This window comes from Eupeodes corollae, chromosome 3 (assembly GCF_945859685.1).
Source record: "Eupeodes corollae chromosome 3, idEupCoro1.1, whole genome shotgun sequence".
Classification (NCBI taxonomy): Eukaryota; Metazoa; Arthropoda; class Insecta; order Diptera; family Syrphidae; genus Eupeodes; species Eupeodes corollae.
Window position 1 is genome coordinate 16,728,563 of NC_079149.1, and position 115,955 is coordinate 16,844,517.

Consider the following 115,955-nt stretch of genomic DNA (forward strand, 5'->3'; position numbering starts at 1 on the left):
TTTAAAATATATAATAGTTGTTTTTTTAGATATTCCTTTACGTGAGTTGGCCTTTTTGACAGCTGCCACATGATTTGTACTCAATTTGGTTTGCATTTCCATAATGAATAGACTTACTTACTCCTGAGCAACAAATTTATAACTAAAAAAATGGTTCTGTTTGTGCGACACATCACAATCAATTTACTGGAGTAAACTTTTGAAAGGCGGAGTAACCGGGGAATTGGAGGTCTGTGGCGTGACCTCCAAAATTTTGCGATCTAACACCGGTTATATAATTTTTTGTAGGATCATAGGAGATCTTTTTTCTACGCAAATAGACTCTAGACGATTGACAATCTGGCAGAGAATATTCCGGGTAATTGATGGCATGCGGTGTCAAATGCTGCAAAATTTGGTCGAAAATTGGTCTTCTCGACTGGAATGCAATAGAGCCACCCGCAGCGGCCACTTGCCCGAAATCATTTTTAAAAAATAATTGCAAACCCTAATCTACATACACATGCATATGTGCCTTAGCTCCAAAGTAAAAACCCCGAACACAAAATTTAATGTTGTTGCTAAAATTATTTTTAAAAAAATCACAACAATCAAAAGGCCTACACACAAATGATGAAAACCAACGGCCTTTAAACATTTAAGATTTGGGGATTACGTTTGTGAATTATGTGTGAGGAATTTTGTTTTTGGAGATTTTGTACATTGGAGATAACGAAATTGTTAATTTTTTTATACTGCGGGGATTTTGTTTTTGAGACCGGAAAACAATCTGTCATTCTGGTTTGCCTATAAGCTGAAACGTCAACTTACACGCACCCTTAAATCTAACATCAATTCACCACTACCAACATCAATTCACCACCCTCTAAAGACAATTCACCACGAAAATAAACTATAGTGATGAGAAATTCTTTAGGGGAGGCACCTAGTGGCTACGGCGACATTAGCTTTTGCATTTTTTTGGGAAGAGTACAATAACTTAGGCGACAAAGTTTGATGACGGATTTTTACTATGGGAGGGGGTTTATTTTTCCCCATTCCCCCACATGAATTTCAATTCATCGGTGGTCAATTTTTAACCACGAAGCTCCAAGGCACCAATGAATTGCTTTCTCATTTGGCCTTCAAAATAGATAAACACTGTTGGCAGACGCTTCTCTAGGAAATTTGGGATGCAGGTGGTGGCTATCGACCGCAAGAACTTAGTTTGGAGAATTTTATAGCCAACTGTTGATATGGTATGGTGTATGAGCGAACAAAGCGGCACACCATTTGTGTACAAATGCAACACAACCCAGATACCGTCTCCAGCTTTGGTCACTTCGTTGACGTAATCTTGTCCGAAAATTTCCCACACTGAACCGAAATGAGCCTTGTCTGCGAATGCTCGCATCTATGCCATTCGTCTGTGACGATATTCCTCGCGAACACTTTCGTCTTCGGAGTCTTCAGATTCGTCCAATTCGTCCATGTTCATGTCTTCGATATTTTTCTGCTTCTTACCACCAGTTCGCTACTCATTGGCATTCTCGAGCATGGGTAGAAGGATACCTTTTGCACGGAAGACATCATTCCATTCGGTATCTTCATTTGGATCCTGCATTTTTAAACAAATTAACAAAAACAAATGCGTCATTTGACAGCTAAAATCAAAACTAAAATTCTCAACACAGCAGTTTAATAAAAAAAAAAACCTCTGTCAAAACAAGTTAATGCACCGCATCGAATTGGTGTTGGATTTCACATTTCAAAATGGACGTAATGTCAAAATTACAAATACAACAATGTAAACAAATGGGTGTTGGAGGGTAAAACGTACGAACGATTCCGGTCTTTATATGGTGTGTCTATGGTTTTGAACTTGTGTATTATGTCTACATCACCCTTATTTTATTTTTTTGAAAACAAAACTTCTAAAAAACACCCTTTATTACACCAAACACGAGTATACGATCTCTTATTCTAGGTTTTGAAGAAACAAACCATTCATTTTTTGTATGGCTATGAGCTTACTAAAAGTTTGTGCATGAATCATTGTTTATATAGAACTTAAGTCTATCAACCTTATGCCTCTGGTTGGGGGTTTTGAACCTCACGAACCCCCTAACTGGCTCTAGCATTGCTTTCACGATAGTATAGTGTCAGGGGACACACACATTAATTGAAAAATTACTACAAAAACTTTTACTACGATCATCTACAAAATATACACATGTAAATAATAATATCAACAAAACGAAAAGCTTAACTTTTGGACGGTGAATTTGCTTTTGCAGTTTCAATAAAACTCAATGACTTTATCAAATTTATTTCAGAATTGTTTTGATAACAGTAAGTGAGAGATCGCATATTATATTTATTTCATTTGTTCTATAGCTTGTCTCGATTTTACACAACGCGAATAAATGCCAATATTTTTAAACAAAGGTGATTTAACAAGAATATTACTTTGTAATTGTAAACAAAATTTGAACTTTGAATGTGTTTTAAATATTTTGAATACATTTTCATTAAAACGTGAGCTTATGCGGTGTATAATAATTGAATCGTGTAAGGTGCTTAATTGTTTGTTTTGATTTATATTTTATGACAATTGTTTAAATATATCTTGGTGGTTTATAAAACTCTATTCTTGTCGGTATCTTATCTTTTCTGTTTGCTTTTATTTAATAAAAAGATAGGCCGTAAAAATTGAGGTATAAGAAAAAAAAACAATTAATTTGAAAAGCATCAGTGGCTGGAAGTTAAATTTAGTTTTAATTTTAATTTAATTCAATAGAATACCTTCGAGCCCAAGTTTGGTAGGACTGTCAAGTACAGAGATTTGTTCTTAAGCCGTGCTACGTGAATGTGGAATGCTTTGCCACACTTGTAATGATCAGGAATTCAAAACCACAGACATATCCTTTCAAACCATCTTTCCCTTTTCTAATATTCACACTGTATCTTGAAATAGTAAGGGTAGCAAAAATTAACCTAAAGCGTGTGCTTATTGTAAAAAGTAAAAGTTAGGATAACATCAGTTCATCTTTGAACAACCTTTATTTTTATAAGTTTTTTTAAGTGATCGAATGTTGTCTGTAAAGAAAAGAAGTAAATTATATTTTTTTTATCAAAACAAACAATATTTTTATGATATCTATTAAGATCAAAAATAATTATTTAGATAAAGATAAAACAATAAAAAAATAAAAATAATCCTAGCAACATAATTTTTAAGAAATTTTTTGTTATTACCAGGAAACTCAGATACATGTTATCTGAGTCTGACGGTAGCTTTGTTTGTCAAAGAAAAGAAGATATTTATATGTGTTCATACATTAATAGATTAAAAAAGAAAGTATTTAAAAAAAGTTGAATTCAATTAATTGTTTAGAAGATTTATTTCTCAAAAATAATCCAGTCAAAAAGTTTACTTACCAGTGCATGCTCAAAACTTATTTATTAGAACAGAGAAATTCCTTATGACAGCTCGAAAACGTATATTGTAACTTTCAAACTAAATTGAATTTGATATTTGCGGTTTCAATGAATATATTACACCACTTCAAAGTGTCAAACTTCTATTGTATATAAAATCTTAAGTCCTCTAAAGGAGAGGAACGACAAAAGCGACACCTGGGCAAACTGTTTGAAAACATATTTTATACTCATAACCGCCATGATACTTAAGTTGTATGATGCATAACCGCCAAAATTACAAAAAAAAGTAATTCTGTTCATAATGGATGCGTTCACTCTCGAGTTGGATAGGATATCTTGGATAGGTGGATTTTTAGATACCTTGTTGAACGAGCTGGATAGCTGTATTGCGATAGCTGTCAAAAAATAAAAACAACTTTCAGCTTTTCACAAAAAGCAAAGAAACATTTAAGCTTCAAAGTCAAATTTGTTGTATAATAAAACATTTCATGGATAATTCAACTGATTCGTTTTCTTTTTTTCATATATTTTTTTAAATTTTATTTCTAATTCCTTCTCATTAAAAATTGACCCGCGTTCTTCAAGGACTTTTGAAATTTCTTGAAAAATTGTTCTTTGCCGGGTTTTTGAGTCTCGAAGCTGTTCCTTTCTCTTTTTGCACTCCTCCAAGAAGAGCAGAATAGATTTATGTTCCAACCTTAAAAATAGGGAATAGATTGGTCTTTTTTTTGGGATTTTGAATTATCTAAAAGAATAACTTACCTTTTATTTCAGCGACCTTATTTGCTTGCAGCTCCACATGCTGTCCACCTCTGTCTGCTTTTATTCATAAAAACAAAACGTTAGATTTATTTATTTAGACAAGATTAATATGTATTTACCTGTATTTTGTTCTACCTCTGAAACAGGATGAGGTTCCTTAACTTCAGAATGGTGAACACTAGACTGGAGGTAAGAAGAAATAGCAAATTGGTCATCTGCAAAACGGGAACAAAATAAGTTAATTTTGAAGTTTAAAAAAGTAGTTCCATAATTACCTTCTAAAATTCGTAGTCAAATAGCTTCCTTATCGTTAATTATGTACAGAACATCCTCAAATACAACTTCAACTAACATTTTGTATCTTTTTGTTTAGCAACGAATACAAAAAGCTGAAATCAATTTTCAAGTTTCTTGAAATTCAACCATGTGTTGAATCAGCTGTCAGATACCTACATCCCCAGAAATTCTTGGATACCTTTGAATTCCTTTTTTGACATTTCAGTTTTTGATCAGCTGTTTTACACGTAAAACACTAACAGAGAGATATTCGGATACCCTATATGTCTGAAATTGAACGCAGCCAATGTTTATATTACATTACTTCAAACTGTCAAAAATCTAATGTATGTAAGTTCTTAAGTCCTCTCGTGAAGAGGAACGACAGAAGTGACACCTGGAAAAACTGTCAAATTGCTTGTTCTGACATATGTATATATTTGAAAACAAATTTTATACCCATAACCGCCATGATACTTTAGTTGTGTTATGCATAACCGCATGATAAAAACCAACCTTAATAAAAAAAATAGTAATTCTGTTCACAATAAAGACTTGGTCAAAAAGAACGCGGTAAGCTTTCAGCGACCCAATAATAAAAGTCAAAGCAACCGTTTGTTTTCTTTGCACAAAAACTGTGACACAAAATAATTCACCAAACAAATCCGAAAAATTTCAGTGTTCTATTTCACATAAAAATTAAGAATTTATGTGAAGACTAAAGTTCTTCGGCAACAGTGAGAAGCAGAAGCAAAAATGAAGTCCCATTTCTCATTTCCTTGTTTTTTGTGTGGCTTTCTGTTTTAAAGTTTGACGTTTTTACAACTTCAATTTGACTTCACGTTCCATATGTGACCGCGGGGCTTGCACGCGTTCTGCTTGAACAACAACGTATAATTCAATTGTTTCCGATTCGCGCCACTAGGACTGACAGCTAAAGCGCCTAGTACCATATAAAATCCATAGTTCCCTAATAGAGAGAAACAACCGAAGCGACACCTGGGTAGCCGTTACTTACTTGTTCTGACATAAACCTTTTTAAAATTTTTGTTTGTGCGTAAATTGTGTCCACAACAAGTTTTCAGTATATCCAGCGCCACTAGCACGCCCGTTATATACTAAAATTTGTTGTTAAATGAAGTTCTATAGATTTTTAAGTAAGACCTTAAACACACTCTTTAAGCAATATTCACATCAGATACGTTTGAAGATATATTTCCACACAAATTCTTAACAAAACGATAGAATTATAGTTTCTATTTGATTTATGATGCAAACTTTTATTCGTCGCGAAAAAAATGTAGTTGATACGAACTGTCAGATTTTATTCGCGTTCCACATTTCCACACTTGCAACGAATAAAATAATCGCGCGTACCTAACCTTACAAATTATTCTTGTCAAAGTCAAACTTCATTCGCGACGAATCAAAAACTCTCATGTGAAGGAAATGTCAAAATCTACGAATATTCGTTCATTCGTTGGTCGTTCGTCGTCCTCATGTGAATAGTGCTTTACATGCAAAAGAAACAAGTTACTTAATACAATTTGGTACTTCTTAGTCCTTTCAAGTTTAAAATATATGAAGTCATAATTTTGACTTTGCAGCAACATTTCTATAAGAAACTTTAGGTTTTTGCAATAATTGAGAAAAACCTGTTATGGATTTACAATTCTTCTTCAAATCCGAATTCGAGATGTAGATCTAAAAAACTGATACTTTTGGGTTGGTAAGATGTCAAAACATGGGTAGGATCTTTTGTGGCTGTATTCATATCCGCATGTAAAAGCTGCAGTCTTCAGTCACTCAGTCTAAGATACTAAGTTTCAATAATTGTTTACACTTGAACATTTTTGCAAAGGGCTAAAATAATTTGAAAAACAAAGTCTTTTATTTTGCCCTAGAATAATTTATTCCATGAACTGCGATATCATATTAATATTATTATTATTTACAAAACAATAAGACCCATATGGCTTATAAAAATCAGTTTATTTTTATATTTTTGTAATTAAAATTAAAAAAAAAACTTATTTATGCTGATTAAAATTTCAAACCGGCAATCTAGGCGGTTTAAACTGGTTTTCAGATGGACTTTTATAATTATTTGAACCATTGTATATTTTATACAGACATAAGTCTGACCTTATTTGCTGATTAAAAAAACAGCCACACTCTTTAAAGTATTGATTTAAAAAACACAAATCCATATTCACACTTTTCAAAGTGAGAGGGTTATTTTTACAATTCACAGTCACAAGACAATCTTAAATCGGTTTTTACTAGTTTGATACAAAAAAATTGTTTTGTCTGGAACTAGGTTAACCGCAAAGTAACTAAGGGTCAAGTAAAATAAGAAAAACTGATTTTTGTATACAAACACAGATAATTAAAAGTGATTTGGTTGTTTTTTGAAAAAGATATACTGTTAAAGTATAGATACTAAGAGATGTCCTTTAAATTTTTTGAAAAACAAATTCTGGCTTTTTTATATTCATAGTACATTTCGGCGTTAAAACAGAACAAAGCACTTTGATGTACGATTACACTTAATTTAATCGGAATAAATGTACGCATTATCTTTTACGCCCAACAAAGCAAGATATCTTAAAATGTTTGGGATAACAAGATATGACCAACATACAATACAAACAATTGACAAATTTTTAATTTAATTTTAATTGCGAAAGTGACAATCAAAGTCACCGTGTAGAAAAAACGTAAATGAAATCAATTACAAATATCAACTCATAAAACCTCTTAAGCAGAGTAGCAAGCAATGTACTACGTAAAAAAAGCTGATCGATAATAATAATTGTAATCAACAATTTCGTCTTCTAATTTCTATATTTGATTTATTGCTTCGTATCATTTAACTTTATTTGGCATTACAAATAAGTTCTATTTTTAGTGCTCTCATGAAACATGGAATTTTAGTACATTGATGGGTTTACTGGTGGAGCTGGTGACTTTCCTCCATTTGCAACTCTACCAAAATAATTTCATTCCCGGCTAGGCAGGTGTCGCTTTGGTTGTTTCTCTCTATAAGAAAACAATGGCGAAACCAGTCACTAAGTTTTTTGAATATGATTTCATTGAGTAATTTTTTGTTTGCCTGCGCTGTCAGTTTATTAAAGTCGCTGGAAATTACTTCAAGTTTATGGCAACAAAAATCCAGTAGACTACATTGAGCAACTTTTTGTTAAGAATACTTTGTGTTGCTTCGAACGCTTTACAAAATTGATTACTAAATAAACAAACATGGAAAAAATATGAAATGAAAACAAATTAATTATTTATAACTGTCTTTCTTTTAAAGTTGTAATCAATTTCAACCGCTTAGAAATGGTATTATAAATTGTGATGCAGTTTGTTTATTTATCGTTCTTCAGTGCGATAATCTGATTTAGACGAAGAAAAAGAAAAATGTCTAACAAAATACGTCTGATGAAATTCAAGTTATGCTGTAACTCGCTAAAATGATTCCTTTAAAGCAATTTGCAAGAAACCCAACCCTATCCCAGGCTGCTTACTATTGAGAACAGAGAAATTCTATATGAATCAAAAGTGATATATGTCAAAGTTAGTGGTGTCAAAGTGAGAGATATCAAAGTGATTGGCTGCGTTCAATCTCGTGTTGGATAGGGTATCGTGGATAGGTGGATTTTAAGATACTTTGTTGAACGAGTTGGATAGCTGTATTGAGATAGCTGTCAAAAAATAAGAACAACTTTCAGCTGTTCACAAAAAGCAGAGAAATATTTAAGCTTTGAAGTCAAAATTGTTGTAAGATAAAACATTTAATGGATAATTCAACTGATTCGTCGGACGATAATGAATTGATAGATGCGTAACAATTTACTAAATAAGAGATAAACTTAAGTTGTTTTCACATGAGCGCGAACGACGAATGAATTACAAAATGTGAGTTTATATACGAAGACATATTTCCACACAAATTCTTAACAAAACGATAGCAATATAGCAATATAGTATATATTTATGATCCATACTTTACTTTTCAATATCATATATCGATAAATTTAGTAACACAAATTTATTCGTCGCGAAAAAATTTTAGTTGATACAAACTGTCAAACTTTATTCGCGTTCCACATTATCCACACTCGCAACGAATAAAATAATCGCGCGTACTTAACCTAAAAAAATCATTCTTGTTTTGGTTTCGGAGGGTGAATGGTGTTTGCCTGTGGCTCCTTGTCAAACATATTCGCGACGAATTAAGAACTCTCGTGTGAAAAAAATGTCAAAATCGACGAATGTTCGTTCATTCGTTGGTCGTTGGTCGTGCTCATGTGAATAACGCTTTAAACAGTAATCTATGTTAAATTCCCTGCTAGCTCAATTGGAATTCTATACGATTAATAGTTTACTTGCGAAACCTCCGGTTTAAACGATTTACAGAAAACTATCCTAACAGAAACGAGGACTATTATGAAATGACAATACCCAGATATAGTTTGGAAGAATTTCATTTCATAGATCATAATTACCTTCTAAAATTCGGAGGCAAATAGCTTCTTCATCGTCTATTATGTACAGAACATCCTAAAATACAACTTGAACTAACATTTTGTATGTTTTTGTTCATCAACAAATACAAAAAGCTGAACTCCATTTTCAAGATTCTTGAAATTCCACCATGTGTTGAATCAGCTGTTCTGTCAGATACCTACATACCCCATAAATTCTTGGATACCTTTGGATTGCTTTTTTGACATCTTAGCCTTTTTTTGATCAGCTGTTATTTTACACGTACAACACTAACAAAAAGGTATCCGGATACCCTATTTGTCTGAGATTAAACGCAACCATTGACAAATGTCGAAGTTAAAATGACAGATGTAAATATAACTAATGTCAACTGGAATGAAAGGTTACAAGTTACAAAAATAATAGCATTCGGCCATTCTTGTGACTGAAGTATAAGTATATACATAAGTTGTGTTTTATAAGCTACAAGTGTAGAGATAGTGTACTTTGTTTAAATGAATACCCTTAACTTTAATTTTCTTGTTACACACAGTCGTAAGACCTTTCCATTGACCTCCTACAACAACACACTCATAACTTATTAACCTTTTGCGGTGACTCTTAGACCAAATATGTCAATTTGTATGTGAAATTTCAATTTCAAGAAGTCGTTTACCATATACTCCATTAAATTTAAGAAGCAAAAAGTTGGTGGGATGTCAGAAATGCAAAGCACTGAAACTTATTATGATCGGCTGTTACTGTAATTCATTTTAAGGAATCAGTAGTTAAAAAAATTAATACCAGATCGGGCTAACAGCAACCATTTTAGTGAGCTACAGCATAACTTGATGTTGATTCCCATCAGAAGTATTGTAATAAATATGATTTAAAATCAGGAAAATAAATATAAACCAGCATAAAAGTGTTCATATATGCATTTCGCCCCTATCTAATGGTTGGGCTCATCAAAAGATGACCATTACACCTTGTTTTGACGCATATTTTCCCGAATAAATCGAGATTCCATATAATACGAGTTACGTAGAGCAACTGCGAATTATATAGTTGCTACAAGTCTTCAAAGAAGATAAATTGTAGTTATTTTCATTGCCTTGCTATGAGGACTTTTGAAGAAGAAATATTTGACTGTTAACAGTCGAATTCATATTCACACCACATATGTTGCTTTCCTAATAAGTGATTCATGTATAAGAAACCATAAGGTCTTTTTTTTAACCATATTTAATGACAGTTTACAGCAAAAATGTTCTTCGATTTTAGTCTTAAATTGCCATCTGAGATAATCTGATTAATAAATATTTTTTTTAAATAAAATATCTCAACTTGATTTAAAAACAAACTAATGGACAAAAGTGTTGGCTTTAAAAAAATTTATAAAACTTAGTTGTAAGTAATACCATTATTTTTTTCCATTTAACGTACATATTTTTTTAAAATGTCGCTACCTCTCAAACGGGGGGAAATAAACCCCTCCCATAGTAAAAAATGTTTTTTTTTTGACTGTTCTATACAAATCCGTCATAAAACTTTGTCGCCTGAGTTATCGTTAGGTTAGGTTAGGTTAACGTGGCTGCGGATTTAGAATCCACACACTTAGGCCAAGAGAAAGGCCCATTGTGATACCACATGAATCTAGAGAATTACTTTTAACTAGTAGAACCATTTTGAGCTTTTTATAAAGCGAAGAAGATATTTAATATCCTTTTTAGCTAGTTCACTGGGATTATCAAAAGAGTAGTCCCCCAGATGAAGTTTGCGTTTGAGTGAAAGAGCAGGGCAGGTGCATAAGAGATGAGAGATTGTTTCCTCTTCTTCTTCGTCCATGCAGCTCCTACAGAAGTCATTTGAGGCTACGCCAAGTCGTATTGCGTGTCTGCCTATAAGACAGTGTCCCCTAACGATACCTATTAGGGAGCTAATATGAAGTCTGCTTTGAGATAACAAGTCTTTAGAGCGCTTTAGGTCCAGTAAAGGCCATATGAGCTTTGTGGCTGCGGATGTTGGTAAGCTGTGCCACCTAGAATTTGCTATCGCAAAAGCTGTTTCTTTTAGCATAAGTTTACATGTAGCTATCGGTATACCTATCTTCTCCCTTTCAGGTGAAATAGGTTTGACGGTTCCATTTTTAGCGAGCTCATCGGCTCTACAATTACCTGTGATGTCTCTGTGGCCCGGCACCCAACAGAGGTGAATGTTAAATTGCTCCGCCATCTCCATAAGAGACGATCGACAATCTAGGGCCGTCAAAAATTTGGTCGAGACACCGTCAAGGGATTTGATAGCAGCTTGACTGTCAGAGAAGATGCGGATATCAGAAGTTGATATCACGTTTTCTCTTAGCCAGGAGAGAACCTCTTTGATCGCCAAAATTTCCGCTTGGAAAACGCTACAATGATTAGGGAGGCGGAATGAGATGCTTAGATTAAGCTTTTCTGAGTACACACCACTACCAACTCCCTCATTTGTCTTAGATCCATCTGTATAAAAATGAATACTTTTGTTATCCAGGAGTTTTTTGTCTTCCCATTCATCTCTGGATGGAATGGATACCTGGAAGTTTTTTCCAAATAGGGGTTTAGGTATAGTGTAGTCTATGTACTTTGGTATAGAACCAAAGAGGTTCAAAATGATGGAGTGTCCCACATTGTTGTTGGTCCATTGAGATGAGGCGTCGAGTCTTATCGCTGTACTCGCTGCCACTTGTTTACTGAAGATGTCGAGGGGTGTCAGATGGAGGAGAGTGTCTAACGCTGCTGAGGGTGTGGTTCTCAATGCCCCGCTTATGCAGAGACATGCAGTGCGCTGAACTCTGCTGTGTATGTCGCAGTATGTGACTTTCTCCAGTGCAGTCCACCATACTGCAACCCCGTACATAAGTATTGGTCGGATGACCGATGTGTATAGCCAGTAGGTTATGCAAGGTTGAAAACCCCATTTGCTTCCTATAGCTTTCTTGCAAAGGAAAAGAGCTACTGTAGCTTTTTTAACTCTTTCCTGTATATTGGATTTCCAACTTAATTTTTTGTCCAATATCAGACCAAGGTATTTGGCTTCATTGGTAAAAATTAGTGGTATACCTTTTATTGAAGGAGGTACAATTACTGGGATCTTGTATTTCCGTGTGAAAAGGACGAGGTCTGTTTTTTGAGGATTAATACTAAGTCCGCAGTTATCAGCCCATCTAGTGAGCACATTGAGTGCATTTTGGAGGAGGTCTCTCAGTGTATTAGGATGTTCCCCTGTGACAGCGATAGCAACATCATCGGCATACGCAACCTGTAGCCATCCCTCTCAAGGGATATTAGTAGTTGAGTTGGTTAACCACTATGTTCCACAGGAGAGGGGACAGAACACCACCTTGCGGAGTGCCTCTACTGACAGACCTTTTTGTGCAAAAATCTCCCAAACTGGAGTTGATGATCCTACTTTTTAGCATTAGATTAATCAACTCACAGATTGAGTATTCGACGTTTAAGGTCGTCATAGCAGAAGTGATAGCAGATGTGTCAACGTTGTTGAAAGCGCCCTCAATATCCAAGAAGGCCACCATAGTGTATTCCTTTTTATCTAGGGAGTATTCGATAGTTCTTACCAGAGTGTGCAAGGCTGTTTCTACCGATTTCCCTTTGCAGTAAGCATGCTGAGACATTGATAGTCTCTTCTCAATGTTGTTACGTATATGGATATCGATCAATCGTTCCAGAGTTTTGAGAATGATAGATGATAGGCTAATAGGTCTTAGGTCCTTAGGGTTGACATGCGAGCATTTGCCCGCCTTGGGAATGAAAACTACCTTTACATCTCTCCAGCGCCGAGTTATCGTACTCTTCCCAAAAAATGCAATAGCTAATGTCGCCGTAGCCACTAGGTTCCTTGACGTAGCCTCTAGGTAAATTGACTTTAGAGGGTGGTGAATTGATGTTAGCAGTGGTGAATTGATGTAAGACTTAAGGGTGCGCGCAAGTTGACGTTTCACCTTGACGTGATTTAAAATCACGAAAGGTGTAATGGTCATCTTCTGATGCGCCCAACCATTACATCAATACATTTATATTTATTTTCGTGATTTTAAATCATATTTATTAAAATAAACGGTGTTCAGGAAAAAACAATTCGACTATTAACAGTCAAATATTTCTTCTTTAGAAGTATTGTGTTCCAAATTTTATAAAAATCCATAAATTGAAGACCGATAAATGTATAGAACTGCATCCCAAATTATAAAAAATGTACATATAAGAGTTTGTTTAAAGAAAAAGACGTTTACTAAAAATTAATATCTTTTTCCTTTCTCATTTTTCAATTTTTGTTGATTTTAATTAATAATCCATTTTGTAAAGTGCTCCAAGCAGCACAAAGTCGTCTTCAAAAAATAAAACAAAATAAAAGAATTCCAATAAGTTGCTCGAAGTGGCCTTCTAGACGTTGTGGAAAACCACTTGGGCTATGTTGGCAGCAACTTGTAGACACTCCAAGCAACCATTTCAGCAACGCTCAGGTCTCAGAGGTTCCGATTTAAAAGATCTTTACAAAGTTGTGAAACTTAAACCACATATTTTTGTTTTGTTTGTTTGCGATGTTTTTTTTGGAAGTCTGGCAATCCTTTCTGTATATCTGCCTTTACCTGTTTCTGCATAATTTCTGGACTGTCATCAAAAGATAAGAACGCAAAACATGTACAAAGCGAGAGAGTTTAAAAAACATAACATTTTCTTATAGCTCAACTTTTGTAATAAATGTTAAATGCTTATTTCTATTGCAGAAATAAATAAATAATCAGTGAAACCCATTCAAATTCCGACAAACAAAAGAACCTCTTGATTCAGTGATAAAAACTGAATGGAAATGGAAAGTAGCCTTCAACCAAATATTCCCAATGGTGGCTGGGGATGGATTGTGGTTGCTGCTGTAGCATTCATCAATGTAAGTCTTATTTTTTAAGTTAACATTAAAACAAAAGTTGTGAATATAAATTTTCTCTTAGATGACAAATCAATCAATTCCATCCGTTTTTGGGCTTCTCTTTGGTGGCCAACTATTGGAAATGAAGCAAGACACAAAGACTGCATCTTTGATAACAAACCTCCATAGTCTGACTTTGAATTTATCAGGACTTTTTATTGGCCCGGCCATAAAGAATTATTCACCACGCATCGTTGCAACCATAGGCTGCTTATTCACAACTTCTGGACTGGTTTTCTCTGCGTTTTCCACACAGGTTTGGCAGTTTATATTTGGATATAGCTTCTTTGTAAGTATTTCAAAGATTCATAAAGTTGCATTGATATATAAAGGTTCTACTTTTTACTAAAATTTAAACAGTGTGGAGTTGGTCAAGGTTTAATAGCACCATCGACGTTTATGGCAATTAACTCGTATTTTACCACCAAACGTGGTCGAGCTGTAGGAGTATCGTTAGCTGGATCAGGACTTGGTCAGATGATGATTCCACATCTTGTAAGGATATGCCTTGATAAATTTGGCTTTCGGGTAGCTGTTCTGGCTCTAGCTGGCTTTGCATTTCATGGAGTAAGTAGTCAAACAAATTTTCGCTCGTAAGAAATGAAATCTAACAATACCAATTACTTTCAGCTTATTGGAGCAGCAATGTTCAGACCCCTGGTGAGTCCCCAAAAACTCAAGTTCAACAACCGGCGAGATGTCAAATTGCTCCTAGACAATGACAAATCTATCAGTGAAATAAAAATTCTGAAGAAAAATGATTCCTCCGAGGAAGATCTTAAACAAGATTCGAAAACAAAGAAACTTTGCAATAAAGTATTTAATCGTCTTGTGGAGGCGATGGATTTGGAACTGTTGAGGGATCCCGTATTCTGGAGTATTATAATTGGTATGGCGTTAGTTTACACCTCAACCACAAACTTCACAATGCTGTTCCCCTATTTTCTTCAAAACTCCATTGGACTGACTCGATCAGACACGGCTTTGTGTATGTCAGTAGTTGCTGGAGCAGATATTTGCTGTCGTCTTCTGCTGCCATTCATCACTGACAAACTCCAAATTCCCTACAGAACAATTTTTCTGTTCGGAACAATTGGCCTCCTGATAAGTCGTGCTGGTAAGTCCTCCCAAACTGAACACATTTCAAGATCAATTTTTTGATAGCGTTTATTTTGTAAAGCCTTAGCAGAGTCGACTTCATTGACGACCATCATCATAATGTCAGCCTTTACTGGGATGACAAAATCCTCTACGGTGGTGAATAACAACTTAACAGTATCCAGTTATTGTCGACCAGAAAAATTAGCTGGAGGCTTAGGCCTAAGTATGATCACTAAGGGAGTTCTGGTTATTACGGTGGGCCAACTTTTTGGCTGGGTTCGAGACCACACTGGAAGTTATGTGACTTGTTTGCATTCACAAAATCTTGTTTTGGCAGTTGTGATTGCCTTTTGGACACCAGAAATTTTGTGTAGGTCATTGAAAAAACAGCGAGAGACACTGGAAAGTGGTGTAGAAACTGGTGAACAGGACAAATTGAGGCAGCAAAATGTTTGTTGAAATTATTTTCTTTTTACATAAGAGTGATCGCCAAAAATTGTATTTGTTTTTGCCAATTTACTTGTGATATTTATTTGTAATAGAATTAAGTTTTTTCTAAGTTATTTAGATTATAAGTTCATATTTTTGTTTGTAATATTTACAAACAAAAAGTAGCTTTAAGATGTTTTTTAAGAAAAAAAGAATTTATTTTCTAAGAAATAAAACGACTCAATTAATTTTAATAAACTTTTGAATGAGACTTTCTCTTTGTATAACTTTCTATGACCTGAATACTAAGTTTGTCTTGTGGCTTTTAAACTTCGCAATGGAGGCTTCTATAATTTTAAGTCATAAAGCTTGATTTTCAGTCAGTATTCATTGGTTTTGATTTCTTGAACATTGCAATGAGAGGGAAAGATAGAGCGTGGTAAGACAGTCCACTAAGGAACGAATCTCTGTACTTCACAGCATAGCGGAAGTTGGGATAAAGGGTAAACTGATGGGCATTCCTAGAAACGTAGTTATTATGGTCAAGGGGAGTAATTCAACTGTCTATTTCATTACATAATAGTCTCTTAAATTATCGGTAAAAAGGGGTGAGCAAGAAACACTAAAATGATGGTCAAGTGACGCAAATTAACCAACGATGTTAATTTCACCAGTAATTTTAAAGCTCCTTCTTTAACATTGGCCAAAAGACTTAGTAAGTTTCTGGAGCACCAGATCAGAGATGAGTGTTATACTTAAGCTTTGGATGTCTATAGGTTTTATACAGTGTATCCAGATCAGAAGGAGAGTCAAATTTCTTGCATGTTCTCAGAAAACCTCAACATTTTGCGGCATTTTTGGTAACATCGCGTATGTGATCATCCGAAATGATAGATAGTGGGATTTAATTCCACGTGGTCTCTTATTCTCATTGTACAATATTGTGCCGGTCGGAATTAAATGATCTCATCATATTATGTTGTTGCAGTTCAACATTTCAAGAGAAGGGATGTGATTCAAGGAACAAATATTAAAAGCTAAGAGCACTATCGTCAACGAAACAAAGAATTGGGTACGAAGCTACAGACAGGAGATCATTTTTAAAAATAATTGAGAGTATCGCGGAAGAGCACTGGGGCATTTATATTGTGCTATTCAGATTTGAATCCGCAAAACAATTTGCATTGAACGGTTACAAAAGGAAATTTCTTATACAACGAAGAAGGGATTCGTCGATACCAAAAGCGAGCGTTATCAATAAGATAGAATAATGACAGACTTTTCAAATGCGTTAGAAATATTAGGGTTCAATAATTGTACGTTCCCCAAAACGAGTAATGATAACTAGTGGAACTATTGCCATAAAAGCCGTACTGCCGCGCATTAACAAGCTTTCGTTCCTCAAGATATTATTTTAACTGATAATTTTTCAGAATTTCCACGACCTTTGAAAAAAAAGAGGCAATTGGTTGATCATTTGAGGGCGAAGAAGATTGGCCATTTTAAGGAATTGAGTGCGTTGAAGTTTGAAGAATATGTACACCTCCAGAACAAAATCAGGGGTACCATTCAGATTTATGTACATACATACGTGAAACGTCGAGAAATGTCAAAATTTTCAATTCGACAAATTAGACCTATTACAATAACTTCCTATGGGAACTTTACATGGCGAGCAAAATAATAGCAGTGTAGCAAAAACCTATAATTTTTCATAAATCAATAACACAGCCACTTTTTCGCAACTCTACTGTATTTTGGTACTCAGAGTAATTATGTTTACAGGTGCAAGTGATAATTTAAGGGTAAATTCTCATTGCTTTGTTTAAATGGCGCTTTGTGTAGTGTGATTCATTATTTTAAGCGAGCAAAATAAAAGGAGTGATTGACAAATTTAATTTGATTAATCGTATTTTAATTTAAATTTTGATTTCAAAAGTGATAAAAAATAAGTCCTGTTATTCTATTTTATATTTCCATTAAAATTGTAATAAAATTATTGAATTTATGAATTAAAAGTGGGTCGAGGCAAGCACTGCAGACTGGAGAGGTGGGAAATTATAAAAAAGCTTTATTTTGGAATGCGAAAATGATACGGAACGCCATAACCTTTGAAGGAAAAGCAGAAACCAGGGGACGGAAACAATCTCTTTCACCATCTTATTAAAATCCTGTGGTTCACTTTTCAAGGAATAATTCTACAACAGCAGCTACAGAGTTTGCAGACGAGCTTGAGGTTCCGTGTGGTGCGCATACGGTGAGGAGAATACTAAAGAAACATAACCTAAATGCAGCCCAAGAAAGGTTCTACTTTTAAAGAAGAACCATATAGTTAAAAGGATGAAGTTTGCGCGCGAGCATTCAGGATGGGCTCCTGAAAAGTGGTGAAACATTCTCTGGACCGATGTGAGGAAGGTGGTTCTCTATGGTGGTAAAGGATCTCGGCAGTTTGTGAGAAGACCCCCGAATATGGAATATAACCCCAGATACACCACAAAAACAATTAAGCATGGGGGATCCAGTATAATGGTTTGTTGATGCTTCTCCTTTTATGGAGTTGGCGCAATATACTAGATCAAAAGCATTATGAATCAACACTCTTACATGGATATCCTTCAAAACACCATGCTGCCATATGCCGAATACGAAACGCTGATCATATGGGTCTTTTAGCAACGACCCAAATCATACTAGCAGAGGAGCCAGGCAATGGTTTCAAGATAATAGGATTGAGGTCATGGAGTGGCCTGCACTATCTCCTGACCTCAATCCCATCGATAATCTTTGGGCAAATATTAAAAAAAAATTATTCAAGGCAAAACCAAAAAATAAAAGTGTTAAAATTAAAATTCAAAACACAAAATGTGAAAACAGAACCAAATTACTTCTGAGGTTTATTGGTAAATAAAAAAAAAAACGAAACTTAGATATTTTTGCATACAAATTTGTTTTTACTTAATTAAAAGCGTTGTTAAATTAGTTTATTTCTCTGTTAGCTATAACTGAGTAACTATTAGATTAAATTTTCTATCAGCAAATAATGCTGTTAATTGTTTTCGAAAATGGACTGTAACTGTCGGGACCGTCCTTGTTCGAGTTCAAAATCGGACTGTCCTCTCTCCTTCAGTTGGTCTCTTCCTTGCCGCGTCCACACAAGCCATCGTAGTGTGGGTTACTGGAATTTTCCCCAACATCCTCCCCGGCGGTATTGGAGTCCGGAGTATCTTCAATACCATTCTGATCAAAATTGAAGACACACACTTTAGCTATTGGTCGTCGATAAGTTCCTGATGCAGTTCGAACCTCAACGACTCTCACCACACCATCTTCACCAGGAAATACTTGCGTCACTACACCTTTCGGCCAGGATCCACGAACTGAGTTGCTGTCTACGATGAATACCATGTCTCCAACTTTGACTCCTTCACCCTTTTGTAGCCATTTGGTACGTCTGTTGAGCGTTGGTAAATATTCTTGTCTCCATCTTCTCCAAAAGCTGTCTGCCAAATGTTGCGAAGCCCTCCAATGTTTTCGAAGGAGAAGGTCGTTTTTATCGAATACACCAATAGGTGCAGAAGCAGAAGATCTTCCCAAAAGGAAATGGTTTGGTGTAAGCGCCTCTGGTTCATCTGGGTCTGTGGGCACGTCAACCAATGGTCTGGAATTTATAATCCCTTCTATTTCCGTCATCAGTGTGTATAGAAGTTCATCGGTCGGAAAATATTCCTTCAAAATTATCTTGAGTGTTGTCTTAACCGAACGCACCAGGCGTTCCCAGCAACCACCCATATGTGGCGATGCTGGCGGAATAAAATTCCATTTAATATGGTGAGTTGTCATAAATGTTTTAATTTTGTCCTGGTTTAGTTTACAAAGACTCATCCGAAGCTCCTTGTCCGCTCCACGAAAATTGGTCCCATTGTCGGAAAACACTTCTCGGGGACATCCTCTTCTAGATACGAAGCGTCGTAGTGCCATGATGAATGCATCAGTGGAGAGATTAGTGGCTATCTCCAAATGAATGGCACGGATTGTCAAGCAAGTGAAGAGGACACCATACCTCTTTTCATGACGTCGTCCGACTTTGACCATAATGGGACCAAAATAATCTATTCCGGTGAAGCAAAACGGTGGCATTCCTGCTGTCACTCTGGCTGAAGGAAGTTGCCCCATCAGTGTCGTTCTTGGCTTCGAATTCAGCAGCTTGCATTTGTTGCACTTCTTCTTAACATATTTTAAAGTTGGTCGAACTTTGACAATCCAATACTTCTGGTGTAATTCGTTCAACACACTTTCGTGGCCGATGTGATTGGCTCGTACATGATAATATCGTACAAGGAGTCTTGTATACGTATCATGTCCGTGCAATATAAAGGGAAATTTATAACAGCTCTCTCTTTCGTCTAGGTTGCGAAGTCTTCCATCTAAAACAATTGTCCCATTGTTCGATATTGATGGTGAGAGTAAGTACAACTTACTGGTTCTGTCAAGTTTTTGGTTTGCGAGTAGTCTTCCGTATTCTTTTCCAAATGTTTTGCGTTGAGATTGTCTTATCCAAAGTATTTCAGCGTCAAGAACCTCTTCTACGGTAAGTTCTCCTTGAAGTCTTGGTCGTCTTCGGTTACAATTCCGAACATATCGTAACATCCAGGCTGTTGCTCGTATAAGTCTGGACCAATTAGAAAATCTCGTCACGTCTGGCAGCTCATATTGAGGGATGGAAGATTTTTGGGAAACGATTCCGATGAATTCCAGCTCGTCAGCAGCGGAAGGTGGAAGGAGTTTATTTATTGGCCAGGTTGTTTCGTTACCATATAAAAATTCGGGACCTCGGAACCATCGACTGTCTGGGTGAAATTCTTTAAGGCCGCTTCGTGTCGCATCATCCGCTACGTTGAGCTTTGTCGGCAGCCATCTCCAGTCTTTCACATTGGTCAGCTCTGATATCTCGCTTAGTCGATTTGCAACGAACTGTTTATATCGTCTAGCTTCGGACTGTATCCAATACCACACGGTTGCTGAATCGGTCCACAACACAGTCCGTGTAAATTTTCTTTCATGTTCTTTTTTAATATGACTCACTAGTCTGCTGCCGAGGACTGCAGCTTGTAGCTCAAGTCGAGGTATAGTCATGTTGGGTTTGAGTGGTCTAACTTTGGCTTTGGCTGCAATGAAAGAAATATTAATTAAATTTTTGTTAGAATTTCTTACGTATGCCACTGCGGAATATGCTTCTTCGCTCGCGTCTACAAAACAATGGAGTTCTACATGTTCAGCGTCTAAGAACATGTCGGAATAACATCTAGGAATTTGCACCATGGATATGTTTTGCAAATCATTTAACCAGTCTTTCCAAAGGTTGTGTAGTTCGTCTGGTAGCTCGTCATCCCAATCAGTTGCAGTCTTCCAGATTTTTTGTAGTAACATCTTTCCGACTACAACAAAATGTGCAATAAAGCCCAAAGGGTCAAAAACTGACATGATGATCTGAAGGCATTCACGTTTCGTCGGCATTCTGGTCGCAATCAATAGATTCGGGTCAATTTTACAGAAGTTTGTAGTAAAGGTGAAGACATCTTTCTCAGTGTCCCATGTGATTCCCAACACTCGGCTGCTTTGGACTTTATTGTTGAATTCAATTTGTCTATTTGGTCTTGCAGGCAACAAATGTGACGGAATAAACTTCAGGATCGTTGATGAGGATGAGTACCAATTTCGCAACTCAAATCCACCATGGCTGTGTATCTTGATGATTGTGTTGATTAGCGATGAAGCCTCATGTATGTTTTTGGCTGTACCCAAATAATCGTCCATGTAGTGGTGGTTTTGTATGGCCTTAACTGCGTCAGGGTGTTCGTCAATAAAATGTTCAGCATTTCGATCCTTCACAAATATAGCGGTGCATGGTGAACATGTTGCACCGAATGTCATTGCGGTCATCTCATAGGTCTTCGGATCAGCTTCTCTGTCATCTCCACGCCATAAAATAAGTTGACTACAGCTATCCTCTTCGCGAACTCGTACCCGGTGGAACATCTCTCTGATGTCTGCGACGAAGCCTATGGATCCTTGACGAAATCGAAGCAGTACGCCTGGCAATGATTTTAGTAGATCTGGTCCTTGAAGTAATACGTCATTCAGGGCGGTTCCATTACATTTCGCTGCGGCATCAAAAACAATTCTAACTTTTCCTGGTTTATTTGCATTTAAAACAGGAAAGTGTGGCAAGTAGAAATGTTGACCTCTCCGATGATCCGGAATTGGTAGTTCTCGTAGATAGCCTTTCTCGAGATAGTCGACAATTATGTTTTTATAAGCGGATTTAAGAATTTCGTCCTTGTCCAGTCTTCTCTCCAGTGACAGAAGCCGTTTATAAGCCATAGTCTTACTGCCTTTAGGTAATATCACATCGTCTTGCTTCCAGAGGAGACCCGATTCCCAACGGTTTTCAGACGTTCTCCTCGTCGTGTTTTCTAAAATCAGCAACGCTCGTTGGTCTTCTCGGGAAATCTTGCTGTCGTCATTAGCAATGGGTACGCTGTCCAGAACCCAAAATGATTTTACCAGGTCGTGAAGTTCTTCTTCTTCAGGCTTAGCAGCAAAATTGACATTAAAGATTTGGTTCATTGGGTGTCGAATTGATCCATCGTTTCCACTGATTGTCCATCCTAGCCATGTCTTACTTGCAATTGGAGAGTTCCACTTGTCATGGATCAACTGCCGAGTGGAGGTCAAAAGGGCATTATTTTCTCCAATAAGAACTGTCGGTTGTCCACTATAGCTTTCGAAGTCAATATTTTGTAGGTACGGCCATTTCTTCACCAGCGAATCTCTGTTGATTGATTGATGAACCAGTGGAAGCTTCTTGACTGTCCTGACGTCTCTGAGGTGGTATGATTTAGATCCCTTGTGAGTACCTTGGATCATTGTCGAAAAGCAAATTGAGTCAGCTTCCTCAGCTAAGTCACCATTATACCATTTAATAGAGAGTGGCGAGGAAACTCCTTTTACTTTTAAAAGCTCAGCTATGTCACTTCTTATGAGCGTCAAAGTTGCTCCTGGATCGAGGATAGCCAGTGTTCTGACTGAGACGTCATTGTGTTGTATGTAGATTGGCAAAATACGAAGTTTAGTTGAGATATCTGTTGAATAGCTGTTGGCACATAGCTCGACAGGGTTTCTGATGATTGCGTCATTCGAAGGTGCTCTTCTGTCTGAATGTAACAAAGAATTGTGATATCTTTTGCAATTACTCACCTTGCACTGTGTCTTCTCGCGGCAATCAAATGTCGAATGGTTTTTCTTCAGACATGAAAAGCAAAGTCCTGCTTTGGTCACAGATTTCCATCGGTTATCAATTGTCATCTCCTGGAACTTCTTGCAGCTTGGTACATTTTTGCAATTTGAAGAGCAGATGATGCATTTTGCTTCGTCATCCTTTTTTAATGTCACAGTGTTGACTCGCCCGGTTCGTCGTCTCAGTTTTGATCCTGTTGCCGGTAATTTATCTGCAAAAACCCGAAGCGAAGCTGCCTGAGATTTGCGATCAAGCCAGTTTGAAAAATCTCGGAGATTATATCTTTGTAAATCATAAATTGAGTCAGACCATAAGATGTGAAGCATAGGTGGAAGTTTTCTTTCTAATTCTTCAATAAGTTGAGGATTCGCAAGATATTCAGGTCTGTCCAACAACTCAATCATGACGGTCAGGTTTTCAACGGCTGTAGCAAAATTAACAATCGATGACGGGTTATCCTCTTTGGGGGAGTCAATGTATGTTGTCTTGGCGATTAATGATTTGATGATAACATCTGGCCGCCCATACTTCCGTTCCAAAATAGACATCACTTTTTCTGCACTGTTGGGCAGAATCAACAACGAGCTCACTGTTTCAAGTGCTTTGTCTTTTAAAGCAGTACGGAGCCTGGTGACATTTTCTCCAGAAGTGAATTTTCCAATTTTGGTCGTGCGGAAGTATTCATTCTTGAAGAGCGGCCACTCTTCTGGATTATGGCCATCGAATTTCGGCAAATCCATCTTCGATTGTCTGGCCATAAATGTTGTCATCAAATCCAGGTAAGATGGTCTGCTTTCATCTTCGTGTGATTCGGGAACTTCTTGAATATAATTTCTTGTAGGCAAATTATTTCGCATGGTTGCTTTCTTAAGCTTGTCAGTTAAATTTTTAATTTTATTTTCCAATTCGAATATTCTGGAACCAGAGTCGAAGCTTTGTTTGTCTTCTTGGAACATTGTGGATTTACGCCAGTTGTCAATTCTTTGGAAGTCACTTTCCAAGTCAAGATGTCGTCTCTCTCGCACAGTATCCATATCGTTCATGCTGAAGCAGGTTGTTCTTTTCTTCGTCGTCGTTTCTCTTGGTGTCCTTCTTTTGTTATATACTTCCATGTCGCGGAAGTGGGGCGTATGTATAAGTGACTGTAGTTGTCTGTCCCCTGATTTACTACCATTATGATAGTAAGTACGACCATCATCACTTGAACAAATATCACCATACATACCGTCTTCGTCTGCATATGCCTGTTTGTCGTACAAGCCAATTGCATTGGTATGATTCTGGATCAATCCTTGTGATGTTGATGGCCGTCCCTTGGCAGCTGCATTAACGTCGCCACTGGGATTTTTTGTCGAGTCTTTGGCGTCACTGAAACCAAGGCATGTAATCAACGATGACGATCTTTTTTGCACTTTAGGGGTTGGTTTTTTTGTGATTTCGTGGTCTCTTAGGCGCGATGGCAAGCAGCCTTTATTTTTACGTTGGCTTTTACGTACCGGCGACGACATTTCAGAGATAATTATTATTATTTTTGTTTGGGAAAACAATAACCACATCCAAAGAGTTGGATCTATGTGGCTCGAAGGATCACGCACGAATGTTAAAATTAAAATTCAAAACACAAAATGTGAAGACAGAACCAAATTACTTCTGAGGTTTATTGGTAAATAAAAAAAAAAACGAAACTTAGATATTTTTGCATACAAATTTGTTTTTACTTAATTAAAAGCGTTGTTAAATTAGTTTATTTCTCTGTTAGCTATAACTGAGTAACTATTAGATTAAATTTTCTATCAGCAAATAATGCTGTTAATTGTTTTCGAAAATGGACTGTAACTGTCGGGACCGTCCTTGTTCGAGTTCAAAATCGGACTGTCCTCTCTCCTTCAGTTGGTCTCTTCCTTGCCGCGTCCACACAAGCCATCGTAGTGTGGGTTACTGGAATTTTCCCCAACAAAAAGAGAGTTATGATGCGTTGCTGAGCAGGCTTGGCAATCAATAACACCATCAAGATGTCAGGGACTTGTGGAGTCCCTGTGAAACAGCTGTAAAAATAATGGTCATGCTACCAACTACTAGCTTCTAATAAATTAAATACCACTGAAAAGAACTTTTTGTGGTCTTGTTTTATTTTAATTTAATAGACAAAGAAAATCACTGCTATTATTTTGCTCGCTTTATTTTGTTTTTGGATTACTCCTTAGTTAATTAGCAATAACTTAAATTCCTTTCTTACTAAAAATTAAATTTTAATGAATCTTAAGGAGTTTTTTAAAAACACTTCCAGCACAAAAGCTCTTTTAATGTTTTATTTAAAATAATTGTCCATGCACTGCTATTTTTTTAATCGCGACTTTATGTACATATATTCCTTACTTGAGGTCTTTTAGGACATTCGATCTAATGCTGTCCGTAATAGCGCTGAAACATTTTTCAGAAGGTCATTGTGGCTTCAATGAGAGGATGCAAAGGAACAACTGACTTATTCAAAACGACATAAAATAAGAAACTATTTTCAGAGACAATCAAGATAATTGATATTTGTCAATTTTTTTAAATTCCATTATGACTGTTATTTACCAATGTTTTTAGCCCATTGTGATTATTGTTCAATTATCTTGTTTGAGTTTTTAATTAACTAAGTTATAAAACTATAATTTTGTTTCTTTCGAAAAGAATCAAAAAGTAGTAAGCAACAAAAAAGTTTATATCTTTAAATGGGCGAGGACGTTGAAGTCGGAATTTTGATCCAAAGCTGTGGCTAATAGAAAATAGGCAAATATTGATGTAGAGGTTAATAGCTTAACTTCTCCAAAACGAACTTAATAAAAGTGGAAGCAATATGCATCGACTTACTTGTTGCTTTCCAACTACAAAGCATTCCATGCATTTCTCAAATTTCTTCACAATTCAGCCATTTGCACACAAACAGGAGTAAGTATTTAAATGTTGTTGTTTTTAAGTTTATTTAATTTCTAAATAACTTTCAACATCTGTAAAACGCGCATTCACAATATAATAAAAGTAGGAGGTATTCACAATGTCATGACGCTTTATCAATTTACAGTTGGACTTGGAATTTGGAATACATTCGGTTTTTATTTCAATTGATAAACTCTATCATCCTTCAATGGGCTTATAGTCGACCATCGCATAAAGGGTGAAAACGAAAAACTAAGACAATGTTTTAAAGTTCAAGAAAGACGTTTAATCTACAAAGTATATTACTAAACTTCTTCCACGTGATCAACACAAACAAAAAAACTAATTATCAAATAATCATTTTTATTGTTTTATCTTAAAAAACCGACAACTTCTTTCCTTCCACTGCCACATCTTTGCTCCTCCAATTTAAGTGCCTTCATAAGTTCGTCATTTAAAGATTCAGCAGCAGAAAGACCAAGTTGGATACAATTGAACATAGTATCCTTATGTAAAGAACCATTACCAACTGTGTGAATATTAGAAATGTAACCTAAAAGAATTGACAAAAGAACTAGTTTAAATCCTTCAAAAATAAAGTTTAAAGGGATACTACTTTTTCCATCACGTCTCGAAACTCCAACAACTACACTAGCCGAACTACATTCTTCCTCTTCGGCCGATGGATCCACTATGCAGGAATCACCAATCTTACAAACGGTTACGACTATCGGAACGCAATCGGTGTCAATCCGGGTGCAATCGTAAGGATCGTCGGATATAATCAAATCAGCTTGACCTGCATCCATTAGAGCTGCTGTCACTCGGGGTATTTTTGTATTGTTAAGAGCAGCTTTTGCGGCTAAGGAAACAGCATCGAACAGATTGCCTCCACATTCTAAAATCTAACTCAACCAATTAACAAGGTTCTTTATCAAGGTTTGGTGCAAAACATACCAAAATGTCAACATAAAGTTTCCAGCATTGTTGCCCTGGAAGAATGCAAAGGGATTTCAGATCGAAAGCTAGAGACGATTCGTAGGAATTGGCAAGTGTAAATGCCAACTCAAGTGCCAGATCTTCTCCACCACGTCCTTCGAATTCAGGAGTTGCATTTGCTGAGCTAAAAATCAGCGAGATAAAACAAAAACAACCGAAAACAAATGCTGTAAATGTTGAATTACCAGTCAACAAAAAATTCAATTTTTCCTTTGTCAGGAGTACGAAATGATGGAACATCAATTTCTGTTTTAACGCCAACCAAGACATCTGTATTGGCTAATCTAAGGCGCGCTGAACCACTCGCATTGCTAACCACGTCGGTTTCAAGTTCCATCGGACGATAGTCACATCTCGAACGACCATCACAACGGAAATCCTCCTGGAATTCATAAATATATAAAATTAAAAGCCTTAAAATAAAAATTGTAATTTAATTACTTCAACACCATGAAGAATAAATGTTTTTTCAGCTTCGCTTAAAGCAATATTAGCCATGTTTTGTATTTATTCGGTGGAATCAGTTTAAAAAGTTGAAATCAAAATATGGCACAAACTTTTGTAAATAAATTTTAAGGTTATGTTTGGAGTTTTTGACATTAGCCATACGTCGGAATCTGATTAAAGTGATGCCAATATGCATTTTATAAATGGTCACATTCAATGCATTTTTAGTGCCTGTCTATACGTGTTGTGCCCACAACGTTGTGCCCAAAATTACAATAATTTAGATTTCGAGAATTTTTAAGGCTTGTGTAATGCGTAGATAATTCTCTCTGTTCCCTAAGTCCAATTCAGATCAAATTTTCTTAAATAATTTTAACAGTTATTTTATTTAGCCAAGTGAGTATGTTAAAAGGATTTGTTCGTTACTCAAATTGTTGAACATCTTTTGCCATTTCCGAAAAGTATGACCAAATGGAATACAAAATTACCATTTGCCAAGTGAAAAAATAATGACCAAATTTGGTCACATATGACCAATGTGGCAATAGTGTATACACTATGTTCAAAGCCGAAGAGCAAAACAAATGTACCTTTCGCATCGACGAACAGAAAATAATGAGAAATTCGGAACGAAATGAGAAAGGAACTGTACTGCCCAAGCAGAAAATTCAATTTCTGCGATGAGCATCCCGTCCCTTTACTCAGCTCCTCTCTTGCCCACAAACTCTCGTCACACACAACGTTGTGGGCACAACGCGTATAGACAGGCACTTAAGTAAAGTTTTCTGTAATACCGTTTTTCGTAGTTTATTAGGAAAATACGTTTTTGACTAATTTTTAATAACTTGAACTTAAACAAATATACATTTTTTGTGCAAACCAACTTAAAATTGAAAAATAGAATAATGTAGCCGCCAAAAAATGTGTATTTGCATCTTTCCCTCCAAAGATAGAATAGACGAACATTCTGAATCTTTGAATTTAATTACTTACTTACTTAAGTTGGCGCTACAGTGCATTGTGCTCCTGGGCCTTTCGCCAGCTTACTCAATCTCTAGCTTGCTACCTCCAGTTTCGAATATCAAGTTGACGTGCGTCGGCCTCAACTTGATCACTTCACCGGAGATGAGACCTGCCTCTGCTTCTTGTTCCCCTAGGCTTGGCGTTGAATAAGTTACGGGCTGGAGCTCCAATGTTCATTCGCTCGACATTCCCTAGCCATCTTTAGCGTTGTACACGCAGTTTTTTGACCAGTGGCAAGTCGCTGTACAGCTCGTATAATTCCTGATTAAATCTTCTCCGCCAGATGTTACTTTGCCTGTCAACATATAGGTAGATCGAACGCAGAACCTTTCTATCGAAAATACCAAGAGATCCTTCATCCACCTGGGAGCAAGACGTGGATGATTAAAGTTTTGTAGAGTGTCTCTTTGGTACTTCGTGATAGGGCCTTATTCCTCAACTGCTTGCTTAGGCCAAAGAAACAGCGATTAGCAAGGGTAATTCTACGTTTGATCTCCGAGCTGTTGTCATTTGCAGAATTAACAGCAGTACCCAGATAAACAAATTCGTTTACCACCTCGAAGTTATACCTATCAATTGTCACGTTTTTTCGACTCTATATGACGACAGTAAATACTTCGTTTTGTCCTCGTTAATGCGAAGTCAAATTTGCTTTGCCTCGTACTCGACATCCGAGAAAGCGCCCGTAACTGCTCGTTTGGTTCCTATCATAATGTCGATGTCATCTGCATATCCAAGATATTGTGTGGATTTTTGAAAGATGGTGCCACTTGTATTGGGGCACCACTCTTTCAAGAACATTATTGAAGTAGCTATGTACATGACAGCACATCGCCTTGTCGAAGTACTCTGGTCTCCAATTTTGACGCAGCAACGATAATTTTCCAGCGTCATTCTGATAAGTCGTATCAGTTTGGTAGGGATACCAAAACTCAACATGGCACGGTATAGTTCGTTCCTGTCTACACTGTTATAAGTTGAGACGGTGTGTTTCGATGTTATGTTCATGGGTATTTTCCAGGATTTGGCGTAAAATTAAAATTTGGTCGATGGTAGATTTTCCAGGCCTGAAGCCACACTGGTAAGGGCCAATTAGCTCATCAGTAAATGGCTTCAGGCGTTCACATAATACGCTGGACAAGATCCTGTACGCGATGTTTAAAAGGCTAATGCCTCTGTAGTTGGCGCAGAGAAGGCGGTCACGTTTTTTATGGACCTCGTAGATGGTGCTTTAGTTCCACTCGTCGGGCATGCTTTCTTCCAACCAAATCTTAGGTCCATGTTCCTAACCTAATCTTTAACGCCAACGCTCTTTTGTAGGTTCAGCGAAAATATTGATAAGAGTTTGAACTTAATTTTTCTATTTTGACGGATCTTATAACAATAGAATATAGCGAAAGTAGTTCTCGCTTCGCCTCCAGTTCGTTAATAAGGAAATACGAAGCGAAGCGTGTCGAATTTGAAAGGTCGAATTGAAAACGATCCGCCACGAACCTCATAATCAGGCCCCTGAATTTATCTACGAAAACCTGTGGGTTTAAGTTGGTGAACATGTGTACAGATCTTGCGTTTTTCAAACAAAAACTCTTAAGTCTTAACCAATCTTTTTTTTAAATGTTTGAAACTATTTCCAGCTCGAGAAATAAGTAAATTGTTTTGTCCCCTTTTCTATTAAAAAAATAAAGAAATTTCTTGAGTGTGTTTTTTTTTAACTTTAATTCATCGCTATGTAGTTAAAAAAAATAAAAATTACATACTAATTATTCTCAAAAAAAACTTTTAAGGATTTATTTACATAAGTTTGTGCCTATTCTTCTATAAAAAGGTAAGAGGTAACCACTGACTAAACAGTCTCAATTATAGTTTCTTACAACAAGGACTTTTTTGTTCTTAAATAAAAAGAAAATTCATGTTCTTATTTTAATGGTAAAAAACAAGTATTTTTGTTGAATAAGTTCAAATTCAATTTTGAACATTTTATCATTCTCACAATCCATATGATAAAATAAAAACATATGTATTTTAAAAATACCTACTTAAAAATCGATGGATAAATACAAATATGCCACATTGATCATATCTTCTTTTTTCTCGTTTGCATAATTTAGGAATGCAATTTATAAAATGAAAAAAAAAAACAATAATTTGGTTTTAAAAGTATTTTGTGTTCAAAGATTGTTTTTAATATCCTCCCGTGTAGCCTGGATTGTAAGGTGCTTGTTTTTCGTATGCGGGTTGGTTGGGACCTACTGCGCTGTCATATGATGGGGGGTTCATACTGTAGTTATAGTTGGTGTTTGGTGGATAAGGTGCCGCTGCCGTCGGATACGGTGGATTAATATGTTGATTAATTCTAAAATATAGAAAAATATTCAATTAATAACATTTTTTGATTTTTAAGAATTTACAAATTACCCAATTGGATTGGGATTCATTTGAGCATGTTGCATTGGCATCGGCATTGCTGTTGGTACTCTAGAAACAGAAAACAAGGATTCATTATTATTATGTTTTTTAAATATTTTAAAGTGCAAAATCATAAAAGTACATACCCCATAACTGGATATGGTGCTTGCTGTGGATAAGGCGCCTGTTGATAGCCTGAACTAGAAGTCGGATAAACCGAAACAGTTTGAACACCAGCGGGGTAGCCTCCGGGCGCTGTGTGCGTTGCTGAAGTTACGACAACAGGAGCTAAAAAAAATAATATGAGATAATAATAATAACAACGTACAAAAACTTAGAAATCAAATATTTAATGAAATAAAAGGTTTGGCAGAATTTTAAATAATTGTATTAATTAATATTAGATAAGATAAAGAACTAAAAACTTTTTTTTAATTTTGTTTTGTTTTGCTTCGATATTTATTTATTTGTTTAATCTACGAGCTACGAGGCTCAACAGATGCAAACAAAATAAATACATATGTAAGTATATACAAAAAATAAATTATTTACAATTCGTGATTAAAAAAAGATAATAAAAATCAAATTCGAATTGGTTTCTAGGCCATGCTATGTCAATTTGCTAATTACTTCGTTAAACTCCTTAATTGACCTTGAAACTGGTTCATTCATTCCAAAATGTGTCCTATGCTTATGTTGAAAAAGAAGGTATCTTTCTCTCAATGGTCCAATCGGAGCAAAAATACAAATTAACGATAGAAGGTTAGGACACTTTATATAGTGACATAAAATATCTCGCACAAATATTATATCACGAATAGTTCTTCGAGATTTGAGAGATTTCAGTTCCAGAAGATTACGTCCAGCTTGGGAATCTGGACAAAAATTCCAGCGCATTTTACAAAACACATATTTTGTGAAACGATTCTGAACTTTTTCAATTATATCCGAAAATGCTTGTTGGAAAGGATTCCATATGACATCAGCATACTCAAGTAATGATCGAACTAATTAGTTATACAGGGATGTAAGCGTATAGGGATCCGAAAAGTCAGTTGAGTTTCTTTTAATGAAACCAACCATAGAGTTGGCTTTAGCGACAATAGAATCCATGTGTGGAACAAATGATAACTTGGAATCAAATAAATTTTAGATAACAAGAACTAGCCGAACGAAATGGAAGGCGGACTTATTTAATATATTTAAACATTTTAAAGCTCACAAGTATGTAGGTAAATTAGTGTCCAAAAACATTACCTTCGAAAATAGTTTTCTTTCCCTTCACCCAACTTTTTACGAATACACATGCACATATTATCAAAGTTGTGGTTCCTAAGGTAATTACCATAATAATACCAGTATCCATCATGTTTACACTTAAAAGTCGAACTGAATGAAAACTATTTGGAAGAAACTAAAAGCTTTGGGGAAGAATGAGGCCCCACTTAGGTGTACATAATATGAAGGTGAATACTATCACCACCTTGATAAGAAATTTAAGAGCGATAGGTGCTATTTTTTTTTTAATTTAGACTTGATTTGTGATGATTCAAATACCTATTATGGACATACAAAGATAAGAGACATTTGTTGTTCATTGAAAATTCTATTAGACCATATCACCAACAATTGGGAAATGAACTTGAGATATACTAAGGTATCATAAAACTAATATTTATGCAGGTTAGGTTAGGTTAAGGTTGCCGTTGAAAAAAAGCCAACACATTTAGACTAATGATTAATCAATTGTGATACTACAAAAATCTAAAGAGGTACCTTACTCGATAAAATCAATTGGTGCTAGCTATGAAGCGTTTAAGACAATAAATGATAGAATTTCTTAGACACTATTATCATTGTAATAGACGTCTCCTCAGTGGCCAGCTTTTGCGAAAATTGTCGAAAAGCATGCATTTTGATTAGGCAGTGTCCTGCAAGGATATCTACTCGTATGACAAAGCTAATGTACAATCTACCAAACGGAAATGAGTAGCTTTGAGCGTTTAGCATAAGGTATTGGCTTTGATTTAAAATCAAAAATCAAATAGAGACGTTTCAGTTGATAAGGGGTTTTTAGAAAATCTTTCAATTTACTAAACGCTGATCCTGAATGTTACGCAAAATAACACTCCAAGGCTATGGTGGTTTTGAAAACAACTTTGTCACATAAACTTGTCCCTCTAGCAGATTCTTATAAAAACAAAAGATTAAGTCTGAGGGACCTATAATATGATATATGCCTTAAAGTACTAATGTAACGAAACGGTTCATAAATACGATTATGGCTATTCTCTGTTTAGCTCAACCTCCTTTTGAAATTGTGTTTGGATTGTTCAGCAGTATCCGATCACTTTTTCAATAATGTTATTAGTAACTATGTCCTTTAAGTTCTCTTTCATTCAGTGTCGTTCTGATTTCTGTTTGACCGTTCTACGCCAAGTAATTCTAGGAAAGCCTGTCTGCTATCCTGTGTCAGCGGGTCCCAATGCATCGCTTGCACGTCGAATTTTCGAAGCGTATGGCCAATTCAAACCTGCCACTTTAGTCTTTGTATAATAGTATTCAGGTTCCTGACCTGTTCTCTCTGTTTGGCCAGAAAATTCACAAGATATTTCGAAGACCTTTTATTAACGAACGTTTGCAGTTTTCTTGTGACTGTGTCTTTGGCTTTCGAAATGATATATGTATAAAGCAGCACGGATTAAAAATTGGAGGGGAACAGTCAAAGTTTGGTCTCTGAGCTTAAAGAATTGTTTTTCAATGTTTTGGACATCATTCCTAACGATTGACTTTAATTGATGATTAAGTTACAATACTGATGATTTTAGTTTTTGCCGAGTGGATCTTAAGCCCCACGAGTTCTGCTTTTCTCTCCACTCTTGCTGTAATTTGATGGAGGCATCGGCCGCGTAGTCCAAATATAAGGATTCATCGACAATATACTGCCTAACATGACTTTAATGTGGTGGTCTTTTATTCGCTCCCTTACTATTTTTGCTACCTTCTCGGCTCCTGCAGGAACAATGCATATTTCTATCTAGGTTTCGCACTATTTGACAGTTATGCTTTTTCAACTCTTCAGGGAAACTGTTTATTTTAAAACGTGTGTGCAGCAGTTTCAATGTTGTTGGGGCTGCTCGCGCTAAAGTTAAGATAAATAAGAACTAGAAACACTATCGATGTCAAACAAAAATATATAATTTATTTGAGATCCACTTTTTTTGAGAATTTAAAAGTAATATCTTTTTTCCACTCTTAAGAAGAACTCTCTTTCCAAGTGCTCATTTTTACGTGCAGTAGTTTCGATCGATTTTGTTGGAGTTCTGCAGGAATACCATCAAGTCCAGTTGGGTTTTTTTGCTCCTGAGTATTTGATGTCTGCTTAACTGTGGTAGTACCCGTAGCGTAATGGTTACTGCGTTGGACTTTCATGCAAGGGTTCTTGGGTTCAATCCCTGCCTGTGCCACCTAACTTTTTCACGGGTACTGCCTCTTGCGAGGAATTGACAAATCCTCCAAGAGTAATTCTTGTCATGAAAAGTGCTTTCTCAAACTAGCCGTTCGGATTCGGCATATAAACTGTAGGTCCCTTCAATCTCTGACAACATTACTCGCACACAGAATTGGTTGAGAGTTGGAAGCCAGGGTCTGGTTCTTCATGGACTGTTGTTTACTTACTTGCTTAGGATGGCGCTACAGTCCTGTGTGAACTACGGCCTCACCCAACAAATTTCTCCATCTAGCATGGTCCCTAGATGTCTCCAGTTTCGCGTTTTCAAGTTGGGTGACGTCACTTTCTACTTGTGCCCGCCACCTGATCCGTGTGGATTCGAAGACTTTTCGGGCCGGAGCATTGGTTTCCATGCGTTTTACGTGACCCAGCCATCTTAGGCGTTGGACTTTTACCCTTCTGGCTAAATCTTCATGGACTGTTGCGCCACCTTATTTATTTAATTTTTTTTCTAGGGGTGATATTATTACGTAAGACGGTTCATCGGGCTAAAACGCCATTTAAGACCGTAGAAAACCTTTTCTTCCACCTTTTGAGCTGGTTCTCTTTTGAAACTAGCGGGGATCTGTTTGTTCCTTTTACCAGGTGTGGCTTAGATTTTAGAGATTAGAATAAGAAACCATGTATTGATGTTAAATTAAAATATTTGAAAAAAAATATTACGCCCTGAAATCTAACACAAGTACTTATGAGTAAAATTCTCGATCTAGCAAACAAGAGATTGAACTAATTTGATACTAATACACTATGGCTAAACCACATCCTACTGGGCCCAATCAATCGGATTACCACGAAAAAAAAGAGGCTGGGATGCGACCCACACTGATAACTTCCCATCCCGTCTGTCGATTTGTCTTGCTTAAAAGTTTGTCTATATGTACTCGTATCAATTTTTACCAAATTTGCGTACTATTTTATGTAGATTTTATTTTTTATGAAAAAACGGACTGTTGGAATTTAAAATAAAAATTACTGATAATCGAAAACAATATTTTCTGTGAAATAAAATAAGTTTGAAGCCAATATTTTTAATTTTTGAAAAGCTATCTGAGTCGTAAGTAAATTTTTACCAAGTTTTAGTATTGTTTTTTTAGAGTTTTATTTTTTGTAAAAAAAACTGTCGATTCGAATTTTTTAACAATTTTACCAAATGTTTAAAACAATATTTCTTATAAGATAAAATTAGTTTGAAGCCAATATTTAATTATCTTCAATATTAAATTTTTGAAGAGATATTTGAGTCGAAAATCAATTTTTACCAACTTTTATACATTTTTTTTTTAGGTTTTTATTTTTTCTAAACAAAACTGTCAATTTGATTTTTCTCAAAATTTGTCCTAATGTTGAAAACAATATCTCTTATAAGAAAAAGAAAAAATTAGTAAGAATCTATTATCTCAAAGTTTTTAAAAGATATTTGAGTCGAAAATCATTTTTTACCAACTTTTGTTAATTTTTTTTTGGTTTTTAATTTTTTGTAAAAAAAACTGTCAATTCGATTTTTTTCAAACTTTAACTGAATGTTGTCAAAAAGATTTTTTGAAAGATATCAAAGAAAATCAATTTTTACCAACTTTTATACATTTTTTTTAGGTTTTTATTTTTTGTAAAAAAAACTGTCAATTCGATTTTTCTCAACATTTTTCAAAATGTTGAAAACAATATTTCTTATAAGATAAAATAAGCTTAAAGTTTTAAGTTTTTGAAAAGATATTTGAATCGATATTCAATTTTTACAAACTTTGAGTAACGTTTTATTTAGATTTTTATTTTTTATAAAAAAACTGTGGATTTGATTTTTCTCAAAATTTTATCAGGTGTCAAAAACATTATTCTTCGTTGCACAAAAATGTTTTAGAGATGAAATCATATTTCAGTCGTATAATTTTGGAGGAGACAAATTTGTTTTGTTCAGTTTTTTTTTTATTTATAAAAAAACCGTTATATTGATTTTTTTTCACAGAATATACCTGTTTGGTATCACGTTACAATATATTATATAAAATGTAATTTAAGTCTCTAGCGTTTTTTGTTCGTAAGTTATTAAGGGTTAACCAAAATTTTCATCTTTTTTTCAAAATGCTATGGTAAAAAAAACACCCACGCAATTTTCTTGAGAGCCCTTTCTCCCTTATTATCTGTATAACACAATTTATTTGAAGTCGATATCTCTTCTGGTTCTTGAGCTATGGAGGACGAAAAAAACGTCGCGAACGTACGCCTACGCACGTACAAACGTACGTACACACGCACGCACAGACATCTTTCTTAAAATCTTTTATTTCGACTCTAGGTAGCTTGAAACGTCGAGAAATGTCAAAATTTTCAATTTGACAAATCGGACCCATTATAATAACTTCCTATGGGAAGTTAATAAAGCTCAGTACGGAAGACTTATGTAGAGGTTTTGGTGACAAGCATATACATGAGGATACTGCTCTTTATGTGTACCACTTCTCTGCAATATGTCATTTGTGAATCAGGTACGATCTACCCTGAGAGGATAGAGAATGCCCAAGAATAGACATTGGGCAGGTTCAGACAACATAAGGGACTTCATTTGCAGCCAACTTCATTCTTTGAACGTACGTTTTGACCAAGGCAACTAGTTAGTTGTGTCAAGTGTCATGAATTTCAAATTCAGAACATTACTTTGCAAAACACTACTTTACGTTCATAGTACAAAAACTACCAAAAACATAATATATTATAGTAATAATTTCGGAGTACAACTCGCTGAAACTACACCATCTGGAGTATGAGTGTGACGCCAAAAAGAAAAACCATCAGCCCATTAACCTAGTCTAATTATGGAAACAAGTGAAGACATCATACTTAATTTGTAAGGAAGAAGGTTAATTTGTTCACAATTATTGTGACCCCATCGACATTTGGATACTTCTGTTTTAGTTTTTGAATTTAAAGTTTGTATCCTTGTTATTTCATAATTTCAAAAGTTGCTCAAATTTGGAATCTTTACTTTCCAAAAAGCCGGGTTTTTCTCTATGAAGCTCTCTAGAATTGCTCATTGCAATCTTAGCATCTATACACGTTTTAAACAAAGCTACAGGTTAAAGACATCAAAGCTCTCGAAAACCTAACTTCATCTAGTTTACACTGTATCAAATAAGCTGTGAGTCACTGTATTGTAATCAAATAATCTAATAATAAATTCTATTCGCATCTTTTTATGGACAGACTTCTTTTTTCTTATTTTTGTTTTTACTATCATAAGGTCGAAAAATGTTAATTTAATAAATTCTCTTCAAAATTTAATTTACTGAAGTTGCTATGTCTCGTATGTATGTTCAATAACACGTTAGGTACACCCCAACCAAACAGAAATAAGTTTTCAGTCTTTCTTTCTACATTGTTATTCTTTTACCGCGTCACAGTCACAGTCACAGCGTGTTTTTTCTATTCTCTCTATTTAGCTTGAATTTATCAAAAAACATGACTCAATTATTTCATTCATTACAATTTATAAAACAACATTTTTAAAGTAGAATTCAATATGATCGGAATTATGCTGGACGATTGTTGGATACTCACTTCTATAAACTGCACCCCGTTCATTTCGACAACAATGGGTGCACATGCTGAAGAAAATTATTAAAATTATAAACAAAACGAATCCCCAGGGGAAATTTGTATCTAAAAGATTAAAACAAAACAAAATTCATGATGCGGTTTTCAGAAAAATTAAAAAGAACAACAATTATTTGATGGGAACTCACTAAACTCATCGCCGGACATAGTTTCAACTTGTTGCTGTCGATTATAACTACAAAGGCAAACTGAACTTTCTGAGTTGTGAGTTCTGACAGAATTGTTTTTTTCTTTGCTCTCTTCTTTTTTAGCAAACTAAACAAAACAAAAACATCATCTCGTCATTATCGGGATTGGAATAAAATAAAAACAAAAATAACCAAAACTCTTGCAATGTTTTGAGATATTTTTGGAACAGAAACACAGAACTCGGCAGTCGACACTCGACAGCAGAAAGAAACATCGAAGAGATTACCTTAAGTTGATTCGAATGCGAATCAAAGCAGGACTGAGAGCGAGAGGCTCAAAGTTTTTTAACAAGAAATGTTTACTTTAAAATCTGGGGTTAAGAAATTCGGGCTAAGTGCATAATATTATATTATGATTCATAAAATACTCGATTCCATTGCCTGGAGTGGACTTGCTTCTTGCTCTATTGGTTTAACCCAAAGTAAGTGGAAAGATTAATATTACGAATGGAGAATTGTGAAGAAAGTGAAGAGAAAACAGTTTTATTTTTGATTATATTTATAAAAAAAAGGTATTGTATAGATAAGATTAAAAAATCGTTTTTTGTTTGCATGATTGGTTAATATTCAATAGAAAGGAACAGAGAACTTATACTGATATCAATTCTTCCAACATCTCTTACAATCTTTACATATTGCACAAGTCAACAAGGTGCTACATAAATGAAGGGCATGATTTTTTCTATCATGTCTCTTACTAAAAATCATTCAGAAAAAGGACGAAAATACAGCTAGGGCCTAAATAATAGGTACACAACTTAATTTGCGTGTAATTTTTTTTTTTATAATAACCTTATTATGCAAATGGGGTCGTTAAATAAAAAAATTAGGTGGCGCAACAGTCCGTTGAGAACGAAGGCCTAGTGACTTACAACTCTCAACCATTCCTTAGTGCGAGTACTGTTGTCAGGGATAGAGAGGACCTACAGTTTAATGTCGAATCCGAACGTCTAATTTGAGAAAGCACTTTTCATGACAAGAATTACTCGTGTAGGATTTGTCAATTCCCCGCAAGAGGCAGCACCCGTTAAAAAAAAAACTTTAGATGGTACAGGCAGGGATTGAACCCAAGTCCTCTGGCATGACAGTCCAACGCACCTTTAAATAAAATACAAAACAGTTTATTTCAAAATGATCGCCCTTAACTTAAATGCCAGCCTTTTAACATTGAGACGATTGAGCTTAAGTGGCACGCAATGTTTCTTTTGGTATTTTTGACTCTGTTTCGGCACTATTTTAAGAATTGAAAAATTCCTTTAAGAAGTCTTTCAAGCAAGCTCTTCAAAAACACAAAAGTTAATACAAATCATTTAAATATAAACTTCCCGAGAGCCCATCTGAAATTTTTCTAAAACACACATAATTGGCCCTGAGGTACCTTTGTGTTTTCTTGGATTTGTATTTGTTTTGCCTTATTAGAGGTTTGTAGAATGTCAATTATCATTGAAAAAGGTATTTATTTAACGCTTTACCAAAACCTCATCTTTGTGGTACTACTTGTCAAACGTTTTTACGTTTGTTCCTAATTTCATTCTTTTGGCGAGACTTTCAATTAAAAAACTTCAGACGACATTTTGGTTTGACTGTCATCTTATCTGGAATATATAGCGAACCGGTGCGCAAAGAACCCCAATTTTTCTTGAAACAAAAAAAATTTGCCAGAACTTTTTAATTATACTTGTAAAAAAATTTTTGCGATTCTATTTTCTTAAGCGCCTCACTAAACGTATAACAGAAGCGAAAATGAAATGACATTTATTCACTTTTCTAATTGAATTAAAGGTTTAGAAAAGAAAAGAAATAGTCCGGTCAATTTAGACAATTGAAATAACCAAAATTCCGACATAGCCAAATTTTTGTAGAGACCTTGGGTTTACCCTAAGGAATAAAAATTGAAAAGTCCACATCAATCCCATGCGAGCTTAAAAAGTTATTTGGGGTCAAAGGTCAACATTTTAGGTTTTTTGGATTTTTCTCAAAAATGGTAAGTTTTATGACAAAAATACTTTGGACCGAATTTGTAAATCTCAAAATTCTCTACAAAAATGGTCCTCATAATTTTTTTCTAAGTATCACCGTTACTGAGATATCGCGATTGTAAGAGTTATGTTCAAAATAATATGCACATATTTGCCCCATATATAAATATTCGTGTCGTTCTTATACCTGCTTCTTTTATTGTTAAACGTTCTCTTCTAGTGAATATACGTATTTATTAGAAGCGTTGACTATTAGAGTCTGTGTTAATCAATATTTTAAAAAAATGTCACAATTTTGTTTTATTTCCAAGAAACTTTTGTCTGAAGATGAAACTGTTGTGGTTAGTCGTGGAATGCAAACTTTAATCGATGCAAGTGTTGCGAGAAATGATGAGTTTATTGAGTATTTAAGAAGTGAAAAGTCCGTCACAATACACGTGTATTGCAGAAAAGCATACACCCGGAAAAGTTCAATCTCTGCAGCAAAAGACAACGGGAAAATGAAGAAGCCAGTAGTTCAAAAGTAAGTCCACCTCGTACTAGAGCGTGAGTAAGCGAATCCAGCTTTTGTTTTAAAGAGAACTGTTCATTTTGTGGTGATGAAGCAGATGAAGAGGCAGAGAAAAAGAAACGGCAGAGTCTTCGAAAAAAAATTTACAAAGTTTCTACACTTAACTTTAAAGAATCCCTTTTGAAATTAGCTAAAGATCGTTCTGATGACGTATCAAAAGCTGTCATTGCACGTATTAATTTTGAGTATGATTTAATAGCTTCTGATGCTAAATACCATGACAATTGTTACAAATCTTTCCTGAGACCTAATACTGGCGGTAAAATTGGGCGTCCCCAAAACGAGGATGTGAACTCTGCGATGGAGGAAATTTTTAAATTCATTGAAAGTAGTGACGACTACGATTGACGAATTAAAGAATGTTTGTCAAAATGTAGCTTTAGAAAACAGAATTATAAAAGTACGATTGAAGTCAAAGTATGGTCGTAGAATTATTTTGACTGAGAAGTCTGGAAAATTAACATTTATCTGTTTTGTAGACAATTGCCAAGACAGTTTAAGTCAAGCTTGGTCTAATAAAAACTTGGATGAAAAAGAAAAACGCCTGATAACTTTGAAAGCTGCGGCAAAAATCCTTCGAGAAGATATTCAATCTTGTGTATTTGATAATTCTATGTACCCGTCACCTGGTAGAATGTTCGAGGATGTAAATAACGATATTCCTTTCAATAATATAAAATTAAAACGCACTGATAAAGGACTTCCTTTTTTAGCTGCGATTAGCACTATAAAGAAGAATCACGAAGAAGAATCACCTTACCCGTTATTGCTCTTTGATGCAGCTGGGATGCGAAAAACAGCAAAGTCAGCCATCTACGATTGCTTTCAATCAATCAATACTGAGGTTGATCGTACTAACGCTGCTTACATTGTCGATGGAGGATATCTACTACATCATGTTGTGTGTGATCGAGAAGAAACCTTCAACGTTATTTTTGAAAAATATGTTCAGTATTTATATAGACTTATGGTCATTCATTGACGGTAGTATTTGATGGCTATAGTGACACAACAAAGAATATTAAAGCTGCAGAACAACGTCGTCGAACTACTAAAACATGCTCGAGTTCCGACATGATCTTTGATGAATTTATGAAGGTTCCACCAAACCAACAACAGTTTTTTGCGAACATTAATAATAAATCTCGTTTCATTTTCATGTTAAGTAAAAAATTGACAGCTGGAAATGTTGAAGTGAAACAAGCTCAGAATGACGCAGATGTCCTCATAATTGAAACAGCAATAGAAAAATTTAATACAACAAACCCAACAATTGTAGTGGGCGAAGATGTTGATTTGTTGGTACTACTTACTGCAAGGACACCAATTGATAAAATGATTTACTTCTTAAAACCTGGAAAGGCTCAAAACCGAACAGAAATATGTTCTTCAAAAAGTTTAACCGCTTATCCAAAATGCCAAAATTATATTTTATTTTTACATGCAATAACCGGCTGTGATACTACATCGGCAATATACAGAAGGGGCAAAACTTCAATATTAAGATTATTTGAAAAAAAAAAACGATTTAATTGATTGCGCAAAAGTATTTACGGATATTAATTCTCTACTTCAAACAATAATCACGAAAGGAATTCGCTTTCTTCTTGCTGTTTATGGAGCTCCAAAAAAAAAGTAGATTGCATTGATAAGTACAGATATTTAGCCTTTGTCAAAAATACACGAAATATCAAGCAAGTACAACTATCTTGTCTTCCTCCAACATCGGCATCTGCTATTCAACACTTGTATCGAGTGTACTATCAAGTTCAGACGTGGCAAGGCAATCAACTGAACCCTGAAGACTGGGGTTGGAAATTTATAAATAATATTTTGGAACCGATTCGAACTTTACACCACCCTGCTCCAGAAAAACTTCTTAATACTATTTTTTGCAATTGCAAGAAAGGTGTAGTGCCAAATGCGGCTGTAGAACAGTCGGGTTAGAGTGTTCTCCAGCGTGTACCAATTGCCAAGGTCTGTCTTGCTCAAATGGTCAATTGAATACAACAGAGTGAGATTCATGTGATTTTGATGAAGAAACAACTGATTCATTTGAACAATTTATGAACATTCAGCAAGAGGAAGAAGAAGAAGAAATTGGAGAAGACATGATAGTTGATTATGAGTATGAAGAGTATGAATCAGATTGAAATATCAGAAGAAACCAGAACGACAATTAAATTCAATAACCAAAATCAACATTAATAATCATCATACAGTACATATTATCTCTCAAAATAACATCATAATGATTTGTGGGATAGGCCTACCGGGGAAACCACTTTAAAAAAAACGCACCGAGTGCAGGTGGTATGGAAATGTGTGCATATTATGTTGAACATAACTCTTACAATCGCGATATCTCAGGAACGGTGATACTTAGAAAAAAATCATGAGGACCATTTTTTCAGAGAATTTTGAGATTTATAAATTCGTTCTGAGGTATTTTTGTCATAAAACTTACCGTTTTTGAGAAAAATCCAAAAAACCTAAAATGTTGACCTTTGACCCCAAATAACTTTTTAAGCTCGCATGGGATTAATGGGGACTTTTAAATTTTTATTTTTTAGGGTGAACCCAAGGTCTCCACTAAAATTTGGCTCTGTCGGAATTTTTGTTATTTGACCACTATTTGTATGTCTAAATTGACCGGACTAAAAATAGTTTTATATAAAATGGAGATCTTAAGCAATAATGTTTTGACGTTCAAACTAAGTGCACAGTATGACAGATATTGTTTGTTTAGGTACTGATAAATGTCTTAATTAAATACTTCACTACGTTCATATTATATGTTATCTTTTATAAAATAAACAAAATAGTTAAAAGGTCAAAAGTAAGAAATGTTTCTATTATTTTGGTCATACCTGTATTCATAATTTGTTTTTTTTTTAAATTAAGGCTCATTGAATTTTTTAAAAAAGATTTCATTAATTTGTTTGTCTATCTCTTATAGTTTATAAAATAACTCTAGCCGCAGTGAAGAGAAACAAATGTTTTTTTTTCGGTTTTTGCGGTTTATCTTGAAAACTATTTGGCGTATCAAAAAATAATCTTCTACAAAATTAAAGTTTATCAGATGTCATAAAGAAGTACTTGTTTTAGTTTCTAAAATAACCCTATCGGCATTTAAGAAAAAACATGCGTTTTTTTCTCACGAAAAGAAAGCTTATTAAAATTTCTTTAAAAGATATGGTATGCATTTTTTACTCTCTGTAAATGTCCACAAAAAAAATATACCATTCAATTTGTATGTCCTTTTTTACTTCTGAAACTCCTGCCTGCATGCCTAGAGAAAAAGCATTATAACAAGCTACTTTATTATCTCCAACGATGCCACTCGCTATTGACATGATTTCATTTGTAACTGGAAATGGAGGATGAATTTGGAACCAATTTGACAGCTGTGCAATGTCTGTATTATCTCTAATTTTACGTGCCTTCCCATGGTGCTCAATAGTAGAAAAAAGAACGCCATTGAATTTTTCGAGTGATGAGAAAATTTCATGAGTAGCAGTCAGCCCTATAACCCATTTGCTAAGTACACTATCAGTGATTCCACGCCCTCCTGTCAAGCCACCAATACTCTTCATTCTACGCATTAGAGTTTGTTCAATTTCCTGGTCCGACCACACCCCTGTCCAAAATAAGTAAGTTGTTCTCATAGTAAAGTAACCCTCTTGCATAGTTTTTAAATTCATCTAGGGTCATCACAGAAGGAATTTTTATCATGTCCTGCAAATACAGGTGACATGATTTGGCGTACGAGAAGTGTTCATCCAGTTAATATTGGCATTTCAATCGCCAGACTGCCCAGCGGAAATAAAATCTGTAAGCAATGTACTCATATTAAACAACTGAATCCATAAGGCTGCTGTTGGTCCATTAGATTTGAATTTGTTTGTAGATTCCCACTAAGATGGATCAAATAAGGGTTTTTGTTTTAGTGCACATAACGAAGCAGACTCATCAAGACAATTTTTCGTGAGAATTTGGATTTCCTAAAATTCATGTTGGCTTATGTCGACTGTTCCATTATTATATTAGCTAAAGATTTTAGTTTTTGTACTAAAGAAGCCTGTTGTTATTAAGTGCATGTACCCTTTTCATCCTGGAACATCGTTAATGCCAACCAAAGAGTGTCATATCGTTTAGGCTGTAACATGGATGTGGATGCAGCCATGCATCTTATTCCGCCCAAAGAAATGTATTTAGTCCATCTAACGTTCTGACATTAAAGTCCGCATTATCAAACACAAATTGATTGAATGAACCGCTGGAATCTGGTCTCGTGTACAAATAGCTGATATCTCCAACAACTGAACTTCATAGCATGAAGAACAAAGCCCTAAGCTTGATATAAGGTTTACCAACTTCTAATCTTTCTGTATATAAATAAGTCAAGGCTGCTTAGTATTGGAAACATGAATGATCTGGGACGCACAGCTCATATAATGCTATGCCCTATTGCGATGCACTTCCTCCTTCTATTTTCAATGTCCGTTTTGTTTATTATAAGAGTTTTCAGAAACGTTTTTAGGGTTTTAGGTACACAATTGTCATCAACGTGTTTGAAAAAATCAGCACATGTTTTCCTTTAATGCGGATAAGGTTATTTCACAAACTAAAACAAGTACAAAAAAAATAGCATCATATGTATTTCTTTAGGAAATTTAATAAGCACAGAAGATTATTTTTTGATTCGACAAATAATTTTCAATACATAAACCCCAAAAACCGAAAAAACCGTATGTTTCTCTTCACTGCCGCTAAAGCTATTTTATAAAAATTCATAGAACCTTTTTTACAAAATTAAATGAGCTTTAATTTTGTGGAAACATTTTTTTTTGATAAAACAGAAAGTTTTCAAGATAAACGTAAAAAACTGAAACAAACTTCGTGTTTCTCGTCGGATTCTTGGGGACTCTTTTTGGGTCATCACCAGGCATCCCTTAGTAAGTGTGCCAAGTTTTTGTTGGATTTTTTTTTAGATGAAAACCTTTATTAAATGGACTTCATCCTTTACGACCAGGATTGGAAAACATTAAGTACATTTTTGAAAGATATTTACAAGTATAGATTTTTATTAATAACAGAATTATATTAAATTTAAAAACATACATAAATAAATATTTAATATAATACATTATGTACATTTAAATATTCTTAATTTTTTTTTGTCAACTTGGCTAACGGCATTGCCATAGCATTTAAATTCAAAATATTGTATACAACTCTTGTAAATAAATGAATTACTTAACTTACTTAATAGTTTCATATAATAAAACATCAGTTTTATTTTTTGATAACTTTTAGACTTTAAGTAGAGTTAACACCAAACTACACCTTACCAAAAAAAAGGAAGAAATTGGTTAATCATCTTATAAACTGCTATAAAGAATTTTGATATCTACGATATCTCGTACATATGTATGTTTACCTTCAACGATGATTAACAAATGTAGGAAAAACTCAAAATAATTGCTTTTGCATTTCCGATTTTCACAGGAACCAACAACTTTTTTGTCGTTAAGACAAGACAATAATTATCATAAATCAATTTACACAATTATTGTTTCTTTACATAAAATGTAAATATCATGGAATCCAAAATAAATATTCCTTATGGGAAAAACATTTGTTTGACTATCCATTTAAGTGGTTTAAATTTTTAACGACAGTCTAACGTACGGCACATAAAACAATTATTAAATAATTTCTTCCATTGAGAGAAAAATAATAAAAATAAAAACAAATAAACCAAAATGTACGGGACCAACACAAATGTTTTTTAACAACAACACAAAAATAATCTACATACGTCTTTACTAACTTTTCATAATCAAAATTTTTCTCACTTTCGAACTTCTTTGTTGTATAAGCAACATTCCCATAATAACTATTAAATTGATAGCACAAAATGCTATAATTAAATAAGACGCCGTAGCATCAAATACAAAAAAATGCATATTTCACGTTAACCAAATCACAACTAAATAAAATTCTTAATAGAATTAAGCGTTAGCGGGTTAACAAACAAGCGATTAGTAAAGAAAGACTTTTATTTAGGAAGGAAAGAATAATATCAACCCATATATAATTATTGATAAGATTATTTTCTTTTTGGTGAAAATTTATAGATAATAGAATTATTGTCAAAAAGTTGTGTATAAATTTTGGGATATTTTGGGGGTTATCGTTTTTTTCTTGCTTTGATATAATAAAATGTAAATAGTGGTTTATCATTAAACGTATGTATAGTATATATGATTAGGACCAAATCGTTATGTATTTATCTTTATGTGAGTAATGTTACTTTCAGAGAAACAGGTACCTAAAGTCATTCATTCTGAGTTTAAAGGGTGTTTTTTTATAAAACTCTTAATATAATTTAATGTTATAATCAACAATTTACAGTTGTGTTCATAAAAATAGCAGTGCTCTCACAAATAAAACAAAAAGGCCTTCGATATCAACGTTATAAAATATTTCATTAAACTTTTAATAACAAACTAAAATATTTTATTCATAATAACAGAAAATAAGTATTAAAGATTTTTACCGTTAGTTTCGTCACAGTAAAAACCGTTTTTTAAATATATGGATGTTCATAAAAATAGCAGTGCATGACAAAGTACTATTACTTAAGAAGTAAGAAAAACTGTAATAAGTTATATAAAAGTATACAAATAATGTTAGCTTACAATTAGTACTTTGTTGAATAACCATTGTTTTTTATGCCTGCTTCGCATCTACGTGGCATCGAGTCCACTAAAACCTGACAAGTCTCGATTGGTATTGCGTTCCAGGAATCACACACTGCTTCTCACAATTCTTTCGATTTCTTGGGTTTTAATTTATGAACTGCGTTCTTAACATCCCTCCACAAATTTTCGAAGGGGTTAAAGTCGGGGATTGACCGGGCCACTCCAGAACGGATAACTTCTTCTGCGCAAACCATGATTTTGCATTTTTTGACGTATGCTTTGGGTCATAGTCTTGTTGGTATACACAAAGCAACGTCATTTCGTCTTGAGCATAGGGTAACACAACCTCCTCGATAATTCTCACATACTCGGTTGCATCAATTATACCCCCGATGGGATAAACAGGCCCGACCCCATAGTATGAGAAACAAACCCATATCATAATTTTTCTCCACCATGTTTCTCTGTTTTTATAGTGTACCGTGAATCGTCTGCTGCATTTTTGGGTCTTCTCACATATTTTCGACGACCCTTGGAACCAAAAAGGACGACTTTGCTTTCATCGCTCCAGAGAACATTGCTCTATTTCTCTTTTGCCCATACTCCATGCACTTTGGCTAACTCCATTCTCTTTGCCACATGCCACCTTGCCTGGACTCTTTGCCATGGTACCTTGCGTAGACTTCGGGCTGGTAACTTTGCTTCAAAAGACGTCTTCTGTGACAGCGCTAACAGACTGTTGAAGTCTATTTCTTATTTTCCAAGAGCCTATGGTAGGGATCTGTTTTGCTAGCTGAACAATTTTTCTGTCAGTCCTTTCAGTAGTCATCCTCTTTGGGTCTAGCGTTTTCGGTTTATTTTGCCATTTTAAGGCGTTACTGACCATTTTTGTTGAGCAGCCTAGGATTTCTTGAATATTTTGGTAGGTTTTTCCCCCCAAACGCAGTTTTCGAATTTCTTTGTTGCAAAGTCTTGAACGTTTTTTTTGAGCTAATATTTATTAATTTTGTATATGCTAGTATGTTACAAATACTTAAAACTTTAAATAGTGAAATATTTACTTATCAAAAAATAAAAAAAAGTTGAATTTTTAACACTTTTTACTTATAAAATCAAGAGCACTTCTATTTTCATGAACACTCTTAATCCAAAGACTTTGAAATAATGTGTGTTCACCGGGAGAAGTAGAGTATAACTTCAAGCTTAAAGTCTCTAATATAAAAACGAAAGACCGTTAGATGCAAGTAACATGCTAATTTTTTTTAAGAATTTCCACACACCTGTAAACAAAAGGGTCTTAAAAATAGTTTAGTGTTAGTGGCTGGCTTTAATAAATTTAAGCCGAGAGTCCCAATTTTCGGCAACTTTTTGCCGATATAAACCCATTTGAAAACGTGTGGGAGCTGATGAAGAGGGAAGTAGCTAAAGATGCGGTCTCTTATTGAAAGAGTTATTCAGGAAACAGTCAAAACATGCATTGAATTGAGGTTCTTATTAAAGCAAAAGGAAGTTCAAAAAAATATTGAAAATATTCCAAAAATAACAAAAAAACTGAAAATATTAATTTAAAAAAAATCTATTAATCTGTTGTTTTATTTCTATACAAAAGTAGGTAATAGTTTATATTCTGCATACAACATAACTTAATATGGCCAGGGACTGTATGTATAATAACGCGCTGAAGAATATCTTCGAAGAAGTCAATTTTATCTGGCTTATGTAGCGGTGTTAAATCGATCTTAGAGGCTACGCCACAAGCCCACCACACGAGATAATGTGCTCATTAAAAGTTTCCTTCAATAAATTGATTCGTTGGATCGCACATTTTAGTAATAAATTTGCACGATTTGCAAACTTTTTTCAGAAGTATGTACATTTATTATGAGCTGCTAAAATCAAGTGACAGCTGTCAAAAAGAAAAACTCGATAAAAAGTATTAACAAATTGAAAACCACACGCCTAAAAAAACACCCTTTTTATCTCTCCAATTTTGTGTGTTTTGGTTTGGACGATAATTTGAATGTGATTATATTTACAAAGTAGAGAATTTATTGCATTATTTGAAGAAGAAACAAAGCTGAGGCATGAGTAAAATATGCTTTACACATTTTTTATATCCTCTACATCTGTGTCACTCAAAATATCCATGTTTACTTTTTTAATCTAAAAAATACTTTTGAAAATTTTAGGCGAAAGAACTATAGTTGAAAATTGTAAGTAGCATCTCATGCCTTATCGAAGTAGCCAGTTGTCCAATTTTGCTGTAAGAACTAAACTTCAAAGAACGTACATTAATTTACCCTTGAGCTCAATTTTTGACGTATTAACAAACAATGGTAAAGACATTGAGCAGGTTCAGACAACACAAGGAACTCTATTTGCATTCAACTGCATTCCTTGAACGTACATTTTGACCAAGTCAAGTAGTTAGTTTTTCAAGTGTCATAAACTTCAAACTTAGAACTTTACTTCTCTAACTTCTACCTTCAGTTTAACGTATACAAATTACCAAAAAACATTATTGTCTAAAAAACAGTCCTCAAACAAACTACAAATCCATCCCAATTTGCATTTCGTATTGTAAAGAAATATTACTTATTTCCTTTCCAATTTTTCGAGAAACCCTTTTATACAAAATATTAAATGAAATTGTGCGAAAAAAAAAATCGTAAAGGAATAAAGTTTAACTTTCAGTTAATTAAAAAAAAAAACACGATCAGTTGTCATTCTGACATAAGTTGACTTGATAGTCAGGGAGATTTTTGGCTAACTTTCCAGTCAAGTTTCAGATAAAGTTGTCTTAATTAGAAGGCAATTTTTTGGCAGCTGGCCAATCAGATGCTAGAAACTTGCCTTACTTTCAAGTCCCTTATGTCGCCTTAACCTAACCATGGTATGTTCAGCTGCACATCAAAAATATGGAATGCCTTACCTAACTCTATTTTTACCTATTATTTTTTAATCTCCTCTTAATTCCTTTCGTATTTTCCTAACGCTCATACTGTGTTTTAAACACGTTGACATAAAATTAATAATCCATTTGGTTTGTGTTAATTATAAAACAAAAAAGAGTTAGGAGTTGTTGAAAGTAAAAGCAAAAGAACGCTTCCACTTTATAGTTCAGCACACGTGCATTTCATTTGAAGTGCAATCAATAATGCCCTCCAAACCATTTTAATAACAAATGCAATGCTGGTAACTGGACGTTATTATCAGTTTCAAATATTATCGGACACATACATACGTGCTTACATACAATTGTGGCCATATGCACATACGCAGTCGTGCCATAAATTCAGTCACAAAGACGTTGTTGCTTAAAACATCCATTTTATATAAAACTGTTATCTTATTTTCTTAGCCTTTGATTTACAAAGCAATGAATAAAAATGTCGATTTTGTTTCAGTTTCGCATTTGATAACATGGAGTGAGGGACTAAAGAAAAGAAACCACAATAATTGCCTTTGCAAGGTAAGGAATGAGTTTTGGCGATATTTTCTTGTTTCAAAAACCACTGGGAACCGCAAGAATGTTTGTGCATGGGGATTTTCGCCGGTTCGCTATATTTTGAAGAGTAGATAACAGTCCAATAAGTATTCGTCTACGCATTGTCCACATTTATACCCATATAAAAAAAGAACAGTACGGGAACGAATTCCCCATAAAACCCTTCGGAGAGAAATATTATTTCCAGAGAATTTGATTTATTCATCAGATCAATTTTGATTAAATAGCATTAACACACAAAGGGCTACCGAAGCTTAACCAATCATTTGTTATCATCTTAAACCAAACAAACTTTGTAAAAAGATACAAAGGGCACGAAAGAGATGAGTATGAAATAATATCTTTTTCGAATGAAAGCATTTTTACCGTTAAAGAAGTTTATAAAAAAAGAGAACAATTCTTCTACAGGACTAAACAAAGTCGAGACAATACAAAAATGTCTCAGGATCAATATAGGAGGTTTAAGAGAAGCTTAACTCTGGAAAAAACGGAGAGAGTGCGTGAAAGACTTGTCAATGGAATTCCTTAACACAAAACTAACCGAAGCACAGGGCCGTCTTTACCCTTTTAGGGGCCCTGGGCACTTTAAGAAAATGGGGCCACTTTATGATTATATAAAAAATCACATAGCTTTGAATTGATATTTATTTTTTTTGTTTTTGAAATAAACAAATTTTTTTTAATTCATTAAAAAGATAATTAGTTATTGCAGCATTTAAAACATAAACATAAACAAAGTAAAAAAATAAATATTTCATATAAAAATTCAAAATAAAATAAACAAAATTTAATAAAGGGGTCTTTTTCTTGATTTGAGAATAGCAAAATCATTGATTACATCTTTAAAATCCATTCCTCTGAGGATGTCGCTTTCTTGACATCAGCGACAAACATGTCAATCTTTCTTGAATCATTGTAGCTCTGAGTTCGTTTTTGATTCTTTCTAATTTAGAGAAGGGACGTTCCACACTGCAATTGGTCAACATCATACTGAAGAAAATTCTTAGTGCAATTTCAACATTTGAAAATTCATATTCAATTTCATTAGTTTTTAAAAAATTATAAAGCTCTAGAATGTTGTCAATTTTTTATTTTTGTGTCTACTAATTTTCATTGTAGTTCATCTCCATTCGCATCTCCGGTGTAAAATTTAGCAAAAGATTTGCAGTTCTCTTTAAGTCTTCTGAATTCAGATTTTTTAATCGAAAAAAAAGTCAAAACGCTGGCCAATCTTCGTCCGTTTCAAATGAACGCTTAGTGTGTCGACAATGGGAAGAAGGATTTCAATTTTAAATCTTTATTTCCCAGTCAGAATTACTGAGGGTCCAGAGCCGTCAAAAATTATAGATTCATCTATTGCACTCAGCAAATTTATTGCAACATCCAGGGTAATATTTTGGTTTTGAAGTAAAGTACTTGTTTTATTAATGCTTTGCAATACAGAGTTCCAAAGTTCTTTAAGTATGGTAAATTCAAGCTTGGACATTTTTTTGCAAAAACTAAATGCTTCTTCTCTGGCCTCTCGTGCCTGTCCTAAATCGTTCGCTATAGACATCAAAGCTTCTTCAATTTTTTGATGACCTTTATATAAGGCGCTTAGTGCATCAGCTGGCACCGACCATCTTGTTTGAGAAAGACTTTTTAAAACTTTTTTTGGACATAAATGAGCAGTCAACACACTCCATCGATGAGAAGATACCGAAAAGAAGTTTTACAATTTTTGAATAATGTCAAATAATTTGGTTGCTTCTAAGACACACCCAGCCGCATGCACTCCTACCAAGTTTAATGATTGCCCTGCATATGCTACAAAAGTGGCAAATTTACATTTTACTTTTATTCTTGCCTGCAGATCAGAAAACCTTCCTGACATATTTGCCGCGTTTTCGTAGCTTTGGCCTCTGAAATCTGTTATCAATCTGTTATCAAAATGTCATGATCCTCCAAAAACTTCAGTATGGTTTCCGCTAAATAATCTATGTTCGTTAATTGGAATAAAGTCCAAAAACCAACAGACTCGTTTTACGGAGCGAATAATAAATGTTAGTTGGTCAACATTAACGCTAATTGAAAAATATTTTGCCATTTTGACTTCTTTTCGGTAATTTTCAAAACCTGTTTTTCCATGAGATGAATAAATTCATTACAGATATTTGCTGAAAAACGTATGACCACTGGAAATGGAAGACATCTCGAAGCTAAAAACCTTACAACAGCTACAATCCGAGTTGTTGCAGTTTCATGATTAGGGCCCTGCCCCTGGCTTTTTGATTCACCTCCGGAATTTTTAGAAGATGTGGCAGACGAAATTTCTTCAACTTGGGAAGATGACGACTTATTGTCATGTATAAATATTTCTAAAGAAACTGACTAATGAAATAAAAATGTGTGTTTGAACATTTTTAATTTTTTTTACGAATGAAGATAAGTTTGGACACTAGGCATCAAAGCGCATTGAAATTTCTGTGTAAAACTGGATTTTGAAAATAAACAATGAATAAGTAAAAATTAAGAGATCGTAACTATACGTTGCTTTCTATTAAGAGCAGCTCTATTCTAAATGTCCATACAAACTAACATCATAAATTGGTGTATCATTAGAAATTCCTAAATCATAATAGAATAGCTAATTCAAAAATTAAATAATAACCCCTAGGCTTTACTTTTTTGGCTTCCCGAAAAAATAAAAATTTTATATTTAATTTGACGTACTCGTATTTTCTGGACGGAAATCTATAAAAGTGAAACTCACAATAAGTCTGAACACATACGAATAAAATGATGTTTGTGAACCATAAATGGTCCTTGTATTATAATTTCACAATGTAGCTGCATTAATTGAGATTTCATGTTTGTGTCCACAGTCCGTTAAATCCACGGCACTTTATTGCTGGAAAATTAAATGGAAAGTCTATTTGTCTAAAATATGCAATTACTATGGCAAATTGTAATAGATTCTACGGTGATTGGTAATGCCGAATTTTATTCATGAAATCATAATGTGAAACCATTTTTTGACTATGTAAGCCCCCTTTTCAGTAAGGTGTAGATATGTGTAGGGATTAAAGTATTACTTGCAGACGTTTCTCCTGCAATTGAAATGAAATACGATGTCAGTTTTGGTAATTTCTCAATTAATTCTTTCTGTTGTTTAGATTTATTCCTTTTTTCGGATCCACATACATATAAATTCGTAGGGAATGTGATTTAAATTGTTCAGCAAAGGTTGTTGTTCAGCAAGGAAAGTACAAATTCTGATCATTCATTATGCATCTAAAATTATATCGAAATATTTTTTCTTGAAAATAGACCAATAGAGGTTAAGTGATGTTTTTGCATTGTGGGGGCCCCTGCTGATTGCGGGGCCCTGGGCCTGGGCCCAGTGGTAAAAACGGGTCTGCCGAAGCAGTGTCAAAAATATCAATAAACTGGTCGTGTCTCTATAGGTCAATGACCAAAACTTTTAAGAGCTGGCATTAAAGCTGAGCTGGCTAAAGAAATGAGAGAACAAAATTCGTATCTCATGGCGTTTTATATTGGTGAAAGAACTTATGCTACGATTAGGATCAGACGACTTAAGGGAATTAAAGGAATGGCAAGCTTGTAGAATCTTATTGGCCAGCTGCCAGAAACTGTTTCCAATCAAGGTGACATTTAAATAAGAGCTGAGCTTCTTTACTTTTGGACTTATTAATTTTTGAATTATTTCAACTAAATGTTTTAAAAGAAAGATTCTTTGTCAAACTAGAAAAAATATGAAATAAGGGATTAACAGCTTGTTTTTGTTTGCAGGAGTGTTTTTTGCTAAAATATATAATAATGTTTTGGAATGTTCGTTAGTAAAGTAAAGTTCTAAGTTTCAAATGTATGAAACTTTAAAAACTAACTGACTGCAAATAAACCCTTTTATGGTGTCTGAACCTGCCTAGTGAAATTAAAGCGAGAATAAATGAAAATCAAATATTATAATATTATGTTTATCTTATTTACTGTTATTATAACAATTCTGAAATAATATTGATAGTCATTGAGTTTTAAAACTTTAAAAGCAACAGTTAAACTTTTTGTTTTGTTAACATTATTATTTATATTTTTTGTAGATGATCCTTGTGTGTCCCTCGACAATGCTGTCGTATTTATCACATACATAAATATTATTTTGCTGGTGAAATATGAAAACAATATTTGTTTGTGTTTCAAGAATTCAAAAGGATTAGGTTGATTAGAAATTCTTAAAATGTTACTTTATTTTATCTCTAAATGCAAATCTTTTTGATGCTCTACCTAGCATATCTTTTCTTATTAATTGTTCTTGGCGGTACAAATGTTCTTTTGTACTCAATAAATTGCCTATTGGATTTATATCATGACATGCAGAACTTTAACGGTTATTTTATTTGATTTTTCTATCATTAACAACAGTAATTAAATGCTTTAATGATATGTTCGTTATAAATCCTCAAAAATTTTATTTGTTTATAATAAAAAAATGTTCTAATGATTTTAAAGTCACATGGAGTTAAGCTTTTTTTTAATAAATAAACAGATACAGTGGTGGCCATACAATTAGAAACGACAACTATATAGTAATACAAGTATGCATAACTTTTTTAAAAGAAATTTCTTTAGATTGAAAATAGGTTTAATTTATAGCCCATGAATAAGAGTACACATTAAATAGTTAATGCAAGAAAAAAGCAAAATTATATCAATTATAAAAAATAAACGTGTATATAATTCAAATTGTGTGTGGCCATACAATTAGGAACATAACATATAAAATGGTATTTCATTAAAAATCTACAATTTAACATAAAGTAAGTATTAATATTTAGTAGGGAACCCTTTACTTTGTATAACCGTAACCAACCTTCTTTCCATGCTTTCAACCAAAGCGCGGCATCTTGATGGGTGGTATACCCTCCCAGACCTCCTTAATGTTTTTGAAAAGCTCGTCCGAATTTTTAGATTTCTTGGACTTAAATCCTCTCTCGACGTCTGCTCATAAGTTTTTAATCGGTTTCAGATCCGGACTTTGCGCGGGTTTTTGTATCCACAAACTACTGCTGAAAAACGTAACTAATGGGCATGTGTGCGAATGAATAAGGGTCCATGACATTTTCCAGTATGCCTTTATAAACGTGTTGATCCATTCGACCGTTTATCCTTACTAATAGACCAACATCACTCCAAGAAAATGCAACCCAAACCATTATGTTTCCTCCTCAATGTTTTACGGTCTTCAGCGTGTATTTTGGGTGTAATTTTTTTTTCTGAGGATGTCTAACGTACACTTTACCGTCTGACCCAAACAAATTGAACTTAGATTCATCACACCAGAGTATTTTTTTTCCAAAATTGTAAGGTTTTATTTGAGTCAATCGTGCCTTAGGGTTGTTTTTTTACACATGTGGTTTTCTCCTTGCAACACATCCGCGTAGACCATGTTCTAAGAGGCGACGCCTTATGGTTCTAGCTGACAGTTCTCGACCGATTTGGGGCGTAACAATATCTTTTATCTTACCAGAAGTCAAGAAAGGATCAACCTTGCTGATTCTACATATCAGCTTGTCTTCTTTTGGCGTCGTTTTCTGGTTAATTGGCTTTCTTTTAGGAGTTTCAAAGTCAGTTCTTTTAAATACTTGTATGGCTCCAAATACCATCTTTTTTGAACAGCTAAATCTCTTAGCTATGGAGTTCATTGACTCATTGTTAATTTGGTGACACTGCACAAACAGCTTCCGTAGTTCTGGACTGCACGACTTATGTTTACCCATTTTTTACTGTATTATAATTAATATTGTAAAAATATTGAAAATATAATGAAAACTCACATCGATAAAAAAGCCGAATTTAAAACAAATTCACTGATTTTAGTTGTCGTTTCTAATTGTCTGTCCAGCAAAAATGTGGACTTTAAATGAATTTCCTAAAATAACCACGTTTTGACAACTTCAACAACAATTTCAGCTATTATCGACTAACGGTACTAGCCAAATACAATGGTACTTAAAAAAAATCTTATGGATGAAAATATTAACATTATCTCGTTTGTAATTGTGTGGCCACAACTTTATGTAATTTGAAAACATTCCAATTTAAACCGATGAAGACATTAATCAAATAAGCTTAACTTAATTATTTGACCACTTGAATTATGAGCATTTGACAAATAAAAAAAATCAATTTGATAACAAATGAGTATAGTTTTTAGATTGATATGTGATTTTCTTACACATGCATACATATAACACTAGTAAATAGTCTTTATTTTTATTTATTTATTTATTCAACTTAATTCAGCTATAACTTAACTTAACACTAACTTCACATTTTAATTTTAGTTCTTGTTATCAGTTTCAACGTTAACTCTTTTTGTGCCCTAAGGCAAACATAAAAGCCCTTTAATGTACAAGAACTAACAATTAAAAAAAGGGAAGAGGAATGCAGACTCAAAAAGGAAAAAAGCAAAGGGTATCTTCCAGACGGGATTTGGAAATGTTAAAGTCGAAAACTAGCAAACCAGCGTTGCTATGACGAAGAATTATGGACATTGGTTCAAAGTGCCCATAATTATTGCGGTGATGAGGGATATAGAAAAGGGAGACAGATCGCAGATTAAGAGGTTTGGTGTTGAGATGAATATCACTCATCTATATTAGTTAGTGCTGTGGAATCTATATTGCGCACTAACAATTCGTGAGCAAATAATATATCAGCGATTTTGGGTCTAATATATAAGGGTAGCAAACCTATCAGTTTTAATCGATCGGCATAAGGAGGCAAGTTGGATGTATCATCCCAGGGAGGGCAAATCGAACGAATTTTCAATTCTGAGTGAATGGTTTTCATAAAAGGGAGACCATACTTGGCATGCATATTTAAGATGAGGACGGACTAGGGAAATGTAAAACTCTTTAGTTACATAGGGGTTGGAAAATTCTTTTGACCATCTCTTAATAAAATCGAGATATCTATTAGCTTTATTAATAATTTTGTCAAAATGGGAATGGACATTCAAGTGTTTGTCACACATAATACCAAGATCTCTAACAGAATAGACTACGTTGAGGGTGTCATTAAGGAAGTAGTAAACTCTATGAGATGGGATTTGTTTGAGCGTAAAGGTCATTTAACTCTAGGAAATTATGCATGCGCCAAACAAAAAAGATATTAAGATCATTTTGTAAAAGTAAGGAATCAGATGGAGTTGAGATAATCTTGAACATTTTCTTATCATACGCAGGCATTAGGATGTATGAGTTTTTTAATTTAAGACAGATATCGCTAACAGATAAGACGTTAAGAAGGGGCCAAGGAGACTACCTTGTGGGACTCCAGAAGTTGCATGTGTGGAACTGGAGACTGAGTTACGGAAGAGGACTCTATAAGTTCTATTCGCAAGATAGGAGATCCAGTTTAAAAATATAGATGGAAAGCCTAGGGCTCTTAGTTTGAGATAAATTATCTTATGGGATATTTTATCAAAGGCTTTGCTGTAATCAGTGTATATAACATCAACTTCATTACTATTCTCAAGGGCTGACAAAACTTTGGACATAAATTCAATTAAGTTAGTCGTAGTGGATCTACCTTTAAGAAAACTTTGTTGAGAGTAAGCTAAGCTTTCAAAAAGTTTTGGGATGCATGAAAGTTTAGCAATAGGTCTATAATTGTTAAATTCATTTTTTTGCCATGTTTATGAATGGGAAATATAAATGAATCTGTCCATATATGAGGAAACACACCTTGGGAAAGAAAGAGTTCAAAGAGTGCAGTTAGAGGCTTTGACAGATAATTTCTTTGAACAACTGATGGGACGCCATCAGGACCAGGGACAAAGTTTGAGGCTTACATTTTGGCAAGTACCATTTCTTCAGTTATTGTAAAAGATGAAAGAGAGGTTTGAGTGCAACCATCTAAATAACCAAAGTAGTGAGAATCAGATTCATGAAGAAGTTCAGTATACGATTTGCTAAAATATTTAGCAAATAGATTTATCATAGTTGTTGCATCTGAGGACATTATGTTGGAGAAACTCATTGAAGGTGGAAACCCATCAGATTTTCGGTTGTCATTTATGCACTTGAAAAATGTCCTTGCATCAGAAAGAAGGTTATTTTCCATTTGGTTAAGGTATTGGTTATAAAGGCATTCCCTTAATTCAGAGAAAGAATTATAAGCGAGAAGATAGTTTTTGTGGTCGGTATCAGATTTGGACCGTAAAAAGAACTTCCAAAGCTTGTTACGGGTATTTCTTAGGCTACGGAGCTCTCTGTTGTACCAAGGGGGAGAAGAGGTGAAATCTTTTTTGCAAGAGAATGGTATTGATTATTCAGTACAGTATGAGAGAATCAAATAAAACCAATTTGTAAGGGACTCTATTGTTCTGTTGAGGGAACTTAATTGAAAGTCCGCTGAGCTAAGAAGATTGTTGAGTTTGGAGAAATCAGCCCTACGAAAGTCGTAACAATAATTCTCCATTTCAAAAAAGTTGTTTTCAAATTCAATGGGGAAGTAAAGATTAATGGGAGGATAATAGCGATGCAAGGTTGAGAGAAGGTGATTGCTCCCGGATTGGTCGCCAAGAACGATGGTCAAATCATTAGGTTGCACTTGTTCAAGCAGAAAATCAATGGCATTACCAGCAGCTTTCTATGCTTTAATTTGTTGGGAAAAAAAGGAAAAATGAATCAAAGTTTGTATTTGTTTTTTAGCTTAATTATATGACCACAAGTGTAGGTACGTGACGTTGAGTCATTTTTATCTTGTTCAACATTTTTATATTGAACAAGTTCAATCATTAAACTTAAAGAAACAAGATGCTGTACATATTTGGGAATACCCAAATCAAATCAAACTTATAGAAGCAATAATAACTATCCGACTGTTCAATTTTGAAGCCTTCCACATTTATAAATTTGTTTGAATCAATAAATTTTTTTTTTTCAAGAAGCTGACATATGTATTTCACAATTTAATTTCTCTTTAAGTGTTTAACTTATGTCCATATATCTCTTAACAATCTTCTAGCTACTTTCAATGTGTCGTAATTTACAACATCCTCTACTCGGTGCATTTTTTTAAAAACTATGAGTCATTGCAAACGACGACATTAAAAACCCAAACTTTACTCTCAATACTCTCATATCATTGGTATTGCTGCAATTATTGTTATCTGCTTATAATTGTTACATTTTTTTCTAAATCAAATGTAAACAAAATTTGCGATACGGTTTGCATATTAAAATGTGCAGACCATACTGGGATTGTTTCTGTTTGCACAATGCACATTCTTGAGTCTTATAAGAGCAACGAATGCATTTAATTTAAGATTAAGACAAAAGAAAAAACTTACTTGAAAAGATTATGCCCCTCTTTTTAGATCTGCAACAGAAGCCACACAAGCAAAACAAAATAAAAGGTATCAGGAAGAAAATTAGCACTTCAAAAACATCCATTTTTGAAAACTAAAAACTTAATTTAAACAAAACTCAAAACAAACAAAAAAGAACTTAATTTCTACCCCAATTGAAGGTAGGAAAGTAACTAATGCACAGTTATTTTATTGTTATCAATGTTTAATCTTTTTTGCGGTGCAAAATCCCTGATATCTGATAAGTATTCTTTTATTTTGTTCTTTGTTGATAAAATAAAAATTGAGTAATTAATAAGAAACAGAAGAACAGAACGTAGTAAAAAGAAAGAAAAGCATGCACTTGTGATCAGCTGATTTCTGACAACAGCAAAATATTGCAACGCAACGTAATCTCATAAATGGAATGTAAAATAAAGTACGGGGTATGTTGAGAGATCAACGTTTGAATAAGTTCGTTTGGATGATATTCAAAATGTATGGGTGTTGTTACACTAAAGCACAATTCACATGAGCACAACCAACGACCAACGAATGAACGAATATTCGTCGATTTTGACATTTCTTTCACACGAGAGTTTTTAATTCGTTGCGAATGAAGTTTGACAAGAGCCACAGCCAAACAACATTAACCACTGAAACAAAAACAAGAATGATTTTTTTAGGTTAAGTACGCGCGATTATTTTATTCGTTGAGAGTGTGGATAATGTGGAACGCGAATAAAGTTTGACAGTTCGTATCAACTTCAATTTTTTTTGCGACGAATAAATTTATTTTCTTAAATTTATTAAAATATGATATTGAAAAGTAAAAGTATGCATTATAAATCATATGGAAACTGTACTGCTATTGAGCACTCATCCCGTCAATCTTGCATTATTGCACTCGGATGTTTTTTGGCTGCGTGTTTTTGACTCATCTCTTTCATTATTTGTTCTCATCTACAATGTCAAAGTGCGAAAATAATTAAAGAAAACTTTACTGTTTATATAAAAATCAATACGAACAACAGTCATAAGAAGTAAAATGTCATTGAAAGTGATAAATAATTTATTACATACTGAAATGTTGTTAGTTTAGTTGGACTTCTGTGAAGATGCTTTACAAATTTCCAAGCAAAAGAAAAAATGGAATTGGATTAAAATCTGGAGAGGAAATAGATCTGACTTCGGATACTTTACTTTCTTGTCAAAAGAATTGAAATCAAATGATAAATCATCGTTTTTAAATAATGTAAGGATCAATGAAACTTTTGACCTACTTTTGTCGTTCACTGAATACCCTATTAAGAAAAAAACTAAAATTTTGAGAGACGCAATATCACCAGCAGATAGATATTTATCCAGGGGTGAACATTCCAAAGCTTAAACCACCAAACTAAACGCTCTCAACTATTCCTCTTTTTTACTCTGTTAATGTAGTCCGGATACATTTCGAAATTTTAAATTAATTCGCTTATAAGTTCCTTGCTCTACTTGTAATTATCTAGTGGCATATTTCTTGTTTACTCGGAAGCACTAGAAACAATAATAAAGTTACAACAAGAAACAAAGAAATGCAAGAAAAAGAAACGTCAAAAACCATCCAAGACAATCCTGAACCAACACAACTCAGCGGGTGTTGCGAGGCAAGAGGAGGTGTGGAGGTGGGTGAAGTGGAAGGGTTGGATAAGGATGAGGTAGGAAAAAGAGATATGAAGATTTGGAATAGGTTAGGTGAGATTGTTGAGATCCGGGGGACGCGGCCTGCTTGCGGTGCACGGCGTCAGCTCGTCGGACGGGGGGGATCTTGCCCCCGAAACTCAACCTCTCCTGCAGACAAAAACATATATCAGGCCAAGGAATGAGGAAAAGGAAGGATACATAAACGGACGGACTATTGGCACATCAGGGCACTGCGGATGTTGTGCAGTGAGGCCATTACCCACCCTACCTTTAGGTATCCGCGGCCAGTGTTGGATACCCCCCAAATGGTTGGTCGATGATCGGGTTCAGGTCATCCTAGGTCCATGTCCACTTCGCTACCCTTGACACCCCTGAAAAAATAAGACTTAGCACCACATTGCTTCGCTGGGGCGAAACAGCAACAACAAAAAAACTATTTTTGTTCCTTCAGTAGGCGTTTTGGAAGTTTATTCGCCTTATTATGTGAAATTACAATTATCGCTTACAATCATTAGATTTTTAAACAAATGAGACAAAAAAAGAAATTGGTACTGAAAAGCCGTGTTTCAATATTAAATTTTGATACCCTTTGTAGTATCTTTCAATCCTCTTTTTTTCTAGGAAACAAGTTACGACATGCCCTAGCTCCCTACCCCTATAGAGCTCTGTGGAGGTGTCGGCTAAGACTAAAACAAACAACCCAGTGATTGGACGCGATTCAACCGCTCACCGATTTTCGGTACCTCACAAGAATATGTTTTAAAACAAGAAACCAGAAAAATTAAATAAATTGAGAACAAAAAAAGTAACTTCCACGCCTCGACTAATTGTACAAATATAAATATTTTTGTATACGTACAAATTTTTTTAAACAAAGCAAAACAACTTAATTATAGGACAATCACAACACATAAAAATCCACTGGGTAAGTACAGGTAGGTATTTATTATATAGCTGAATCTAACTGATTGCGTATCTATTATTGCTATATTGATGGAATTTTCACTATTTTTTTAAATTTATGAATCCATTTCCTTTTTTTTTTTAATGGACATAGGGATTTTTACGCTATCCTCTTTTGTATTTGTTTTATATTCTTCTTCGAATTCAACTTTTTTTCTTCTTTGTATTTTCTTATCACTTATAAAATTTGAAATTCATAAGAAAATCTTTCATCAACACGAATTTATGCAACGTGACTTGAGCCTTGCACAACTCACTATACATCTACTCAAGGATTTGTATTGAAAAGGACTAGAAATGGGTAATAAATTCATGGAACTTAAAACTTCAGTACATTGACAAGTGTTTTGGTGGCGCTGGTGATTTGCTACGAATCTCAACTCTACCAGAATAGGTTAATAGACAACTGCTTAGTTGGGGCGACTTTCCATTACCGCAGCACGAATTTCCTTCGGATTTTTTTTCTCAGTTAGGTAGGGGTATCGATAGAACATGTTTTAAATATTAATGCGGGTAATCAACTCTAAGTCATAGAAAAAAATATTTTATTTTTTCGACTTAACCCTACTTTTTTTGTTTATCATTTTTTGAGCCTAAAACAATTTGTTTTGAATTGATAACACGGCGTACTAACCAGCTAGGTATGTACGAAGCTCATGCTGCAACCCCCCTGCTGGGGATTTGGGATGGGTGTGAATTTGGGTATATGCAAAGTACTTCTTGCATTTGAGCAATAAAATCAAAGAAATGGTTAACAAAAAAATCAAGTATGGCAACACGGAACAAAAAACATGGAAGAAATGTCAAAATCAACCATTTTTGCATGTTTTGTATATAAAAAAGTGAACTTTTAAAATTAATTTAAAATAGAAATAAATGTTTCCTCTCTCTAAAATTACTTTAGTTATTATTTATTTGCACATATCTCTGAAATAAAAAAAAGCGAGTTGAAATTCGTGCTGCGGTAATGGAAAGTTGAGCCGCTTAGTTTTTGCTCTGGTCGTAACTCTTCATGAGAGATAAGATATGCAGATTATAAATTTATACAATGTCATAAGGTTCTTGTAAAAACTTTTGAAAGTATTGTTCTTGTAAAAACTTTTGAAAGTATTGTAAAGTGTGCATAGGTGTTTAACGCACCTACATTTTCGGAATACCACTAAAGAGTAGTTTAGAAAATTTCTTGGTAGCACTGAAAACTGTCAATCAATTTGACGTTTTAAAAGCATCGAGTCATTTTGAAGTCAACTCAGTGCCCAAAACGAATTTTGCAAAATTTTGTGCCGCATTTTTCATTCTTTGTTAAATTGAAATAAATAAAAAAATAAATAAAATGGTTTTCGGCAACGATTGGATGGATGCTCCTCACAGCACAGGAGTAAGTTCTATTGAAATTTCACTTCGAAAACCAACCCGATTAAATTAAACTTCAATGTTTCTCTAGACCACAATCATGGCTGTGGAATTCGATGGTGGAGTTGTAATTGGTGCAGACTCACGGACAAGTACCGGTGTTTATGTGGCCAACAGAGTCACAGACAAACTGACCAAAATTTCAGACAAAATTTACTGCTGTCGCAGTGGATCAGCTGCCGATACTCAAGCTATTGCTGATATTGTGGCATATTCCTTGAACTACCATGAGTTAGTTTGCCTTTAAAAATGTTTTTTCGTTTTGTAATAATATATTTTTATATTTTCTTAAAAGAAATCAAACTGGCGAAGAACCATTGGTGTCTGAAGCAGCTTCAGAATTCCGTAACTATTGCTACAACTATCGGGATTCTCTTATGGCAGGAATTATTGTCGCCGGTTGGGACAAGAAGAACGGCGGACAAGTCTATTCGATTCCATTGGGTGGCATGTTGGTGCGACAGGGCGTTACTATTGGTGGATCTGGTAGTAGTTATATTTATGGTTTTGTAAGGGAATTCTACAAACCCAACATGAACAAAGCCGATTGTATAGAATTCGTTAAGAAAGGTATGCTCTTCCTAAGAATCATGTTTCGAGTTCTCTTTTCTCATGTTTTATTTTCGTTCCAGCTGTGAAACATGCAATCTATCACGATGGAAGCTCAGGTGGTGTTTGTAGAATTGGTGTCATCACCGAATCAGGAATCGAAAGAAGTGTTTTCTTCAACACTGAAGATGGATCCCCTGTCATTACTGGAAACTAAGTTTTTGTGTTTTGAGTTGTTTGCTCTTTTTTTGTATTGTACTTTGAAATTTGAATAATCTTTTGGAATAAATGATTTAGTGGGAGAACATTTATATTTTTATCGATTTTAGATTAGATCTTGATTAGACTTGATTCGACACGAAAATTCAGTTTCACTATATTAGTCCAGCTAAAATGAGGGTTTCACTTCGGAATAAGAGAGAGTAAGCTAGAACTGTTTGTATGCCTTTCTTTTGGTATTTCAAACAATTTGGGCTATCTTGAATGAAATTTTCCACGGAATGATGTAAATTTCAAAACCGCCGGTGGGGAAAATATTCACAGAAATTTTATTGCAGAAAGCCCTTTTGTAAAAAGTTCATAAAATCTTTGGTCCGCTTCTTAGGACAGCTAAAAGTCGCAAAAACTGCTTTTTCGGGAATATTTCTGTTTCTATTTTAGTTACATACAAATTATTATTGTAGATCTCGTATAAAAGAGTCCATGTCTTCGATTCGTAAATAAGATGGGGGCGGACCAAAGTGTCATAAGGAGCGAGAGTAACATAAGGATCCTAAAATTCCCAAAGTCCATCGGGACCATAATATAGATCTTGCTATATAAGGATTATCCGCATAGATTAAGATGTTGATCAAATGTACACAAAGGGGTACATCATTGAAAGTTAAGATAGTTTTGTGATCCTAAATGACTACCTTGGGGAATTCCTGATCTGAAAGATGTTGAATGAGACAGTTGGGAAAAGAATTTCTGAATTTAACTTGATAAGGCCTATTTTGAAGATAAGAAGAAATGCATGTGATAAATTGAAAAGGAAACTCTTATATTTATAATATTTCAAGTCACAAGTCATGGTAGCTAGCGCTTTGTTAACTTGGATTATAAGGTAAATTCATTTATATTGTAATAAATACTAATAATAATAAATTGAAGAGGAAGCTTATTAAAGCCATTAGCTTAAATTTGATAAAGAAATAAGTGTAAATACAGTCTATTACTGTTTGTCATGATTAATGTCTTAACCTTTATTGTGTTTAAAAAATATATAAGGTAAATATGTTGATGATGAAAAGCTGTACTTACAATAGAAGAGTAGATAACCAGCCTAAAGCTTACGTATTTCATTTTTTTCATTGCCTTTCAGTCGTTTATGACCGGTTTCTATAAATCTTTAAATTAAAACAAAAGTAAATTTAAAGCTGACTATAGCAACTACAAAGGTCGACCTCTTACAAGCTTGGTCCGCCAATGCAAGCAGTTCTATTAAAAAAGTTAAAAACAATTAGGAATATTTCTTGACCTGGACCACTAAATCGTGATCTAAGGGTCCATTCCCTTTCCATTGATGTAACCATCTTTGAATAAGTGCAATTTTTACAAAAAGTTATAAGCAAAAATCAATGCAATTTTTACAAAAAGTTATAAGCAAAAATCAATGTTCTACCTTGAAATGCAAATGTCTTGGTAAACACGCGAGTTAAAGAAAAAGAGTTTTAGTTTTGTTTATGAGTTCTGTTTATTGCTGTGGTATATTCACGACTGAATTTCTATATCTACATTTTGTAGGTTGTTCGATCAGATATATTTCACATTTATTTTTAATATGCTGATCGAACAATTTACTTAATATATTATATTACAATTTGATATTTCATTAATTGTCAATTTGACATTTTAATTTACTCGTATTACATTTCATATGGAGCTCATTGCATATCCGTTTGGGGTTGTTGGACTACAATGGTGACGAAGGTCACCATACAAATATGTAACTTCTCCCCCCTTATTTTTAAGATTCTCCTGAATCGTCGGAGTTTCTATAATTTTAACATTTGGTTGGGGCTTTGTAACATTCTTTATTTTAATTTTTAATTTACGATTTGTCTTGTTTATGAAAAATATTACAATAAGAATAATTATAATTATTAAAAACATTGTTATATTACTGATTTGACTTATAGTTCTGTGAAAAGTTAATTCATTAATTTTTTGTAAATTTTCAATTTGTTGTATTCTTGATATTTCTTCAAACTTCAATTTGTCTGTTACATTTAAATTTTTGTCTTCTTTATAATGAAACTTTTGAATAAATTCTAGTTGATAGTTAAAAATAGTTTCATTTAATATATTTATTGAACAATTATTAATATTTAACATAAAATTTCCAGTTAAAATTAATTTTCTATCATCACAACCATTAGTAACATTTTCTTTGTCTAAGTTTTTGCATATTAAAGTATCGTCATCAATTTTTATTATTTTCTTTTCTTTATTATAACGAAAAGTACAGGAGTCCTTTGTTATACATGAATTACTTATATTTAAATCTTTCAAATAAATGTTCTTAGGATTATAAACATATTGAACATTGTTTATTTCTATAAACTGTACATTTTCCATGTCTATTTCTTTTTTATTATTATTTGGTATTGGCATTATCATTTTAAGTTGGGTCAAAATATAGTCTTTGGGTAGTTTCTCAGCTATTATGAGTCTATCTTGGTCAAGTTTCATAAGTCCTATTTTAGAATTTTCGAGTTTATAAAAGTCTATTCCTAATGTCTTTATTTCCATTCCTGTCAATATACTTGGATGGAGTATTCCTTGTTTAGCAGATGCTATGTTATCTAGTACACTATCAATTTTGCTTTCTAATATTTGTAATTTAAGTAGTTGGTCGGTAATAAGTTGTTTCCTAACAATGTCTTTTTGATTCGAAGCAACAGTTTGGAAGGTATAGGATAAAACTTCTCTATCTGTGTCTAATGTTTTTTTAAACTTGTTGATTGAGTCCATAAATTGTTCGTTAATTTTGATTTGTTTGTTTAGATTTGTTATAGCTGCATGATTGTTGGTGTCAATTACTTTCATATGTCCGATAATATCTTGTCTGTCATTGTCATCCATTGTTCCAAACAACCATTTCTGTACTGTTCCTATAATGTTAATTAGTCCTCTTTTCTGTCTTCTTAGTGGTACTATTGATCCAAGTTTTGATTTAATGTTAAAAATTGAATTCCGGATTTCCGTATTGTTTTCTAATTGCAGAGTTTGCAAATTAACTTCTATCAATCCTATTGTTGCAAATATATCCTTAGTATCTATTATATGTAATATAGTCTGGGTTTCGTTTACTATTTCGACTGTACCTAAGTTTAAGGTAGTATACCCTTTATTAGTTTGTATTAGTGTTATTATGAGTGTTGCTTCCGTTACTCTCAGTATTATCAGCCAGAAGATCGCTTGAAGCCAAAAGATTACCTGCAAATTTATTTGGTCTTTTAATATTTGTTGGATCAACATTTTTTAAATTATGTTTTCTGTTTCGTTTTTGTGTCGTAAATGTTTATAGTTTCTAATGTAACCTTCATTTCGTTTTTCATGATAATTTTGCCTAGATACATTCCTTTTTTTTTTAATATTTTGTCCTTTTTAGCTTGTATTCTATTTTTTAAATTTATTTGATTCGTCTTTTCTGCTGAATTTGGACTCATACCCAATGTTGAATGGTATCTATTATTATATATCTGAATGGCTTTCTGGATTTTACGATTAGTAGAAATGTCCTTGTTTTTGATCGTCAGTAAGATTTCTAATAACGTTGAGTGCAATCTCTCTATATCCGAGTTTCCAGTATGTGAATTTGGTTTGGTCATATGCATTTCTATTCCTTCTTCTCTAAAGTATTCCTTTATATTTTCTGAATTAAATTCATTATCACAAATTATTTTTCTAGGTTTCCCGAATTTACTCAGTTGTTCCTCAATGCATTCCAACTTACTTGTCCAATTCTTGCTACTTAAATTGTAACCATAAGCTTTTTTAGTCAATTTGTCAATAAATGTCAGGTATGTTAATTTATTAAAATGGTAAACATCCATGTGCAAAATGTCATAACCTTTAAGTGGAGTTTCTGTTAGTTTGAACTTAGGTCTTATTGGTTTTCTGTCGTATTTACCTTCTTGACAAGTCTGACAATTCCCTATAACTCTTGAAATTTCTCTTATTAGTTGTGGAAAGTATATTTTGTTTTTTAATTTGTGATATGTTTCTACTATACCTGAATGATTACTCTCTTCGATGTGATACAATGATATTTGTCTATGAGCATCTTCAACTTTTTCTAAGTCTCTTGCTCTCTGTGTCAGTTTGTAGAATTTTACTTGTTTGTTATTACCATACATTTTAATTAAAACTTTTTGAACTTTATTATATTCAGTATCTTCTACTTCTGAATAAATTCCTATTGTACCTGATTTAATAGTTCTTTTAAATAAATCTGTCCAGTATTTGTCATCTTTCGTCATATCTACCTCAATTATTGTTTTAGTGTGTAGTACTTTTGTTTCATTTTTTACAGAATAAGTCAGTATAAGCTGAGTCTGGTAAATGTTAACAATTCCTTCTTTGATTTTAATATGGTCTAAAAGTTGTTCACTCGCTGAATGTACAGTCTCTGATGTTTCGTTTACTTCCTCTGGGATCCTACTTAAGAAATCTGCTATTTTATTTTCCTTGCCTTTTATATATTCAATGTCAAACTCAAATTCTTGTAATTTAAGAAGTCCTCTTTGAACTCTTTGACTAAATTCCTTTCCGTTGTATTTTTTATTTAAATATTTTACAGGCATATGGTCAGTAATTATTTTAAATTTCTGTCCCCAAAGGTACGCTCTAAAATATGCGGTAGCCCATACTATTGCTAAGAATTCCTTATCCGTTGTTGAATAATCTTTTTCGTGATCGTTTAACGTTCGGGAGGCATAACAGACTGGCTGCCCGTCTTGAGTAAGAACAGCTCCTAACGCATAATTACTAGCATCCGTAAATAGGGAAAATTGTTTGTGGAAGTCGGGAAATTTGAGTATGGGATGTTTAATTAGATTTTCTTTTAATCGTTCAAATGCTTGAATGTATTCTGGGTCCTTACTATTGATTTTCATGTTCTTTTTTGGTATTTTACCATCGGGTATGCTATTTTAGAGTAATCGGCAATAAATTTTCTATAATATCCAGTGCTACCTAAAAATCCTTGTAATTGTTTAATTGTCTGAGGCAAAGGATATTTCTGTATTACTTCTATTTTGTTGGGGTTAGGTTTCATTCCTTCTGCAGTAAGTATGTGGCCTAAGTATTCTGTATTTTTCTTAAGAAAAGAACATTTACTTAATTGTATCTTAAGATTGTACTCAGCTAATTTTTGAAAAATTTTGTCCAGTGATGTTATGTGCTCTTCTAATGAGGTCGAAAAAATTAGTATGTCATCAAGATAAACCGTGCAAATTTTGCCTATGTACTCTCTCAATATTTCATTCATTAGACGTTGAAATGTCGCTGGGGCGTTTTTCAGCCCAAAGGGCATTCTGGTATATTCATATAGACCGTTTGGTGTTACAAATGCAGTCTTATGAATATCATCAGGATGCACCTTTATTTGATGATATCCCTTGGCTAAATCAAGGGTTGAGAAGTACTGAGACCTACCTAACTTATCGAGAATACTTTCGATATTTGGTAATGGGTATTTGTCGTCTACAGTAATATCATTGAGAGCTCGATAATCGACGCATACTCTGTATTTAACTTTTCCTTCGATATCGGGTTTTTTAGCGACCACTACGATTGGTGAAGCATATCGACTATTCGATTTTCGTATTATGCCCTGCCTTTCCATATCATTAACTTGGATTCTTACCTCTTCTTCATGTTTCTGAGGCAGACGGTACAGTCTGGCATTAATTTGTTGGTCTGTGGATAATTTTATTTCATGGAATATACTTTCGCAGTTAGTAAGCTGATCTCCATCTTTGTATAAAAGATTTTTGTATTTTTGAAGCAAATCTTGTATTTCTTGTCTCTCGAATACTTTTAGATCGTCTAGCTTTACCTCAGTACTACCTTCAAACTCAAAGCATTGTATAGTTGGTTCTATTTCTAATGTCATCGGAAGTATAGTTTTATTCTGTAGAACCACTTCTTTTTTTACAATATTAATACTTTCAACCATGTTACTAAGAACATCCATTCCTAACAAAAGACTATATGCTTTGTCGCCTAGTGATTTTCCATATGCTCTAACAAAAACATTTTTTGGATAACCAAATTCAGTAGGTACAGGAACCTGATAAATTTTAAGTTTTTCAACGCTTCGGTTATTTACAGTAGACAAGTTCACTGTAAGCTCTTCTAGTACGTTGTATGATGAACAGTCTATTTTACTCGTATTTATCAAACTCATTGTGGATGTGGACCCCGTATCTAACAAGCATATATGTTTCTGATTATTAAACGCGAATACTACTTGTGTTTTATTACCTGAGAGGCTACATTCAGAAAAAACCGGAGTTTCTATTGAATGACTTTCTTCTTGGACAACTTGAGATCCTTGATCTAAATTATTTATGTCCATTGGCTCAACATTTTGTCTATTACGAGTCTGTCTGGAATAATTATTGTTGTTGTTATTTAGTGTTTGGTTGCTATTTTGTGCAGTATTATTTAGTTGATTTCGATTTGTCTGACCCGAATTATTGTTTGTGTGTCGTTGATTTGTGTCATTTGTTCCACTTGCATTGAAATCAGTGTTTTGTCGTCGCTGATTCGTTTGTCTTGAGTTATTGTAATAAAAATTGTTTTGAGACTGTTGATTATTTTGTCGGTATGTCCTATCTGTCGGCCTTAAGTCATTTTGTTTTCTATTATTAAATCTGTTTGTTATAATATTGCCTACATCGAACCCTACATACGAATACAAAATGCTTTTGACTTTTAGTAAGTCATATACATCTCTTATTTCTCTAGCTAAGTTCCCTGTAGCTAGTTCTCTTATTTTATTTATGACTATTGAGTATAACATGGATTTTAACTGTTCTCTATTGTTTTCGTACATAATTATTGTATTAATGTCAGTTAATAAAAATTCGATTTTATTAATTAAGTCTAACACTGAACTTACTCTTAGGCTAGGCGCGCACATGCAACTTTTTCGAAACCAAATAGTTTGAACGTCAGTTGCCCAAACATCGCGCACATAAGCAACTCCAAAAGTAATCAACGAAATAAACCAATACACAGAAAACATTTATTCACTATTTCTATCTCATATACACGAAACAAAATAGTTTCAAATTTGTCCTATTTTTTTGCTTATGAAAGAAAAGAGTAGATATATTGTTGGAATACAAAATTATATAAAATATATTTTTTGTTTTTTGAAGGTCAAAATTTTCTAGGCATGGATTTTTACATAATGGCACTGATATGTGCGTTTGAATTAGAAAGAAGGAATAAACCTGCAATCAAAAGGCAATATTGGGTTCACCCGTTGAACTCACAACGCCTTGTAAAAGGGCAATTTCAAAAAATGTATCTAGAACTCCGCTTTTTCCTACTGCGATGAAAATAAAACATCTTTCAATTTCGCTTTACCTATTTATTTTTAGTGATAGAAATATAATAGATCTTTAGTAACTAACTTTATACTTATATATATGTATATGGGAAGATACATCAAATAAATGAAATTCTTATTAAACGAATTATAAAATGACCTTATTCATTTATTTATTATTATTTATTTATTCCTTTTAACTTAATAAATAATCGGATTAGAATCTCTTACTTTAAATGAATACTTTAGGCCAACTGATTACTGAATCACTTATTTCATCAATCACTATTCACTTGTAAGGCATAATCAAACTGCTCTTAAGCGTATACATATGTACGTCATTCCACAATTGGAGTGGCAGGAAACCCAACTCCAACAACCGCTACCTTACGGAAAGTTTGTGTACGACCTACAGCTCTGTAAAATAAAATAATAAAATTTATATAATTCACATTTTACAAATAAATAATCAAATAATATTCGACTCAAAGTGAACGCTTGGGATAACTAATATATTTTAAAAGAGAAAAGAATTATATTTGTTTATTATAAAACCAAATATTTAACAGACCACCAAGAAAAAAAAACAAAATGTTTAAAAACAATGAATTTGTTTTGGATACGATTAACACCTTTTAATAAATCTTTACCTTTGTTCCAGCAATATAAACACCAGCACTGATAAAGCTCTTAAATTTTCCCATTAGAATATCAACATCTTTCGGATCGGCGCCATAATAGTCGACAGTACCGCGACCATTTGGTCCCATTGCTACCACACTATGCGTCTCATACAAATGCAAATAAGGTTTGTATTTCTTCTTCAATGCAATAACTTCGGACAATCGAACACTCCAACACACTTTACAACGGGGACTGTCTAAAGCCAAGCCGTCTGTTCTGCAACTCTGTTCAAGCATCTTGTTTCTTTTCCAGTGAACTCAAATGTCCAACCGTAATCCTTGGTTATGCGATCTTTGAGAGTTACCTCCCTACCAGGGACACTGCAAATTGGGAAATTCCAGCAATAGACATACCGTGAATAGAATTCTCGAAGGTATCGTACAGCGTAACATAGCCCTGGAAACAAATGGAATTTCAGACTCAGTCTGTCAGTTCGTGAATTTCAAATCGATTCAAATCGTCATCTTACCTCTCGATTATTTTCTTTAGCTACTTTTCGGGCACACATAAATTGATTGATGTAGCCCAATATCATGAGCAGGTAAAAGCCAAGATATACTAGGAAGGCTGTGTGTAGAGGAACCTTTTCGAATGAAGATTTGCTCCGATTAGGATCATCATAGAATTCTCCTCTTCCTGATACTGCTGCTCCCGTGGGTGCTTTTCCGTTTCAATGTTGTTTATGTTACTCTTTATTGTATACAATTCCATTTGCAGTCTGGTTGATAGCATTCGACGGCGACAGCGTTGTTTTACTCTTGCCATTCCCATTTGTGAGAGGCGAAACATCATTTGAAATAATTGTGCTTTATTTCATTTTTTAAACGATGACGCACTTTGATACGATTGAAGTACATAATAATCTGAAAATAAAATAAAAATTAAAAAATATGTTTTGTTTTGAGTTACAAATAATAATAACCACCTCCTTTCAGTACATAAATACATTTGACGTTTAAAAAGTAGCAATTGAATTATGAAAACAAACATACGAGAAGGATATATTATTCTGCGCGTCTGGAACTATCCTACTAACCTCGTCACACTTTAAAGAATCATTCCACTGAAATGCACTAATACAAACATACGAAAGAAACTATTTAGTTGCATGTGCGCGCAGTTACGTGTATCATAGTAGGATACAGACATTTTTTATGGGTTTAAGCAACTAATAAATTTTCGCAATCAATGTATGAAAGAGAAAACTAGTGAAATTGAGATGTAAGGTGGTACTCTTCCCTCAGAATTTTTTGTGAAAGGAAAACATTGCCAAATTTTTTTTCTCTCTTGCACTTAAAGAAAATTGTTCAACGATTTAGTTGAATGTGCGCGCAGTTACCTAAAATTCCTTGTGACACAAACTAATTAATTGGTTTGGGGTGATCGTTTAGTTTGTGTCAAAACACAAACTAAAAAGTTGCTCGAATGGGCGACCGAATGGTTTCTGCATGTGCGCGGACTCTAGTATAAGTCTATAGTGCTCAGATTAGAAACCAAACAGTTTCGAAACTAAAAGTTGCATGTGCGCGCCTAGCCTTAAGTTGTTTATGCGATGAGTGACTTCTCCCTGGTCGATGGTTGGTCGGAATGAAAGCTTTAAAATATTTTTGGCCTCCTCCCACGTACTGGTGTTGTTGGTAAGCAGTAGTTCTTTTGCCCTTCCTATCACCTTGCATTGTGATATTGCTGTCCACATAGCAGCTCTTCTGTCTTCCGGTGTCAAGCTCATGTGATTCTCAACAACGTTGATAAACTGGGTCAACTCTTGCCTATTGCCCGAAAATTCTTTGATGTATGAAATTTCTTTCATAATCACTATGGCTCGACTATCTTGCTGTTGAGAATTGGCCTCCAATCTCAGCAATACCTGAGCCATTGTATTTATAAGGGTTATTTGGTCGTTTGCGGTTGCCATTTCGTCTATATCTTCGATTGGCAAGTTCCTTCTGGAGTCGTGAAGAATGTGGCGTTTAATTTTTAAAATTTATTTTAACAAAACTCGCACAAAAAAACTATTGACTTGTAGTTTGCACTGCACTGTTTGTTCTTCTTCTTCTTTTTTTTTTTTCTTTTTGTGTGTTTCTTTGTTGTGACTGATTTATAGTCTACAACAATAACTTACAATTTGTTTTATTAAAAGAACTTCTAGTGTTTTTTTTTTATTTCAATTTACACAACTCGGGTGGAGGTGGGGTTGTGGACGGTTAACAAAACACTTATTCTTTTTTTTTTAGCTCCCGGCAAATCGTGTTAGATATTTTATCGGGTGGAGTGGGACGTGGACGGTTAACAAAACATGCACTGTTAACAAAATATTTTTAACTGATTTGTAGTTAAATTTTTTTTTCTGCGTTTGCTTTCCGTATCGACTGCGCCAGTTAAAGAAAAAGAGTTTTAGTTTTGTTTATGAGTTCTGTTTATTGCTGTGGTATATTCACGACTGAATTTCTATATCTACATTTTGTAGGTTGTTCGATCAGATATATTTCACATTTATTTTTAATATGCTGATCGAACAATTTACTTAATATATTATATTACAATTTGATATTTCATTAATTGTCAATTTGACATTTTAATTTACTCGTATTACATTTCATATGGAGCTCATTGCATATCCGTTTGGGGTTGTTGGACTACAATGGTGACGAAGGTCACCATACAAATATGTAACTCGCGTCCTACAAGCCCCAAAATTGGTAAACTTTGAACTCGTATATTCCATAGCATGGTTATTTTGCACCAAAATTGGGCACCAAAATCATATGATTTGATGCCTTTAGTCTTTTTTAAGTCGAAAGCCTATGCCAATAAGCCGCAAACCACCGCCGCGGCCCTAAAAAACAACATAATCGATACCATCCGTCAAATTCATCCTGAACTGGACCCTTGTAACGAGCGGCTCCCATCGAAACGATGTTATATAATGCCATGTTTATATTGCTTTCCAGCGTTAATTGTGACGCGAAGCAGGGACTAATCGTGACGACGATCTTTAGCTATTAACCGGATAGCAGAAAACGGGTTTAGCCCTCTTTGGTATTATATTTTTTGACCATGAGGAGATTTCCGATTGGAATTCCTGCAAACGTTGACTGATAAGTTATTTTTAAGAGTTAGCAAGGAACTTATTTCCGTTCATTAAGTCAGAGTTCGAGTAGGAAAAAAATATTTCTTATAAACAAGAAACAAATACGTCAACTTGTTTAAGGTTTGAAAAAATAAAAATTGGGTGGAATTCTAAGGAGACATTTCATGAAAATGCTGGGTATCAGAATGGATGATGATTTATATGAGGAAATTTCGCGTAGCAGAAATGTATCCATTTTAAATAAGCAATTAGATGATGCAGAAGAAAAACCAAGCATCAAATGATACCAATACCAATTTTCTGTATGCATCATCATCAGATAACATAATTTTTTCTATGGTTAGCACACTTTTTACATAAAGATAGAAACGGGCCCTTCAACAATTATGGAAAATGTATCTTATGGAAAGAGTCCCACTAACTACCAATATTTTAGAGTGCTGGAATACTTTCTGTTTAAGGGTAGTTCCTTTACGAAAACCTAACATTCATGCAGTTCCATAAATTCAAGTCTTTGTGGAGTGGACTTTTAAGGCTCTTCCAGTCGGTTTTACGAAAAACAGGACTAAGGTCCCAAAAGAAAGTATAAATGATGTGTTACTAGTTAAGTTGAACTTACTTACTTAAGGTGGTGCTACAGTCCTGTGTGAACTAGGGCCTCACCCAACAAACTTCTCTATTCTGCTCGGTCCCTAGCTATATGTGTCCAGTTTCGCGCTCCAAGTTGGGTGAGGTCACTTTCCACTTGTGCGCGCTACCTGATCCGCGGTCTTCCTTTACTGCGCTGTCTTGTGAGTGTAGATTCGAAGACTTTCCGGGCGGTTTCATGCGCTCTACGTGACCCAGACATTCTAGTCGTTGAAAATTTACCCTTCTGGCTAAGTCTTTGTCACTGTACAACCCGTACAGCTCGTCGTTCCATATTCTCCACCACTCAGCTTCGATGCTTACGGGACCGTAGATCACACGAAGAACTTTTCTCTCGAAACGACCCAAGGTGCTTTCATCCGCTTTTGTCATAGTCCATGCTTCTGCACCGTATAGCAGGACGGGGATGATTATATAGCAACACTTTGGTCCCTCGAAAGAGGACTTTACCACTCAATTGCTTTCTTAGTCCAAAGAAACAGCGGTTAGCAAGAGTTATTCTGCGTTTGATCTCAGCGCTGGTGTTGTTTTCTGCGTTTACAGCGGAGCCTAGGTAGACGAAGGCCTTGACTACCTCAAAGTTACGTCTGTCGATTGTGACGTTTTGACCAAGACTTCGGTGTTGTATGTCCTTTCTAGACGACAGCATGTACTTTGTTTTGCCAAAAGCCCCATTGACATCACGCTGAGTTCTTCCGATTATGCCAATGTCATCAGCATTTGCTAGTAATTGGACAGACTTTTGAAAGATAGTGCCTCTAGTGATGAAGTCGCATGACAGCGCATCACTTTGTCTAAAACCTTTTTTGACATCGAAAGGTTCTGTTAATCTGTTTCCAACCTTTATGGAGCAGCGTGAATTCTCCATGGTGTGGTCATCCTGCACAAACGGACGAATTTGGCAGGGATGCCAAAACAAGAGATGGCTCTATACAGCTCGTCCCTGTAGATGCTGTCATATGCGGCCTTGAAATCAATGAAAAGAAGGTGGGTGTCGATTTGGTGTTCTTAGGTTTTTTCCAGGATCTGCCGTAATGTTAAGCTGAACAGCAAATTAATTAAACACCTTAAGACGTAAAATTATATTTGAATACGACCCAAGGTGCTTTCATCCGCTTTTGTCATAGTCCATGCTTCTGCACCGTATAGCAGGACGGGGATGATTATATAGCCACACTTTGGTCCCTCGAAAGAGGACTTTACCACTGAATTGCTTTCTTAGTCCAAAGAAACAGCGGTTAGCAAGAGTTATTCTGCGTTTGATCTCAGCGCTGGTGTTGTTTTCTGCGTTTACAGCGGAGCCTAGGTAGACGAAGGCCTTGACTACCTCAAAGTTACGTCTGTCGATTGTGACGTTTTGACCAAGACTTCGGTGTTGTATGTCCTTTCTAGACGACAGCATGTACTTTGTTTTGCCAAAAGCCCCATTGACATCACGCTGAGTTCTTCCGATTATGCCAATGTCAACAGCATTTGCTAGTAATTGGACAGACTTTTGAAAGATAGTGCCTCTAGTGATGAAGTCGCATGACAGCGCATCACTTTGTCTAAAACCTTTTTTGACATCGAAAGGTTCTGTTAATCTGTTTCCAACCTTTATGGAGCAGCGTGAATTCTCCATGGTGTGGTCATCCTGCACAAACGGACGAATTTGGCAGGGATGCCAAAACTAGACATGGCTCTATACAGCTCGTCCCTGTAGATGCTGTCATATGCGGCCTTAAAATCAATGAAAAGAAGGTGGGTGTCGATTTGGTGTTCTTAGGTTTTTTCCAGGATCTGCCGTAATGTTAAGCTGAACAGCAAATTAATTAAACACCTTAAGACGTAAAATTATATTTGAATACGTTTTTATTTTTATTAAAAATTACGATCGATCCGTAAATGGATCTTTAGTCGATCTTCTGCTGTGAATTTTTAAACAAAATTAGTTTTTCAGTTTCCAAAAAATGTATCATTATTATTATATTTTATTAACTAGTAATTAAAATTACAAGCCTAACTGCGAAGACTATCGGCTCTGCTTGTTATTAAAATTTTTATAAATTTAGGTTAAGGGTTGTAAGAAATTTATTTACATTTTCGATATTTGAGCTGGTGGGGTTTTTTAATACGTTAAAGATCGATATATTTTTGAAGATTGATGTAAGAGCAAGTTTTGATGATTGGACAGTTTTCGAGGAGGTGATTTAAACTCATGGTTGTATTGCAGGTGGAGCATAAAGGTGGATTGTTTTTGTTTAGAAGCTGTTTGTGAGTTGCTGAGGTGTGACCAAGTCTTAAGCGGATGTAGTTAGAGATTTGTTGGTAGAGGTTGCTACTTTATCAGCTTCTTCGTTTCACGTATATTAGAATGACCTGGAGTCCACATCAATTTTATTTTATTCGGCTTTATTATTATCTTGTTCCTTGTCGCGGAAATAAGATCCGAATCGTTGTTTCGATTTTTAACTGCTTTCAGGACTGATATGCTATCAAAGCATATCACGAACTTATCGTTGGAATTCCTTATTGATTTGGCTGCTTGCAGAATAGCAAAGGCTTCTGCAGTAAAAATAGAAGCATATTCCGGATGGATGCCAATATTGAGGATTTGACCATCTTCAAATGTGACTGCAAACGATGTATGTATGTATTATCTTTTGATTTGGATCCATCAGTGAATACAAATTCCCAGCCTTTCGTTTAAAGTTCTGATGAGATACCAAAAAATTTAATTTTTTCGTGAATAATTTTTTCAAAGATCTGAAAAATAATATTACCAAACGATTAAAAATGTAATTCCCGTTTGATTTCGAACGAATTAAATGTTATCGTTCTCCGAACCCTGCATCAACTTCCAAAGATTTTTTCACTCAGATATTATTTACACAGAACCAGTTGAATTATGATTTCTCTCTTACTCTCCAAATAATAACTTTTTAATAAATATGATTTAAAATCATGAAAATGAATATAAAATTAACCAGCATGGTGTTCATATATGCGTTTCGCCCCGATGTAATCGTTGGTTTATTTTATATTCATTGTCATGATTTTAAATCAAATTTATTAAATTAAACGGTGTTCAGGAAAAACCAATTCGACTGTTATCAGTCAAACATTTCATCTTCAAATAACATTTTAGTCAATCTTGTTTTTATTTTTATACAAAATGTTTTTTTTTTTTATTTCAATTCACTATTTAAATGGTTGTTTTTTATTTTAATAATTTTGAATCACTGCAACACTAGTTGCAAGGAAGAAAATGCTACGGAAAAGAATATTGGTTTTGACAAGAAAATAAACAAAAAATTAAATTAAATATTAAACAGCTTATGTTTATAAAATACTTCAACCAATCATTATGATAAACATACAAATTTTGTATAGCTAAGGGAAACAAATTAACTAATCACACCCTTTTTAGTTTCGTTTTTTTGCTTGTTTAGAAGTTGTAGGTTTTTTTTCTTTTTCCGATTGTTTAGAGCCACCGTTCAGGAATGATGTGATTACTTCACTTATTTCCGGCATATCACTAGTCATCTGTAAAAAAAAAAAAAACAAAAGTAAAACATTACAATATTGTTCCAGAACAAAATATACATAAGTATCGTCATCAAAAAGTCAATAACATTTGTGAAATTGAAAATAAAAAATAAAGCGTGGTTTTCGTGTGAAAATTTAATTATAAATTTGTATAAGTTGAAGAGATGCATACACTGCGGGTCATAAGGTTAGAAGCAGGATTTTTTGAGAAGTAAAATTGATATTTCTCCCGTTACATAATGGATTAAAAAAAAAATAACTGAGGTTAATGAAAGACTATTTTGTTAACAACACAACATACATTTTGGGTATAGAAGAGATTAAGCTATCTGAACTTCTGAGACAAATTGTTAATTATGTCAAGAATATGCGAAAAATAAATCGGATCATTACATTAGAAGCACATAAAATAAATGAAAATAAAATGCAGTTATTCATATTTTGTTTAAGTTTTTTGGGTTTAATTAAATATTTAATAATGTGTGCTGCCACCAGCCTTTAAAATAACTTCAAAAATTCTATCTTTTAGGAATTTATAAAGATATTCCAAGTAGTCCAGTGAAATCTCACTCCAGGCCAATTTGATACCATGAATAAGCGCTTCCTTGTCATCGTATTGCTTCCCTCCCTCATAACCCTTACGTGTAAGCCAGCCCCACACATTTTCCATTATGTTAAGGTCCGGGGAATATGGTGGCCAAGGCAGCAAGTAGATGTTTTGGTTTGCAATGAAGGAGTTTACCTCTCGGGCTATGTGTCCTGCTGAAAAATTCATGAAATTGGTCCAAAAAGCTCGGTAATTTTGGGGAATACTGATTGCAGCAAGGCTTTGTAGGGTTTTCCAGTCATTTTACTACATTGGACTACCAAATCTATAGTGCCATAAAACGAAATTGAGCCCCAGACCATAACGCCTCCGTCTCTGCTATGGTGATGGTTTAAAAACCGCTCCTCTTTCCTCATGTCATGGAAATAATAATTAAAACCATCTGGCCCATCCAGGTTAACTTTTTTTTCGTCGGAAAAAATAACCTTCCGCCAATCATTTGTAGTCATTTAATTATGCACATCTCAGCTCATGTGATCTTTCGCAAAACACAAGCTTTACTTCTTCCTTGCGTCATTAAGTGGTGGTTTTTTTTTTAAGCTTTAGGCGCTTTATGTGTTTAACATTGCGGATTGTGCGTTTGACAGTCGATAAGCTGGCCTTAACATTATCTTTATCCCTAATTTTAGCTGCCGATAAAGATTAATTTGACACAAATTCCATAAGTATATTTCGCGTTTCGCGAAGTGTTAAGGCAGAGGAAGTGTTTCCTTTATATTTTTTTAGATACGACGATGGATTTTTTAAATAGTTGCTTACACAATGATCACATCGATTTATTTTTCGGGCTATAGCACGGCATGAAAGACCTTCAGAGTAATAAACATATATTCTTGCCATTTCCTCCACTGTTAAACATTTTTTATTTTTATTACAACTCAATAAACAACAGTTAATTTATGAAATGCACCGTTTATACCGAAAATAAAATAAATTCACTTCACAATACAACGTTTATATGTTCACTGCTTCTTATCTTATGACCCGATTTATTTTCGCATATCTTCAACTCAATTGACAATTTGTCATAAAGGAGCCGTTATCTAATTCTCTAATATTCCCAAATTTTGCATTTTGTTGTTAACAAAGTAGTCTTTCATTTACTTTAGTTGTTTTTTTCTAATTCACCATGTAACGGGAGAAATATCGATTTTACTTCTCAAAAATGCTTGCTTCTAACCTTATGACCCGCAGTGTATATAAAACAAGACAAATAAGCATTTTAGAGAAAAGCTAGTAAGTACGATGCAATCAAACTTGATTTTACAACTAATAAACTTGAATAAGATCTCTGTTCTTCACTTGCAGACGTTATTATAATGGGTGATTTTAACATCGATTGGTTTGTTAAGGGGACTTACAGAAAAAGAATTTTCGAAAGTATATCAGACATATCATTTAAACAATAGTGATCTAAAATACAAAAACAACAACAACACAACGTAGTCTATGAAATTGAATGCAAGGACAAAGGTAAAGAAAAATGTGATCTGGTATACATAGAACAAACGAAGAGAATCTTATGTACAAGACTAGCGGAACACGAATCAGACGTAAGAAAGAATAAAGAGTCAACAGGGTTTCGCAGCAACATAGCACAGAGTGGATACTCGATGGATTTCCAAGGGTAAAAATACTGGACAGGGAGTCGAAATTAAACAAACGTCTCACTTTGGAAAGCTTACGTATCCAGCACGCAATACTCAGCATACAAAACACATTATTTTACCGTTATCTTTATGAAATTTGTCAAGAGATTATTGCGTTTCTCTAATTATTACGTCATTATAAAGTAAAACCGTGAACAGTTAACATTGTTACACCTAAAAATTGTGAAACTATTGTTCAATTAGTGCAAAATGAAGAAAATCACTAAAGATTTGGAAAACCGAATTGTGGTACTCCTGCAAAACAAGGAAAGTACCCGGCAAATAGCTCAAAAGACTGGCGTTGGAAAGTCAACAATGATAGCAGCACAAAAAAGAAATAATTTGGAATCTCCAGGTTATTTTGGAGGACGACCAAGAATTCTGACGGATACTGACGCTCGTGAAATGGAACGGTTGCTTCGTAAAAGCTCCAAGCTAACACCTAAAAAAGCTACACTGGCCATTAACAAACCAACAAGCGAATAGACAGCCAGAAGAGCATTGAAAAGAATAGGGTTAATCGCGTCTGTAAAGCAGAAAAAACCTGCGCTTTCCAAGAAAAACATATTAGCTCGATTACAATTTTGTAAAGAACAAAAAACTGGTTTGTTGAAGACTGGAAACGCATTATATGGTCTGATGGAACAAAGATCAATCGTATTTTATCGGATGGTAAGTCTTATTATTGGCACCGACCCGGTGAGCAACTTCAGCAACATCAAGTCAAACAAACTATGAAACATGGCGGTGGTAGTATAATGGCGTGGACATGTTTCACGGCACGTTGGTCGTATCCATAAAATAGAAGGAATAATGAAGATAATATTTTGCAAACATATTTTTCTGAGTTTGTTGACCAGTGTGCGTATCCAATTGAGGAAATTGTATTCCAACAAGATGGAGACCCCAAGCATACCTCAAAAATAGTCAAAGAGTGGTTTGAAAACCAACCATTTAAAACATTTAAATGGCCTGCTCAAAGCCCAGATCTCAATCCAATTTGTGGACAATTGTTAAAAGAACTTTGTGTCAGCACAATTCGCCTCCAAATAATTTGAACGAGCTATGCGGTCGAGTCCAAGTCGCCTGGACCAATATACCAAACACAACAATTGAAAAATTAGTGGAAAGTATGCCAAGGAGAGTGAATAGTGTTTTAAAAAGAAAGGGTCTTTGGTCCAAGTACTAAAATGTTATTTAAATCTTTGTTTTTTGTATGCTAAGTCTTGCGTGCAAAAGTGGACTTATTGACTTTTTTTGTTTTTCTAAGAAATTTCTATTTTTTGTTTGTCAATGATGAGAGTAATAAATAAAAAATTAATAATTGAAAACCGGAAGCAAATTGAGTAATGTTTACGAGATTAACAGCAATATGAACTTAGGTTTGACAAACATCCGACCAGTTTTGCTAGCCACTGTAAATTTGAATAGTATTATCATGAAGAGGAACGGAACGCTCTTCCTGACATCTTTTTACGACTTCCTAAACAATTCGTTTCACATGTTTTGCATAATAATATAAAATAATAAATTCCCAGATTATTAAAAAAAAACAGAAGATAGAGAAGAATGTATACAAATTCAGCGAAGCTTCGAGGGAGTCAATGAAAATACATTTTTGTTATAATTTATTATTTATATTTTGTATAATTTGTTTTTTTGATTGTTTGATTGGTTAATTGGCAATGAAATCATTCAAAAAAGAAACACACAGGACAAAAAATAGAAGAAAAATTAGAACATAAACATTTTGTGGTTGCCAATTAGAAAAATTAAGGTTTTCCCTATTTTTTTCGAATCATTTTCAAATGAGACAAGTTTTTTAAACCATACTAATAATAGTGCAAATAGTGTAATGGGTCCGATTTGTCAAATTGAAAATTTTGACATTTCTCGAAGTTTCAAGGTCCCTAGAGTCGAAATAAAAGATTTTAAGAGAGTTGTCTGTGCTTGCGTGTGTACGTCCGAGACGTTTTTTCGTCGTCCATATCTCAAGATCCAGTAGAGGTATCGACTTGAAATAAATTTTGTTATACAGATAATAATGCAGAAAGATGCAGAAAAGGCTTTAAGGAAAATTGCGTGGGTGGTTTATTGACATAGCAATTTGAAAAAAAAAGGTAAATATTTTGATAAACCCAAAATATATCACGAACGATACCAAACAAATTAACGTTTTTTTATAAATAAAAAAAACGGAATATTTTTCCCCTCGAAAATTATACGAACAAAAAATTGTTTTATCTCCAAAACAATTTTATGTAACGAAAAATTTTGACATCTGGTAAAATTATGAGAAAATAAGAATGGCTTAAATAAATATTATTTTGTCTAATCGTGTGATAGTCAACATCTTTAGCATTGACGCTGTGAACGTTGACGGTGCGTGCGTTGACACAGAATATTTAGATCTTTTTATGACGTCAGACAGTCAACGTATATAAGTCTTGTAGATAACACCCAAATCAGAAGGGGTGAAATATTTCTTGCATCAACTAAGGAAACCCAAACACCTTGCGGCATATTTGGCGACATCGTGTATGTGATCGTTCCACAAAGAGGTGGTTGGCGACAAACATACCGAGAATATCGAGATGTTCAGTCTCATTGATGCAAGTGCCATCCATGGATAATGGCAAAGGGGTATATCTCGCTTTAACGATACAATTTCGATTATGTAAAGGACACAAATTCCTAAGATTAATGTTTGTAGACTTAAATTTCCGTGAACAATGTTGTCTGCTTAAAATGAGAGATTTGCCAAATCTGCCAATATCGTCCAAAACTCTTTCAAATATTTTTGGAATGCGGCAGTTTTTAATAAAAGGCAAAAGTGTTCGGTTTTTTTTTTTAAGTTTCATTATTGAGAGAGGGAATGGTGGGGTAACCATCTTTTGACGATGTGATAAAAGGACTTTAGATATTTTTTTCTAAAATAAGCTTGAGTTTATAGAAAGAAAGCCAAGATAGTAAAACAAACCTTTGGGAAATTCATGTTTTCCATTTCCTTCTTAGCTTCTGGGTCGTTCATCATCTTTGGCAAAATCAACATCAGCAATAATGGAAGCAACATCATCAATACCATTGGACTGAATAAGAAATCAGTTATCTATAAAATAAAAAAAAAAATGAATGAATAATCTTCGAAAAAGTGAATTTTGAAAGCAGTTAAAAGTTACCTTCCATTGTTCTCTCGTTTGGAAATACTTGAATCGTGTCAATGCCTTAAGTTTCAATGGATAAGGCACTTGTATAACTTGTGATGGCTGAACGTAGTTAACTTTTCTCGCTCTGAATTTTCCCTTTGGATTTATTTCAACCCGAACCTTAAAACAAAATCAATTATTATTATTAAGCATAAATTCATAGAGATCGAGACCTCCCATAGGTACAAAGAAGATATAACTTACTGGTTCATAGAAATAGTCGGGATTGTGAATTTCTAGAACATAGCTCCCAGAGGGAACACTACTTATAATAAATGCACCATCCTCACGAAGGAAGCCTTTGTATTCTCCACTATTTATGGAAAGTGTTGTTTCGCGCTGCCAATTCGAGTCTGGAGCATAGAGCTCCGGTGAGTAGACTCGTCCTTCAATCGTATATAGACCACTTACTTCATCTTCTTCACTACCAATTTGTATTTCACTTCTTGCATAAAATGCAAATGAAATAAATAAAACCAACGATGTGGTTAGTGTTGATTTAATCATATTTGTTTTTTTCTTTAATTAATGTGATTTTTCCAATTCAATTCATTAATTTTTCTTTTTTCACAATTCACAAGTCGTCAAGTCGTGGTTTTTATTTGAGGGATGATGATTTCTATTCATGTCAGAATACAACCTGTCAAATAAAATAATTTGGGACAAAATGACAGTTCAAGAGGAATTCTACACGTTGACGATCTTACACTATGTTCAGACTGTTTCACTTTAAGGCTCGAGTACAATGTATATTTTTTATAGGTTAAAGGCGTTTTTCTTCTTAAGCGCAGAGCGGAAAACTGAGTTGTGAAAGAAAGTCTTGTGTTTATTTTTATAGGTCAGATATATCTGAGCACTCGGTTTGTCAACCGGAACTAATGGAGTAAAAAGCGAAGCCAGAGAGAAAAAAACTAAACGAGAGAACCAACTTCGACGGTTGCTCTCTTTTTGCCTACAAGCTGCGATTTGCACATAAACTTACATAAGTATTAACTCCATATAAAAAAAATGTGGGGAACGAATACTTATGCAAGAAGATGTGCATACTTCCCACATTAAAAAAAAATGGCGTCCACCTTCGAAAAATGGCGGATGCCATGTTGTTCAGAGGTGTTCAAAGAAAATTCAAAATTGTGGATGAACAATTTTTTGGTATTCTCATTGTGTTACTTTGGGAGTAAAGCCTAGTACATACTTGTGAACCATCTCGTGAACCCATACAAATTCCAGTTTTTGGTTCACCCGTGAACTTGCTCGTGAAGCTGAGTGGAGAACAAAGTGGAGAGTTTTCGTTCACGGGCAATTCACGTGCAAAATGTACGGGAACTGTTGGTGAAGCTTTGACATTTGATTTGTTCATGTTCACAACGTGTACTCACTAGTGTGTACCAGTGAGCAATGTCAAAAGTTCACTTTCTCCACTGGCGAACGTTCACTTCACGAGGAAGTATGTACTAGGCTTAATATCATTCGAATATGAAGTGAAATTAATTACTCTTGTTAGGTGCCAGAACAATTAAGATTTAGCAACAATTGTAAATTACGCATTTAGAGAAATATTAGTTAGTTATTTGAAGCCAGTTTTAATTATTAAGTCAGTAAAATAAATTAGGTGGTGCAACGGTGCAATGAGAATTAGGACCTAGAAACATAAAACTCTGAAAGCACTACAACTATTATTTGTTTTATTATTAGCTGCGTTTATGCGTTTAATTTTCGCTCAGACCGTTGAATAATGCAAAAAAAAACTCAGATTTAGTTCAATTTTCAGAGTTCATCGACTTAATTTTGGCTGCGAGAGTTGCTGGAACATTGACAACAAGAGTTAAAGAATGTAAACATGGATCATTAAAATAAAACAACGCAGAAACATTGAAAACATTTTTATATACTCATCTCTTTTTTACATTCCTATTGTATTTGTGTGTACTCGTTGTTTATTTTCTTTATGTTACCGACATTTCCAAAATGCGATTTAAGTAGAGACTAAATAAAAACCGTAAACTTCTGTTGCCAATTTTCATCGCATAAGATTTGTGAATTGGCGATAAGCTATGCTTTCCACTAAGCTAGTGTGCTTTTTTTAAAGGCTTAACGACATATGTAAGCCGAAAAGTACTTTTGTACAAAAGTAAAAGTATTTGTATTCTCGCTAGGTCAGTGGTTTTGTGAAGAGAATATACAAATTTGTTCTTCAACCAAAATTTAAGTCTTATGCATCATTTTTATAAGTTTTTCAGTTCTACTATTTATTTATATCTTATCTTTTAGTTATAGCGACAAGGAAAAATCTGTGAGGGAAAGTTCTAACTACAGTTTTTCTGAAAGTGCATTGTGGGTTATTCATAGATATTTGCTAAACTTTTTAGGCTATTCATAAATAAATGCAAATCTAAGTTAAGGGCTAAACCTGAATAACCAAAAACATAGAAAATGCTGTGTTCAAGTAATTAATTTCGCAGCCAAACTTCATAATTAATTTTGTTGGTGTATAAAACAGCTGAAAGACTAATTCATGACAAATAAATGTTACGTTATCACTAAGTTCCACAAAATATCGATTGATACCGCAATTACAGAAGATATGGATATTTTATATTAATATTCCCGGTAAACTGTAGACCTTTATTATTTCCACCTATTATAATTAATTCGATGTTAAATAATTCAATGCAGTATATTGTAGATAAAACAGCAGTTAAGTTATGTTAAGGTATTACTATTGAAATAAACATAACATACATTTATAAAAAACATGTACTTGTTCATAACAAATTAAGTCTAGTCTAAAAAACCTTAACCTTGTTATACACTCTTTCTGAACACATCTTTTCTGGTTTTGGTTGTTAATGCCATCTATCTGTAACTCAAAGAAAGAGCAAAGAAAAACAAATTCACCACAATCTTCCGTTTTAACGTTTACCGTAATTCATTCACAAACGAAAATTGTTTGCTAGAATTAATTTGTAAAAACCAGAGAGAGATAGAAATATCAAATGTCTCGATTCTCTCTGCTCTTCGAGGTGAAAACATGTATCACCGATACGAATTCAACACGCTATAAAAAATGAGAGTAAGAGGTTCCAAAGGGACGGAGACGAGGAAATTTGGCTCTCTCATTTAGTTTTTTCTCTCTGGCGAAGCGTGATGGCTGACTGGTGGTATGAAAGAAAATATAAAACTATTGAAATAACTGAACAGTGCGTTTTAAAAATAAGTCAGGGTATACTCGCCTTTCTCAGACTCTACTCTAAAACACCTTAAGAGTAAAAAAGTGAGAAATAATAAAATATGTTACGATGCATTGTGCAGGAGCAATAATAAATGTAAATAATTACAAGCATCGATATAAAATTCGCGATCGCCATTTCATATTATTTTGGTTTGACCAATTTAAAACACTTGTACAAATTTAATTTTAAGTGACATATACTTAAAAGATAAATTACATTTTTGACAGTTCACAATGCAGTTTAACAGATTATATACTTTGTTCTTAATATGAATTACGACATAACTGCTCATTTAAAATATCAAGAAATGGCATGTTTATTACTTTTTAATTTTGCAAAATAAGGTAATATATAACGGAATTTGCTGGAGACACTAGGTTAAAATACTGACGCACTTCATAAAAACAGATTACAGAAAGTCCCATAGTCTAGTAATAAAAACAAACCTGCGATCATCTTCGTGAAGATACTCGTTTTTTTTATCAAGCTATCAAAGCCACTTTAGTTTTATAACATAGCTACAGTATTTCTATAACCAGGTTCTTTAAGATAGATAGATTAACATCTTTATTTCGATAATAAAATTACATTAATTTAAAGCTAAGAATATAAGGACATGGCGTTGTTCCCGTATGCCTGATAGACATTTCAGTTAAAAATAGTTTAACATTATGAAAGTTTTGTTTTGTTTTTAGTATAAGAAAATAAAAACTGATTTTCTTAGTGATTTTTCTTAACAATTTTCAAATGTAACAGATGAATAATTTATTAACTTAAATAGTTATAAAGAAAAGATCAATAAAACAATTTTGAAAGATTTTATATTCTTTAAAGATGTGAATACAATTTTGACATGATTTGAAAAACAAAAATTTGAGTTTAAATAGCTCTATTTTTTTCAGTGATTAGAGACTTAAATAAATCAATTTTGCCGTGGTTTGAAACACAAAAAATATTAAATTCTCAATCGCCATAACTGGATACATGACCACTTAAAAGCTATACTTCAATAAGCTAAAGCATGTTTGCAAAATTTAAACAGATGCGTCCAACCACTCCGGTCGGAGTGCCGTTTCAGATTCTGAATATATATCGGTGCTATTCCCGATTCAACATGTATGGCGTACGTAGGTGTAGTGTTAGGCAGTTTAAAAAGTCTTTTAAAAAAGTATCTCTGTAAAGTCTCAAATTCCTCTATTTGAGCGTATCCAAAGGCTTGGAAACCGTAACATAAGCAAGTATTTATTGTTTTGTTGCAGACTCTGTACTTTGATGAGAGGTCGATAAGTTGGTTGCTAAAAAAATTGGGCAACTTCAGGTTTAGGGCCAGTTTGGCCTCCCTGGTTTTTTCTTTCGCTTGATTGCTCCAGTTTAGGTTATAGATCATCAATACACCCAGCGGTTATTTTATAACCTTCAATATTAAACTATTCGGAGTATTTTTGCTTTGAGGTATTTGGGCCTATTTGATGAGTTCTTTTATTTTATTATGTAACAAGTATGAGCTGTCAAAAACTCTTGTACGAATCGCATTTGTGGCATTCAGCACACTAAGATCTTTCATAAAATCGGTTATGAATCATACAAAATAAAAATGACATTTTTGTGACTTGATAAAAGATCGAATACTATCGATTTGAACTTGTACAAATTATAAAATATTATTTACCGTGAGAATTTTGTTTTTTGTTTTGTTTTCGACCGAAATAATTTCTAGCAGAATAACAGTTTTGGCAGCATAGGCTCAATTCTTCCGAAAAGCTGTCCGGAACTTTTCTCCGGTAGTTTCTTAACGCACCCGGGCATTTCGTTTAAGGACGATCACGTACGTTACAATTTTTGACAACCAGCAGAGTGCTCCTTTTTTTCGGTTTTTATTTCCACTACGGTCTCATGGTGGAGCAAATTACAAATTTAAATAGTGTTCGAAATATGTAAGAAAATATTAATTTGAGTAAATTTTTTTGTGGGTACTAATCAGCCCTATCATGAATTCCATCGTAATCGGAAATTTTTACGAATCCCGAAAAACTGTATCATGAAATCCGTTCGTAGTGGAAAATCTCACACAATTTTGCATTACGAACGGATTTCATGATACAGTTTTTCGGGATTCGTACAAATTTCCGATTACGATGGAATTCATGATAGGGCTGAATAATTCTTAAATTTGTTTTTTTCCAGAGCGATCGCAAACAAGCACACAACTGAACGAGCATCTGGTTAGCTTTGTGAATTATAATACTTTCGAAAGCAACTTGAATCTTCGACGAAATGTGGGTTGTTGGCAATTTTTGGCTAATAGCTGGCGCTACTGCTGATTATGATTCTTTAAATTGATGTACCATCTTTCTATACGAGCAATTTTACACAAACTTATGGACAAAGATCGATGAGTAGCCTCCCAAGGCCCTCATGTTTTAACATTTGTATTATTATTATATATTAATTGAACATGTAATTAATTACCGAATTATAATAAATTTTATAAGCTACTGGCTGCAAAGACCTATAGCTCTATATTATACTTTGGTTCTTTATTTCAATATTTTGAATGTATGTCTGCATTTTAATATTTGGATCATGTTTTCCATTTAATATGATATTGATGATTGGTCTAAGAATATAATATATTTTCTCTATTGGTCTGAGTCTGTTTCAGCCGGAAAGCAGACCTTGAAAGAGGCGGGTGTCTGCGGTATGGCCAAGTTGATGATTTGTAAGTTGGTAATTAATAATAATAATGTGGGTAACTTCATCCGCCAGATTATTCCCTCGAATGCTAACGTGGCCACGATTCAAAAGCAGTTTAATCTGTTGGACCGTTATAAATAATAATATAAGTAATAATGCATAAATAATAATGTACAATTACATAAGCTGTTTCTTTGCATCTTAATTAGCCGTATGAATGGCGAAGTATTCTGCTATAAAAATGGAGGTGTTTGTGAGAATAATACAAACAGATATCATGTTGAATTCTTAGTGGGTAGTTGCAATGGAAAGGTTGTCCGTAAACATGTTATTCCAATTTTTCGCCTTGAGCTCGTATAAAATACTTAGTTAAAGTTTACAGCACACTTCATTGTTTCTATTGGTTTTCCAGCGCATATGATACGCATTTCACTATAAAGAAGTATTAGCCAAGGGTGTTCTAGAGCCGTTGAATCTTTCATTTTCAGTTGATTCTGTTTCGGAAGTCTCATACTATCTTATTCTTCCTTGTTTGATTCACTGTGAAGTTTACTATTTTGCCCATTAACAAATTGATTGAAATAAATAGAAACGCCATCAAACGCCATCTTAACATCGGCGTAAAGTTTCTTGATTCACTGTTTTTTACCGTTATTTTAACTAACTATGCTCTAGTGATGCATTACCCTGCCCTTAAATATGTTAAACATATTGTTCGCGCTTTTAGGAATGCCCATCAGTTTTGAACGTACTGTGAAGTAAAAAGATTCGTTCTTAAGCCGTACTACGCGAATATGGAAGGTTTAATCCGTCATTGCAAAGTTCATGAATTCAAAACCATTGAACAGCGATTAATCCTTTCTAAACATTTACTTTTTTAATGATCACACTGGACAGGTTTAGGAGACATAAGGGACTTGAAAGTAAGGCCAGTTTCAAATATCTGATTAGCCAGCTGCCAAAAAATGCCTTCCAATTAAGGCAACTTTATTGGAAAGTTGTCTGGAAAGTAAGTCAAGAAAAATCTCCCTAACTATCAAGTCAAGTCAGCTTATGTCAAAATGACAACTGATCATGTTTTTTCAGTCAAGTAAAAGCTGAGCTTTACCTCTCTATTATTTATTTATTTTCTGCACAATTCCATTTAATGTTTTCTGTAAAAGGATTCCTTGTGAATTAAAAAAAAGAAATAAGTAATATTTCTTTACAATACAAAACGTAAAGGACTTGTAGCTTGTCCGAGGAGTTCTTGTACTATGAACTTAAAGTAGAGGTTTGTGAAGTGAAGCTCTGAATTTGAAATGCATGACACTTGGAAAACTAACTAGTTGCATTGGTCAAAATTTAGGTTCAGAGAATGAAATTGAATGCAAATGAAGTCTCTTATGTTGCCTGAACCTGCCCACTGTCTTTTGCATATTAATAATATACAAAACCCTACTAAAAAACAAAAGTTAGTATAATTTGTTAAGAGATTTTTAGCTTAAATAACAAAGACAAATAGGTACAAAGAGTTCCCGTGTGAATTTGTTTGTATAAAGTATAATATCAAAATTTAGTCAGATAGTGCGATGGGATTAATCCCATCCTCAACAGAAAAGAATATAAAAAACAAATAAAATCAATTTGTTTACTTTTTTTTTTAATTTGTATTTTTCTTTTTTGTAGACTATTGAAAATTAAATTGAGATGTAGGTACGTTTGATGAACGTCATATACATTTTACATGTATTTTCTATTTACTGCCCTTATCTCCCCCTTAAACTATTTTTTACAATATAAAGTCTTCTCGATCTAATAATTCGATACTTGCATTTACAGAAGATTAATTTAAGATAGAAGTTATTCAGTTAAGTTAAATTACAACCTAAGATTGATAGGATGTTTTCAGCTTTTTACTTCGACGTCTAAAGTCATGATCTTCCCCATCTGAACTATCAGAACCCTGCTCTGGTTTGACATGTATTTTTGATGTATTCGATGATGGATAACCACCATCTCTGGCATTTTCTAGCAAACGAACTGAAATTAAACAATTCCAATGTTTAGGAACATTCAGAAAGGAAATATTCACTTTGTTTTTGAACTTACTTTGAGCTTCTAATATTGCATTTTGTTTTTTGATATCTTCGACATCTTTTTGGTGGGAGTGGATTTTTCTTCGCATCATCTGAATACACTCGGCAGTCTTCTTCAGAATCTGTGCTCGACTTGCCTATATATGGAATGAATGTACAAACAAATTCTATTATTTTCAATCTGTCCGGGCTTTGTTAAACAATTTTATTTTTGGCTGACTACTTTTTCGCCTTGCAATGATGGAACCGCCTCTCGGAGACATGTAAAGCTGTCTTTTATGTGATCTCTTCTCTTGCGTTCAAGGGCATTGTGATGAGCTCGTTTTTCCGCCTGCAAAACAAAATAAAATAAAGAAAATCCCAAAACACAAGACGCATTAAAAAAATTGCCAATTTAATCAATAATTCACTCAATACCTGTGTGAAATTTTGTGCACCAGCATTTCTTTGTTGCATTCGCCCACTATCGGAATCATTATCATCCTAGAAATGCAAAGAAATTTTCCAATTAAGTCACAATTCTGTTGATTTTTCTTTTACATTAAAATAAAATGCAAGAACAAAAATTCAGACAGAACAGTCTTTCACTTACGTCACTTTCGATATCAATTTCTCTATCGTCATCACTCATATTTATCAATTAATTAATAATTTTGATATTTAGATTTTCTTTTTAAATGATTTTTTTTAAATATTAAAAATGCAATTGACAGGGAAAATTAAAATGCAATTAAAATTAAATTTATCAACAAAACAATTTTGCTCTAAACGAGTGCGAGATACGAGAAACCAGATGATGACATGTGCTCATTTTGATGAGGTTTGATGTAATAACTTCAGATTCAGTGATGCCAAGATACATTTTATTACCTGTCCCACGAATGATGTTAAACATAGCAACTTTTTATTGCTTTTTTTTAATCTTCGACACAGAATGAACTAATATTGGAAACAAGGATTAATTAATGGTAATACAATGGTGGAAAACCTGGTTTAACCAAAATAGTCTTTTTTATTTTTTAATTAAAGTTAACTATAGTTGTTATTTCAAAATTGCTCAAGTGTGTGTTTGGTATTTAGTAGAATCATATAAGAACGACTTTTAAAAAACTAAGCGTAGTCATGAAAAGCTTATGGATTGTGTACAATAATTAAAAAATTAAAAAATTAGGTGGTGCGACAGTCCGTTTGAGAACTAGGGCCTAGTGACTGACAACTCTAAACCATTCCTGTGTGCGAGTACTGTTGTCAGGGATGGAAGGGACTTACAGTTTTAAGCCGAATCCGAACGGCAAATTTGAGAAAGCAGAATTACTCTTGGAGAATTTGTCAATTCCTCGCAAGAGTCAGTCCCGTGAAAAAAACTTTAGGTGGCATAGACAGGGATCGAACCCACGACCTCTCGCATGACAGTCCAACGCACTAACCATCATGCCACGGGTACTACGGTGTACAATAATTAGCTCACACAAAATTTTGCACATAGAGAAATTGATCTAACTACATATATTTCTCGGTACATGACTGTTTACCTCCGCCGGTTTACCTCGTATATCTCTCTATGAGTTTGCATGAACCACACATTAAATGTCAAAGAAAAAACGTCAACATTTAATAATTTCATAACAGTTATCAGTTAACCTAGAGATACAAAAAATAAGCAACAAAAGGAAATTTGATCAATTATTTAGAAAAATTTCTTTGATCAAAATAATGGTTTGTATATGTTACTAAACAAAATCATTTTTAAAATAACAGTTATCTCAAACAACTCCTTTTTTTATTTTGATGACAATAGATTTGACAAATGTCGTTTGGATTATTTTCCTAAGCAAATTCGTTTTGAAATTGTATCGGTTTTGTGTAAATAATTTCCCATACCAATTTTGACAGTTCATTAACCAATCAAAATGTTTTAATTCTTTGTTGTTTTGCAAACAAAAAGAACAAATGTTTGTTTGTAGATTAATTATTGACTTTGAACGTTTAACTATTTCAACTCATGTCTTAGAGATTGTGAATTTTTACAAATCGTAACTATTTGACACTCCAACAATAAGGAACGCTGTAAAGAAGTTATATTGTGACAAATCATGACAATCTTTATTTTAAGGAAATGTATAATTCAATAGTAGTTAACTATAGTAAGAACATTGGTGTTTCTTTGCCTAAAATTGTTTTCACCAAAAGGGTACTGACATTTTGACATACTAGATATATGCATATATTATAAAATGCCTCAGCCTATTTTGTAGGTTTAGTGGAAAAAAATGAAACTTATGTATGTCTTGTTTTTATTGACAATTTTGTTTTTAAAAATAAGAACAAATATTGTATTTAGTTATTTCCAGAAAATATCCTCATCACTAGTTTTGTTTCCTTAAACGCCTCGCAACAAAGTATAAATATGTAATTTCTCTTTCACAAATTAAAACTATTTTCATCAGAACCTGAATAGATGATAAAATAAATGATACAAAAGCATTTGATTCTGATTCTTCGTTGAGGCAAAAGTAAATAAAAAAATAGACACCAGGTAAATCTATCCCCTCAAAAAAGAACTGTCAAAAAACCTTTATAAGCTCAGAAGAGCCAATCTTGAGAAACGTTGGAACAAATCATAGTTCTTAAATTTCATTAATAATCATGTTCTATCCTCTACAGAAAATTATTTTATTCCGAAAATCAGACATTAATCCCGCTGAATATGTCTTAAATATATAAATTCATTCGGTAAAACTAGGTTGGGTTTTCACCCGCTCTTTAATCGACACATTTTACTTAGAGCTAAAATTTATTCTAAATCTAGTGAATTTACTATACAAACTCAATCTTCTCAAAAGTAGTTTTCAAATAAATCTATACTAATATTATAAATGCGAAAGTAACTCTGTCTGTCTGTCTGTTACTCAATCACGCCTAAACTACTGAACCAATTTGGAGATATTTTGATACCCGAAAAAGGACATCCGACATAGGCTAAAGCCTAGTACATACTTCCTCGTGAAGTGAACGTTCGCCAGTGGAGAAAGTGAACTTTTGACATTGCTCACTGGTACACACTTGTGAATACACGTTGTGAACATGAACAAACCAAATGTCAAAGCTTCACCAACAGTTCCCGTACATTTTGCACGTGAATTGCCCGTGAACGAAAACTCTCCACTTTGTTCTCCACTCAGCTTCACGAGCACGTTCACGGGTGAACCAAAAACTGAAATTTGTATGGGTTCACGAGATGGTTCACAAGTATGTACTAGGCTTAACTTTTATCCCGGTAAAATGACGCATTCCCGTGGATAAATTCAGGTGGGCCAATCACTTTTAAGCCTAAACTACTGAACAGATTAAAATGAAATTTGGTAAGAAGATAGTTTGAGACTTACAAAATTATATGAGTTACTTTTGAACTCGGGAAAACAACCATTTGAAAAATAACTTTCCCCGGAACCTGGTCGCTTTCACTCCAAAATTGCCAAAGGTTTGAATAATATTGGGATAAAATTGATATTACGGGAAAACAACGCATTCCCAACCCTTATGAAATAAGTTAAACTTATCATACACGTAAATTAATGCGGGCTTCGAGCTCCACGTACCTAGAGCCCTCAACGCTAGATGCAAACTGTGATTCCCACCAACTTCCACAAATAATAATTTTAAACCTAAACTTTGTAATGCTCAAAATTTCATTGCCAAACACGAGCCACGTAGGTACAACAAATAATTCACTGGGTCTGACTTCTACTTCTGATAATTTTGTTTCGGCTGAGGCGCGGGGCGAGTGTGCGGGTGGGGTCACACGCGGTTGGTGAGGCAGGTGGCGGCGATGGTAGGGCGATGCGGGGTAGGATGCAGACGAAGTCGCGGGTAAAAGCTAGTCTACTATAAATGTACTTGATTAAATGCTTTCATTGAAGTGTCATGTTGCTTTTTCATCAAAACATGGTTTGAGGTGATTAAATTTCAAAATAATTCTTGATTTAAAAAATGTTTAACGAAGAAAGAAATATTTTAACTTTGGGATACTTCAAACTTTAAAATCTTCCTCACCAAAGAGGAATGGAAACCCAACAAAAAACATAAGATAGAAACACAGTCTATTCACATCGAATACAAAATCGGACAAATAACAATGTTGAAATTTGTACCAAATTGAAACCTTGGTGAGGCAGGTGGCGGCGATGGTAGGGCGATGCGGGGTAGGATGCAGACGAAGTCGCGGGTAAAAGCTAGTCTACTATAAATGTACTTGATTAAATGCTTTCATTGAAGTGTCATGTTGCTTTTTCATCAAAACATGGTTTGAGGTGATTAAATTTCAAAATAATTCTTGATTTAAAAAATGTTTAACGAAGAAAGAAATATTTTAACTTTGGGATACTTCAAACTTTAAAATCTTCCTCACCAAAGAGGAATGGAAACCCAACAAAAAACATAAGATAGAAACACAGTCTATTCACATCGAATACAAAATCGGACAAATAACAATGTTGAAATTTGTACCAAATTGAAACCTTGTCAACAACATCACTGAAATTCACTATAGAACAGTGCTAATTTCAATGTTGACATTTCTACCATAGTAAAACTTTGTCAACAAAATCACAGAAACCTACTCAATCAGATTCTGTGGGAGATACTATTATTAAACTCACCCACTCAATATTTACAGAACCGAAAATAGTCCGACAAAATCTGGATCAACGCTGCGCTGGTGAAAGCATGTGCTGTCAAAAATAAACTGTGAGAAAAGTCAAAAACCCCATTTTTTCTCAAATCTCTAATCTTTACCAAAACAAAAGGTTGATTTTACTTTATTTCATGTAAAAACCAAAATTCATTCCATTTAATTTTGAATTGGTGATGAAACCGAAGCTCAAAGTAAAGAAATCTGCTTCGAAGCAATCAAAACTGAGGCAGAAAGTATTCAAAAAATATCTCAAAAATAAATCCAACCGCGTTGGTGGCAACAAAACGAAAAGAACTTTTACTTCTTTCAAATCACAAAACAGAAGCTATTCTCAACATCTACTGCAGATGGCACAATATACAACAAATCAGGTAGTAAATATTAATTATGTATAGAAAATTATTATATTTTAAAATACTTCTTATCGAATAAAATGCGCGTAATTTAAGTTTTTATCATTTTATTTTCATTCATAAAATTTTGAAAATACCCTCCGTGTGATGACATATGCGAGGCATGTGCAGAGGCTTTTCTCCTCTGTTCGGTTCGCTCTTGCTTAAAAGAACAACCCTTATCGGTCGAGGGGTTGTGAATTGTTGTAAGGGCTTGTCACTCCAGTTTTCGCTTACCATCGTTGGTCTTGGTATAAATCAATTTTATTTTTATAAATTTAATCTTGGTTTTCTCGTCGTTGTCTTTCTCGGGTGTTAATATATTATTTTCGAGTTAAAATTTTGTTATAAAATATACATAAATATACAACAATGGAAGAAATCTGGATGAATGCCTGTAGAAAGTTGGAAATATCGGACGATATAGCTCGCACATGGTATGAGAAAATTCGTCGGAAAATGGTTCAAGGTTCTGGCCGATATTATCATAATTGGGAAGAACTTTTACTAAGGAAACAGGAATACCTTGGAGAAATAGGTTCTTCTTCGTCGACAATTGTGTTTGCTGTTTTCTTTCAATATTTCGAATTCGATGGCAAAAGGAATTGTGTTGAAAAGAATTGTGAAGCATTTGAAGAGTTTTGTTCTGATGCTGGACTAAAAGATGTAAGTAGAAAATGTACCCCAACTATGAGTGTTCATCCTTCATGATAAAGTGTTTTTTTTTTTTAATTTTAAGGAACACGTCATAAAATTAGTAAAAAAGCTTCTTGGTGATGAAACTATAGATGCACTTCCTGGATATGAGGATGAAATCAATCTTCTCCAAGATCTAGATCTTGTGGTATTAGGGTAGGTATTATGAAATCTATTTTTCAGAGCACATCACTAATCACCTCGATAATAGTTCCTCTCCAGAAGAATACAAACGTTATAGGGAACTTCTACGGAAAGAATACTCTCATTTAGATGATTCTAGTTACACAAAAATGCGCCTAAAGGTTCTTATTTCATATATGAGTCATTTTCTTCGAACGAAATAAATTCACACATATGGTTTTATATTTTAGGTTTTGCAAACATTTCTTATGATTCCGACGATATTCTCAACAAATGAGTTTCAAACGAAATTCGAAGAAACAGCTCGTAAGAACGTAGATACCGAAATTAAAGATTTGAAAAATTCATCAAACTGAGGATGCTATAGCGATTTTCTTTTGTTGGTCCTCTTTCCCTCCAAAATATTGTTGCTGCAACAAGATATTTTTTAGTTAAATTTTCTGGTTACTCTTACTGACATATCGGATATATAATATGCAGAGGTTTTCCTTAGTAGTTCGCATCCGAATGCTTTTATTTTTCTTTTAATTCTTAAAAATTATATGTGGTATACGTAAAAATTTAATTATATTTATTGCTTGTATATTGTTGTGAAACTAATTCAAAAAAGAAATAAATTGTACTAAGAAAACCCGAAAACCTTGTTTTATTCAAAGTAAACCAAGTTGAAAATCATCAAAACAATCACAGAAATCAAGATAAAATAAGCTGTTTTTGAAAATTATGTAGAAAAAAAAAATTAAAGTTGTTGAAGGCTAAAATTGTCTTTTTTTGTTTAGACTTTCAAAGATCTTCAAATATAAGTTTTTGTAGAATATAAATGAAATAGGGTAAACGCACTAGTATCCTTAAGGTGTTAGTATCTGGACACTTTTTTGAGACTAAATGCCACTTATAATTTTAACATATTTTTAAGAACAAATTAAATGAACAAGTATTTATTAACTTATGATAATAGAAATTAATTAATTTTCTTTGAAATGCATTAAACTAAAATAATTATTAAAGAAAAAAGATAAATTAATTTAATTTTGTGGCTATTCTATTCAATGTCTAGACACTCAAACATTGAAATAACATATTCTCTTAATGTTGTCTAAATGATTCAATTCAAATATTCATTTATTGCAAGTAATCATTATAAATTGTACAAAATCTCTTATGAATTTTCAAGCATTGGCTTAGCAGTCAGCTCGACTGGTAAATTGGACACACTCTGATGAAATGAAAGCAATCTTCTTTAGCTCTCAAGTTACATAAATTGTAAATTGGTCAAAGCTTCCGTTGTGTGGTGTTCCTTTTAAATGTAGAAGTTCGATTCATGATTTAAAAATGATGGAAATGTCTTTATAGGAGAAAGAATCTTGGAAGTAGTTCTTGTCAAACAAGTTATAATTAAGCTGGCTATAGAGTAATCTGCTCTCCGATTGACGGGCATTTTCAATCATCTGATTTCGGTTAGATTCATCAAGTCACAAGATGATTTCGTAGAATTTGGTCTGCACAACTTCTCCAGAAGAAGCGCATCCTATTTACCCTATTCTCTTCATATAGAGTTCGTTCATCGCTAAGGTATTTAATTCCATTATTTGTAAAGTCATATCGTCCTGCAATTACTCGCACACAATAATGGTTGAGAGTTGGAAGTCACTAGGCCCTGGTTCTCTACGGACTGTTGCGCCACCTACTTTATTTATTTGTTTCGTTTAATTGTAAGTCTATAATTTGTGACAATCAACATGGTTTTGTTCAAAATAAGTCAACACTTACTAACCTCTAATTGTGCCATTAAACTTGAACTTCCCAACGTTATCGTTAGTTGGGTTTCGTCGTACTTATATATTAGATCATACAGCCTGGTTTTAGGAATGAGCGGTCATCATATTTTTATACCAACTCTGGCGTACCACAAGGTAGCCACTTAGGACCTTTACTGTTTTTTTTGTACGTTAACGACTTACCTTCTATTTTTAAACACTCATCTGTTTTAATTTATGCTGATGACATTAAAATTTTTAAACGTATTGACTCACTTGACGACTGTTTACTACTACAAGATGACCTTAATAGTTTTCGGGAATGGTGGAATTTAAAAATAAGCCTTTACTAAACATAGACAAATGTAAATCAATGTGTTTTACACGCAAACAAAATGTTTCGACTTTCAATTATCAATTAGACTCTTTTTATTTGACTAAACGCTCTACTTTCCCTGAACTAGGTATTATTCTTGACTCAAAATTGACTTTTACATATCATTATGACTATATTATTAAAAAAGCAAATAAGACACTCGGATTTATAAAAAGGTTGTTACATGATTTTCGCCACCCATATATTCTTAAACTTCTTTATATATCATTTTTAAGGCCAATATTGGAATATGGCTGCATGATGTACGCTCCCTTTTATTCAGTCCATGTAAACAAAATAGAAGGAGTACAAAGAAGATTCATGCGCTTCTGCCTCCGTTTCTTCCCATGGTCCAATAGGCTCGAACTTTTACCCTACAATCATAGGTTCACGCTCATAAATCTTTCATCGCTTTCTAAACACAGAGAGTACATTCAGTTTTATTATAGAATTAATCAATGGGTCAGTCATATCACCATCAACTTTGGAAGAATTAAACTTAATTTATAGCCTTTTAAGTATTAGAAGACAAGTTCCTTTACGTGCTATAGCAAGCAGATCGAACTATTTCAAAAACAGCCCAATGAACCAATTGATTTAGATTTACAACAAGTTTTACTTTTTGGAATATTCCGTAAGCGATGATTTTAAAAGTAAAACATTTAAATTACATTTTTTCAACACTTCAGTTTAGCTTTTTTGCAAATAGCATTGTAAATCTATAAATCTAAGAATAAATATAATAAAAGTCTTAAATTCTAACTTAAGTTTGTTTAACGAATTCAATAAATAACGTTCTTCCACCAATTCTTATTCCGAATTTCGTAGAGCATCATTATCTTACACAACCCAGTTTCCCGTAGACCAAGCAATTTAATTATATAATCAACCTGTGACTTTAGAATTAAAGTAAAAAGTTTTGGAAGGCCTGTTTCCAAAATAATTGAATATTTTGGTGCGGTTAAGGAAATATTGAAAATTTTCTTTCAATCTTTTTATTTCTTCGTATTCTTGCATAGCCCATATTTGTCACGCATGAATGCATTGAAAATATTATATTTTGTTGAAAGGTATATGTGATCGTTAGAGAAAATCTTCTTCCAAGTACCATTAATAAAGCTTTGTAAAGTTTTTGCTTTTTCTACAAGATTTTTGCTATAATCCAGGGTTGAATTTAGTAAAACTCCCAAATACTTGTATTCTTTCGATATTTCTAAACAACTTTTATTAAGTATCCAGGTGTTACTAACTTCACTCTGATTGAAAGGCGAAAAGATCATTACTTTCGTTTTGTCTGTGTTGATGTCTTACCCCACTTGACACAATAGTGCGTAAGACGATTTACTATCAATTGCAGGGTTTCTGCTGATTCGGATAACAAAAGAAGGTCGTCATCGTAGAGTAATACATTTATTTCGATACCCGCAATTCGGGCACCTCCTGGAATGTGCGTAGCTATATCATTAATAAAAAGAGCAAATAGAGGAGCACTGAATAGACGTCTACTCCAGTAAGTGATTTAAATGGGTTTGAATATGTTTTGCAATCCCAGACTGCAACTTCAGTATCTGTGTACAAACTTATTATTTGGATGAATTTCGTTTGTGGGATAAAACAATTTTCAAGTGTGTCTTTGTTTTCAAGATATTTAAGTGGATTTAGATTTTTTTATTATTTTTTTATTTAGGTTTTTATTTTACAACCAATATTTGTAAAAGTTTAAAAAAGATGAATAAGGGTATACCTTCTTTGTTCTTGAGTCGAAAATCGCAATTTTTACCAGTTTTTGGGTATTTTTTTGTAAGGTTTACGTTTTTTGTATCGTAAATGTTTTAGTTAGTTAGTTTGAAGCTAAAATATTTTTAATTTTTTTCAAGATGTAACAACCCCAAAGCAGTTTTTACTAAATTTTATTTCTAAAAATACTATCAATTTGATTGTTTCGCAAAATTTTATCGGATATCATAAACGTTAGTCTTCGATGCATACAATTATTTTGAAGGTAATATTATGTTTTGTTCGTAAAATATTCGAGCTGACAAATATGTTTTTCGGTTTATAAGGTTTATTTGCAAAGTATACTAATTGAAAACACGTCACAGGGTATAATATAAATTAAATTTAAGTTGCTGGATTTATTATTTCGGGAGATAATTAAGTTCAACTAAATTTTTCACTTTGTTTTAAGATTGCTATAGTGAAAATAAAAGTAATTTTTGCATTTTTCGATGTTTGTAAAACAAAATGTATTTGAAGTCTATATCTCTGCGGGTTCTCAAGCTACGACCTACTAAAAAAGGCATCCCGGTCTAACCACCGTGCATACACGCATACTCAGAAATCTTTCTGAAAACCTTTGCTTTAGATTTAACCTTGTAACCTTGAAACATCGAGAAATGTAAAAAAATTTAGTTCGACAATTTGGACTAATTAGAATATAGATTTCTTTATGAAGTTAAATAATAGCATTTACTCAAAACGAAAATACTTTAAACTTAATACAAAATGTTTGTGTCCGGATACTAAAACAAAATCGTCCCGGAACTATATTTGTTTGTCTTACTTATTTGAAAATCTTACTTTTTAACTTCCCATAGGAAGTTATTGTAATGGGTCCGATTTGTCAAATTGAAAATTTTGACATTTCTCGACGTTTCAAGGTCCCTAGAGTCGAAATAAAAGATTTTTAGAAAGATGTCTGTGCGTGCATGTGTACGTACGTTTGTACGTCCGTACGTCCGTACGTTCGCGACGTTTTTTTCGTCGTCCATAGCTCAAGAACCAGAAGAGATATCGACTTCAAATAAATTTTGTTATACAGATAATAAGGCAGAAAGATGCAGAAAGGGCTCTCAAGAAAATTGCGTGGGTGGTTTTTTTACCATAGCAGTTTGAAAAAAAGGTGAAAATTTTGGTTAACCCTGAATATCTTACGAACCAAAAACGCTAGAGACTTGAATTAAATTTTATATAATATATTGTAACGTGACACAAAACAGGTATATTTTTTGAAAAAAATCAATATAACGGTTTTTTTTATAAATCAATAAAAGTGAAAAAAAAAATTTGTCACCTCCAAAATTTTACGACCGAAATATGATTTCATCTCTAAAACAATTTTGTGCAACAAAGAATAATGTTTTTGATATCTGATAAAATTTTGAGAAAAATCTAATTGACAGTTTTTTTTTACAAAAAATAAAAACCTAAAAAAAAAATGTATAAAAGTTGGTAAAAATTGATTTTCGACTCAAATATCTTTTCAAAACTTTGAGATATTGGCTTTAATTTACTTTTATCTTTCAAAACATCTTGTTGTCAACATTCAGTTAAAGTTTGAAAAAAATCGATTTGACAGTTTTTGTACAAAAAATTAAAAACCAAAAAAAAATTAACAAAAGTTCGTAAAAAATGATTTTCGACTCAAATATCTCTTAAAAACTTTGATATAATAGGTTCTAACTAATTTTTTCTTATAAGAAATATTGTTTTCAACATTAGGATAAATTTTGAGAAAAATCGAATCAACAGTTTTTTTTACAAAAAATAAAACTCTAAAAAAAAACAATACTAAAACTTGGTAAAAATATACTTTCGGCTCAAATAGCTTTTCAAAAATTTAAAATATTGGCTTCAAACTTATTTTATTTCACAATAAATATTGTTTTCGATATTCAGTAATTTTTATATAAAAATCCAACAGTCCGTTTTTTCATAAAAAAAAAATCTACAAAAAAAAGTGCGCAAATTTGGTAAAAATACATATAGACAAACTTTTAAGCAAGACAAATCGACAGACGGGATGGGATATATAATAGTGCGTTTATCCATACGAATGTTTTTTAGTAAATTTGATCAAAATACCATAAACACAATCAAAAATTACATTTTTTTCATAAGCAAGTTGAGCCGTAAGGTTTTAAACAGAGTTTCTTCTAAAAAAAATGCGGACCTTAATCAAAACTACGGAATTCGGAGGTTTCTGATCCATCAATATTCTCCCTCAGTATTCTAAATAAAAATGAGAAATGTTGGTAAAATTTACAAATTTGTTTCGAAAAGTCTGTGTCCTCAGAAAATTAAAAACCCAAACAATACTCAAACTTTTAAAATTTATTTTAAGACAAATCGCTATACAATATTCAGCCTTATTACGAGATCAACTATCAGTTAATAATTGATATTTTTCAATCAATTACCAATATTGTTTTCAAAAGAATTCCAAAGCTGTAGCTAATACAAAGTGGGAAAATATTGCCCTAAAGCTTAAGTCCTTCAAAAAAATATCGATCGAATGCAGATTGTGGCTTCATCATTTATCGATTTTTGCAATCAAGCCATTTTCTCGTTTCCGTCAAGAAAAAACATCACTTAAATGATTTTATAAACAAATTTCTTTGCACGTTCCTCTTCCTCTCCTTCGTGAGAGGAAAAACACACAAATTAGAGTTAACCGGAATGGCACAATATTTTATTAATTCATTTTCTCAATTTCAATTGATACATTCCATTAACCGTCAATCAGTTGATGGTTGATCTTCGTAATAACAATTACAATTCATTAATGATGTTTCAATACGAAGGTGTTTTGATATATTTTTTTAAAATAAACACTTTCTCAAATTAAAAAGAAAAATCTTAACTGTCACAAGATTTAAAAAAAAAATGATTTTCTTTTTAGAACTAAATTTCACTTGATAATTTGTATAGATATAATAATGTTTATGTACAAAAGCCTTTTTTATACAAAATTAAGCGTTTTATCTTGATTTCGATTGGTAAGTATTTAGGTTTTTCAAATTTTAATTTGTTTTAATTTATTACTTTCTATATTATGCACATTTTGTATCGCTTACATACAAACCTCTGCACGAGTGATTAGAAATGAAATTATTAATTCATTCCAATCTCCTCTAATTGTGCATTATGTGCATGCTTGAAAAAATATATTTCTATTTATTGACATTTTATTGTTTTATTTAAATTATAAAAAAAATAGCAAACTGACGAACCGCAAGCGTCAACAAGTGGAGCTAGTAGCTCATCAAAAAAATCGCCCAACAAAACACCTATTCGAAGAAAACCTTTTGAAAAATTCAAAGACAAGAAACACAGAGAAGAACTTATTCAGGTTATATTAGATAGCATTTAATTTGTCACTGTATATTAATTTCTTAGTCATATCATTCTAGAAACACAAGTTAAACTCTAGAAACAAATTTGTGCTGGGAGCCCAAAGTATCAACCAAACCATATTGAAGAAAGTTGTTCATCAAATCAAAAAACGAAACAGTCAAATAAGAAACGGTAGCCATAATAAAACCAAAAGCCCTTCAAAATTTGTTAGAAAAGGTATGCGAAGTGAACGTGGTGAAAAAGACACAGTCACAGGGGAAACTCCATTAGATGACGATTGTATTTGCATTGAAACAAAACCAGAAGTCATACTGATTGATGACGAAACTATTGCACCTGTAAATGTTGTAAAAGAACTCGAAATGAAATACCTGAAATTTAAACAATATGAACCGATTGGAAAGATTCGTATGGAACAACAGGGCTATGATAATATTAAAAACAATCAAATGATAACTTCAACACCAAATGCGAGTCGTTTGAATGGTAGGAGTCTATATCGAGTTCCTTTTCACGAAGACACAAGCTCCAGCTTTAGTTCGATGTCATCGAGTACAATTTGTTGTAATACAGATGATGTAACTATTGTGGAAGATGTAAATAGTCAGACTGCGGATGTTATTGTCATTGACGATACACTAGTTCCTCGCCCTAATAGGTCGTCTCTGAAAAGGAATAGATCAAGAAATGATGATTCTGTAATATTCGTTAGTGAAAACTTTTCAAATTCTCGCACACAGTCATCTTCAGCTCCTGCCTTTATACCATTGAATACACCAGCAGAAGAGGTAAGTTTTGAATTACCTTTTGATGTTCTATCATTTTCTTAAAATTAAAAATAAGAAAGCTAACAAATATAATTTCTCTTTATAATTTTCATGTTTGCGTGGAAAAGGTTCAAATTAGGTTACCCACCGCAAGTGAAAAATCACCAAGGCTACCAAGGAAAAAACAACGCAATGCGCTTTTTACGACACAGGAAGAAAAACAACTGAAGCAGTACAATGAAAATGCGTACAATCCCAACAAAGATACATCCAAAGAACAACCACAAAAAAGATTTGTCATAGTTGACGGAAGTAACGTAGCCTACCAGTAAGATATTGTTTTACCTTCAAATAATAAATTCTTTATTAACAAATTAAAATTTAGACATGCCCTTAACAAGGAGTTCTCAGTTAAAGGTCTTAAAATATGCCTTGATTATTTCGCTAAAATCGGCCATGAAGTGAAAGCTGTTGTCCCACAGCATCGTTTGCAAAGGCAAAGATCGACAGATCCAAGTGAATTGGATTCTCTACACCGTGAGGGTAAAATTGTTTTTACACCATGTAAAAATTTACCCGGTAAATCTTCAACATCTTATGACGACAGGTAAGTTTTTTTGTTTTCTTTCTCTTATCAGTGCACAAAAATCTTTAAAAAACATTTTTTTTAAAAAAACAGATTTATTCTGCAATTAGCATCGGAACTAGATGCAGCCGTAGTGTCGAATGATAATTACCGTGATCTTTTGAATGAGAATTCGGCGTTTAAAAAAATTATCGAAAATCGTGTCATCGGTTACACATGGTGCAACGATGTATTCATTTTGCCAAAAGATCCTTACGGCAAATGGGGGCCTACGCTTGATTCAATTCTAAATCGATCCTAAAAATAAAAGTTTTGTAAAAAAAACAAAAATGTTCGTGTATAGTGTACAAAATAATTTAAATTCCGTTAAAATTGTTTATTTTTTTATATTTTTTTTTACAAAGAGTTAATATATTTAAAGCAAATCAATTGTTCGTAGTGCCTAAAATGCGTTATATTTTCTATGAATAGACAATTGAATAAAAAGTAAAATGTCTAAATTCTAAAATAATTTGTTTTTTATTATGTTGACGTGACGTCTCATCAAAAGAATGTAGAATTTATTTTACACGACGGCATTACGTTGTTCAGAAGTTGGAAGTGTTCCTGATTCGATGTGAACAAGTCCAAAAGTGTTTGTTCTTTCATTGGCACCATTGGAGGCTGCTCCAGCAACTGTAGCCGATGTTTCAGCTAATTCTCTCAAGCCTACAAAATTCTTCATTACTTCTTCGTAGGTTGGAGGTAGATCAATTTTTAAAGTTGCATCACTGCCTCGACGGTTGTTTGCTCCACCATTTGATCGATTGCTGTTTGTATCGACAGAATAACTTACAGTTGATAATTGATTTTGACGGGATGCTATAAATATGAACACAAATTATTTTTATTGGGATTTTTTAACAGTCGCTGATTCGAAATACTACAAAATCAGTAAAGAAGTATAAAGTCAAATAAAAATTATCTTCTTTTAGCTGAATCATCTTTCGTGGGTATTAAATACGCCCATAGTAAATCAAATGTTAAATAAAAGGTATTAAAGATCACTCAGATAAGATAAATGAAACAAGCCCCCACATAAAGCTTGTTTGGGGAGCAATTTAAAAATATATAATGCCCCTTCACAATAACAAAAGCTTTTTTATTGTCACTCTGCACTGAGAATCGAAAAACCGAAGGATTATAATTTGTGTAAGTAAACTAAACATTTCTAGAGATATTAATAAATTCATCACAAAATAATCTGTATAGCCCACCTATATGTTGCCTTAGAGTAGCATTTCTAGCTTGGAATCGTTTCCGCTTAAATGCAATCTATTCAAAACGAAAATGAACACTTTCTTTTTGTAACAAAATTTGATATATTTTTGCAAAGTACCTTTATTAGAAGTACAATAAAAACAAACACTAGAACTCCAACGAAACATCCATATACAGCAAAGCCTTGGCTGGCTGCATACGAATCATTTGGATTAACTATGAATGGTGGTCGAGTTGGAGGTGGAAGTGGAATTGGAATAACACCTGGAGGAATAGGTACAGTCCAATTAAACGAAATATTACTCGCCATAGCGAGTAGTGTGTTTATCACTATACTATACAATTATTTGGAAAGGACTAACTTTTGAAAAAAACAAAAAAATAAGATATTATTCGATAGCATACTTTTGATAAATAAAATCAAGTTTTTGTTTGTATCTATAATAAATTGCTGATAAGTGCATGGGAATGATTTTTTGATGAATGATTGTTTTGTAAGCCTAGCAAACGAATTTTATTAGATAAAGACACTCAATTAATGCATACAAAATATTATTTTTTCAAAATAAATTATGGAATTTAAAATGAACTTTGGTCAGGAACTCAGTTTGAAAGAAAATCGTATAAAAATCATTCATAAATACCATGAAACTTGTATTTGATTAATGGACAAACAAAAAACTTTTAAATAACGTCATTTTATATTAAGACATGAAATATTGGTCTAATCTCATTTTTGATAATTAGGAACCGTCTTCGACTTTTTAAAACCCTGGCAACAAATAAATTTGCATCGTGACAGCACGTTATAGAAGTAGTATCTAACAAATGCTTTAAGCTACTATTCTAAGGAATCGAATCCGGACGACAAAATATGTTTATCCTACCTACTAACCATTATAATCTAGGTTTACCAATTATGTACATTAAGGCTTACTTTCCGATGAATTTTTTAACTTTCTTGTCATCAAGAAACTCTTCCAAGCCATCAACAGCAACTAAAAACAAAATTAGATAATTACCAACTGATTTGATTTAGGCAAATAGAATATTTATATGTATATTACTTACTTTCCAAAAGAACAATAAGAAGGGTAAAAAGATTAAAAATAGAAGCCATATAGCGATTCCATCCATTTTTCACACATCTAATTGTTTAAATTATTTCTAACAGCCCTTACTATCATTTTCGGAATAGACACAACGACTATGGTTAGCTTCTAAGATTATAAATATTCCCACGCCGCGAGATGTTTCAAGTTAAACCAACGATTATTAAATGAATTTCAAATTTAAGCCCTAAGTAATTTCAAGTTGATGAGATAAGATTTAAAATTAAAAAAAATAAAAGACGCTAGCCTGAGTAATGGGTTTATTTTTTTCTTTTTGCTACGCAGTCATAATATAAAACCTTTATGGTTTTGTTATCTAAAGCTTTTGAATATTCTTCTTTTTTTTGACTGACTGAAAGATGAAATGTTAGATGATGTGAAGATAATACATTTATATTTAAACTAGCATATCAGATGAATTTATCATTGTTTCGGTCCAAATTAGTTCACTCGGAACGCTGAAAGTGATTTAAATTAGAATCAATAATTGTTGCTAATACGAAATATAATTCGTATTATTCTTGTCCAAGTATCTTTCATATTTACCTTTGTCTGATGTATAATAGATTTTAAGTTGATAAAGAGGCTTTGGTGTTTTTTATTAACGTGTAAAGATAATCAAATCAAAAGTTCGTTGAACTAATGAATGTATTTTTATACACTTAATTTTAAAATTTCAATATCATTTAAATAAACAAGGAAGCCCAAAAAATGATTGTTTTGTAGTGTGAAATGGGGTAAAAACAATAAAATGTCAATTCGATCATAAGCACCTACACTTATTGGGCAGGTTCAGCATCATAAAGGACTTCATTTGCAGCCAACTTCATTCTTTGAACGTACATTTGGACCGATGGAACTAGTTAGTTTTCCAAGTGTCATGAATTTCAAATTCAGAACTTTACTTCATAAAACTCTACTTTAAGTTTATAGTACAAGAACTACCAAACACATTATTGTCTACAAAACACTCCTTAAACAAGCTACAAGTCCATTACGATTTGTCTTTTGTATTGTAAAGAAACATTACTTATTTCTTTTTTAAATTGACGAGGTTATGCAGAAAATAAATAAATCATAAAGTAATAAAGTTCAGCTTTCAGTTGAATGAAAAAACATGTTCAACTGTCATCTTGATAGAAGTAGACTTGGCTTAATAGTTAGGGAGATTTTTCTTGACTAACTTTCCATTAAAGTTGCCTTATTTGGAAGGTAATTTTTTGGCAGCTGGCCAATCAGATACTAGAAACTTGACAAACTTTCAAGTTCCTTATGTTGTCTGAACCTGCCCACTCTTACAGCCCTATTATGGTTACCAAATATCAACACGATATTTGATAATAGTTGATAATTATCAACAAAATTAATGCATCGGTATTATGGTGATCAATTATCAATATTTTTGATAAATAGTGAATTAAAAGATCTATTGTGAATAGCTTTATTGATAAAATCGGTATTACGGCTATCAAGCATATTGATACCCATCAAATATTCTATCAGCTACAAAATCTTCGTTGACAAATGTATCAAACATTCGTTAATGGTAAAGAATTGTAATTTAAATACGATTTATAATTTTTTTTTTGTAGTTTTTATTGAATATGAAGAACAAAGAACGAAATGCCTTCACTAGAATTGTTGTTTGAACGCAATTGTACTGAGGAACTAAGGTTTTTTCTCCATTAGTTCCACAAGCATTTCTATTTGTTTTATGTTGCTAACTATTCTACTCCTAAATAAACAAAACATTATTAAGAAAAAAGAGAAATTTATTTAATGAAAACAACTTTCATTATTCCGCCGAAATTATTTATAGACCAAAACACAAGAACTGAACACAAATGACAAACGTCAAATACCAAACAAAACCTATTCATAATCGTATATTGATAAGTATTCACAATGGGTGAAAAAGTATCATTTGATACTCATAATACCAAATTATCAATAAATTGATAGAACTTATCAATTATCAAATAATTGATAGTTGATAGCCATAATACGGCTGTTAGTTAATTTGTTTTTCCTGGATTTGAATAAAAAGCTGTTGCATTTAATTGCTTTGGGGTCTATTCCATAACATAAAAAGTAAAGTAACGGTTAAGCTTCTTAGAACCTAGTAAACAATACAATTTTCAACAATAACTGTCTTAACTAGAGGTTAATGGGCGCTGTAAATAAAAACGAGTAGGACAAGCAAATACTTAAACATATTAAAATAACAAGTAAAAGCCAAAATTGAAGTAAATAAAACAATTATTTACTCTTACTCGCGAGTAAATACTTGAGAGGCTAGTAAAACCCGGAAAATGCCAATTTTAGTGTGAATAAACGCAAGTAAATACTTCTGTAGCAAGTAAATATTCGTCTATTCCGTCAACCCGACCCCAGACTTGCAGTCGTGCTTGTACACGAAAGATGGCTGCATTTATGAACGTGCGTGGTGTGAAACGTTATAGAGACCGGCGTGATATAAGTCCCGATCTATTAAAGGACTATAACGGTTTGAGATCGAAAACGTAGATTTTCTCACTTAGCACTTACTTGATGAATACACTGATGCATGGGGTGGATACGTTAGTGATCCAAGATTCCAAAATGGTTTTGCCAACGACATGAGGGTTGAAAGAAGTACCGCCATCAGAAAATGTCCAAGTCTATTGGATAAAATAGTATGGAAGTCGAAGATTGGATAAAATTTCCACGCATTATTTAAGATATGGATCAGGCCAAGGCAGATTTGGCTTCAAAATTTCGCATTTCGACTGTCATTGGTGCTTAAAACAACAATTATTTACTTGCCTTTTTTGTGAATTCAGTTGTCTCGCGAGTAAATTCTTGCTATTATACCCTCGGGTTGACGAGTACACGGTCACAAGTAAACTCGACGATTTATTCACATCGGTTTACTTGGAGTTCAAATACTCGTTACACTTTACTTGTAATTAAATACTCGTCATACTGGTTTTATTCACACCGCCCAATGTACAATTAACTTATTGGGTGGATTAAGTACAAAATCGCACAGATAACTGCTAGTTAATAGCATTGAAACTGCTATCATGGCAACATGGAATCTATGGACAAGTTGTAAGTTAAACATTAACAAAATCAAATAAGTAAAACTCACATCTTTATCTCATAATTACACAAATAATACAATAAATCTGATGAGCTACCTGCTTTTAAAACAGAACAGATATAAAATGTGCTGGTAAGATCAAATTGCAAAATTCTGAAGGTTGATGGGTGTCTATTAAATCTCCATGTTAACTTCTTTAAAATAAGTTTCATATCACTTGAAGATAATTTTTCAACTAATATGAAATACATCTTAATATATTTGCAAAACCCTGTGCCACCTTTGAGAACCTGTTTGATTGGTCTAAAGGTTTTGCAACAGGCAATCAAATTATACTTTTCCGGAGGTTTTTGTTGACCAAAGTTTGAATCCGGCCTCAAAATCAATTAATTTTTAAATAATATTGTTAAAAACAAATAAAAATAATAATATTAAGAACGGGCAAATAACTAAAATCGGAGTTCAGAATCGAAATCAGCCCCAAAAATGAATTCTAGAACGTATTTTTCAAAAGAATGGATATTATTACATTTTTTAAAGAAGACAAAGAGTAATCTATTTTGCGGTTTCAAAAGTATAGGGCTGGAATTCGGCATCTGTCAAACTAAGTTGTTTAACTATTTTTGTGTCAGTTGAAAGTCTGACATTTACGAAAATGGATCGCTTAACTATCGTACAACGCATAAAGATATGTTAAAACCTACTACAAAAATGGTGGTTCTGCCACAGCCACATATTGCAATTTAAGAGCAATTAACTAAATTGTGAAGAAATTTGAAGATATTGGATTGGTTACAGATATTGGCAGGTCTGTGCATCATCCTTTTGCTCGTACCACTGAAAATATCGCTACTGTAAGTGAAAGTGTTTCCGAAGACCGGAATGTGTCGGTTCCTCGTCGTCCACAGGAATAAGGAATTTCTTGAGTAACATAATGGCATATTTTACATTTGGATCTATACCAACATCCATATAAAGTACAGCTCATTAAAGCCAGCTGACCATTCACAACGTTGTGTCAAAAAGTATTCGAAAATTACCTCAAAAGAATCGATTCTTGCAACAATTCGCGTTGTGGTCATTTAAATGATGAAGTATTTCACACAAATTGTACAAGTACGATAAATTGGCTACCAAGAGTTCGTCGAAAACATTCACTTTTTAATATAGAAATGAGTTTTTTTATTTTTTTGTTTAGGAGTTAGGGGCAATTTTAGAAAGAATGACTTCAGTTGGAAAAAAAACTATATTAAAGCCACAATTCCACAATCGTCTAAGGCTGTTTTACTGACGGTTAAACCATTGAACCCATTGTGCCTTTGGTACGCCCTGAAAGGGAAGGGAACAATTAAAATTACTGGAAAGTTAGTCAAGGAAAATCTCTCTTACTTTTAATTCAAGTAAACCTGTGTCAAAATTTCAGATGATCACAATTTTCAAAAAAAAAAAAATACAACTGGAAAATTACAATAACTAAAAAATAGTTATCCAGTATATAAAATAGCTTTATAATAAGACGATGGATTTGATAAGAACAATCTGCTTACGGTAGGATTTAGCTGTAAAGAAATTTGAGTAATGTGTAAATTTTCATAACTTCATTTTTAATGTTTGTGAAACAGGCCCTAAAATCGTAAACTTATGTCCGTAAATTAATTTTAAGTAAAGTGTACTTGTGCTAAAATACATATCAGCTGGTAGATTTTTGTTTTCATTTAACTAAACGCTTGCTCCATTATTCGTATTAGCATTATTAAATATTTTACATTAGTAAAATAGAAAAAAGAGTAGTTTTTCTTTGTAAATAATTATTTCTTGGTTTGTGTGTGCTGAAGTGCCCCAGCTTAACAAGATGCGCAGATCCTGCAGGGGTATTGACATCGAACCCCCTTCAGTAGTGGAAATTGAAACAGCGATTAATCTCCTCAAAAACAACAAAGCAACCGGGCTTGACGGAGTACCAGCGAAATTCCTGAAAGCTGACCCCGCCACAGCAGCTTGTATCTTGCATCCACTTATACGAACTGTTTGGGAAAACATCTCAATAACTACAACAATTGGCGTGGTATTACCGTTTTTCCCAAAGCTGATGGCAACTTTAATCCTCGATAAAGGCTAGAATTGAGACTAAGCTCAAGAGGAATCAGACTGGCTTTGACCATATCAACACCTTAAGCATTGTTCTTGAGCAGTCTGCAAAATTTCAAACGCCGCAAAACCTCATGTTTGTAGGTTTTGAGAAGGCATTTGACCGAGAGTTAACCGAGAAAGTATATAGGGATCACTTCTTGGGAGAGGAATTCCGCCAAAAATTGTT

At 33.6% G+C, this 115,955-nt stretch overlaps 10 protein-coding genes, 2 long non-coding RNA genes and 1 pseudogene across 18 annotated transcripts; 5 read left to right on the forward strand and 8 right to left on the reverse strand.

Moving 5' to 3' along the window:
- Positions 1–1,024: 1,024 nt before the first annotated feature.
- Positions 1,025–1,603, reverse strand: LOC129949211 (viral IAP-associated factor homolog; annotated as a pseudogene).
- Positions 1,604–2,324: 721 nt separating this feature from the next.
- Positions 2,325–15,742, forward strand: LOC129952115 (monocarboxylate transporter 12). Of its 3 annotated transcripts, none has more exons than XM_056064559.1 (6): positions 2,325–2,427; positions 13,742–13,902; positions 13,964–14,230; positions 14,302–14,508; positions 14,572–15,058; positions 15,122–15,742. In XM_056064559.1, exons 2-6 carry the CDS (start codon positions 13,819–13,821, stop codon positions 15,499–15,501), a joined length of 1,425 nt encoding a protein of 474 aa, XP_055920534.1. In that variant the 5' UTR covers positions 2,325–2,427; positions 13,742–13,818; the 3' UTR covers positions 15,502–15,742. The 3 variants fall into 3 exon arrangements, with proteins under 3 accessions (XP_055920534.1, XP_055920533.1, XP_055920532.1); XM_056064558.1 differs by having other exon boundaries at positions 2,331–2,555; XM_056064557.1 differs by having other exon boundaries at positions 2,331–2,550.
- Positions 15,743–18,594: 2,852 nt separating this feature from the next.
- Positions 18,595–24,276, reverse strand: LOC129949212 (uncharacterized). Its single transcript, XM_056060519.1, has one exon. It carries the CDS (start codon positions 24,274–24,276, stop codon positions 18,595–18,597), a length of 5,682 nt encoding a protein of 1,893 aa, XP_055916494.1.
- A 1,760-nt stretch (positions 24,277–26,036) lies between these two features.
- LOC129950880 (exosome complex component RRP42) lies at positions 26,037–27,279 on the reverse strand. The gene is made up of 5 exons (XM_056062808.1): positions 27,131–27,279; positions 26,875–27,071; positions 26,648–26,813; positions 26,307–26,595; positions 26,037–26,243 (listed from the first exon to the last, which is right to left on the reverse strand). Exons 1-5 carry the CDS (start codon positions 27,185–27,187, stop codon positions 26,062–26,064), a joined length of 891 nt encoding a protein of 296 aa, XP_055918783.1. The 5' UTR covers positions 27,188–27,279; the 3' UTR covers positions 26,037–26,061.
- Positions 27,280–29,856: 2,577 nt separating this feature from the next.
- Positions 29,857–60,341, reverse strand: LOC129948944 (protein shisa-5). 4 transcript variants are annotated; one of them, XM_056060096.1, is made up of 5 exons: positions 37,814–37,969; positions 37,629–37,730; positions 30,712–30,853; positions 30,575–30,634; positions 29,857–30,512 (listed from the first exon to the last, which is right to left on the reverse strand). In XM_056060096.1, the coding sequence occupies exons 1-5, from the start codon at positions 37,830–37,832 to the stop codon at positions 30,341–30,343; spliced, it is 495 nt and encodes a 164-aa protein (XP_055916071.1). In that variant the 5' UTR covers positions 37,833–37,969; the 3' UTR covers positions 29,857–30,340. The 4 variants fall into 4 exon arrangements, with proteins under 4 accessions (XP_055916071.1, XP_055916073.1, XP_055916070.1 ...); XM_056060098.1 differs by lacking the exons at positions 37,629–37,730; positions 37,814–37,969 and adding an exon at positions 60,000–60,341; XM_056060095.1 differs by lacking the exons at positions 37,629–37,730; positions 37,814–37,969 and adding an exon at positions 46,260–46,407.
- Positions 60,342–63,862: 3,521 nt separating this feature from the next.
- On the forward strand, positions 63,863–64,916 carry LOC129948942 (proteasome subunit beta type-6). Its single transcript, XM_056060093.1, has 4 exons — positions 63,863–64,023; positions 64,090–64,289; positions 64,354–64,628; positions 64,691–64,916. The coding sequence occupies exons 1-4, from the start codon at positions 63,979–63,981 to the stop codon at positions 64,822–64,824; spliced, it is 654 nt and encodes a 217-aa protein (XP_055916068.1). The 5' UTR covers positions 63,863–63,978; the 3' UTR covers positions 64,825–64,916.
- A 6,940-nt stretch (positions 64,917–71,856) lies between these two features.
- On the reverse strand, positions 71,857–74,153 carry LOC129948950 (uncharacterized). The gene is made up of 4 exons (XR_008781982.1): positions 73,826–74,153; positions 73,370–73,763; positions 72,867–73,296; positions 71,857–72,633 (listed from the first exon to the last, which is right to left on the reverse strand). It is a non-coding gene; the product is annotated as an uncharacterized LOC129948950 (long non-coding RNA).
- A 5,607-nt stretch (positions 74,154–79,760) lies between these two features.
- Positions 79,761–86,254, reverse strand: LOC129948941 (ER membrane protein complex subunit 7 homolog). The gene is made up of 4 exons (XM_056060092.1): positions 85,834–86,254; positions 85,603–85,749; positions 85,404–85,532; positions 79,761–80,164 (listed from the first exon to the last, which is right to left on the reverse strand). The coding sequence occupies exons 1-4, from the start codon at positions 86,134–86,136 to the stop codon at positions 80,045–80,047; spliced, it is 699 nt and encodes a 232-aa protein (XP_055916067.1). The 5' UTR covers positions 86,137–86,254; the 3' UTR covers positions 79,761–80,044.
- Positions 86,255–90,656: 4,402 nt separating this feature from the next.
- Positions 90,657–91,389, forward strand: LOC129948951 (uncharacterized). The gene is made up of 2 exons (XR_008781983.1): positions 90,657–90,796; positions 91,047–91,389. It is a non-coding gene; the product is annotated as an uncharacterized LOC129948951 (long non-coding RNA).
- A 1,790-nt stretch (positions 91,390–93,179) lies between these two features.
- Positions 93,180–94,446, reverse strand: LOC129948946 (protein max). 2 transcript variants are annotated; one of them, XM_056060102.1, is made up of 5 exons: positions 94,227–94,446; positions 94,052–94,117; positions 93,858–93,965; positions 93,648–93,771; positions 93,180–93,578 (listed from the first exon to the last, which is right to left on the reverse strand). In XM_056060102.1, the coding sequence occupies exons 1-5, from the start codon at positions 94,263–94,265 to the stop codon at positions 93,424–93,426; spliced, it is 492 nt and encodes a 163-aa protein (XP_055916077.1). In that variant the 5' UTR covers positions 94,266–94,446; the 3' UTR covers positions 93,180–93,423. The 2 variants fall into 2 exon arrangements, with proteins under 2 accessions (XP_055916077.1, XP_055916076.1); XM_056060101.1 differs by having other exon boundaries at positions 93,855–93,965.
- Positions 94,447–98,392: 3,946 nt separating this feature from the next.
- Positions 98,393–108,509, forward strand: LOC129948938 (NEDD4-binding protein 1). The gene is made up of 6 exons (XM_056060089.1): positions 98,393–98,698; positions 106,692–106,823; positions 106,885–107,616; positions 107,724–107,923; positions 107,981–108,202; positions 108,275–108,509. Exons 1-6 carry the CDS (start codon positions 98,501–98,503, stop codon positions 108,480–108,482), a joined length of 1,692 nt encoding a protein of 563 aa, XP_055916064.1. The 5' UTR covers positions 98,393–98,500; the 3' UTR covers positions 108,483–108,509.
- On the forward strand, positions 98,778–100,198 carry LOC129948943 (uncharacterized). Its single transcript, XM_056060094.1, has 4 exons — positions 98,778–99,385; positions 99,459–99,571; positions 99,627–99,720; positions 99,790–100,198. The coding sequence occupies exons 1-4, from the start codon at positions 99,092–99,094 to the stop codon at positions 99,913–99,915; spliced, it is 627 nt and encodes a 208-aa protein (XP_055916069.1). The 5' UTR covers positions 98,778–99,091; the 3' UTR covers positions 99,916–100,198.
- Positions 108,510–108,519: 10 nt separating the features above from the next.
- LOC129948947 (uncharacterized) lies at positions 108,520–110,735 on the reverse strand. The gene is made up of 3 exons (XM_056060103.1): positions 110,513–110,735; positions 110,379–110,439; positions 108,520–109,042 (listed from the first exon to the last, which is right to left on the reverse strand). The coding sequence occupies exons 1-3, from the start codon at positions 110,576–110,578 to the stop codon at positions 108,747–108,749; spliced, it is 423 nt and encodes a 140-aa protein (XP_055916078.1). The 5' UTR covers positions 110,579–110,735; the 3' UTR covers positions 108,520–108,746.
- Between the last annotated feature and the right edge of the window lie 5,220 nt (positions 110,736–115,955).

Coding starts and splice junctions, on each gene's coding strand:
- LOC129952115 (XM_056064559.1), top strand. CDS start 13,819: ATGGAAATGGAAAGTAGCCTTCAACCAAATATTCCCAATGGTGGCTGG. Junction 14,509..14,571: donor CTGGCTTTGCATTTCATGGA/GTAAGTAGTCAA, acceptor AATTACTTTCAG/CTTATTGGAGCAGCAATGTT. Junction 15,059..15,121: donor CCTCCTGATAAGTCGTGCTG/GTAAGTCCTCCC, acceptor TATTTTGTAAAG/CCTTAGCAGAGTCGACTTCA.
- LOC129949212 (XM_056060519.1), bottom strand. CDS start 24,276: ATGTCGTCGCCGGTACGTAAAAGCCAACGTAAAAATAAAGGCTGCTTG.
- LOC129950880 (XM_056062808.1), bottom strand. CDS start 27,187: ATGGCTAATATTGCTTTAAGCGAAGCTGAAAAAACATTTATTCTTCAT. Junction 27,072..27,130: donor TTATTCTTCATGGTGTTGAA/GTAATTAAATTA, acceptor TATGAATTCCAG/GAGGATTTCCGTTGTGATGG. Junction 26,814..26,874: donor ATTGAATTTTTTGTTGACTG/GTAATTCAACAT, acceptor GCTGATTTTTAG/CTCAGCAAATGCAACTCCTG.
- LOC129948944 (XM_056060095.1), bottom strand. CDS start 46,395: ATGCATTTTTTTGTATTTGATGCTACGGCGTCTTATTTAATTATAGCA. Junction 30,854..46,259: donor AAAAATTTTGATTATGAAAA/GTTAGTAAAGAC, acceptor TATTTTTTTTAG/CTCCTGTTGTCGTAACTTCA. Junction 30,635..30,711: donor GCACCATATCCAGTTATGGG/GTATGTACTTTT, acceptor TTCTGTTTCTAG/AGTACCAACAGCAATGCCGA.
- LOC129948942 (XM_056060093.1), top strand. CDS start 63,979: ATGGTTTTCGGCAACGATTGGATGGATGCTCCTCACAGCACAGGA. Junction 64,290..64,353: donor TATTCCTTGAACTACCATGA/GTTAGTTTGCCT, acceptor TTTTCTTAAAAG/AAATCAAACTGGCGAAGAAC. Junction 64,629..64,690: donor TATAGAATTCGTTAAGAAAG/GTATGCTCTTCC, acceptor TTTTCGTTCCAG/CTGTGAAACATGCAATCTAT.
- LOC129948941 (XM_056060092.1), bottom strand. CDS start 86,136: ATGATTAAATCAACACTAACCACATCGTTGGTTTTATTTATTTCATTT. Junction 85,533..85,602: donor AAACGAGAGAACAATGGAAG/GTAACTTTTAAC, acceptor TTTATTTTATAG/ATAACTGATTTCTTATTCAG. Junction 80,165..85,403: donor AAAACATGAATTTCCCAAAG/GTTTGTTTTACT, acceptor TTTTTTTTACAG/ATGACTAGTGATATGCCGGA.
- LOC129948946 (XM_056060101.1), bottom strand. CDS start 94,265: ATGAGTGATGACGATAGAGAAATTGATATCGAAAGTGAC. Junction 94,118..94,226: donor AAATTGATATCGAAAGTGAC/GTAAGTGAAAGA, acceptor TTGCATTTCTAG/GATGATAATGATTCCGATAG. Junction 93,772..93,854: donor CATTGCAAGGCGAAAAAGTA/GTCAGCCAAAAA, acceptor TTCCATATATAG/GCAAGTCGAGCACAGATTCT.
- LOC129948938 (XM_056060089.1), top strand. CDS start 98,501: ATGAAACCGAAGCTCAAAGTAAAGAAATCTGCTTCGAAGCAATCAAAA. Junction 107,617..107,723: donor TGAATACACCAGCAGAAGAG/GTAAGTTTTGAA, acceptor TGCGTGGAAAAG/GTTCAAATTAGGTTACCCAC. Junction 108,203..108,274: donor TCAACATCTTATGACGACAG/GTAAGTTTTTTT, acceptor TTAAAAAAACAG/ATTTATTCTGCAATTAGCAT.
- LOC129948943 (XM_056060094.1), top strand. CDS start 99,092: ATGGAAGAAATCTGGATGAATGCCTGTAGAAAGTTGGAAATATCGGAC. Junction 99,386..99,458: donor CTGATGCTGGACTAAAAGAT/GTAAGTAGAAAA, acceptor TTTAATTTTAAG/GAACACGTCATAAAATTAGT. Junction 99,721..99,789: donor ACACAAAAATGCGCCTAAAG/GTTCTTATTTCA, acceptor TTTATATTTTAG/GTTTTGCAAACATTTCTTAT.
- LOC129948947 (XM_056060103.1), bottom strand. CDS start 110,578: ATGGATGGAATCGCTATATGGCTTCTATTTTTAATCTTTTTACCCTTC. Junction 110,440..110,512: donor TCTTATTGTTCTTTTGGAAA/GTAAGTAATATA, acceptor TTTTGTTTTTAG/TTGCTGTTGATGGCTTGGAA. Junction 109,043..110,378: donor GTTAAAAAATTCATCGGAAA/GTAAGCCTTAAT, acceptor TCATATTTATAG/CATCCCGTCAAAATCAATTA.